Raw genomic sequence first — 121,558 nt, 5'->3', positions numbered from 1 at the left:
TCCCAGGTTGGACCAGAACTTCCTGTGGTACCAAAGATGACCTTGAACTCCTGATCTTCTGCAATGGGATGATAGGCATGAGCCAGTAGGCGCAACTTTTTCTTAGTCCATTTTCTGTGGCTGTAACTGATGATCATAGAACGTCACTTGCCAAGAAGGCTGTGGAAGCTAGGAGGACCCCATCTGGTCGGCATCTTCAAGGCCTTCATGGCATGACGATGGGATTGAGGGTACCTCGTAGCTTGACAGCTTTTTAGAATGCACTTGACAACAAAGCAGTGACCCTGTGTCTTATAAGGCTGCTGTGATGTGACACCATGCCAAAAGCAGCTTGGGGAGGAAAGGGTTGATTTACTCTGCACATTATCACAGTTCACTGGGAAAACCAAGGCAGAACTCAAAGCCCCCGCCCAGCAGGAACCTGGAGCTGGAGCTGAAGCAGGGGCCCTGGGGGGTGCTGACTGCTCCTCTGGGCTTGCTCGGCCTGCTTTCCATGACCACCAGGGTTGGCACCACTCACCATGGACTGTGTGTGCTCCTATGTCACTAATTGAGAAAATACCCTACAGGCTTGCCTGCAGCCAGATCTTAGGGAGTTTCCCTCCCCTCAGATGACCATAGCTTGTCAAGTTGACATAAAACTAGCCAGCACAAGCCGGGCAGTGGTGGCACACACCTTTTGTCCCAGCACTTGGGAAGCAGAGTCCGGGGAGCTCTGGGTTCGAGGACAGTGAGGGCTACACAGAGAAACCCTGTCTCGAAACAAATAACAAAAACAAGCCACCGTATGTTCTTTATTTTATTATGTAAGCGTGTATGGGCACTTGAGGCCAGGAGAGGATGCTGGGTACCATGGAACTGTGCCCACCATGGCTGCCGGGAACTGAAGCCAGGTCCTGTGCAATGCTTTTAATCTTGAGTCCTCTTTGCAGTCCCATGTTTTGAAAGTTTTTTGGAGACAGAGTCGTGCTGGGAGCGGTAGGTACACCTTTAATCAGCCTTGTCTGTATCTTGTTCCAGGCCAGGGCTACATATTATAGTATACTTAGTAAGACTCTGAAAAACACAGGGAGAGTGACTAACCCTGGCTGACCTGGAGCTCACTGTGTAGCCCAAGCTGTTCCAGAACTTTCTGTGATCCTCCTGCCCAGCCTTTAAGTGCTGAAAGGCCAGGCCCAATGAATTAAAGCTCCAGCTGGAGATACCAACATTGTGACTGCAGCGGTTAAGTTTCCAACACAGAAAGTGAAGGAGATAAAGTCACAACACAGGTCCACTTCCTGCACACCCAGAAGGAACCTTCGCTTTCCACTCTCGAGTCATTGGCCAAAGCAAGACATACAAGCATGGGGGGGGGGGGGCAGGCAGGGGATGCTTAGGATTCTACAGGAAAGGCTGGGGACAGGCTAGAGACCACAAGGACCATCTGTCTCAGGAAGAGACAGAAGTACACAGGGTTGGAGGTGTGAATCCGCAGTAGAGCCCCTGCCTAGAATCCCCTAGTAAGGGGCTGGGACATGGTTCAACAGTAGCATGTCTGCCTAGCATGTGGGAAATCCTGGGTTTAATCCCTAGAACGACACAAAAAGAAGATACCTTGTATTGTCCAGTTTATTCCCTCATCTCTCCGTTTAGGGTAGGAAAAGCTTCACATTGTAGAGGACTAGGGGCTAGCCAAGCTCACAGTGACAAAGCCAGTACTAGCCTGACACCTGTCAGACTGGTTGTGACAAATTCCCTGAAGCTTTGGCGCTCTAAGAACACTGCTAACGAAGCTAACCATGGCCTGCGCACCCCACCATCTACTCAACAGCGGCGCACACAGAGCACAGGGGAGCAGGATGGGCGGGGTGGATGCAGAGACCGCTGACTGGTTGTTTTGGAAAGCCCACACTGGCTTCAGTCTCATAGCGAAGGATGATTTTGCTGGGACTACAGGTGTGCACTGCCCAGTCTGGTCTCTGCCATGCTGGAGATGGAGTGCCGTGCCAGACTGTGCCATCTACAGCCCCAGGATCTCGAGATGAGGTCACCATACATTACCTAAGTTGACCCTAAGTCCAAGAACAAGCAACCTCTGAGACTCACAGAGAAGACACAACGGAAGCATGTACTGAGAGGGAGGGAGAGATCAGAGGGAGGGAGCTGGCGCCTAAGCAACAATGCCAGGCGCTGTGGTACCCGAGCTCTTCCCCCTGGGCCCTGCAGAGGGGCCAGTCCGACTTCCAGCCTATGAACATAACGGGGATAACATTTTCCCCCCCTTGAGGTAGGGTTTCTCTGGGTAGTCCTGGAACTCGCTCCCTAGACCAACCTGGCTTCAGACTCAGAGATCCATCTGCCTCTGCCTCCTGAGTTCTGCGGTTAAAGGCGTGTGTCACCACTGCCTGGCTGGGGATAAGTTGTTTCCAACCACTGAATTTGTAATCTCTTGTTAAAGAGCAGGAAGCTAACAAGGGTTGTCCCAGATCACAGTGGTGGAAACAAAGGATGCTGGGAAAAGGGTTGCAGAGGCTCCACATCATCTCTGGGACTGTGGTCCAGCTTTTGCTGGAAAGACTGGGGATCCTGGGGGCTGAGACCAGCATCATCTTCATCATCATCTGGTTTTTTGAGACAGGGTCTCATGTAGCCCAAGCTAGGCTGAAACACAGGAGAAGACCTTTCTGGTGTTCAGGGTTCACACACTGGGGTCCTGGCAGATAGGCAGAGTCCCTGGACCTCCAATAGGTGGCTGAGTTGCCACTCAAACTGGCAATCAACGTGCTGCCCTTAGCCTTTTCTTTCTTAAACTTTATCTGTGTTGTGTGTATGCAAGTGCCATGATTTTCACATGAAGGCTCTCTGCCCCGCTTGTGGATCCCAGAGATTTAATTCAGATTATCTGCCTGTGAAGTTGGTGCCTTCGCCTGATGAGCCGTTTTGCCAGCCAGCTTTGGTTTTGTCTGGTTGGTTGTTTGGTTGGTTGCATTTTCTTTTGTCTTACGATCTTGAGACAGGGTCTCAGTGTGGAGTCTAGGCAAGTCTAGAGTCTGCTGTGTAGACCAGGCTGGCCTTGAACTCACAGAGATCCATCTGCCTCTGCCACTCCTGGGTACTGGGACTAAAGGTGGTATCACTATGCCCTGCCTATTTTGAGGCAGGGTCTTATGTAGCCAAGGCTAGCCTTGAACTCCCGATCCTCCTGCCCCCACTGTAACATTTTTTCCATTCTTGGTCATTTGGACACAGCCTGCTTCCTTCTGAATCACCTCAGCGGGAACTCAGGTGCAGCCTGGGTCCAGCCCTGACCAACAACAGCACTCCCCATACTTGGAAAGTCCCGTGGACCAAAACCAAACCGAGACAGGGCCTGCTGCCTCTCAGATACCCACCGGTGTGCTTGATGCTGCACCCAGGCAGGTATAGTTCTCGGTACAAGGGCTTTGCAGGGCGGAAACAGTCTCTGAAGAGACCAAGACAGTGGGGAAGATAAGTAAACCACAGGGTGTGTTCAATGCTGATAAGAGCAAAGCAGGCTGAGTCCCCTGCAAGGGGGAGGGTGTCGTGAAGCCTCTGCCGAGTGTGCTAAGCGAAGACTTGGATGAGATGGGGGGGACATAGGCATCTGGAAGGGAAGGGTATTCCCCACAGCGAGGGAACAGCCAGGTGCGAAGGCTTTGGGGTAAGAGTACGCCCACCTCACACACACCAAGGATGGCTAGCGTTGGAAAGAATGTAGCATGAGGTTAGCAGGGAGAGGTTAGGACAGCACCGGGTCAAATACTGCAGATCTGGAGGGGCGAGTCAAGGGTCTGGAGCATGCCAGGCCAGTTCTCTGCCACTGACTCGCTGATGGGTTCTAGGCAGCCGCTCTCCAACTGAACTGTGTGTCTGTCCCTCCTTGCTTTTTCAAATAAGGTCTTAGTAAATTGCCCAGGCCAGCCTTGAACTCACACTATGTCCAGCCTCCAATCTTCAGTCCTCCTGCCTCCAAGGCTTCTTGGTAGCTGGGGTGACCGGTCTGCACCATCACTGCCCCGGCTGAAGCCTAGACTTTTATCTGGAAAGAATCAGGAACCCAGAGACTGGAGAGATCCGCCTGACAGGTTCACAAGGTCTGCGCCCCTACGAGCAGCTGGGGACTCGGCAGTAGGGAGCTCAGAAAGGGGGCCGCTTGCCAGTCTTTGTGGGAGACGGGGAGGCGAGTCCAATATAGTGGCAGCGGATTTGCTGGGCTCTGGTCCGTTTCTATTTACACTTCGAAGCTGGAAGGCCTGGTTGCCACCTGGCCCGTTCCCCCCTGCGGCTGTCCCAGCTGAGGCCTGTGGCCGCGCCACTTGTTACCACTAGGTGGCGCGTGCTGCCCGGGCACGAACTCACCCCTTTGCACTGTCTCCCCCAAGCTTCCTTTCACTTTCGGTCTTTGGCTGTCACCCAGCTTGGTCGTTCCACACCCAGCTGGGGCAAGCCTGGTGCGTGGGGTGCATGGCTTTCCAGGTCCCCGAGGGGCGGTCCCAGGGTCCCCCTCCTGGGCCGAGGGAGCAGGGTGCCAGGCCTGGGGAGGGTTCTGGGGACGGGACCGACTGTCGGGGGTCTTAGAAGGGGAGGTGACTTTTCACCGTAACTGGGGCTCACGCAGGAAGCCTGAGGGAGCAGCAGGCGGAAACGCACCCACTTCAAAGGCGGCAGGGCGGGGCGGCGGGGCACAGGGGCGAGCAGGGAAGGGGGGGCTGCAGGGTTCGAGGCCTGCCCTTCTGTCCCTTCCAAGACCCTGCCACAGGCATGAGGGGTCCCCGGCCGAGATGACAGTGCTGGCGCCAGCCTGGAACCCAAACGTGCGTATAGCTGAGAGGTGATGGAGCGGGGTGGAGAAGGGAGATGGGCAAGGGGTGGGGGTCTGGAGGGACAGACCCAGGGCAGCGCCAGAAGAGAGAGCGAGCGTGGTGCAGGGTGAGATGGAGATGGATGGACACAGGTTGGCCTCACCAGCCAAGGTGCAGGACAGGCAGAGACAGGGAGGGTAGCACCCGGAGAAGGAAGGAAACGGGATACAGGGAGCCCCGGTGTGGTGTGTGTGGAAGTCACGCTGTCACCCGCCTCCCCGTAGCCCTCGCTGCTGCTGCTGCTGCTGCTGCTGAGTCCTTGCCTGCGGGGGACACCTGACTGCTACTTCAGCCACAGCCCCATCTCCTCCAACTTTCACTTGAGGATCCGCGAGTTGGTGAGCCGGCTCCCACCCAGGCCAGGCCGGCTCTGCCCTGTCTCAGTTTCTGCCACGGTGGGGTGTCTGTTCCTCTCTCTCTCTGGATTGCTGCCACTGTCCCTGGATCTCCCAGAGTGGGTCTCTGCCTCTGTCTCTGCCTCTCTGGGTTTCTTCCTCTGGGTCTCACTGAGTCCTTGTTCTGTCTCTGTCTGTCTGTCTCTCTCTCTGTCCCCCCTCTCTGTCTGTCTCTCTCTGTCCCCCCCTGTCCCCCTCTCTCTGTCCTCCCTCTCTCTGTCCCGCTCTTTCTGTCCCTCTCTCTGTCCCTCTCTCTCTGTCCCCCCTCTCTCTGTCCCCCCTCTCTCTGTCCTCCCTCTCTCTGTCCTCCCTCTCTCTGTCCTCCCTCTCTCTGTCCCCCCTCTCTCTGTCCTCCCTCTCTCTGTCCCCCTCTCTCTCTCTCTGTCCCCTCTCTCTGTCCTCCCTCTCTCTGTCCCCCCTCTCTCTGTCCTCCCTCTCTCTGTCCCCCCCTCTCTCTGTCCTCCCTCTCTCTGTCCCCCTCTCTCTGTCCCTCTCTCTCTGTCCCGCTCTTTCTGTCCCTCTCTCTGTCCCTCTCTCTCTCTGTCCCCTCTCTGTCCCCCCTCTCTCTGTCCTCCCTCTCTCTGTCCTCCCTCTCTCTGTCCCCCTCTCTCTGTCCTCCCTCTCTCTGTCCCCCCCCCTCTCTGTCCCCCCTCTCTCTGTCCCCCCTCTCTCTGTCCTCCCTCTCTCTGTCCCCCCTCTCTCTGTCCCCTCTCTCTGTCCCCTCTCTCTGTCCCCCCTCTCTCTGTCCTCCCTCTCTCTGTCCCCCTCTCTCTGTCCTCCCTCTCTCTGTCCCCCTCTCTCTGTCCTCCCTCTCTCTGTCCCCCTCTCTCTGTCCTCCCTCTCTCTGTCCCCCTCTCTCTGTCCCCCTCTCTCTGTCCTCCCTCTCTCTGTCCTCCCTCTCTCTGTCCCCCCCTCTCTGTCTGTCTCTGTCCCCCCCTGTCCCCCTCTCTCTGTCCCTCTCTCTCTGTCCCGCTCTTTCTGTCCCTCTCTCTGTCCCCCCCTCTCTCTGTCCCCTCTCTCTGTCTGTCTCTCTCTCTCTCTCTCTGTCCCTCTCTCTCTGTCCCTCTCTCTCTCTGTCCCCCCTCTCTGTCCCCCCTCTCTCTGTCCCTCTCTCTGTCCCCCCTCTCTCTGTCCCCCCCTCTCTCTGTCCCCCCTCTCTCTGTCCCCTCTCTCTGTCCCCTCTCTCTCTCTGTCCCCCCTCTCTGTCCCCCCTCTCTCTGTCCCCTCTCTCTGTCCCCCCTCTCTCTGTCCCCTCTCTCTGTCCCCCCTCTCTGTCCCCCCCTCTCTCTGTCCTCCCTCTCTCTGTCCCCCCCTCTCTCTGTCCCTCCCTACTGTCTTTTGGGTATCCTCTTGTCTATGTGGATGCTGTCTCCCTTTCCGTGTGTGTCCCCTTGCCTCGGGACCTGTTTCCGACTCCTCTGACTATAATTTGTCTCCTGCTTGTTTTCTCCCATAGACTGACTACTTGCTTAAAGATTACCCAGTCACGGTGGCCATCAATCTTCAGGACGTGAGTCACATTTGGGAGGGCCCTGGGATGGAGGTGGGAACCAGACTCAAGATCCGCCACCCTCTAAGGGACAAGGCCAGTGGGCCACCTCCTGCCCCCTCAGACCTGGCGATCTGCTAGCTCAGTCTCTCAGAAGTCTGGCCCTCCATCCCCCCTCCGTGGAGCTCTCAAGACTACCCTCACTGTGGTTTCTCCCTCAGGTGCAGTGAGCCCCTCCCCTCAGGCCCGGCCCCACCCTTCCAGCAGGGGCTTTAGAGCCGTAGTCTCTCCCTTGGTATCTGGCCAGGTCCCACCTCAGGGTTTGTCCTGCCCCGCCTCACACAAGTAGCAGGCCCACCGTTTCTCATCATTCTGGTCTCTAGAAGGCCCCCACCTCCTTCAGGGCCCTGGCCCCGCCCAACCTACCTTAGGCATCTGGCCAGGCCCATCCCCTGGAGACATTTAACCTCGCCTTCTCTCAGTCATCTGGGCCCACCCATCCCTTGCAGCCATCACCCTTGAGGCTCCGCCCATCCCCTGCCAGTCCTCTGGTCCCGCCCCTCCTCTCTGTGACTTGGGCTGGCCTCGATCTGCAGGAGAAACACTGCAAGGCCTTATGGAGCCTCTTCCTGGCCCAGCGCTGGATGGAGCGCCTGAAGGTTGTGGCAGGGTCTGAAATGCAAAAACTCCTGGAGGTTGTCAACACGGAGATACATTTCGTCACCTCGTGTGCCTTCCGGGTTAGCACTGGGACTTGGTAACAAAATGAAGAGAGAGCCAAGTCCTCCCCGGGCCCTTAGTACACACAGCTCTGCTGGCTCTTTGGGGGGAGTTCTTTTGGACAGTTTACCACAGTGGTCGAGCTGGAACCTCCAAGCCCTGAGGTCACCTGGGGATCCTGTTACTGGGCCGGTGCCTCAGTAGGTGAGGAAGGCTGTTACTAAGGGGCTCTCTCCCCTAACTGGGGAACCCTGGAGTCTTTGAGACCTGGGCCCACTGGCTCTGTGTCCTCGGCAGGTTTGGGGTCTGGGTTGGTGGAGATACTGGTGTGACATGGTGCAAAGCTATCCCTCTCTGCTCCCAGCCTCTCCCAGAATGCCTTCGCTTCGTCCAGACCAACATCTCCCACCTCCTGCAGGACACCTGCATGCAGCTGTTGGCCCTGAAGCCTTGTATGGGGAAGGCTTGCCAGAATTTCTCTCGGTGCCTGGAGGTGCAGTGCCAGCCGGGTAACAGCAGCGCCAGAGCCCAGCATCCCCCAGTGCTGCTGTGGCCCACAGCCCCCAGCCTTGCCTACTGCGCTTTCGCTCTCTGGGGTTAGACTTGAGACAACTTCTTTCTTTTTTCTCTTTTTCCTTTCTTCTTTTTGTTGTTTGGTTTTGTTTTTGGGGACAGAGTTTCCCTGTGTAGCTCCTGAAACTCACTCTGTAGACCAGGCTGGCCTCAAACTCACAGAGATTCACCTGCCTCTGCCTCCCCAGTGCTGGGATGAAAGGTGTGCGCCACCACCTTACTTTTTCTTTTTAATTTTAATTTTTATGGGTGTTAGTGTTTTACACAGAATGTGTCTGGTGCTGTAAGAAGCCGGAAGAGGGTATCAGATTCCCTGGAACTGGAAATACAAGTAGTTTACAAGTATTTGTGAACCAGCACCTAGGTGCTGGGAGATGAAAGTAGGTTCAATACAAGGACAGTGAGTGCGCTTAACTGCTGATGCACCTCTCCAACCGTTTTCTTTTTCTTTCTTTTTGAGATAGGGCCTCTTTATGTGGGCTGATCTGGCCTTGGACTCAAAGCAACCCTCCTGCTTATCCTGAGTGCTGGGATTACAAGTGTGAAGCCACCACATCTGGCTTCATACCTTTTTCTTTTTTCACATTAATTATATGTAATTGTGGCTGGCTTTGTCTTCGGGTCAGCAACCGACTCTCAAATAAAGACACACTTAAATTAACCCATTTCTATTCATCTGTGTGCTGCCCTGAGGCTTGTTTACCTCACCTGTGTACCGCCTGGTCTGTCCTGGTGTCCTGCTTCCTCTGTGTCTGACTGGCTGACCCTGGGATGGCTGGCTCCCCTTTTTCTCTCTGCCCACCAGCCCCGCCTATCCCTCCTCTGCCCAGCTATTGGCTGTTCAGCTTTTTATTAGACCAATCAGGCAAGGTGAAACAGCAACACATCTTTACATAATTAAACAAATGCAGCATAAACAAATGTAATACACCTTTACATTGTTAGCAAAGGCAGCAGAAACAAATGTAACACACCTTCACATGGTTAAATAAATGCAGCATCAACAAAAGTAACACAGCTTTACATAGTTAAACAATTATTCTGCAATGCAAATAAATGTAACACAATTAAACAAACATCTCCTTTTGTTTTTTTCTTCCAGACAGGGTTTGTCTGTGTAGCCTGTGCTGGAACTCAGTCTGTAGACCAGGCTGCTCTTGAACTCAGAGATCCACCTGCCTCTGCCTCCCAAGTGCTGGGACTAAAGGCATGTGCTGCCACCACCAGGCTCTAAACAAATATTCCATTTCACAACAAATAACGTCTCATGACATTTTCTTTTTTCTTTTTCTTTCTTTTTTTTTTTTTTTTGTCTCATGACATTTTCATACTATGTTGGCTCGTCTGGCCTTGAACTTAAAGAAATCCTCCTACCTGCCTTGATTTCTGGGCTTACAGGCGTGAAACCACATCTGGCTTCATTCCCTTTCTTTTCTCATGTTTTTATCACATAATCATATGTAATAATGTGTCTCATGACTGATCCGCCAGTCCTTTCCGACTACTGCTTTTCTGTAAGCCAATGAGATAGAAAAGTTATTTACAGGGCACCTTACCAATGGCTACACTACTAAAGAAACCATCTCACTACTAAAGAAACCATCTCCTTCTGCCATGGCTGCTTGGGGAGAGGTGGGCCATGCCTTTTTATGACCCCTGTTCACCTAGTATTGAGAAGACAGAACTTCCGGTCTGTTTGTCTAGGGCAGTCCTGTCCTCTAGGAAGGGAAACGGGGTGAGCCAGCCGTGGGTTTCCGGGTAACATTTTTCTCTCTTTGTCTGTCTCTAGAATGCTGGATTAAAAGCATATGCTGCCAGGCCTGTTTTACCCCACCCCGCCCCAGGTTTTAGTTGTTTGCCCTCCATGATGGTCCTCCAGGAATTTCAGGGTTTGCCCTGGCTCTGCTCTCTCCCCAGACCCCTCTACCCTGCTGCCCCCACGGAGTCCTGGAGCCCTAGAAGCCTCAGACCTTCCAGAGTCTCGGCCCAGCCGGCTGCTCCTGCTCCTGCTGCTGCCTCTCACGCTTGTGGCTCTGGCAGCTGCCTGGGGCCTTCGCTGGCAGAGAGCGAGGAGGAGGGCTGTGCTCCGACCCGGGGTGAGCGACAGTCCAGGGCACGTGGATGGAGTGGGTGGCATGGGGTGAGGGTGGCAGAGGGCCTTGCAGGTGCACTGAGGCTGACCTTGTGGGGGCCTCAGGTGCCCCTCACCTCCCACCCCTAGGATGTGACACTTGGGCAGCGTTGACCCAGCCAGGGTCTTATCTAGGTGAGTCTTCCACTTATCCCGGAGCATGGAATGGCCAGGCTCAGGGGTAGAGAGTCAGTCCAAGACGGGGTCGGGGCGTCTCACAGGAGGGACGCAGTTCAGGGAAGTGGTGTGTGTCACGGGAAATAGCAGCCCTGATAAGCTTCCAGTGTGACCAAGCTGGGGGGGTCATGGGGGGCTGCGTGGGGAGGGTCAACAGGAGGAAGGAGGAGTAGAGAAGGCTGGTCCCCACAGGAACCGTATTTTAGGACTGGTTGTGTGTCTTACACTCATAACGTGGAGGTTCCACCTGTAGTCCAGCACTTGAGAGGCCAGAGCAGGAAGACTGCTGAAAGGTCTGGCCAGCCTGGGCTACACAGTGAGTTCGAGGCCTTTGTGAGCTAACACAGTGCACCCTTGTCTCCTGTCTCAAACAAACACACACACACTCAGTCCAGTGACACTTTTTTTTTTTTTTTTTTTGCAAAGGCTCAGTATGTTGCCCAAACTGACTCTGAGCGCCTCGATGAGTCTTCCTGTCCCAGCTTTCCATACAGCTGGGCCTATAGGCGTGTTACATACGAGGCCGTTCCTTTCCTTTGTTTTCTGGGCGCTAGAGTTGGGAACGAGCTAGGCAAACCCTGTGTCCTGAGCTACATCCCCTGCCCAGAGGACACGCTGTCCTGCATGTGGTGAGCATCTGCAGTCCCAGCCTTCTGAAGCGGATGCTGAAGCCGGAGAACACTGACTTAGAAAGAGACAAGAACATCGTAGGCCCTTGTGGTTGCTCCCGTCAGCCCAGCTCCTTAAAATGAAATGGCTGCTGGGTACGGAGCTGCATGCCTGGAATCTTAGTACTCAAGAGGCCGAGGCAGAGGGATCAAATGCCAAGGCCAGCCCGGGCAACTTAATGAGCCCTTTCTCAAAATAACAGTGAGGCGCTGAGACAGAGCTGGAGCGCGTGGCTGGGCCCTGTCCACACCACACTGCACGGGATCCCACACTGCCAAAACAGACCCCTGTCGCACGCGGGCTTAGCTAAAACAGGCTGCAACAGTTTTTAGATTTTGTGGTTCCCCATTTTCTGGGCATGTTTCTCAAAGGCACACCGTTTATCTAACAGACATAGGGGTACGTGTCTATAATCCCATTTCTGTTTGTTTATTATCCTTTGAAATGGTGTCTCTGTGGCTCACATGGCCTGGAACTCCTGGGTAATCCATTCTCCTGCCTCTACGCATGGAGCGCTGGGATCACAGGTGTGTAGTTCCTCCTTTTAAAAAATTAGTCAACCCTCCCCAAACAAATAAAAATTAAAAACTAATTACACATGGGGTTGCATAAGTGTACCATGGTGCCTGTGTACAAATCAGGGGTCTGCTTGCAGGAGCTGGCTCTCTCCTTCAACCAGGTGGATCCCAGGGATGGGACTCAGGCCCTCAGCCCTGGTGGCAGAGGCCCTTTATCCTTTAAACCAGCTTGAGGGCCATGGTTTGTTTTGTTTGTTTGTTTTGAGACAGGGTCACATTGTAGCCCCATCTGAATTTGAACTGCTGTGTAGACCATGCTGGCTTGGAACTCAAAGTTCCATCCGCCTCTGCCTCCTCAGCCGTAGGATTAAAGGTGTGTGTCATCACGCCTGGCTGTAAGACTCCTTTTGGAAAAAACCAGAAACAAAAAAAACTAGGAGCAGATTTTGTGGTGCAAGCCCCTAGTTCCTACACCCTGGAGAGGAGGCAGAAGAGTCAGGATTCAGGGTTATCTACTAAACACAGAAATTCGAGGCTAACTTAAAAGGGGGAGGGGTGGGTGTAGGGAGGGGCGGGGAGAGGTGGGAGGGTGTACCTCAGTGGTGGAGGGCCTGCCTGACAGGTGCTGGGTGCCGGGCTCAAAGGTAGAGGGCAGACTGAGAGCTGCAGCCCTCAGACAGACCACTGATAGTGCCGTTTTGCAGAGGAGGGCACCGAGGCCAAGCAGGAGTCACCTGACAGACGTTGCACAACCTGGACACACGGAAAACTGGGAGGAGGCTGGCCCCTCTTGGACCTCGCTGCCCCTCCAGCCGTCCCCCCAGGATGGAGCGGACGTCAGAGCCCCGCCCCGCCCACCCAACTCTACAGAGTCCCTGCTCCCATGGATTTGTATATAAGTGTATAAATGTTTTTACCAGCTCTTCCGGACCTATCTGTGATGGCACGGGGAGTGGGGGGGGGCTGTTTCAGGTTTCAGGGTCTTGGCTTTGCGGTGTTTGGGGATGTCATCCCAGGTCCCCAGAAGCTGAGGCAGGATCTCAAGCAGAAACCCTATGTCAAAGGCCAAAACCACGCCGACAGCAGGTTCTGCTTGTCTTCTGAGGCCACCAATGGCCCAGGGTCAGCACTGGGTGGGAAATGCTCTTTAGTGGAAGCCGGCGTGCGGCAGAAGCAGCCCGATTCAGGCTCATGGCAGCCAAGCGGCAGGGAAACAGTGCTGGGCCTCCAGGAGGAATCGGCTCCGGCTGGGATGTTTGGGGGTTCTAGAGAGCACTGTCAGTGAGACTGCCCGTCTTTGGGGGGACACGTCAGGGAGGGCGTCTAAGATAACATCCGCGGCACACACACAGGACTTGGCAACAGAAGCCGGGCTGGGAGGCTCAGGGACCTGCAGGCGCTCCCCTCGCCCATCGCTTCGTCTAGGAAAACGACCCCCAGCTGCATTGTGCCCCGCAGCTCTGGACCAGGGGCGGCCAGCAGCTGTGGCGCACACCAGGCGCTAGAGCGGAGGGAACGCGAACCGCTGCGCGCCGGCCAGGGCTCCGGCGCGCCCCCTGATGGCCACCACGTGTTCTGCAAGCGTGCGCTGGGGGCGGAGGAATGGCGCTCCCCGCGGCGCAGGCGAGCGCGCACCGGCACTCCCTCCAAGCATGGCCGCCGGGGCTGGACGGCCTCGGCCCGCCCCGCACAGCCATGGCCGCCGAGGTCCCACTCACGCGCTACCCTGATTGGACAAGCCAAAGGTGGCCCACCCCCCCGGCGCACGCGGGCCCAGCGCCCCGACCAATGACAAGACAGCAAGCCTTGGGCTCGGCCCGGGCCGCGTCACTTCCTCCGCCCCTGCAGCAAGGGATAAGAAACCCTGCGCCAAGACCTCCTCCTTTCCCGGGCGGCTGCCGAAGATGGCGGAGGGACAGGTCGGGCTCTGCGCGCGCCGGGCGGTGTGGGGGTCGGGTGGGCGCCAGGCGGGAGCGCAGTGGGGGCGCCCGCGCCGCGCCGCGCGAGCAGTGGGACTTAAGGACGGCGGTTAAGCGGAGGAGGAACGCTTTGGCGCCAGGGCAGTGTAACGTGGGCGTAGCGAGCCGCGGATGTCTCTAGGTACGGGGCGACGAGGGCGCTACGCCTGCCCGGGGCCGCGCGGGCCTGGGGCTTGGCTTCCCAGCGCCCGCTGAGGGCTCGGGCTTCGCGGCAGGCAGTTGGGGTGCGGGGAGCTCGTGGCCCTGGGCGAGGGGGGACGGCAGGGATGGAGGCGCCCGGCTACGGTGCCGGCTTCCCCGCAGCTGCTGAGAGCAGCGTGCCGGCTGCTGCCGCGGCCCACGTGTGCTGAGTGAACGCGAGGCACGTGGAAAGCAGACGTACGCTGAAGTAGCGTGGGGTTGCGGCTGGTCAGGAACCGGATTTCACCTCCCCTGTTAAGATGTCTTAGAGGCAAGCCACTAATGCGAAAGGCTGTAGAATGATGCTGTCTGGAGCGTGTTTAGTTTACGTGCTCGGAGGATCCCAGGGATATTCCTGTGTGGGGATCTCCTGGTTTGGGCTGGGTTACAAGCACATGCCGGCCGTGAGAGGCGAAGACTGCCCACCGCTTGCCAGAGTTACAGACAGGACAGCTTACGCCGAGTTGATAGGGTTATAAGATGGTCCTGTTGAGGCTGTGAAAGCCACTGTGGCCTAAACCTAACCCAAAACAAAGTCCTAGGATAGAGTTTATTATGGCACAGGGTGTTTGCACAAGAGCCAGCAGATTCCCGCTAAACAGCCGCTTGAGGCTTTTGGTGAGGCTCGTTTAAGATCGCAGGAGCTTGCAGTCTTGATTATGTATGCTGGAGCAGCCTTAGGCTTTCAGAGGGGTTTGTTGCGCCCCTTTGGGCACTGTCTGGTTAATTTGGCATCCCGTGGGAAAAGGCACTGGAGTGAGGGGTTGGTAAGTAGGCAGGGACAGCCTGACTGCTTCCTAAGCCTTTTTGTCTCCCACAGGTTCTAGTGTTGGATGGCCGAGGCCATCTTCTGGGCCGCCTGGCGGCCATTGTGGCAAAGCAGGTACTACTGGGTAAGTTTCATTCAGAATTTGTTTGCCTGCGAGTCAGTGATGAGCAACAATCACCATCTTTCGTTTGAGTCTCACGACAATGAGATCAACCCATGCACCGCTCTGAGACTCGCCAGTCCCGCCTTGTCCCGGACCCCTGGCTCGTTTGATTTTGGAGCAGGAGATTGGCTTTCCATCCGGGCTGTGGTTTTGCTGGATCTTGGGTGACTTTCCTGACTGTCTACACAACCCATGTTCTCTCTAGGCCGGAAGGTAGTCGTTGTCCGCTGTGAAGGCATCAACATTTCTGGAAATTTCTACAGGAACAAGTGTGAGTGAGGGCCTGGGCATCGTCTGGGAGTGGTGCTGACTTGGGTGTAAGGGCCTGTTTATGGGACTGAGGCCTCAATTTTCCTTCTGACAGTGAAGTACCTGGCGTTTCTCCGAAAACGGATGAACACCAACCCTTCTCGAGGACCCTACCACTTCCGAGCCCCAAGCCGCATTTTCTGGCGCACTGTGCGAGGTGAGCTGGGGCTGTGGGTAACATGGAGAATGGGGGATCTGGCAGCCTGTGATGAGGATATCTCCCACTCATGTTCGAGTTTCCCGACTATGAGACAACTCTACATGCACTACCATCTGAGGCTAGCTGGTCTCCCTGCTCTGGGCTAAGAGGGTTTTTCAGCCCATCTGAAGGCGCCTGCCTATCCCACAGGCATGCTGCCCCACAAGACCAAGCGAGGCCAGGCTGCCCTGGAGCGCCTCAAGGTGTTGGATGGGATCCCTCCACCCTATGACAAGGTGAGCCGCACAGCCTAGCCTCCACAGCCTGTGTCCAGCGTCTGTGATGTGCTATTACCTACATTGTTTGAACCTCATGAAAACGACACTGGCTGAGACGCCGCCCCGCCAGCCTCCTTCCCAGGTGTTGCTCACAAAAGTTCTCTGAGCCCTTCTCCTTCTCTAACAGAAAAAACGGATGGTGGTCCCCGCCGCCCTCAAGGTTGTACGGCTGAAGCCTACCAGAAAGGTAAGCTCAGTTGCAGAGTGGTCTCGTCTCGGTGGCACCTCAAGACTGGCAGATGATGGTTTTATCTCACGATGGTCTGCGGATGCCACTGATTGGCAGTGTCGATAATGCCACAGGCTTAACTGATGCCAGGAGGGGCTCCGGCGTAGGGGGATTTGTCCTTTACTAGAATCTCTAGGGTCCTTTAGCTCACCCTTGTGCTGCTGGGGCACCTTCCATGTCCTTACAGCCTTGTGCCCCTGCAGTTTGCCTACCTGGGGCGTCTGGCTCATGAGGTCGGGTGGAAATACCAGGCAGTAACGGCCACACTGGAGGAGAAAAGGAAGGAAAAGGCCAAGATCCACTATCGGAAGAAGAAGCAGCTCTTGGTGAGGACAGGACCTGCACCCTGGCGTGTGGGGGTAATCCTGGGAGAAGCAGCCACTCACTACCCTGTTTCTTCACCCCACAGAGGCTTCGGAAACAGGCAGAAAAGAATGTGGAGTCGAAGATCAGCAAGTTCACAGAGGTCCTCAAGACCAATGGACTCCTGGTGTGAGCCCAATAAAGACTTTGTGCTAATGCCTGCCTGGCCTGCCTTCCTCCACCGCCGACCAGGGGAGTTGGGGGACTGTAGGAGGGGGCTTACAAAGCTGAGAGCCCATCACCTGCCTGATGAGCTTTACTAAAGATAACTGTCTGACCCAGCGCCATATTCCGTAGCTCTGAGAATGGCTGCCATACCTGGGCTGGGATTTAGAAGTAAACACTGGGAAGTGTACTGCCTTGGCCCCTTCAACACTTAACCAGAAAGCAGCTTCGCTTTCTTGCTGCAGGGTACTATTAATAAATTATTTGACTTGAACTTGGTGTCTTTGCTGTGTCTGCTGTGTAGGCAGGGGCAGAGGGGCATCAAAGATTGGCCTCTCAGTGGGCTGTGCTTCAGGCCCCACCCTCTGTCAGAGGCAGGATGGGGGATCCAGGCCTGAGAATTACAGGGGCTTTTTAAGACTTGGATAGTAGGCTTAGAAAGGGTGAGTTTGGATCAGGCAGTGAACCTGGCAAGAACGGTCTATACATACACACTCTGTAGACCAGTCTGAGTCTAGTGCTTAACCACCTGTGAAGATTTTTAACGTGAGATTGAGGCCTGACTGCTGCTGCCTTTAGAGCTGGGATTAATGAATTGTCATAGTGCACCTATGGATGGGTGGGTTTCTGAGTGACTCACCCTCAACTATAATTTCTATTCCCTCTGAGAGAAAAGCTATGTGCTGGGGAATGGTGGCACAACTCTCTAATTACAGTAATTTTAAAAGTAGTAGCAGTAGGACCTCTGGGTTTGAGGTCAGCTTGGCCTACAGAGTGATTTTCTAGACAGCCATGTCTACACAGAGACCCTTTCTTGGAAAGAAAAAATACTGAATCTCTTGATTCAGCCTTGTGCAGGAAGCGAGTTCCGGGACAGCAGATGTGTTGACACAAACCTTTCTGGAAAAGCCATGTGCTAATGTACCCTTGTCATTTTGGAGTGGATGAGTTGGCCAGCCTGGGCTAAAGCTGGTAGACGTCCTGTCACACCCACGGGTCACAAGTGAAGTGTGACGTTTGGAATTGGATCGGTCTGTCCGCTCAAATCAGAAGTCCTCCCGCTTCATAGGAGTTTGTGGGGTGCGTGCTACCATGAACACAGACGTCTCTGACCCTTCCTCTTTGTCCCCCCCCTCGATGGGGAGAGACCACTGCAATGTTTCCTTCAAAGTCAGATTTGTGAAGGCCGTTTCACTGCTGGCCCGAACCGGCCGAGTGCTGGTGCTGGGATTAAGCGCCGACGCCATTCGCCGCGACGGCAGGCATGAAGCTTCGGCTGTGCAAGCTCTTCTGGCTCCACTGGCCGGTGTGGGGCGCCCACCGCAGCGGGCCGTCCTCTCGGGCCAGCCTGTGACTCAGGCCCTGAGCGAACACGCCCGATGTCACGCTGGCGGTTCAGAAAAGCCACACTCCGGTCGCACGCGCCCGCCCTCTCCTACGACGCCCGCAGGAAAGATGGCCTCCGCCGCCTCGCGCCAGGACGCCCAGAACCAGCCCGCGGGGCCCCGGGCCCACGTGACCGCACGCCGGCAGGGACGCCCCGCCCCCTCGACTCTCGCGACACTACAGGACGCCACGCCCCAGCCTGGAGTAACAGCCCGGGCGATGGCCGCTTGAGGTCTCGCGAGATGGCAGGCTCCGCCTCCCGCCCCCATAGTCCTCCACCATCATGGCGGCGTACGGACGGTCGCCAGGTCGCGTGCTCGGTACCGGAAGTGCCTCCTAAACCCGTCCAGGGCTGCTCCTTACGCCACTTCCGCTCCAGCGCGCAGAGAATAAGGGACGCCGGAGCGGGCGCGCCTCCCTTTCCCTCCGGCGGCCGGGAAGATGGCGGACATTCAGGTTCGTCCGGGCTGTGGGCTGGCGCCCAGTGCGGGCCCGCGCTGCTCTGGGGCCCTGCTCCCCGGTGCCGTGGCGCTTAGCCGGAGCCAGGGCGTCCGGAGGGGCCCGGGCCCTCCGAGCCCTGCCCTCCTGCCTCCGCCTGGAGCGCCCGGGAGGCAGGGCTGGCCCCGGCCCAGCCCGGGGTGTGTGCTTTGGAAGACCAGCGTGCCCCAACGCCGTCCCAGCTCAGCCGGGGCTCTGGGCGGCGGGACGTGTCGGATCCCAGGGCGTGAGCTAAAGCGAGTGCGGGGTGACTGGTGTAGACGGGCGCCTGCTGCAGCGGTGGTCTCAGCACGCTGTTAATAATCCCTACAGACAGAACGTGCTTACCAAAAGCAGCCCACCATCTTTCAAAACAAGAAGCGTGTTCTGCTGGGAGAAACCGGCAAGGAGAAACTCCCCCGGTACTACAAGAACATCGGTCTCGGCTTCAAGACGCCCAAGGAGGTAGGTGCAGGACAGGACCCCAACACATGGGTCTCATGTGGCCCCGGCCTGGGGGGAGCATCGCCACCCCGCCCTTTTTGGAGCTGCTGCCTCTGGGGCTCCTGGGAACTGTAGTTTGGGTCCCTGGGGCTACATTCTTGGTTGAGTTTATGAACCCGTAGTCCAAACGGTACTTCCTCATCCTTTCAGGCCATCGAGGGCACCTACATAGACAAGAAATGTCCCTTCACCGGTAACGTCTCCATCCGAGGTCGCATCCTGTCCGGTGAGTGAGGGCAAAGCGCCTCCAGGTCCCTGAATCGGGACCACTGGCAGATGATGTCCATTTTCTCGATGGTCTTCAGACATCCCCAAGGGCCACTGCTGAGACGCCGATGGGAAGCAAGGCTGGTGCCACAAACGGGCGTTGTTTGGTGGGGCCCCACTCAGCGGCTGCATCTGAATTACTGTGGCCTGCTGACGCCTTCCTCCCCACTCCCCCCAGGCGTCGTAACCAAGATGAAGATGCAGAGGACCATCGTCATCCGTCGGGACTACCTCCATTACATCCGCAAGTACAACCGCTTTGAGAAGCGCCACAAGAACATGTCCGTGCACCTGTCGCCCTGTTTCAGGTGAGTACAGTTCTCTCCCACAGCCTGGGCCAGTCGGGCTGCTGGGGGGGGCCCATTTGGACAGGGTGGCTTTGGGAGACAGTGGGGTGTCCTGTGGGCAGAGCAGAGTGAACGCTGGTTCTAGAGCGTGATGACGGCTGGGGGTGGGCAGTCAGGGAAGCCGGTGCCAAACATCAGGGAGAAGGGACAGTTTGTTACTCTTGGCAAATGTGGGGGGGAGCCGAGGTGGGCACCCTTAGCCTGTCCCTGGGGAGAAGGGCTGTGAAGAAGGCCCCTCTAAAGACCCCCACTTGCCTAACTCCACAGGGATGTGCAGATCGGGGACATTGTCACCGTGGGAGAGTGCCGGCCCCTGAGCAAGACCGTGCGCTTCAACGTGCTCAAGGTCACTAAGGCTGCTGGCACAAAGAAGCAGTTTCAGAAGTTCTGAGGACTCTGGCTGACTCCCTGGAACAAATAAAGTTATTTTCCAGCTTAAGACATGGCTTGGAGTCTTCTGTGTCCTGGACCAGAGTGGGGGTTGGCAGGGCTCTCCCTTGGGGTTCTCCGACCTGGGGGTGCCCTGCTGTCTTTCCTTCAGCTGTTTTCTGTTGTTTTTTTGTGCCTTGATAGACTTTGGCATCCAGGTAGACAGTTAGCTGCTGTTGCAGGCCCCTGGCCTCCAACCCCCAGTCTCTTGGGAGGAAGTTAAGTGAGGGTGGGCCTCTGTGCCTCAGGGTAGCCTGGCCTTTCCCATTGGGCCTCTGGCATTCCTGCAGCTAAAGAGTGAACAAGGTAAGACACCAGGGGAGGGCAAGCTCTCCACCTTAGTATCGGTCTGCTCAAATACCTACTTCCGCAGAGCTTCCACTTGAGAGGCCTTGTGCCCAGGGCAGGGACAGGGTGGGGTAGGGCAGAGGACCCCAGCATGGTTGGTATGGACGTGGGATTAGTGGGGACACCCACTCAGGAAAAGGACCCAGGGCATCCCGAGGTATGCGGTAAGGGCACAGACAGACCTGGAACGAGAAGCCGCCGCTGCTGGGGTCCCCAGGTCCCTGGCCCCCAGGCCTGTACCAGGGTCTGAAGTCCAGCGCTGGTACAAGGGTTGGGAGACAGGGCCTTGGGAAGAGTCCGCCGCCGCCTGTGAGAGATGTGTCGCACCTCCCCGGGCCCTTCAGCCTTTTAGGCTGCTGAGGGAGGGGGTTCCTGTCAAAGGAAGTGGTCCGCGTCAAAGCGAGCAGGAAGGGGCAGGGACAGGTCAGGGGGCCACCGCCCAAGCTGGGAGCCTGTCAGCCACCCTGGGGGAGGGACTGTGCAAGGGACAGGGACCCTGAGGAATGAACCCCGTTGTTTAGAGGTGTGGCCCCCCCCAACCACAGGTGCTTCCGTTCGGGTGGGGCCTGTGTTTACAACAGCCCAGTTCCCTCATTTGCTCGAGTGGTTGGTGAGGTACCCTTGTCAGGCCTACAGGGGGGAGAAGACTCCTGGGGACCCTCCAACACTCTTACCTGAAGAGGGGAGCTTATGGTTGGGCCCTCCTTGCACAGCTGAAGAGCCCAGCGGTTTCCCTCTGTCCTTCCCCACGGCTCTCTGGCTTGCTCAAATCCCAGTGCCAGCCAGACCTGGCACCTCCATTCCAGGCAGCAGTGTCCTCCCTGATGTTTTTAATTATTTTGACAGTCTTGCTGTGCCCGTGGCTGGCCTGAAGCTCCCTATGTAGACCAGCTTGGCCTCAGGCAGGCAACTCTCTGCTCCTCCTGTCTCGTGGGTGTTCAGCCGGTTTTTCTCTGTAGACCCAGCTGCCTCTGCCTCCCAAGAGCTGGGATTAAAAGTAAGTGCCACCGCCGTCCAGTTCCTTTTCATCTTTAACCTTGGGCACCTGTTTCCATCTGGCAAATGTCCAGCTCCAATCACTTGTAGACATCAGTGGTAATCCAGATACTGAGGAGGCTGAGCTGAGGCAGGAGGATTGTCAAAAGTCAGAGACCAGCCTGGGCAATTTAGACCCTGTCTCGATCAAAACTAAAGAGCTAGGGATGTGGCTCAAAGCTGTGACGCCTGCCCAGAGGCCACCAGCAAGGGCTTGTCTAGACTGAGCCTCATAGACCTGGTATTACAGCATTGGGAGACAGATTTGAGGAGGAGACCCTGCCTCAAAAATAAACATGCTGGACAGGCGCTCAGGAGACAGACAGGCGGATCTACAAAGCTACACAGAGAAACCCTGTCTCGAAAAAGAAAAAAAAAAAAAAAAAAAAACACCCAGCATAATGGTATGGTTGGTGTACACCTTTAATCCCAGCACTCAGGAGGCAGACAGGTCTGAGAGCAGCCTATCTGCATAGTGGGAACCCTTTCCAAAGTGAAAATATCTATGTGAGCCTGCCACAGACTCTCGGAGGTCAAAGTAGCCCCCTTCCACATGTGGGCCTTCATGCTTGGCAACAAGAGCCTCTACCCACCAAACCATCTCTCTAGCCCACACTTCCTCCTCCGTTCTCCTAATCAGACAGTTGAACCTACTTCCTGCCTGTTTGTTGCAAAGACTAAGACTGTCTGTCCCCCTCATCATCCCTGGAAGTGAAAAGGAGCAGGTAACGCCAGGTCGGTGTCCTGAGACTGAGTCCCAGCTCTCAGCAGCTCTGTGGCCTTGAATAATTGACTCACAACCACAGACCCTCATTTGTAAAGGGTGTCCCACCAGCAGCTGTCCAGGTGGGACTCTAACTCAGGGACCAATGCCCTTTGGCAGGTCGCTGTAGAGGTTTTCTATGGTAGGAAACCTTGGGGCTTTTACAGCAAGCTCTGGCATCGGGTTAGTGTGTGTGTTCCTGGAAGATATGTAGCGGGTTAGTGTGTGTGTTCCTGGAAGATATGTAGCGGGTGAGTGTGTGTGTTCCTGGAAGATATGTAGCGGGTTAGTGTGTGTGTTCCTGGAAGATATGTAGCGGGTTAGTGTGTGTGTTCCTGGAAGATATGTAGCGGGTGAGTGTGTGTGTTCCTGGAAGATATGTAGCGGGTGAGTGTGTGTGTTCCTGGAAGATATGTAGCGGGTTAGTGTGTGTGTTCCTGGAAGATATGTAGCGGGTTAGTGTGTGTGTTCCTGGAAGATATGTAGCGGGTTAGTGTGTGTGTTCCTGGAAGATATGTAGCGGGTTAGTGTGTGTGTTCCTGGAAGATATGTAGCGGGTTAGTGTGTGTGTTCCTGGAAGATATGTAGCGGGTTAGTGTGTGTGTTCCTGGAAGATATGTAACATGGCATATGTGGTGGAGGAAATTGGCTCCAGGTAAGACTTCTCAGCAGGGTTCTGGCTTTTGCTTTGTGAGACTGGGTTTCCTCTGTGTAGCCCTGGCTGTCCTGAAACTCACTCTGTAGACCAGGCTAGCCTTGAACTCACAGAGATCCATCTGCCTCCCAAGTGCTGGAATTAAAGGCGTGTGCCACCACTGCCTAGCACAGGGTCCTGGTTGGTGATGGCAGGCTTCAGGCCCACCAGCTGCCGACAGGGCAGGCCTGGCTCGGCTAATACTGTGGCATGGTCTGACCCTAGTATGAAAGATGACTGGAATATTCTAAGGGAGGCAGAATGGCCAGTAGGTGTTGCTGCTACTCCGTTTGAGTTTTGTCTGACTGTCGCTGTCAGGGAAGTCACTGTTTAGCCCAGTTAGCCTCAGATTCATAATCACCCTCCTGCCACAGCCTCCAAAATGCTGGGACTGCAGGTAGGTGTGAGCCCTGGCTCCCTGTGTGCTACTGAAATGAACACAGACTGACTTTTGTTTGTTAGTTCTGAGACAGGGTCTCTGCATAGCTCTGACAGACCTGAAACTCACTGTGTAGACCAGAATGGCCTTGAACTCACAGAGGTCTTCCTGTTGGGACTGAATGTCCTGTGCTACCATGCCTGGCCCTGGTTTTTTGTTTGTTTGTTTGTAGGTTCTTTTCTCTCTCTCTCTTTTTTTTTTTGTTTTGTTTTGTTTTTTAGACAGGGCTTCTCTTGCTTTGGAGGCTGTCCTGGAACTCGCTCTGTAGACCAGGCTGGCTTCGAACTCAGACATCTGCCTGCTTCTGTCTCCTGAGTGCTGGGAGTAAAGGCGTGTGCCAGCACTGTCTGCCTGTTTTTGTGTTTTGGTTTTGTTGAGTTTTTGTTTTGAGACAGGTCTGTACTATGTACCTCAGGCTATCCTCAAACTTGTGGCATTACACCTGCCTCTCACTTGTTTCCCTCACCCAATCCAAGCTGGCCTTGCGGCCTGTACCTGAGGGTGACCTTGAACTTGTGATCCTGTCGCTCGCTACCACCTCTTGAGGAAGAATTCTACCAAAACCAGAATGTTTAAAGAGATTTTTCTTGGGAGAGATGGCTAAGAGGTTAAGAGCACTGGCTGCTCTTCCAGAGGACCTGGGTTCGATTCTCAGCACCCACATGGCAGCTCACAGCTGTCTATAACTACAGTTCCAGGGGGTCTGACACCTTCACACCAATGCACATTAAAAAAAAAGTTTCTTCCTTAACCTAGTAGTGGCGGTGCGCTCCTTTAATCCCAGCACTCGGGAGGCAGAGGTAGACGGATCTCTGTGAGTTTGAGGCCAGCCTGGTCTACAGAGCAAATTCTAGGGCGGTCAGGGCTACACCATGAGACCCTGTCTTGAAAAACAAAACAAACCAAAAAGCCCTTTAAATTACAGTTATTTCGTTAGTATATGCCTGTGCCACAGAGCGCATGCGGAGGAGACAAAGGCGCTGGCTGGAGCGGCCCAGGAGTAGAGAAACACTTGGGCACAGAGGGCGGGGGTGGGGAGGTCTGGGCGCTGCTGGAGAGCTACACAGAGAAACCCTATCTCATAAAACAAAAAATCTTGAAAGTTTCATATACATCACACACAACCATTTTAAAAAGAGATTTATAGGGGCTGGAGAAATGGTTCAATGGTTTAAGAGCACTGACTGCTCTTCCAGAGGTTCAAATCCCAGCACCCACGTGACAGCTGACAAGTGTAACTTCAAGATCTGATACCGTCATGCCGGTCATTGTTGACACACACCTTTATGCCCAGAGCTCAGGAGGCAGAAGCAGGGGGATCCCTGAGTTAGAGGCCAACCCAGTCTTGAAAAAAACCAAACCAAAAGATCTGACACCCTCACACAGACATACATGTAGGCAAAACACTGATGCGCATAAAATAATACAAATAAATAAAATTTTAGAAAGATTAAAGACATATATGTGCCTGAGTGTGTGAGTACATGCATCATGTGATTTAGGCATGGACATGGATGAAGAACAGAGCACACCCAAGTGCAGTCCTGGGCTTCTCAAGAGACTTCCCGTGGGCTCTTAACAATCGCTATGTAAGGGGCTGGAGAGATGACTCAGTGGTTAAGGAAGAGCACTGGCTGCTCTTCCAGAAGACCCGGGTTCAATTCCCAGCACTCACATGGCAGCTCACAACTGTCTACAGCTCCAGTTCCAGGGCTGTAGTGAGATACTCACTTTGTCCACACCTGTGGCACAGACCACGCCCATTGGGGGTGGGGACAGGGGCAGATGTTACCTGGGGTATCTAAGTCTGGGGAAGGGGCTCCGGGAGCTCTTTTGCTTGCAGCACAGGGACAGAGAACATCTGGAGGCATCCTTGGGGCCAGGAACCTGCTGGTGTTCATCTGTCTATGTTGTGAGTTATTTCTCCCTGAATAAACATCTATTCGGCCTATTTGCTTCTCCTGATCCTTATTAAATCTCAATACAGGGAACCTGAAATCTTCACACCAATGCACATAAAATAAATTTCAATAAGTTATAAGAAACAATATCTAAATGATTTTGAAGGCCATTGAAGTTACTGCGCAGACAACTGTTTAAACATCAGCGGACAGTTTCCAGAGGTCAGGTGCCGCCTTCTACCACGTGGCTTCCGGGGATTGAACCCAGGCCCTGGAGTTTGCACAGCCAGCACCTTTACCAGAGGAACTAAGTCTCCAGCCCTCTGCAAACACTTTCTTACTTCCTTTTGGTGAATGAACTCAGAGGGTGTTTACTGAGAGGGCTCAGGGCAACACAAGGTGCTTAAGATGTTTCTGTACAGAATGCAGTTTATGGTCTTGCTTTCAAAATTCCAGGAAAATTGCAGGTTCACAGCTGGGAAAGGAGTAAGACAAATTCAGGGGTCATGTATACTTGGCCTTAAACATAGTTTGTTGCAATTTTATATTTCCTTGAACTATTGATACATAGAAGAAATGTTGTCCCTTTGTAAGCAGCTGTCACCAGTTTTTTTTTCCTTCCTTCTTTCCTTCCTTCCTTCCTTCCTTTTTTTTTTTTTTTTTTTTTCTTTTTCTTTCCAAGACAGTCCTGGAACTCACTCACTCTGTAAACTAGGCTGGCCTGAAACTCACAGAGATCTGCCCATCTCTGATTCCCGAGTGCTGGGAGTCAAGGACCAAAGGTGTGGGCCACCACGGCTTGGATCTTTTCTTTCACAAAGGAAAATTTTATGTGTGTGGGTATTTTACCTGCATGCATTTGCGTGCACCACCAGTATGCCCAAAGAGGTCAAAAGAAGCCATCAGATCCCCTGGAATTGAAGTGGGTGCTGGGAACTGAACCCAGGTCCTCTGCAAGAGCAGACAGTGCTCTTGACTTCTGACTCATCTCTCCAGCCCCCTGAAATTTTATTATCCTTATTGTGCATATGTGGGGGTCAGAGAGCAATTTTCGGGGTCTGTCCCAGCATTACAGGTCCCTGGGGATGGAAATTGAGATGTTGGCAGCCAACACCTCTACCCACCAAGCATCCTGCGTTTTCTTTGTGGTACCTTTTGTCCTTTAGTTCTGTAAAACTTAGGAAACACCTTTGCTGCCCCTAGGACAGTGCTGACAGGCACTGACTGAACTCACTAAGACAGAAGGCGGCCACAGGGGGTTACTAGCTGAAGCAGTGCAGCCACAGCAGAGTGCCCTAGGGGCCCTTTCTGGAGCTGTGTCTCTGTCTCACAGTGTCACATCTTGTCCGGGAGGGCACCTGCGGGCTCGTGTCCTGCCCACGCGAACAGCTCACTTTGCTGAGGAATAAGTTTGACAGTGTGGGTTGTCTCTTCCAGGGGCTGGCTGGCTGCAAGCATGGACCACAGGGTCAAAGTTCCAGTGATGTGAGTGTGCTCCGTAAAGAGTCTTGGAAAACCAACCAAACACACAAACATGAGTAGCTCTAGGGACCAGAGGGGCGGCTCAGCAGGTAAAGCGGCTTACCGTGCTGGCATTATGACCTTCCTTTGATCCCCGAGAACAGTTCCAAAGGGCTAGCCTGTGACTGCTACATACGCACCATACACTACCCATGTACATGTGTCCTCTCCGTTTTTCCCCCTGCCACGCCCTGCCACGCCACGCCACACATACACACATAGTAAACTTGGGGGGAAATCTTGGAACTGGGTCTGAAGAGGGCTCAAGACCCAGATTCGTTTCCCAGCACCCACATGGAGGCGCACAGCCATCTTTAACTCAGTTCCAGAGGAGCCGATCCTCTCTTCTGGCCTCCCTGAGTGTCAGGTGCGCACAAAGCACACAGACACAGATACAGACAAACCACCCACACACACGAAATAAAAATAAAGAGAAAGCATTGAGGGAGGGAGGGAGGGAGGGAGGGAGGGAGGGAGGGAGGGAGGGAGGGAGGAAAACGTGAGCCACTATTGGGGCTGAGGCTGTCACTTATCTAGAATTAGGGGTCTGAGGTTCAATCCCCCGTGCTTGCAGACTAACTAGCAAATTACCTAGCTAAGTGCACGCATGCGTACATCCAGAGCAGAATGTTCTATGGTGGCGTCAGGAAGCATTGACACAGACTGCAGCCTGGCTTGTGAGCTTGGTTCACGCTGGCCAGCCACAGCTTTGCTCAGAGCCCAGCCTGTTTCGAAGGCAAAGCCAATTTACCCTGAGACTAAAATGAGGGCTCTCTTCAACTGTGCTGTGTTGTGGGTGGGTGGAGGAAAGAGGCCACTCCAAGGCGAAATTTTAAGGCCTGTGTGGCAGGAGGAGGTCCATCCAGCCTCTGATGGACTGAACTGAGCCTCTAATCATCCTACAAAGGGAATATTTATTGATTGTTCCACAAAGCTGCTGGTTTTCGGGTAAAGTATTTCCTCATGCCAAGGTCCCTAATCTAATCTATATGTCCCTCTAAAGGAAAGCACCACATGCCTGCCTCCTGACTTGAGTCCTTTTCTGTGTACCCTTCGCAGTACCCAATAATCTAAGCCTCAGGTGTGCCCTCGGAGTCTTGTGACCAAAGTCATGCAAAGGCTCTGAGCCCCTCAGAAAAACAACTTTACCAATCACGGAACAATCGGTGTTTTCCACACATTCTTCAAGGTCAAAGTACTTCTAGAAAACAACTACTCACTCTGTTGACCTTGGATACAGAGAAAACTACTCATTCTAACATTTACCCTGGGTACAGTGAAAACTATTCATTTTAATGTCCACTCCAGGCACGGCGGCTCTGCTACATCCCTGTGTTTTCCCGTCTTGTTTAAGCTATATTAATTAGTTGAAGATTATGCACTCATACAACGAAGACAGCAATTTCTTTTTCATGTTCTCTCATAGTCTTAGTCTTAAGTATATGTAAGTCAGAACACATTTGCACGTCAGTAAAATTATTACAGCAAAAACAAGTATTAAAAACTGCTGGGAAAGAAGCCTATTAAAACGATTCATAGAATTAAATGAATAACCATTCCAATCATCTGACATGTTCGTCTTATAATGTTCTTTTAGTGAATTAATGGATCAGAATCAACAGATATGTCTTGCCATGGCCTTGACAACTTCACTGGCATCCAAGAATAAATAAACTTTCAGAAGTGATACCCAGTAACACACTAGCATTAATGCAGGGTATGGAGGATACAGTGTCCGTAGGTGACACTACAGTCCCTGGGGTACCGTTGCATAGGCCATTTCAGTAATGTATGAAGTGGGACACATGCCGCAAAGCTAAAGGACAAAGTATACCTGCCATTGTAAACATTGAGCTTTCCAAAGTTTAAGACGGTGCAAGGCATTTGCTAATTTCCACAAATTAGTCTGAGCTGAATTGCCAGATGATAGCATAGAACCTGGCATTCTAGCCCATAGGTTCATCAACAGTAGAGCTAATTTCCATACTTTCAGTCAAACTGCACCAGCCATCTTAACTCTGAGTGAGAATAGTTTCCAAAGGGCTGCAGTCTGTGACGTCTCCTTGGGAGATGTTAATGAGACTTCTCGCTCTGACACTGTTGCTAATGCACCAGTCAGACTCCTTGTTGGTAACCCACATCTCCCAGAGAAGTAGACTTACGGAACTGGTAGCATTAATCTCCTGTCCTCTAAATCCAGATGCATGAAGCAGATAAAATTCATCATGAAAACTCTCGGTTATGCTATGATTAACTATAGATAATAAAATTTGAAAAGTTATATTTAGGCACTGAGTTCCATTACCCATACAAATAGAACCCCCTTGCGCTCCCACAATATAGTTTATAATCTCCTCACCTTTTTCCTCAGGCTGAGCCGATCCACTGTGCTCATAAGGACCAGGGAGCCAAGAGGATTCATTCTGCAGCGGGGATATCCACACCTCCCCAACCTACCCCTTTGTTAATTGGAGAATTGGGAATAGAAACCCAATATGACCAGTTCCTACTACAGTTACCACAGACACACAGTGAGGGGCAGAGCTGTAGCCTTCAAAGGTTTTTGTTTTTTGTGGGTTTTTTCCTCAAATTTTTGTCAATTTTGATGTTATTTATAACTTCTCTCCTACAAAACAAAACATAAGCACACCCTCCAGCCCACCATTAACAACTTCCCTAATTTCCATTCTGATGTGTTCGGAACATCCTGGTTGATTTAATTCAGCACCTTTTTCTATGGTTCAATGCCTCTCTGCAGATGTTTTCATTAGCATTAGCATTGAAAAAAACTGTTTTATTTTATTGGAAACATAAGCAGTAGTATTATGTTTTAACTTGTATTGATATACCCTGTACAGCCATTGTTTCTAATACATATGTAATTACAGAATCAGCCTTTTTTGTTTGTTTGTTTGTTTTTTTGTTTTGTTTTGTTTTGGTTTTTTCAGACAGGGTTTCTCTGTAGCTTTGGAGCCTGTCCTGGAACTTGCTCTGTGGTTTCTGGGAATTGAACTCATGACCTCTGGAAGAGCCGGCAACACTCTTAAGCCTGAGCAATCTCTCCGGTCCATATTATTATTTTGTTCTTGTTTTCCAAGACAAGTTTTCTCTGTGTAACAGTCCTAACTGTCCTGGAACTCACTCTGTAGACCAGGCTGGCCTTGAACTCACAGAGATCCACCTGCCCTGCCACCCAAATGCTGGGATCATAGGTGTGCACCACCACATCCGGCCCCATGAAGGGGCCTTTAATATTGAGTTATTTCCACTCTGAGGGAAAAACAAAAAATATTTAAACCAAAATCAAGCAAACAAAGAAGAAAATCCTACGTTCTGGGCTGGCTGTGTGAGCTCCTTTTGTAGCTGTGGAGCCCCGAGCAGCGGGCCAGTCTTTGGAATCATCTGGGTGCTGTAGCTCTAGTGGGCCTTTGGCTGGAAGAGCTCAGATTCCAGCTGACATGGATTTCTCCCAATCTTTTGGAGCAATTCTATTCTGAAAAGCCCAGTTACCGGGATCTGTCTCACATGGGGCGGGGGGTGGGGGGGGGTGGGGTGGCGGAGGAGCATTCCATTCACCACCTCTGCTTCTCTAAGTTGCTCAAGTTTGTCATTTCTGGAGGGTTCCAGCTAATCATTTCCCCCTTTTTTTTTAACCTGAGAAATAACTATTTTTCAGTCAGGGTTTCTCTGTGGTCCTGTCTGTCATGGTACTCATTCCGTAGACCAGGCTGGCCTCAAATTCACAGAGATCCTCCTGCCTCTGCCTCCCGAGTGTTAGGACTAAAGATGACAGATGCCACTGCCACTTTCTAGAAAGTACTTCTAGAACACAGCTAATGTTTACCCTGGATACAGTGAAAACCATTCACTCCTACAGTACTTACCTCCCACCCAAACCACAGATCAACACAGTCCCATCTTGGGGTCTAAGGTCATCTTCTGAAGCTGCTTCCTGCTGAGATCATCGTGGAGGCCTGGATAGTGTTCCTGCTCTGTCATAGGACCTCAGGACCTCAAAGAATGCAGAGGAGCCCAGAGACTGGAGAGACGGTCGGTCTCAGGAGACAGAGATGCTACAAGACCACACTGATGCTGTGGGGCATGGCCAACATGCCCGAGACAGCGCTCTCTGGAGCTTAAGGCTGTAATTGGGGATCGACCCATCAGCTTGGTGGTTGAGGGAGCAGGAAGTTTGACAAGACTCCGTTGGTAGGGATTGCTGTACAAACACAAGGAGCTGAGTTCAGATCCCCAAACCTGAGTAAAAGCCTGGCACAGTATCCTACCTTATCATCCCAGTGAGGGCTTCAGAGGGTTCAAGAGGGACACTAAGGTGGATTATTGGGGACTAAGGAGTTTATTACCAGAGTTATTAATGCCACAGACAGACGGACAGACAGAGAGGCAAACAGCATAGCTGGGCTTTGAGGAGAGAAACAGAGTCGAGAGGCAGAAATGGTATCTTTTTTGCACTTCTCTGAGATTGAGAAAGGTTGAGCCAGGCTCTCTGGTTCCCAGGCAGGGAAGGTGAGGGGGAGCAGCCTGTGTGGCCATCTATACCTACTTTGATGTAAACTTACTCCCCAGGTGAGAGGCCCCGCTCTCCTTGCTTGCCGGGATGTCTGTGATGGCTCACTCTGAGTCTGTAGGTGTCTGTAGGCTGCTGTGGCCTGAGCAGATTTTTCTATTCAGTACAGGGGTGGTGGGTGGTGCTGAGACAGATGGAACCGAGAGCTATTGGCCAGCCAGTCCAGCTGAGCTTTGAGTTCTAGGTTCAGTGAGAGACCTTGTCTCAAAACCAAACCAAATCAATAAACAAAACAACTCAAAGCGAGAGAAAGGGCCTTGGCTACTCATTAGAGTCTGGCGGTGTCTATGGGTGAGTGTCCCCAGGTGTCATCAAAGACAGTGAGCCTGGCCTTGGTGGTTCAGGCCTTTAGTCCCAGCACTCAGGAGGCAGAGGCCGGTGGATCTCTGAGAGTTCGAGGCCAGCCTGGTCTACAGAGCCGAGTTCCTGGACAGGTTCCAAAACAATACAGAGAAACCCTGTCTTGAGAAATAAACAGACAAACAAACAAGACAGACAGGAGGAAGCTGCTGCCTGCCTTTCCATGGGCAGAACAGGCTAACTGGGGCCCAACAGACCCACAGTCTCAGGACTCACGTGTACCTTGACTGCGTTGGCAAGCTTGGATAAGTTCAAGTCCAGACGTTGTCTAGCAGCTTCTTATCCTAGAGGAGGAGGGTTTCAGATAAACCCAGTCTCCCCATTCAATGTGAGGGGCACTCCAGAGAGGCTGAGCTCAGGCCTGGGGCTGCCGTTACCCTGGGCCTCAGGGACTTGATGGGTGTTCCCAAGATAGGACACACAGAGATAAAACGTCTAGGGTTCAGAGAGATTTGTATGGGGTGAATGTGTGCTGGAAAAGACTTAAGAGGCTAAATGGGGCTGTGCAATCCACAGTAAAAAAGAATTTATGTATTTATTTATTTATTGTTATTGTTTTACTTTTGAGACTGGGTTTCTCTGTGTAGTTCTGGCTATCCTGGAACCAGCTCTATAGACCAGGCTGGCCTCAAATTTAAGAGATATGCCTACCTCTGCCTCCCAAGTGTTGGCACTAAAGGCACGCACCATCACCCAGCCAGAATTTTTTTTAAAGAATATATGATTTATTTTTATTTTGTGTGGGTGATTTGTTTGCACATGTGTGTGTGGACATGTGTGCCTGGTGTCAAGCAAGGCTAGAAGAGGGAGCTGACTCCCCTGGAACTGGAGTCACGGATGTTTGTGAAGTACCATGTAGATGCTAGGAACTGAACTGAGGTTCTCAGGAAGACCAGTCAGGGTTTTAACCACTAAGCCATTTTTCTAGCCCCTTAATATAGGATCTCAACAGTATTATTGGGAGGCCTGGGAGGCCAGGTGTGGTGGCACATGCCTTTAATCCTAGTACTTGGGAGGCAGAGACAGGTGTGGATCTCTGAGTTCGAGGCCAGCCTGGTCTTTTGTAGAGTTCCTGTTGAGTTCCAGGACAGCTAGGGCTACACAGAGAGACCCTGTCTCTAAAAACCACAACCAAACCAAACAAACAAGGCAACCACAACAACAACAACAAAAACCCTATTGGGGCTGGAGAAACGGCTCAGGGGATGAAGATTGTCAAGAAAAGATGAAGACCAAAGTTTGGGTCCACAGGACCCACATAAAAAATGGGCAGGCTTGGTGGCCTTTCTGTAATCCCAGCCCTGGAGGCTTCAGGCAGAGGACCATAGAGTAAGCTGGCCAGCCAGACTGGCCAGAACTGGTGAGCTCTGGATTCGATAAGAGACCCTACCTCAGTTAAACGGAGAGCCGTCAAAGCTGACAGCTGGTCAGCTCTGGGCCCCCTCAATCGCACCCACACACATGAAGGAGAATGCACATAGGCAAACACACAGACACACAAGTCTACTATGCGTGAGTGTAGGGAGAGAGTTTTCAGACGCCCATGGGTCCCAGAGTAGCATTCTCAGCTTATGGTTGTGACCCCTTTGGGAGTCAAACAACCTTTCACAGGCTCACACACCAGACACCCTACCTATCAGACATTTACATTACAATTCAGAAGAGTCGCAAAATTACAGCTATGAAGTAGCAATGAATATAATTCTGTGGTTGGGGTCACCGCAACATGAAGAACTTCACTAAAGTGTCAAAGCATTAGGAAGGTTGAGAACCATTGTTCTAGATCCTTCCAGAAGACGGAGGGTGGCAGGGTGCACGAGTGGTAGAGAGAATGAAAGCCGAAGGGTGGGTGTGGTCCAAAGCCAGGGCTGATGAGCCCTAAGGGTGCCCTAAGGGTGCTGTGGTGACCTTAGAGGCCCGATCTGTTTCAATGGGGATGCGTCTGTCCACCTGATGACAGAATCCTCTAGAAACAGTAAATCCAGGTCCTGGTATGCTGACCACTGTTTTGCCCTGGAGTAGTTTCCTATGCCGAACAGGCTGTAAAGGTCCACGTATTGTCGAGGGGGCAGAGGAGGAGAGCCTGGGGGGGGGAGAGCCTGGGGGAGGAGAGTCTGGGGGGGGAGAGTCTGGGGGGAGAGGCTGGGGGAGGAGAGCCTGGGGGAGGAGAGGCTGGGGGAGGAGAGGCTGGGGGAGGAGAGCCTGGGGGAGGAGAGGCTGGGGGAGGAGAGCCTGGGGGGAGAGGCTGGGGGAGGAGAGGCTGGGGGAGGAGAGCCTGGGGGGGAGAGGCTGGGGGAGGAGAGGCTGGGGGGAGAGGCTGGGGGAGGAGAGCCTGGGGGGGGGGAGAGCCTGGGGGAGGAGAGGCTGGGGGGGGAGAGGCTGGGGGAGGAGAGGCTGGGGGAGGAGAGCCTGGGGGAGGAGAGGCTGGGGGAGGAGAGCCTGGGGGAGGAGAGGCTGGGGGAGGAGAGCCTGGGGGAGGAGAGGCTGGGGGAGGAGAGGCTGGGGGAGGAGAGGCTGGGGGAGGAGAGGCTGGGGGAGGAGAGCCTGGGGGAGGAGAGCCTGGGGGGGAGAGCCTGGGGGAGGAGAGGCTGGGGGAGGAGAGGCTGGGGGAGGAGAGGCTGGGGGAGGAGAGCCTGGGGGAGGAGAGCCTGGGGGGGAGAGGCTGGGGGAGGAGAGCCTGGGGGGGGAGAGGCTGGGGGAGGAGAGGCTGGGGGAGGAGAGGCTGGGGGAGGAGAGGCTGGGGGAGGAGAGGCTGGGGGAGGAGAGGCTGGGGGAGGAGAGCCTGGGGGAGGAGAGCCTGGGGGGGGGAGAGCCTGGGGGGGGAGAGCCTGGGGGGGAGAGCCTGGGGGGGAGAGCGAGGCTGGCAGTGGTCTGGGGGGGGAGGCGAGGCTGGCAGTGGTCTGGGGGGGGGAGAGGCTGGCAGTGGTCTGGGGGGGGGAGAGGCTGGCAGTGGGCTGTGGGTGTGCCACAGCACAGGCACGGAAGCCAGGGGACGCCACTCTGCTTTCAGCTCTTTCACAATGTGGGTCCCAGGAACCCAGCTCAGGCACTGGGCAAGCGCCTCTACCCACTGAGCCACCCTCCTGGACCTATTCATTTACTCGGGCTTTGTTATTTTATTGCTATTTTATTTTTAAAACAGGGCCTCACTATGTAGCCCTGGCTGTCCTGGAGCTAGCTATTAGACCAGGCTGGCCTCGAACTCACAGAGATCCGCCTGTCTCTGCCTCCAGAGTGCCAGGATTTTAGGTGGTCATCATGCCCATCTTTTCCCCGGGGTGCTGGGTGTCAAACTGCCAGCTTCATGCTTGCATGCGAGCACTTTGCGAACTGCCCATCCTCCCAGCCACAGGCTGTTTGACTGTGAAGATCAGTTGAGACTGCTTAGGGGCAGTTTTGTGCAAGATAGGAGGAGCTCTTGTCTTCTTTAACTTTGGCACTTGCAAGGGCAGCTCAGGGTCTTGTTGGCTACGTGACTTCCATTGGAATCACAAGGGACATGTAACATGGGTAACGATGAAAGTCTAACTTCTGTCTCTAGTCTAGACGACAAGTGACTTATCACAACTGTAGAGCCCTGTCATGGGGACCCACTCACTGCCCCTGAGTCCCGGATGACTTCAGAGGACAAGGGTCAGAATACTGGCTGGCCTCTGTTTTGCTGTACGGACTTGCTAAGGTCTCTAAGTTCTTGTAAACACCAGTGGACAGGTTCCCCAGTCTTGAAGGGGAAATAATGAATTTTAGTACTGGCTGGCCTGGTGCTAGCTATGTTGACCAGGCTGGCCTTGAACTGACAGAGATCTGTTAACAGGCTTTCTTTTGGGCCAACCAGCTTCCAGTCATGACACTGAGACTTAATATTAGTTATGAATGCTCGGCCTTAGCTTACACTTGTCCCACCAGCTCTTATAACTTAACCTGTTCCTCTTCATCTATGCTTTGCCTCGAGCTTTTTACCTTTCTTTCATTCTGTATGTCCTACTCCATGTCTGGCTACCCTGGGTGCCTCCCGTTCTTTTCCCCTCATTCTCTTCTCCCCTCATGAGTCTAGGTTCCTCCTCCTACTTATTTTCTGCCTATCCTTCCTCTGCCTAGCTATTGACCTTCCAGCTTTTATTAGACCAATCAGGTGCCTCAGGCAGGCAGAGCAACACATCTTTACATAGTTAAACAATGGCAACATAAACAAGTGTAAGACATCTTTACATAGTTAAACAATTGCAATATAAACAAATGTAAGACATCTTTACATAGTTAAAGTACTATTCTACAACAGAGATCTGCCTGCCTTGCCTCCCAAGTGCCAGCCTGACCTACATAACAAGTTCCAGGCCTGTTGGCACTATACAGTGAGACCCTGTCTCAAAAAAAAAAAAAAAAAAAAAAAAAATTCCCAGTACTTGGGAGGCAGAGGCAGGCAGATCTCTGAGTTTGGGGCCAGCTTGGCCAACACATGGAGTTTAGGACATCCAGAGCTACACAGGGAAACCCTGACTTCAGAGCGGTCATGTCCTCTGCATGTCCTGGACAGAATTTATTGCTCCTTGGCCTCCTCTGCGCACTTTTGGATTTGGACCTCACAAGGTCTGAGAGTTACAGAGTGTTGCATTCTAGGACCATCTGCCAAGATAGTGACTAAGGAGCCTCGTTCAGCAAGAGCAGAGCCCACAGAAAGCCAGGGAGGTTTCCAAGCTAACCCTGGAATTAAAGTGTCTTTCCCCGAGAGACAAAGGGAAGCGAGGGTGGCTGGGGTGGTGGCCCAATCCTCAAATGCCCCAAGATCTGAGTTCAGTCCCAAGCACTGTACCCTCCACACATGTGGAGCAGACCTGGATGCCCAGTACTGGGGAGGCAGAGGCAGGAAGGTCAGTGGTTCAAGGTCATTCTGGACTACTACATATCAAATAATTTCAGAGTAGCCTGGGATACACAAGCTGGTTTGTTTGTTTGTTTGTTTGTTTTGTTTAATAATGTATGTATTTATTTTGTATTTTGTTGTGTAGATTTGGAGCCTGTCCTGGAACCAGCTCTTTTAGATCAAGCTGGTCTCAAACTCACAGAGATCCTCCTGCCTCCTCTGCCTCCCTAGTGCTGGAAATAAAGGCGTGAGCCACCACCGCCTGGCTCATTTTGTATTTTTCAAGACAGGGTTTCTCTGTGTAGCTCTGGCTGTACTGTAACTTCCTCTGTAGCCCAGGCTGGCCTCAAACTCACAGAATCCACCTGCCTCTGCGTCTTGAGTGCTGGGATTAAAGGTGTGTGCCACCAATGCTCAGCTCCCACCAGCTATTCTTAAAGGGGACGAGAAAGACGGGGCTGGCATGAGGTCTCGGTGGTGAAATGCTTGTTGCCAATTCTGGTGACCTGAGAACAGAACCAGCAGTTGTCTTCTGGCCTCTACACATGTGCCAAGGCAGGCAAGCCTCCCCCATAATTAAACATAATAAAGAAGGGGAGGAGAGAGCGAGACAGACTGGAGAGCTGTGGTCAGTGGGGTAGGCTGCACAGGCAAATCTAGGGACCAGGGTTGGCCAGCTGCATGCTGAATTGGTATTTGAAACAGGTCAGCCACGAAGAAGGGTGTTTCAGAATATTTAACTATGTAAAGGTGTGTTGCATTTGTTTTTGCTGCATTTGTTTAACTATGTAAAGATGTGTTACATTTATTTCAGGCACCCAATTGATCTAATAAAAGCTGAAAAGACAAGAGTTCCACAGGAAAGGGATAGGCAGGGCCAGCAGGCAGAGAGAATAAGTAGGAGGAGGAATATAAGCTTGAGAAAAACAAAAAAAGAAAGAGAGGAAGGCATCGCCCAGCCAGACACTGGAGTAGCAGGAAAGAAAGTAGGACGCACAGAATGAAAGAAAGGTAAAATGTCCCATGGCAAACCGTGGATGAAGAGAAACAGGTTAAATTAAGTTATAAGAGCTGGTGGGAAGCCAGGTGGCTGCGCACACCTTTAATCCCAGCACTTGGGAGGCAGAGGCAGGCAGATCTCTGAGTTTAAGACCAGCCTGGTCTACAGAACAAGTGCCAGGACAGCCTCCAAAGCTACACAGCGAGACCCTGTCTCAATAGCTCAGGCTTATTACTAACTAGCTTTTCTTTTTTTCCTTTTTTCTTTTTAAGACAGGGTTTATGGCTGTCCTGGAACTTACTGTATACACCGTGCTGGTCTCGAACTCAGAGATCTGCCTACCTCTGCCTCCCAAGTGCTGTGACTAAAGGTGTGTGCCACCATCGCCCAGCTTAGCTCTTACATTTTAAGTTAGCCAATATCCCTTATTTATGCTCTGCCACATGGCAGCACCTTTATTAGCATGGCACATTCATCTCTAGTCCCCCTGCATCTGGCTGGTGACTCCTGACTCTACCTTTCTCCTTCCCAGCATCATTAGTTTGGTTGTCACACCTATTCTTTCTGCCTGGTACTGGCCAATCAGCGTTTTATTAAACCAGTTCTGAGTGACAAATCTTTACAGTGTATAAGAGATTGTTCCACAGCATCGGGTGCCATATGCAAACGGACATTTTCTGTCCCGACCACCCAGTCCTGAATAACCAACCACAAACCTGAATATGAATTACACATTGCCGTCAGAGAGAGGCTTCACCCAGCAACTAATGGAAACAGATGCAGAGACTCACGGCCAAGCATTAGGTCAAGCTTCCTGCAGAAGAAGAGGAGGAAGGAGTGTTGGATGCCAGGGGGGAGTCAAGGACATTATAAGAAAAGCCACAGAAGCAGCTACCCTGGCTCATAGAGGCTCACAGAGACTGCACCCGGCCCTGATTTTGTATTATACGTCTGAAGGATGAGTCAGATGACACTGAGGTCGGATTAGGTCCCACTGAAGATGCAATCTCCAGTGAAGAGGCATTTCCAGATGGCATGGGTTTTCCCTGATACCAGGGGTGAGACCCAGGCTCACAGCACTGCCGTGCCGGGCCCTGGACGTCCCTAAGAATGATGCCCCTCCACCCCCGTGGAGGAGGGAGGAGAAGTTAAGGACCAAATGAAGTCAGTTCCTCAGGCTGCAGTGATCTCTAATCAAGGCTGATAAACTAGAACCGGCTACAAACAGGTCATGGAAAGGGGCTGGGGGGGGCCTGTTTGGGAAGAGCAGACACGGTGCCCATCAGCTATCCCCTCGTGCCCTGGGGCTGAGAGGAAGTGCTGGGCCAGGAAGAGAGGGGATCTGGGGATCCAGACCAGCCGGTCCATTGCTCACCTGGCAAGCACCATGTAAACTGGGCATGGTGGTTGTGGCTTTAGTTCTCGGCTAAGGTCATCTGGAGATATAGAACCTCACTGAGACAATGTCTCCATCAGATCTGCCTGTGAGGGACTCTGTGCCGACATCTCCTTGAGTTTTGATGGATGGATGTAGGAGACCCAGCCCAGTGTGGGCAGAGCCACCCCTGGGCAGGCTGAGCGAGTCTTGGAGAGCAAGCCAGTAAGCAGCTGTCCTTGGTTTCTACATCAGCTCCTGCCTCCAAGCTCCTGCTTGAGTTCCTGTCCTCACTTCCCATCGTGAAGGGATGTGAAAGATGAAATCAACCCTTTCCTCCCCGAGTTGCTTTTGTTTGTAGCACCTATCACAGCAATAGAAAACAAATTGGTATTCTCTATAATACCAGCACTCAGGAGGTAAAGGTTCAGGGTTAGCCTGGGCCACATGGGAGCCTTTCTCAAAACAAGAAAAAAAAAAAAAAAAGTAACAAGAGAGAAAAGACAAATTGTCTCTAGTGGAGATGCCACTGCCAACCACACCACCCTGAGGCTGAGGGTGAGTTGGAAGAAAAGGGTCCTCTTACGCTTGCAGGCGCCAAAGTGTCCTCAGCAAGGGTCTGCCAGCTGCAGCAATGACGTGAGGCTCTTTACAAGGGGCTGGAAGGACCCCTCAAGCTGCTTGCGCCCCTGACGCGACAGCAGCCACCCTTGGGTCACTGTAGGGAGTGAGGAGGCTCTGCTCACTCGATGACCTCGGGCACCCTAGGAAGAAGTGGCCAACGGATGGAAGAGGAGGACCCATACAGGTCACAACATGCCACCCCAGGGACAGCAACGGCAGGCTGTGAAGTCACCAAGACAGAAGGCAGTGGCAGAGTTTAGGAGGTGAGGCCACAGCAGAAAAGCAGAGGCCCTACCTGCAGGGGTGATCTAACACCCCAAACCTTTGAAAGGGCTTCAAAGCGTTCTTTTATCTGTTTGTATTTTGAAGACACAGTTTCTGTGTAATCTCGCCCGGCTAGGTCCTGACTCTTCCACCGCTATCAAAGGAACGTATCTAAGTCTCTGTCCCTCTAAAGAACTCAAGATTCAATTCTGCTCCTCAGAGAGGCTGCACGGCAAGATGCCCACATCCTCTCCGTCTCCAGTCCCTCCAGAAGTCCTCCGGCCTCTCCTCGCCCCTCCTTAAAAACCCTTCTCCAAGCCCGTCATTGGGGGTGCACGCCTTTAACCCCAGCACTTGGGAGGCCTCTGCCCCCTAAACACTGGGGTTCACCCGGCTCCACCTAGTGTCTTAACCATAGCCAGGCTTCTGAAACTACGTTTTTATGTTTTTTTTAAGAGACATCCCCTTCTTCCCCCTCTCTCTCTTAGTAAGAGAGAGAGAGGGAATCATAGAGTGTTTCCTGAAGGGCACTGTGTAGGATGGCAGCTGACGACTGTAAGATTGCACAAGGGAGCGGAGACCGCTTTTCACTGTGAACAAAGGTTCTGGGCTTATTTGCAAGATTTTCTGAAAGTTTTGGGTTTTCATGTGAGGAAAGAAAATGCCAAAGCTTGCTGGTGACCCCTTGCATAGCTGATTGCTGCTTTAGTAGTCTCTCTACATAGAAAGGTATTGTCCCCATTGTCACAGCAGTACAGCTGTTAGCTGCACGCGACTCTTGACTCGCTGATGTCTGGAGACTGTAGACATTGGAGTGAGGGGCAGCTTAGCCTTCCCATGGACATTTCCCTGTCAATCTCCTTCCTCCCTCCCTTCCTTCCCTCCCTCCTCCCTCCCTTCCCTCCTCCCTTCCTTCTTTCCTTCCTCCCTTCCTTCTTTCCTTCCTCCCTTCCTCCCTCCCTCCCTCTCTTCCTCCCTGCTTTTGACTGGGTCCTTTCTAGCCAGTCTGACTTCAAACTCACTATGTAGTTGAGGGTGACCTTGAACTCCTGCCTCCACTTCCAGACGACCCGGATTACGATCATGCTTCCCCGAGCCAGCCTGGTTTATACCATGCTGGAAGTAAAGTCCAGGAAATTTTGCATGCTAGGCAAGAACTCCACTCAGCGAACCAAAGCCCCAGAACTTATGTGATTTTGGTTGTTGCTGTTGACTTCTTTTTAACTTAAGAAAAAAATCTGACACAAGGCCTCAGTATTGTTTGTGGTTCACTCTTGGCTTTTTGGGCTTTTTAAGGGGCCAACCACCCAGCTCCCAAGTAAATCACACACGGAGGCTTATTCTTAGTTATGAGTGCCCAGCCTTAGCTTGGCTTGTTCCTAGCCAGCATTTCTTATCTTAAATTATCCCCTCCACCTTTGCCCTCTGGGCTTTTATCTTCCTTACTTCTGTATATTTTACTTTCTTTCTTACTTGGTGGCTGGGTGGCTGGGTGGCTGGGGGGGTGGCTGGGTGGCAGGGTGGGGGGGTGGGGGGATGGCTGGGTGGCTGGGTGGCTGGGTGGGGGGATGGCTGGGTGGGGGGATGGCTGGGTGGGGGGATGGCTGGGTGGGGGATGGCTGGGTGGGGGGATGGCTGGGTGGCTGGGTGGCTGGGTGGGGGGATGGCTGGGTGGGGGGATGGCTGGGTGACTGGGTGGCTGGGTGGGGGGATGGCTGGGTGACTGGGTAGCTGGGTGGGGGGATGGCTGGGTGGCTGGATGGCTGGGTGGGGGGATGGCTGGGTGGCTGGGTGGGGGGATGGCTGGGTGGCTGGGTGGAGGGGGTGGCTGAGAGGGGGGTGGCTGGGTGGCTGGGTGGCAGGGTGGGGGGGTGGCTGGGTGGGGGGTAGCTGGGTGGCTGGGTGGGGAGATGGCTGTCCATCTCTTTGTTTCTACTCCTAAGTGTACTGTCTGCCTGGCAGCCACCCCCCTCATCCTTGCTCCTGCCTCACCATTGGCCATTTAGCTCTTTATTAGGACCACCAGGTGTTTTAGACAGGCACAGTAACACAGCTCCACAGAGCAAACAAATGCAGCCTGAACAAAAGTCACACACCTGAAATAATATTCCCCAACATCTCAGCACCTAAGTCTGGGTGGCCTGGAACCCTCTATGTAGATGAGGCTGGTCTTGAACTCACAGAGGTTTGCCTACCTCTATCTCCTGAGTACTGGGAATAAAGGTGTGCGCCACCGCCACCCGGCTCTGGCTGACCTTCTATTCTCCCTTAACAAGAACGTGTTTTAGATTTATTCATTTTAGTTATACCTGCATGTATGTATATGCACCACATTCCAGCCTGGTGTTTAGGGAGATCAGAAGTTGTCAGATTTCTCTGGAACTGGAGTTACAGGCAGCTGTGATCTGCCACGTGGGTGCTGGGAATCAAACTCAGGTCTTCCGTAAGAGCAGGGAGGTGCTTTTAACTGTGAGCCAGCTCTCCAGCTCCACACTTTGGGTTCTGCATCTGAGTTTCAGGGGCTTGGGCTGGAGTCCTGCCCTGCCACACCTGCCCTGCTGTCTAACTGGCCTGCTGACCTATCTGTTGACCCACCAGTCATGGCTCCTCGGCTTCCCCTCTCACCTGTATATATTCTAGGCTTTTTAGCCCCGGTTGGCTTTGAACTCCTGGCCTCCCCGACTCCCCTGGCTGAGGGCTGGGATTACAAGCATGGCTGCCACCGATCTCCGTTCTACTTTTCTGTCAACCTACCCATCTGCTAGTGTCCCTATTTCTGGGTGTCTGTGCATGTGTCCTGGCAAGATCTTGGGTGGGCAGCAGGGTGGGAGACAAAGCTTGAGAGAAGGTTCTAGCCACAGAAAGAGAGTGCAAGCAGGATTGGGTTCACATGGAAGAAATGGAGCAGGCTTACAGCTGGAAGAGGTCTGCAGCCAAGACTTGAGTGTTAGGCAAGCACTCAGTGACTGAGCCACACCCCCAGCCACAAGTCCTGGGGTGTCTTAAAGCAACAGGCAGTGTACAGGACTTTCCAGGGCTGTGGGTGTACTATGAAAACCCTCAGGATGAGTAAACATGGAAGCTGCTCTGGGAGGCAGGCCAAACTGACTATCATCCCACGAGGCTTCCAACCAAATACCACAGGACAGTCAAGAAAGGCTGGGCAGAGGCCCAGGGGCGTGCCTAGCAGCTAGGGGTGGAGTTGGTTGTCCTCAGAGTTCCACAGTTCTGTGTACAGACAGGATGTAAGAAAGAACCAGGGGCTCCAGGCAGAGCTCTGCAAGCTACAGGCAAACAGGGAAGCTTCTGTGAGCAACACAGGCCCAGGCTGAGGGGCGGCGGAGGAGGCCAAGGCCTGGGTTCCTAGGTTTGAAGGGCCATTACCCCTGGGTCTGAGGGAGGAGGCTGGGCCTGGACCCCAGGGTCTGAGGGAGGAGGCCTTGGGCCTGGACCCCAGGGTCTGAGGGAGGAGGCCTTGGGACTGGACCCTGGGTCTGAGGGAGGAGGCTGGGGTCTGGTTCCTGGGTCTGAGGGAGGAGGCCTTGGGCCTGGACCCTGGGTCTGAGGGAGGAGGCTGGGGTCTGGTTCCTGGGTCTGAGGGAGGAGGCTGGGCCTGGACCCCTGGGTCTGAGGGAGGAGGCTGGGCCTGGACCCCTGGGTCTGAGGGAGGAGGCTGGGCCTGGACCCCTGGATCTGAGGGAGGAGGCTGGGGTCTGGTTCCTGGGTCTGAGGGAGGAGGCTGGTCTGGACCCCTGGGTCTGAGGGAGGAGGCTGGGTCTGGACCCCTGGGTCTGAGGGAGGAGGCTGGGCCTGGACTCCTGGGTCTGAGGGAGGAGGCTGGGGCCTGGACTCCTGTAGGAGAGAGAATGGGCTGACTCTGAGGGAAGAGAGCTAGAACTTGGGCACTTGAGTCTGGGGAACAAGGCTGGGCCTAGATTTTTGGGTCTGAGGGAGGAATTCATGGAACTGGACTCCTGGGTCTGTGGTGGGGGTTGAGGTCTGAGCCTCTGGGAATAAGGGAGGAGGATAAGGTCTGGGGTCTTGGGTCTGAAGGAGGAGAAAAAATTAACAGAAGCCTGAGACAAATTTTGGTCTGTCTAGTTCTGTAATTAATTAACTACAGTGGATGAAATGAGGAGGTGAAAGTTCACACAGGACCAGGGCACCCCGGCCTTCTTGGACTGGGTCCCCATCCCACCACCCGGCATCCTGGGACCTTGTGAAGAACCAGCAGGGCAGGGGACGGAGGAGTCACGTGTCCTTCCTACTTCAGGTTGCCCAGTCAGGATGGGGATGCCCCAGCCCTGGGCCCTCAGCCTCTTGCTGGCCCTCCTGCCTCGGACCTGGGGTGCAGGTAAGGGGCCTCTTGGATCTAGACTAAGCAGAGGGGACAGGAAGAAGAGCCAGAGGGTGGAAAAGAGACCGTAAGCCAGGGGTGGTGGCGGCTCACGCCTTTAACCCTCGGGAGGCAGAGGCAGACAGATCTCTGTGAGTTCGAGCCCAGCCTGGTCTGCAGAGTGAGTTCCAGGGGCTACACAGAGAAACCCTGTGTCAGAGAAACAAAGGGGGGTGGTGGGAACGGAACGACTCCACGATGTCCCTGGGAATATCCCCGTGGACAGCTTTCCTCAGCTTTTGAGTCAAATACCCTGGTCAGCCTCAGGGTACCTGCCCCTCCCTTGCAGGGTCTCACTGGCCCTCAGAAGGTTCCACTGTGCACCGCGGGGCGCAGTCCATGTCTCACTGACTCTCCCGTTTCCTCGGCACAGAGACCCGTCCCCCGCTGCTCTACCACCTCACAGCTGTGTCCAACCCAGCCAGCGGCCTTCCCTCCTTCTGGGCCACAGGCTGGCTGGGTCCTCAGCAGTACCTGAGCTACAACAGCCTGCGGCAGGAGGCTGAACCCTGCGGGGCCTGGATGTGGGAGAACCAAGTGTCGTGGTACTGGGAGAAGGAGACTGTGGACCTGAAAAGCAAACAAGAGCTCTTCTTGAAGGCCCTAGAAGCCTTGGAAGCCCATATTAGTGGGCAGGAAGGTGGGGTGCAGTAGCCTGGGCCTGAGGAAGGAAAGTGGGGTCTGGCCTTCTGGGTTGAGGAAGGAGGCTGGAGCCCTAGGTCTGAATGAGGGTGAGGTCCAAACCCCTAGGAACAAGGGTGAAGGCTGGGTCTGGACCCCTGCGTCTGAGGGAGGAGGCTGGGGCCTGAGCCCCGGGTCTGAGGGAGGAGGCTGGGGCCTGAGCCCCGGGTCTGAGGGAGGAGGCTGGGGCCTGAGCCCCGGGTCTGAGGGAGGAGGCTGGGGCCTGAGCCTCGGGTCTGAGGGAGGAGGCGACAGCAAGGCTGCCCTTGTCCTCAGTCCGCTCACCTGTGTGTTGGCATCTAGGTAACTTCATACTGCAGGGCCTGCTGGGCTGTGAACTGGCCCCCGACAATTCCTCATTGCCCACCGCTACGTTCGCCCTCAATGGCGAGAACTTTATGGAATTCAACCCGAGCATTGGCAACTGGAGTGGGGAGTGGCCTGAGACAGAGATCGTTGGTAATCTGTGGATGAAGCAGCCTGAGGTAGCCAGGATGGAGAGTGAGTTCCTGCTGACTTCCTGTCCTGAGCGGCTGCTAAGTCACCTGGAGAGGGGTCTCCAGTACCTGGAGTGGAAGGGTGAGCCCATCTCCAGCCCCTCCTCTAGATATCTTAGCCATGCTCAAGACCCTCCCAGCATTCCCCTCAGGACATTCCCGCACATTCCGGTGGACCTGTCTAAGCCGAGGTCTCCCGTAACCCAGCCTACTCACTATGCAGCGGTGGCTGATCTTGAATTCATGATCCTCCTGCCTCCTTCCAAGTGCTGGGTTGACAGAAGCGGGTTGCCATACCCAGCTAATTGTAGGCCTGGCTGGCCTTGAACTCACAATGATGTGCCAGCCTCTGCCTCCTGAATGCTAGGACTCAATGAGTGTGCCATGGTGCCCGGCTGTTTTCTTTCCTTCCTCCTTCCCTCTCTCTCTCTCCCTCCCTTCCTTCCTTTCTGTTGTTATTTAGATACAGTCTCATGATCTAGACCAGGTAAGCTTGAATTCATCTTTGATATCAGTCTCCCAAGTGCTAGGATTTTCCCATATCTTTTTCTTCTTGTTAACTTCTGAGAGTTCTCTGAACATTGTGGACCCAGCCCGTCGTCATCAGGTAACTGTTTCAAGCACACTTTCTCTGCCATTTTTCTTTTATTCTTTTAAAGAGCTCTTCAAAAAAGTGGAGCTTTTTCTTTTTTCTTTTTTAAAGGGTTATCTATTTGTGTGCATGAGTACTTTGTCTGCATGTAGGCCTGCGTACCAGAAGAGGGTGTCAGATCCCTTTGTGGATGGTTGTGAGCTGCCATGTGGTGCTGGGAATGGAATCCAGGTTCTCTGGAAGAGCTGCTGGTGTTCTTAACCCTGAGCCATCTCTCCAGCCCCTGAGAAGTAGAACTTTCTCGTCCATCACTTCTCTCTCTTGAGCACTGTGCTTTTCCCAACCCCAGATGACCCAGGTCTTCCAATGTATTTGGAGGAGGTTGGCAGCTTTGTGCACTACAAACAGGTCCCTTCTCTCTTCCTTTCCTTTCTAACAAATTGGATGTAAAGGAGTTTTGTCATTTTTCCACCAAAGTTTTACCCTGTCTGGATTTGCGTGTGTGTGCTCAGGTGCATGGAGGCCTCCTTTTATTTTAGAGCTGGACACGGCTCAGTAATTAAGAGCACACAGTGACCTTGCAGAGGACCCGAGCTTAGTTCCCAGAACCCACATCAGGCAGCTCACAGCTGTCTATCACTCTATCTGATAGATACCCCCAGCCGGCCTCCATGGCCACCTGCACTGATATACACACATACATGTGCACATAAGAAAAATAAAATGCTTTAAGTTTTCATGTGTGTACTTGTATGTCTGTGGGCACGTGAGCGCAGCTGCTCATCCAGGCCAGATGAGGCATTCTATACTCTGGAGCTGGACTTACACATGCCCAGTGTGGGTGCTGGGAAATGAACTCAGGTCCTCTGGAAGAGCAGCAAGCGCTCTTAGCCCTGGAGCCTCTCTTGTGTTTTGCTCTCCCTCTCACTTCACTGACTGACTCTCTTTGGGATTGAACTCAGACCCTTGCTCTTGCTAGGCAAGGGCTCTGCCAGAGCCCTGCCTGTCTTCCATCTTTTAGTTTTGTTTTGCTTTTCTCCAGGCAGGGTCTCTCGATGTAGTCCTGGCCTCCCTGGAACTCTCTCTGTAGACCAGGCTGGCCTCAAACTCACAGACATCCACCTACCTCTGCCTCCTAAGTGCTGGGATTAAAGGTGTGCCCACCACCGCCCAGCTATCTTTTAAGTTTATAAAACGCTCCTTAGACTTACATTTACCTATTACTTATTTTGTCTGTGTGTGTGACTGTGTATGTGTGTGCTGTGTGCACATGTATAGGGGGTGTGTACCTGTCCACATGCACAGAAACCAGAGAAGGACAATAGGTGTCCTCCTCTGTCACGCGCCATCTTATTTTTTGACATAGATACTAACATTGATCCTGGAGCTACAGTGGCACCAGCAAGCCTCTTTTCCCGCTTCTGCCCTCAGGGCCAGGGGTATGTTGAAGTCTTTACAGAGTGCTAAGGATTTGAACTCAGGTCCTCATACCTGGGCGGCAAGCACTTTTATCTGCTGAGCCATCTCCCAGCTTGAAGGGTAGGGCTGGGTAGTAGTCCATTGTGGGGCCTGGTCCTGCTTTGGCTGTTTAGGTTGTTTTTGTACTTTGGCTGTTTGGACAGATACTGCAGTGTAGAATAGGGACCAGCATTTCCATGGGATCTAGATTGCAGCTTCGGGATAAGTGCCCAGTAAGACAGCTGGGTCCATTTTAGAAAAAAAGAACAACTATTTTTATTTTGTGTGTGGGTGTTTTGCCTACATGTATGTCTGTGTACAATACACATGCAGTGCTCACATAGGCCAGAAGAGGGGGTAACATCCCTGGAACTGGAGTTAGAAATGGTTATGAGTTACCCACCAAGGGGTGGGTGCTGGGAATTGAACCCGGATCCCCTGGAAGAGCAGCCACTATTGGTGCCTGCTGAGTCATCTCTTTAGCCCCTGGACTCATTTGTTCAGAAAATTCTAGGTGGCTTAGTGTGGTGGTACCTCGCCCCAGAGGCAGGCCTGGTGGCTCTCCCAGCCAGCCTCGACTAAGTAAAAAAGAAATATCATTTAGCTGAATGCTGAGCTGTTTACAAGCCCCTTGACAAGGGTTCCAGTTTCTGGCTACACTTGATACTTTCTATCTATATGTGATTTTTGTTTTTCATAACAGTCTTCTGTTATTAGGTATAAGGTTGTGTTACTGTTCCCTTCCTTCCATACTGACAAGCCAGGGGCTCTACCGCAGAGCCATCCTCACTGGGGGAATCTAGACTCTACTACTGAGCATACCTCTGGCCCTCATCTTAAAAATATTTCTGAGGTTATGTGTATTTGTGTGTGTGTGTGTGTGTGTGTGTGTGTGTGTGTGTGTGTGTGTATGCACACACATCCCATTGCGTAAGTCAGAGAACTTTGTAAGTTGGATCTCTCCTCCTGCCATGCAGGTCTTGGGTCTAGAACTCAGGTCTTCAGGCTTGGCGGCAAGTGCCCTTACCCACCGAGTCACTTACCAGCTCATCATTACTAATTTATATGTGTGTGCACTCACGTTGTGCATTTGACCACAGATGCCAGAGAGGAGATTGATCTGAATTACGGCAGGTTTCGAGTTACTCACTGTCTGTGCTGGGAACTGAACTCAGTTCTGTAGATAGAGCAGCAAATGCTCTTAGCTGCTAAGCCATCCCTCAAACTCCCTCTGTTGACTTTTTATCTTGAGATGGGGTCACACTAGGTTTCCCAGATTAGCTTTGAACTCATTCTGTGGCGTAAACCCTGAGCCTGCGATCCCTCTGCTTCGGCGCACAGGCTTTGGACATGAAGCTTAGTGTCTATAGTGGTTAAGGTGCTTCCTTTTTTTCTGTTAAGCAAAAGCCAAGGCTGGGCTGAGGGCAGGGGCTGAACCATCAGGGTCAGCACTGGAAAACCGGAGAACCACGGGTGTCCCTCAGCACCGCCCACAGGAAGCCATCCTCACTAGAAAACAATAGCAACCACTGGGCAGGGCATGGATGGAACTGCTGACCGAGGTCCGGTCTTCTGCCGCTGAGCCAATGGGGCCCCAGGTCTTCCCAGCTGCCAGGGAGGCCCCTCTTTCGGGGAAGCTGCCTGGCTTCCTCTTCCTAAGAAATCATCAGCTTATTTTCTGCTGAGAACCTGCAGCTGAGGACCTAAACTGGTCCACCCCGGATGGAGGAACCGCCTCTGCCCAGCACAGCCCCGCGGGGTCCTCAGATCCCCATGGTCTTGTACTTCGTTTAGGGTTTATTGCTGTTGATTCAGGTCTTGTGTAGCCCAGGCTGGCCTCAAACTTCTTATGTAGCCAAAGATGACCTTGAACTTCTGGTCCCCTGACCTCTACCCCTTGGAGGGCTGAGATCACAGGTGCGTCCCACAGGTGACTGAACCCAGGGCTGTATGAATGTCAGATAAGCACTCTGCCAAGCGAGCCACATCCCAGCCGCAACTGATTTATTTATTCTTCACGCGTTTCTTTTCTTTTCTTTTCTTTTCTTTTTTTGAGGCAGCGTTTCTCTATGTAGCCTTGGCTATCCTGGTACTTGCTATGTAGATCAGGCTGGTCTGGTACCCACAGAGATCCACTTGTGACAGTGTCCAGCTCATTTGGAACTCATGGCTTTCCTGTTTTAGCTCCTGCAGCATTACTGGTGTGGCGTGCACTGTCACACTCCCCTAGGACAGTCGCATCATCAGTGTGCTCCCAGGCCATAGCACTAGAGGATGTGCAGATAGGGCCGGGGCTCAATTAGGTCAGTGCTTGCCTAACATGCTTGAAGCGCTGGGCTCCATCCCCAGCACTCCATAAACTAGGCATGGTGGCCCGTGTGCCCACCTCTCTTAGCACTTAGGAAGTGGAGGAAGGAAGATCAAGAATTCAAAGTCATCCTTCCTTGTCTGTATAGCAAGTTCAAGGCCGGTCTGGGCTACAGTGAAACTCAGTTTCAAAAGAAACAAACGTGCCTGGGGAGATGCTTGGTTTGGTGAGCATGGCTGGGTTCGGCGGAGCACCCTTGCAGGGGCTGGGTTTACTGCTGAATGTCTGTACCTGCTGTATCGTGGAATAAATAAGGATGGGGAAACAGGCTGATGGATGTTTATTCAGGGAGAAACACTGCTGAGATCATAGAGCCTCACTGGCAGCCAAAGGGGGACCCCAGGTTTAGTGTGTGTGTGTGTGTGTGTGTGTGTGTGAGAGAGAGAGAGAGAGAGAGAGAGAGAGAGAGAGAGAGAGAGGGAGGGAGGGAGAGAGGGAGGGAGGGAGGGAGAGGGAAGGAGGTGGCTAGGTGGTGATGAAGAGCACTGGCTATTCTTTCAGCAGGCCTGGCTTTGATTCCCGGCACCCACATGGTGGCTCACAGCCATCTGTCACTCCAGTTCCAGGGGATCCGGTGTCTGATGCCTTCATGAGCACTGCATGCATGTGCTGCACAGAGACACATGCCAAAAACCACTCTTACACATAGAGCGAAACAGAAATGGAAAAAGGCCGAGAGCAGTAGAGGCAGACACTGCTATGGGCCTCTGGCCTTGACACACGCGCACGCACACACACACTCACACACACCACACACTCCACACACACACACACTCACACACACACTCACACACCCCACACTCACACACACACACTCACACACACACTCACCACACACACACCACACACACTCACACACACACTCACACACACACTCACACACACACACTCTCTCACACACACACACTCACCACACACTCACCACACACTCCACACACACACTCACACACACCCCACACTCACACACACTCACACACACACCCCACACTCACACACACACTCACCACACACTCACACTCTCACACACCCCACACTCACACACACACACTCACACACACACCCCACACTCACACACACACTCACCACACACTCACACTCACACACACTCACACTCACACACACTCACACACACACTCACACACACACTCACACACACTCACACACACCCCACACTCACACTCACACACACTCACACACACACCCCACACTCACACACTCACACACTCCACACACACACACTCACACACACACTCACACACACACACACTCACACACTCACACTCTCACACACCCCACACTCACACTCACACACACACTCACACACACTCACACACACACACCCCACACTCCACACACACACACACTCACACACCCCACACTCACACACACACACTCACACACACTCACACACTCACACACCCCACACACTCACACACACTGACACACACTCACACACACCCCACACTCACACACTCACACACACCACACACACACCAGCGCAGGGGTGTTTTGGCGGGGTCAGCAGGGGACCTTCTAAGGTGGCAGGGTCGGGTGTCTGTCACTCTGGGAAACCCACTGGGTCAGCACAGTGCTGACATGGGGAAGGGGGTGTCTGTCCATCCCCAGCTTCACACTGAGCCTTAGACAGGGTCCCAGCCTAACAGCTGGCCCATCCCGTGTGTCCCCACAGAGCCACCCTCCATGCGCCTGAAGGCCCGCCCTAGCAACTCCGGCTCCTCCATACTCTCCTGCGCTGCTTTCTCCTTCTACCCACCTGAGCTGAAGCTACGGTTCCTGCGGAGTGGGCTGGCCGCAGGCCCTGGGAACTGCAGCGTGGGCCCCAACGGGGATGGCTCTTTCCACGCCTTGTCACTGCTGGAGGTCAAAACAGGGGACGAGCGCCATTACCAGTGCCAGGTGGAACACACGGGGTTGCTGCAGCCTCTCACTGTGGGCCTAGGTGAGGCGGTCCCTCCAGCCTCCCGCTTCTCCTGGCACTGCCTCTATTAACCCTGTGGCCGGTCCTGCTGAATCCGACCATCTTCTGTCTTGCTGTTGCTGGTCTTCATAGCTCCTGACCACACACTGTGCCACTGAGAGGCCTTGCTGCCGCGTGCGGCTGGCCCCCGTCTGCTTTGGTACCTCTCTCCTTCTCAGTTGGCTTTGTCCGTGCAGTATGGCTATTGTTCTTTAAAAAATATTATAGCTGGGCGGTGGTGGTCGCATGCCCATGTAATTCCGGCATATGCATATATATTTAATTTCCCTACATTCTTTACATGGGAGGGGGGAGGAGAGGGGTGCTTGTGCCGTGGCAACCTTGTGGAGATTATAGGACAACTTGTGGGAATTAGTTTTCTCCTGCCACCATGTCAAGCATGGGGATCAAGCTGCGGTCATCAGGCTCTATGGCAAAGGCTAATGCCTTGGCTCACTGAGCATCTTGCCAGCCTAGATTTCTATTTTAGAGGGTCAGGGTCAGGTCTCCTGGCACTGGATATGGTACTGGGCACTGAACTCTGATCCTCTGGAAGAGCAGCCAGCTGGGCCACTTCTCCAGCCCTTGTCTGCACACCCCACCTTCACTGGGGGGGTGGGGACTCCTTGGCTACTTTCTTCCCTGTCCTCATAACGCTTTCTGGCTGCAGATGCACCAGCCAAATCGTCTGTGCCTGTGGTCGGGATCATTCTGGGTTTCTTGGTGGTCATAGTGGCTGCTGCAGGGGGTGTGCTGCTGTGGAACAGGATGCACAGCGGGCTGCCAGGTGTGTGCAGGGGGGAGGCAGGGCGGGGGGCAGTGGAGGGGAAGCAGGGACCCAGAGAGGAAAAGGGGAGGGAGGGTCAGACAGGCCCTGACCACCTGGGAGAAAGAGCTGGGGTCAGGGACCAGAGTGGCCCTCATGGTGTGTGGGGCGGTGAGACCTTGGTTACAGATGCTGACCTCTGTTCCTCTCTCTTAGCCCCATGGCTTTCCCTCAGCGGCGATGACTCAGGTGACCTGCTGCCCGGGGGTAACTTGCCCCCTGAGGCTGACCCTCAGAGTGCAAATGCCCTTCCAGCCATTTCCTGATGCCAACTCAGGCCGCTGGTGCTGTGTGACCCCTGAACTCCTGGCATCTCTGAGCCTCCTGAGGGAGCCCTGGGCTGGATGACTCCCCTGTGGACCCCTCCTTTTGTGGCCTGCCTCAGTTTTCCTCCTAATGTACATGGCTCTTTTACGTCTCCACATAAATTTGAGCCCAAGTTTGTGTGTGCGCTGTTGTTGTCAAGCTTCGGGATACCTGAACGAGTCTGGGAAAGAGCCCAGAATCCTCCGGGTTGCTGTGGTAGCGACTGCCCATTTATACACCGAGATGTGTATTTTTAGTCAAAATGTATGAGATGCATACCTACACTGTGCCAGGCAATTCAAGGAATTCAGCTCTACCTGCTCCTGCCTCCCAAGTGTTGGAATTAAAGGCATAAGCCACCAAGCCCTCCCTCCTCCTTTTCTTAAACCAATCTGAGAAATAGAAAAGTAATTTAAAAAAAAAATACATTTCCCCTAATTCTCTGGGGCCAGAGCCTCTGGAGGTGGCAGTGAAGGTTGCCCATAAGCCTGCTGGGAGTCGTAGTTCGAAACTGCCTTCTCGCCTACTACGCCTTCCAGGCTCGCGCTCGGCCTTGTGGACGTGGCGAAGGGCTCCGGGCACACTCTTGGAGCTCATTGGCTCCGCCCCTGCGGCCCTCCTGCGCCGCTATTGGTCAGAGGGCGGGGACCTCTGGGCTGCCAGGGGCGGAGCTTGGCTGGCGCCGCGCCAGGTTGGGCATCTTTGCGCGAAAACGAGTTCATCGTGGGGCGCGACCCCAGGCCTGGTAATGGGAGTAAGGGTGGGGAGCTAGGCCGGGAGGGGGTTTCGGGTGAGGGTGGGGGTCAAGGCTGGCGGCCACACAGAGGACCCTGCATGATGCTTTCAGCCTTCACCATCCCTGATCTTTGCATGGAGCGTGCCACGTCTCCAACCGAAATACCCCTTTTCTCCTCTGAGGCTCGGGTTATACCCCATAGTTGGTTTTACCCTCAAACTCTCTATTCTTTTTGGCGATTTTTCTTCATGCCCAAACTTTGTAGCCTGCTTATATCCATGCCTTAGGCAACCCCCTAACTTTGAAGTTCTCTCCACATTCTTTCTGGTTCGAACTTTTCCCCATGTGGTCCTCTGATCCCTGCTCCTCACTTCTCCCCAAGGACCGATGATGTGGCGATGGTCGCTTCTGTTGCTTCTCTTGCTGCTGAGGTGGTGGGCCCTAGGGAAGCCATCCCCTGACGCCGGACCTCATGGCCAGGGTAGGGTGCATCAGGGAGCTCCCCTGAGCGAGGCCCCCCACGATGACGCCCACGGGAATTTCCAGTACGACCACGAGGCGTTCCTGGGACGAGACGTGGCCAAGGAATTTGACCAACTCAGCCCAGAGGAAAGCCAGGCCCGACTCGGGTAGGATGTGTGAGCTGGGCAGAGGTGGGGAGGGGGTTTGAACTCACTGAAAAGGTCAGAGGCAGGGGACGGGACAGAACTGTGATACTCACCTCCTGGGAAAAGGCAGAGTTAAACCCGAGGCTGTGGGGACCTGTGCCACCAACACCCCTCTGTCCCAGTCCACTCTGTGTCTGCCTGGACTTTCCTGCTCTGTCTTAGCTTCTAAACCGCTCACCAACTCTTAACAGAGACTAAGAAATAAAAATGAGAAAGAGCCCAAGCTCAGAATTCAGGTTTAACTGGGAGGGATGGAGTCCGTCACTCCAGCTGGAGGAGATCGCCGTATTTCTGTGTGGAGGACACAGTTAGCTTGGCCCTGGAGACAGGAAGGCCACTCCGTGCATGCGTGTTTAAAATTACCGTCATTTTTATTACTTTGAGATAGAAACTCACTGTGTAGCACTGCCTGGCCTGGGACTCATATGCAGACTGGTCTAGAATGCACATCCGCCTGCTTCTGCGCCCTGAGTGCTGGGGTTAAAGGTGTGTGCCACCACGCCCGGCTATCCGGTTGTCACTTTAAACTGGGCAAGCAGGGCTGAGCTGGAGAGGAAGGACCCAAAATTGATCTGCCCATTCAGAAAGTGGGCAGAGCTTGAGTCCACAGGCATGCTGACCCTGACAGAGGGGCAGGCCCTGTGGAGTGTCAAGGTTAATAGAGACTAGGGTGAAGTTAAGGCTCACTGTTCCCTCTTCAACTCAATCCACCTAGGGTTGAGGTCTGTGCAGAGCTTTGGGGCGGGGCTAGGGGAGAGGTGTGGCCTTGGTTTGAGCCACACCTGTAGAGGAAGGGCTAGGCGAAGAGGGCCGGCGTTTGGATGGGCTGGGTGCTGAGATTAAATGTGTGTCTCAGTTCATCTGGTCGCCTTTCCAGTTGTGCATGGCAGCGTCTCTGAGAAACGGAGTCAGGGCTGCCAAAGACCTGGGGTGGGTATCAGTGACAATGCTCCTGCAGGTCCTGGCTGGAGCAGTCTTAATCCCAGCACTCGGGAGGCAGAGGCAGGCGGATCTCTGTGAGTTCAGGACCAGCCTGGCTACAGAGCCAGTTCCAGGACAGCCAGAGCTACACAGAGAAACCCTGTCTTGAGAAACAAAAAACAAACAAAATTTCTTTTTCTTTTGTTGTTGTTGGTTTTTGTTTTTGTTTTTTTTCCTGGCTGTCCTGGAGACTAGGCTGGCCTCCAACTCACAGATTCTCCTGCTGGAATTAAAGGCGTGCATTACCACACCCCACCCTTTTTATTTATTTTAAAAAGGATTTATTTATATTAGTGTATGACTGTGGGTATTTTTCCTGCGTGTACGTGTACCATGCACGTTGCTGGTGCTCACAGAGGCCAGAAGAGGGTGACGGAAGTGGAAGTTACAGATGCTTGTGACCTGCCCCGTGAGGTCCATGGGACTCGAACCCCAGGCCTACGAGAGCAGCCAGAGCTCTTAACAACCGAACCATTACGCAAGTCCCCATTTTTTGTCGTGTGTAGGTACAAGCATGTCTCTGCACGAAAGGAAGGGGCCTGGGAGGATCAAGACTGAGATTGACTGCGTCTCTGCTCTACGGTTGAGGCTTCTTTGGGCAGGGCCGGGGGATGACCTTTGTCCCCTTGCAGGCGGATTGTGGACCGCATGGATCTCGCTGGAGACAGCGACGGCTGGGTGTCCTTAGCCGAGCTCCGCGCGTGGATCGCTCACACGCAGCAGCGGCACATCCGTGACTCGGTGAGCGCTGCCTGGTTCACCTACGACATGGACCGCGACGGGCGCGTGGCTTGGGAGGAGTTGCGCAACGCCACGTATGGCCACTATGAGCCGGGTATGCCCACCTCACCTTTGCCCTTTGACCTCTCTTTTAGAACTTTATCACTGATACATCTCCTCCCTTTCTGATCTCACTTGCTCTTCCTTCTGAGAGCCATTCTATGTGGCAAGCTGCCTGGATGCTTCACACCCCTCATCCGGACACTTACGTCTGTGCGCTCTTGTCCAGATCCCATCTCTGTTTCTTTTTGAGACAGTCTCTCTCTGCAGCTCTGGTGTCTTAGGGTCGGGGCACTATTGGTCGGGTCATGACCAGAAGCAAGTTGGAGAGGAACATCCATAGTCGATCACGGAAGGAAATCAGGGGAGGAACTCAAGTAGGGCAGGAGCCTGGAGGCAGAAGCTGATGCAGAGGGTACTGCTTCCTGGCTTGTCCCTGTGGCTTGTTCAGTCCACTTTTTTCTTTCCTTCTTTCTTTTTTGTTTTATTTTCCCAGACAGGCCTCACCTCTGTAACCATGCATCTCACCCACCTCTGTCCTTCCCAGGGGAGGAATTTCATGATGTGGAGGATGCTGAGACCTACAAGAAGATGCTGGCTCGGGATGAGCGGCGATTCCGGGTGGCCGACCAGGATGGGGACTCCATGGCTACCCGGGAAGAGCTGACAGCCTACCTGCATCCCGAGGAGTTCCCTCACATGCGGGACATCGTGGTTGCTGTGAGAAAGATTGCACAAAGCCTGCTTCCAGAACCTGTCCTGGGTCCCCATATCTTCCCCAGGGATCCCAGGCCCCCTACATAGATGTGGGGACAGCAGCTTCGCCCCTGTCCACCCCATATCTGGTGCCTAGTATCTCCTGTTAGACCTCCTTGTATGCTTATTGCTTATTGGGTGTCCAGTCTTGGCCTGTGCCCAGACAGCCACATCTTCAGAAGAGCCTCAAGTGAACCCCAATTGTGTCTGCACCCCAGGAAAACAGTTTATTCGACATGCACTTATAACACCCTGTAATGTAAATATATCTCAGATACCAGGGGTAGAACAGGAAAGAACGTTTTGTGCGCAGGTGCTGTGTAGGCTCGAAGACTTGGAGTTACATACAGATGGTTCTAAGCTGCCCACTGTGATGCTGGCAACGGAACCCAGGTCCTCTGTAGGACAGCCAGTGCTTGTTTTGTTTTTTGAGACAGGGTTTCTCTGCGTTGCCCTGGATAGCCTGGAACTCACTTTGTTGACTAGGCTGGCCTCGATGAACTCAGAGATGCACCTGTGCTGGGATTAAAGGCGTGTGACACCACACCTGGCTGGGCCTGGGTTTATAAGTGTGTACCATCACACTTATTTGGATTTTGAGTAATCCAGCTCAGGCCTTCAATTTTGTATGGCATTGCAGTTTCCTAATTACACTCTTTCTGGACCCTGAAGTTGTTTGTAGTGCAGTTGCTAGAACCCAGGGTCGTGAATATGCTAATCAAACCCTGTACTTCTGAGCCACGTGCCCAGGCCTTCCCTGGGGGATTCTGGGTAGGGGCTTTACTGCTGAGCCACACCCTCATCTTCTACGGAATGAGTTTAAATGTATAGTGGGGAACAGGCCTGGTGGTGGCAGCGCACACCTTTAATCCCCGGACCTGGGAGGCAGAGGGAGGCGACCTCTGAGTTCGAGGCCAGCCTGGTCTACAAAGCTACACAGAGAAGTCCTGTTTTAAAAGAACAAAAAACAAACAAAAAAAAAAAAAAAAAAAAAAAAAAATGGGGAACAGAAACCAGAAACCATTGTTTTGTTTTGTTTTTTGTTTTTTCCAGGCAAGGTTTCTCCGTATAACAGTTCTTGGAACTCACTCTGTAGACCAGGCTGCCTCTGCCTCCCGAGTGCCAGGCCCAGAAATGATTTTTTAAATTAGGACAGATAACATGGAGAGTAGGCGTGATGACTATATGTGTCAAAAAATGATCATGGAGAAGATGGTGTAAAGGCTAAGAGCCCTTGCTCTTCTTGTAGAAGACCGGTGTTTGTTCCTAGCACCATTCTCTGTAACTCCAGCTCTGCACGGTGCGATGACCTTTTGGCCGTCGGGGCCATTGCATGTACATGGAATACCCATACATATGAAAATTTTAAAACTGAGTCAGGAATGGTGGCGCATGTCTTTAACTCCAACGCTCAGGAGGCGGGGTTCAAAGCCAGCCTGGTCTACAAAGTGAGTTTGGCCAGCCAGAGCTACACAGTGAGAGAACCTGTCTCATAAAACAAGACAAACAAAGCTGGGCGGGGTTGGACACAAAGGTTTCCTGGCTGCCTTCCTCTGGACACGGTGCATCCCTTTCACCTCCCAATGTCCCAGCTCTCCTGCTCCCTGCGGAGATGATTGCTCAGATGCAGGCACACTGACCCTTCATCCCAATGCCGTTCCCTAGGAAACCCTGGAGGACCTTGACAAGAACAAAGATGGCTATGTCCAGGTGGAGGAGTACATCGGTAAGCAAGGCCTGTTCCCACCCGGCGCCTGTCGCCTCCTGGCGCCAAGGAGAACCGTGGTCCAGGTGATACTCTGCTTGTCTCCAACCCATTAAGTGCAGAGCCTAATTCATGCCTGGCCCAGGGAGCATTCAGTGGGCTCCCGTGCAGAGAGCCTCAGTGACTAAGGCTCTTTTGGGGACAACCAGGGCTTTCCACAAAGTGGTGGCTCAGGGCCTTTGATGTGTTGAGACAAGGTTTGTCTGTGTAAAAAACACACCGCGTCTCCGGTTGTCCTGTTCGGGGCTCTTTGAAGTGTTTCAACCTGCACACTACCCTGTCCCCATGGCAGCCATGCCCTAGGCCTCAACCTGCATTCCTCCAACAGTGTTACCGAGGTAAACTTCGGTTTGTTGGCTTTCTTTATTTTCTTCCAGGGGTTGGTGGTGATGGTTCTTGTTGCTTTATTTAGTCTCTCTCTTCCTCTCTCCTTCCCTCTCACCCTCTGTCTCTCCCTCTCTTCCTCTCTCTCTCCTCTCTCTCTCTCTCTTTCTCCCTCTCTCTCTCCCTCTCTCTCTCCCTCTCTCTCTCTCCTCTCTCTCTCTCCCTCTCTCTCTCTCCCTCTCTCCCTCTCCTCCTCTGCCCCCATCCCTCCCCCCCGTCTATCTCTCTATCCATCTGTTTTGAGATAGGGTCCTCTGTAACTCAGGCTGGCCTTGAACTTGCGGTGAAGCGAAGACTCCTGTCCCTGTACCTCCGCCGCCTTCACAGGAGGACAGGCGAGCACAGCCATGTCCTGTGTGTGCAGTTCTGGGGCCAGAACCAAGGGTGCTGTGCTTGCTAAACAGGCACTCTGTCACCTGAGCCATGTCTTCAGCCCTCATGCACGGAGGGTTTGAGTTTGAAAGGTTTGCATATGAAATGCTTTAAGCAACCAATATGCAAGAAGACATTTTTTACTTAAACATTATGTACTTATCACATTTGTAAGGAGTGGATGCTTTATTTTTCCTGTTTTTCTTTCTAAATCTTTTCAGATAACCTGTTTTATCTCCCAAACAAATCTGACAGGTAGAAGATGTAGGATTAGGGGTCTGTGGCCTGTGGGTGTGGGTGTGGGGGGGTAGAGGAAAGGCATCAAGGGAGATGGCTCTTGGGATGCAGGATGAAGGGCTCCCAGTCTCCAGGACTGCCCCGACCTCATCTGCCCTACTCTATACCCATCCTGGCAGCCGACCTGTACTCTGAGGAGCCCGGCGAGGAGGAGCCTGCCTGGGTACAGACCGAGCGGCAGCAGTTCCGGGACTTCCGGGATCTGAACAAGGACGGACGGTTGGATAGCAGTGAAGTGGGTTACTGGGTGCTGCCCCCATCCCAGGACCAGCCCCTGGTGGAGGCCAACCACCTACTGCACGAAAGTGACACAGACAAGGTGAGCTCGGGCCACCGCAGGAACGCAGGCGGGTCCTGAAACGGGAAAATCCAGAGAGACCCGGAGGGGGTTAAAGAGGGACCCGAGGGAGGGGAGGGAGGCAGAGCAGAGCAGAGCGGGCCCTGGGGTGTTGTCCTGTGCGGACCCAGCCTCCTGCTGAACCCTTTGCCCTCAGGATGGCCGCCTGAGCAAAGCTGAGATCCTAAGCAACTGGAACATGTTTGTGGGCAGCCAGGCCACCAATTACGGTGAAGATCTGACAAGGCACCATGATGAACTGTGACCTGTGACCCCATGACTCCATGGGGGCACCTGAGGAGCCACTGCAGACAGCCCCTCCCCCCAGGGCACAGACTCAGCTGTGGTGACCCTGGGTCTTGGGCTCTCAGGGGACCCACTCAGTCACCTTCTCCCCTGAGGCCCCTGCCGCCCACCCTGGGCCTCCAACCTGCCCAGGATTCTCAAGCACACACGTGGCACCCATTGTTACCATCCTCCGGCACAGGCCCGGCCCACATCCTGGCTCAACCCCAATCCGAGCCTCCATCACACAGGCTGTGTGTACTGCCCACTGCCTGGGAACAATAAAAGCCATTGCTGGGGTCCTCGGGTGTGGCTGTCTCTCTGGGGGTGGGGGTGAAGGGTGCTGTGACCCTTCACAGAGGAGCATGCTGGGAACTAGATGGCTGCTGAGGCCTGCATTTCTCAACCTATGGGTCTCGACCCTTTCACAGGGGCCAAATATTAGATATCCTGCATGTCATATTTATGTTATGATATACTAGCAAAATTACAGTTATGAAGTACAAGCAAAAATAACTATGGTTGCCGGTCACTCCAACATGAGCAACTGTTCTAAAGGGTTGCAGCATCAGGAAGGTTGAGAGCCACTGGTCTAGGGCATTTGGACATGGGATATGGGTGTCAGTGGAAATTTGAGGGCGTTCCCATAGACGGAGAATAAAGCCTGAGGCCACAGAGGAAAGCCATGCAGGAAGTCCTGCCCTTTAAGAGCTGCCGAGTGGTGGGGAACTCAAAACCACAGTGAGAGAAACAAGCTCAGTTCTCAGTGAGATCAGGGAGGTGCCCTGTGAAGGTGCATAGTGTGAGCTGTGTCTGTGAGACGCCCTGTGAGGATGCTTAGTGTGAGCTGTGTCTGTGAGATGCCCTGTGAAGATGCTTAGTGTGAGCTGTGTCTGTGAGATGCCCTGTGAAGACGGATAGTGTTAGCTGTGTCTGTGAGATGCCCTGTGAAGGTGCATAGTGTGAACTAGCTGTGTTCTGATAATGGAGAAGTCAGGAATGAGCATAAGGTGGAGAGGACCTGGTGTCAGCTGCAGTGAGTTAAACAGAGAGAGTGATACATGCTTGTAATACCAGCACTCCAGAGTCTGGGGCAGGAGGATTGCTGGGAGATCCTATTGAAGAAGGAAAAAAAAAAAAAAAAAAAAAGAAAGAAAGAAAGAAAGGAAAAGAAAAAGATTGGCGGGAGGAATGGAAAGGGGAAATAATGTAATATATTTTAATTTGAAGGTGGTGCACACCTTCAATCCCAGTACTCGGAAGGCAGAGGCAGGCGGATCTCTGTGAGTTTGAGGCCAGCCAGGGCTACTGAACTAGTTCAGGACAGGCTCCAAAGAAATACAGAGAAACCTTGCCTCGAAAAACCAAAATAAATAAATAATAAAAAATAAAATCTAAAAACACAACAAAACAAACAAAAAATAAACACCAAAAGCCAAAGAACCCAGGGGAGCCAGTCCTGGTGGCGCACACCTCTAATCCCCGCTCTCCGGAGGCAAGGCAGGAGGATCTCTGTCTGAGGCCAGCCTGGTCTACAGAGCTAGTTCCTGTCTCAAAAAGCAAAACAAAAACTTGGGGAAGAAACGGTTTATTTCAGATCACAGATCATCACTGAGGGCAGTCAGGGCAGGAACCTAAAGGCAAGAACCGAGGCAGCCGTGGTAAAGGAACACGTCTCATGGCTTGTTCTGCCTGCATCCAGGGCGGATGCTCAGGGGTGGCCCCACCCACAATCAATCAAAATGCTTCACAAACTTGCCCACAGGCCAATGCTATGGAGGTTGTTTCTCAATTACAATTCTTCCTGGGGTTGGCAAGATGGCTGGGGGTTAAGAGTATTTGCTGCTCTTCCCAAAGGACCCAAAGGACCGGGGTTCAAACCAGCAACTATAGGGCAGCTTAGATCTGTTTATGTAATTCCAGTTCCAGGTTCTCTCCCTCTCTCTCTCTCTCTCTCTCACACACACACCAATGGATAATACATAAAAGATTATTTCTTCCCAAATGGCCCTCACTTGTGTCAAGTGGACACAGAACTAGCCCGCACATGGATGAAGGTACTTACTTAAGCCCAATTACCTGAGGCTGGACCCAGAAACTTTTTTATTTTTTAACTTTTCTTGTTTGTTTTTTTCTGGACAGGGTTCAATGTGTAGCCCTGGCTGTCCTGGAACTCTTTAGACAAGACTAGCCTTGAACTCAGATCCACCTGCCTCTGCCTCCTGAGTGCTGGGAAAAGGCGTGCACCACCACTATCTAGCCGATCCCAGAATTCTCAGTGAGGTCCATGCCAGTCAGTGTTTTCCTTTCTTGAGACATGGTTTCTCTGTGTAGCTCTGTAGACCAGGCTGGCCTAGAACTCACAGAGATCCACCTGCCTCTGCCTCCCAAGTGAGTGCTGGGATTAAAGGTGTGCGCCACCAAGGCCTGGCTACCAGTGCCTTCCTTAAAGACTCCAAACTGTAAAACATCCACATCCACGGCACTCATCTACAGAAAAGGTGGTAACAGCGCAAAGGGCTTCGACATACAGCCTGGATTAAGGGACCTCAGAGTCCCCAAGTGCGTGGTGGAGGCTTTGGCTCAGTCTATATATTCCAGGGCACCAGCAATTACTTAGCAAGGAACTGAATGGCTTGAGCGGCCCCTGCTGGCCAGTATTGGGAATGTGCCAGAAGCACCTTGGAGCTGGGAAGTCACATGCTCTTGGTCTGGGGCGCTGCTTCTCAGTGGGGTTCAGCGTGTGTGTGTGTGTGTGTGTGTGGCCAGCTGGGATTTTTGTGGTGGGATGCCTTACTCAGCCACGATGCAGGGAGGAGGGTCTTGGTCCTGCCTCAACTGAACTTAACCAGTTGAGCCTTACCCTTTCTGAGTACATGGGGGATGGGCTGGGGGGGAGGGGAAGGAGGGGAGGGAGGGGTAACTGCGGTTGGTATGTAAAGTTAATAACAATAATAATAAAAGAAAATTCAGCTGCCAGCAGGACATTTCAAAAGCAGTTTATCTTGTTTATTAAACTTCTGTGCACGTGCAGAAGCCCGGACATCCTGTGCCCTCTCTTCCCACTACACGGATTTCAGGGATCTGGAGGTTTTGTTGTTGTTAACTTTTAAAGTTAGCAAACAATGTAATGGGTTTTATTATGGCATTGAGTTGGGGATGCCAGGGTTAGCACCCAGGTTCTCTGCCTCTAAGGACATCCAAGTTCCTCCTGGGAGATTCCAGGCAGGGGCCACTGATCGCACTCCATCTGAGGTAGACAGTGTCTATTTTATTCTTCAGAAGTCTGTTTCCAGAAGGAAACTGTTTTTGTTTCCATTTAAAAATTACGTGACACGTTTGGCTTGCATGTCTATGCACCTCATGCGAGCAGCATCCTCTGGAGCCTGAAGGAATGGAATCCCCAGGCAGGAGTCACAGATGCTTGTGAGCTGCCCTGTGGGTGCTGGGAACAAAAGCTGCGTCCCCTAGCAGAGCCACCTCTCTGGCTCCCACATCCCCGTTTTCTAAGCTGACTTGATGCAACTCAGACTGTACCATCTGTCCTTTCTCCTGGATCTTAGTTGAGGCCTTTGGGCTTCTTGGAGTGAACCCCACGCAGCGCCCGGGGTTGAGTTGGGTTCAGCTAGAACTTAATGAACACAGTTGGGGTAACCCACCTCTCTCTCCCTTCCTTCCCAGCTGGCCTTGAATTTGAAGGAGTCCTCTTGCTTCAGACTCTGGAATTCTGGGGTGGCAGGTATGTGCTACCAGGCCTGGTTTGGATCTCCACTGGCATTTGGCAGTCACTCTTGGCCAGGCTTGACCCTATCCCAAGCTAAAAGCAGCGTATAGGAAAGTTTCCAGTTACTTTGCATTCCCAAGATTCCTGAGTGTGCTCTTCCTGGCCACTTTAGGATGTCTCTATTGTGTGTCCCCGTGAGAGCCAGAGGGCAACGCTGAGTCTTTTTGGACGCCTGTCTACACTGCTTGTAAAAGGTCTCTCGCTGAACCTGGGACAGGACAGTGTGGCTGGCCAGCAAGCCCCAGGGACCCAAACTCAGGTCCTGAGGCCTGTGCACTCTTAACAACTCAGGCACCTCCCTAGCCCAGCCCCTCTATTTCTAGCCAGTTATCTTTGCTTTGTTTCTGAAGTGCTGGAATTCCAATTCTGTTTTCAGACTTTCAATGGTGGTGGCATTCTGCCCTCTAGTGGTTACAATTGGACACAGATCTACTGGCCAACAGGCCCTCCGAATTATGGGGAGATTGGTTGACAGTATCTTATCAAAATAATACACAAGGCATCAAATTATGCACACAAAAACGATCGGATGTCCTGATGCACTCCGGTAATGTGAGATGTTGGCAGTGAAGGATCAAGATCACCGGTACACACCACCATGCCCACACCACCATGCTGGGAATACATTTTATTTTTAAATATTGGCAATGGACTTACAGGATATGAAATTATAAATACCCAAGATGCCACGTACTAAAAGCATCTTTTAACACATTCATCTCTTCACTGCACAGCCAGCGTATTTTCCCATCAAGAGTTTACCCGGATTTAAGAACTCAAACATGTTGTCTCTTACTTTGAGCCAGACTTTGTTTTTTCCACACAAGGTTTGTGTGGCCATGGTTGTCCACAGCTAGCTCTGTAAACCAGGCCTGCCTCTGCCTCCCAAGAGCTGAGAGTGAAGGTATGAGCCACTTTTATGTAGCACAGGCTAGGCTGGAACTTGGAGCAGCCAGCCTCCCGGGCGTGGGGTGAGAGCGAGGGCAGCCACTTCCTTGAAATGAGGTGCTTGGGGCCACACACGGCTCCGAGGTAAGAGCATTGCTGTCCTCTGCAGAGGACCTGAGTTTGGCTCCCAGCAACCAAACTAGACTTGTTTAAAGCTGCCTGTAACTCCGCTTGTGTAGGTATTGTACAAACCCCTCCCACAGACACACATAACCACATTTTGTTTTTTATACAGATAGGAATTCTTGAACGCTTGCCTAGTGTGCCCTTCCCAATACAAAAAGAAAAAGGAAGCCTTGCGTTTTGCTTGGAGCTGGGGTTGTGGTGGTCTGTGTTACTTCTGAACAAGTTGGGGGGGGGCGTGCAGAAAAGCTGGACACACTCAGGGGAGTTGGGATTCTTCTTTTTAGTTTTTTTGTGACAGGGTTTCTCTGTGTAGCCCCAGCTGTCCTGGAACTGTCTCTGTACACCAGACTGGCCTCAAACTCCCAAGTGCTGGGATTAAAGGTGTCGGGACTTTTGAGAGATGCTCTGCAGGGGAAGAGGTGAGGGCAGGACTATGTATGACAGTGTGACAGGTCTGCAGGGGACCCTAGGGGCACACGGCGGGCAGGTCCATGTCTAGGAGTCTCTTTGGATAGCAGGCCTGGGAGTGGGCTATGCCCTGAGCCCAGAGCCCTGCATTTCCTGGGCAGAGTGTCCTCTCCTAGATCCTCTGACTGAGGCTGGAGGAGACTAGATTGCCAGGCTCCTGTTGCCAGGGTTCCTGCACGGTCAAAAGTGACCGAGTCAGCTTCCAGGAGCTGAGGGCGGGTCTGGAGTGTTCCATACTGCCTACTGAAGCTCCTGCCTACAGTGAGGCTCCAGACACTCAGTCCATTCACAGACACGTTTATTACGTCAAGGCTCAGGCCTGCATCACAGGTCGGGACATTTCTGCCTGTAGCTTCACCCCTGAGCCTGCAAAACCGGTACCGCCCTAGAGAGGAGGAAAAAGAGCAAGCTGAAGGAGCCTGACGGGCTCGGCCCCAGCAAACAGTAGTGGCTCCTATGTGGGGTGGAAAAGATAAGTCACAGGGCAGGAGATGGGGGCCGGGGAGGCAGCAGAGACTGCACAGTGGGGCTTCTTTGACAAAGGGGGAGAAGTCTCAGGATGGAAGAGTGCACAGGAAAACGGGCGGAGCAGTACTGTGGTACTGTGGGGGAAGGGTGTGGAGGGGGCGGTACCGCGGGGGTCTGCAGTGCAGGCTAGGATGGGGGCTGGGCTGGGGTACTGGGAACTCACCCGCTGCAGCACGATGATGTCTCGCTCTGTCAATGTATCCCCGTTCACCGGGTCTACCATGTCCTTCCGGATCAGTTTCTCAACGCACTCCAGCGTGACCACGGCCCCGCTGCAGAGGCCACAGCACAGAGGTCAGCCCTGCGGCATCTTGGCGTCCCCCCAGGCTCCCCCCACCCCACCCCACCCCACCCCACCCCACCCCACCCCACTCACGAGGGACGCAGCACTGCACACGGCGTGGCGTTGCTCAGGCTGTCCCGGGTCACTGCACACACATAGCGTTCACTGCGTGTGATGAGCCCCACGCGGTCCACGGAGTCGTCCAGCTGCGTGAAGCGTACTGGCGTCAGGTCTGACATGCGCAGTGGCTTCCCAGACATGGGGCAGGTCACAGTGCGGGACTGTGGGAAGAGGCAGGGTCAGCAGGAGAGACGGGAGGTCACGGTCACCGTGTAAGGGGCATAAGGGGCAGGAGGCTGGGGCACTGGGGCTCACTGGTTTTTCCAGCTTGGTGGCCTTTGCCTCAGGGGTCAGTGAAGGAATCCAGAAGCTGGGCAGCGCCTTGTCCTTGCCTGGAGGGCCCGCACTGGGCCCTGGCTGCTCGCCATCTGTGGGAGGGAAGGAGAAGCTGGGGCACAGCACTCGGGGAGACCCTCCCTGCAGACCCCCGCCAAGGGCGGGCGGTTCCGTCACCTGTGTGGGGTAAGGGGGCAGCCTTGGGCATGAAGGGGTTGAGGGGCCGGCTCACGATGGCTGACTCCTTCTCCAGGAAGCCTCGAACTTGGTCCTGTGCTGCAGCTCTTTGAAGCTGCTTCTGCTCTTCCCTCCGGGCTCCTCGCTGCTTCTCGTAGGCCTGGGGAAGAGGTGCCTGGCTCAGCGGTGGCCAGGGAGCGCACGGGGCGCTGCGACACTGGCCACAGAGGGCTGCTCGGGGCTTCCTACTCACACAGTGTGGGGCCAACGCAAGCAAGGTGAGGCCGGGGCTCATGTAGCCCAGGCTGGCCACCTTCCACCAATCAAGTCATGTTCCACATGGGGTTATGCCTACTGGGGGTGGGGCCTAGGGCTTCATGCATACAAAGCAAGCGCTCCACAAACAGCCACAACTCCAGTCCCACCGTCTAGTCTAATCATTCGGATTAGAATCTGAGAGGCAAGCCAGATGGCCGCAGCCTGTCCTGCCACAGAGGGCTGGACGCGGGGTCCATACGCAGGCCAGTGTGCTTTGTCCTGTGACCAGAATACGTAAGGTGTGTCCCCCGCTCAGTCCTGCCAGGCACCCATCAGGTGTCAACAGTAAGCATGCCTGACTCCATGAAGGCCTCAACAGGGGCACCGTGATGAAGGCCGGCCTGGCCAGCCACTGGGCTGTGGGGAGGACACGGAGGCTGGGAGGCGGGTGCTAAGCACGCTGAGGCCGGAGGTGGCAAGCAGGCCGGTACTGCAAATGCCTGGGAGTCCCTGGGTCCCTGCCCTAGCTCCAAACGAAACCAAAACAGTGTGTCCTGAGCACCCCAGCGCCAGCCTGGGAAGGAGGGGGCAGACAGGGTGCCCACTCAGACACCCAGGACACCGGCCCTGCAGGGATGGGCCTGGGCGACAGCAGCACCGACAGAGATCTTATCCTGTCCCTCACTTGCTCTGTGGTGCCTCTGATGTCACCCTGGTAGCCATTATACACAAGAAGGCGGAGGCCGGGGAAGGTCTCCATTTACATCACGAGCCTCCGGCGAGCACTGAAAGCTCCTGCAGGGCGCAGGCCAGCACAAACGGCAGAGGGTGTGGAGGCTCCTACAGCCCGGTGAGCAGGGGGACCCCAGAGGCCCTGGCCTGAAGGAGGTCAGCACAGATGCTGCCGGGAAACATCTGGAGAGAAGCAGGAGTGGACGATGCTCCAGGCAGGGGCAGAATCAGTGAAGGCCCCTGGAGCAAAGGAGCTGGGATTAGAACCTGCCCCACAGTGCCCTTCGCAGCCCTCATCACCTTCATCTGCCGGGCAATCTCTTTCTTCTGGTGCAGGATGTACTCCAGGATCGCCTCCCGTTCATACAGGTAGCCATCTGGGCTGCAGACAGGGGGTGAGGGAAGCATGGGCCTGGGCTCCATCACATGATGGTGTCCACTGACTTCTCCATCCACTCCCCACCCTGGGTACCACCACACATGCTGAGGGGACATCGCCCACCCTACTCCTTCAGCCCATTTCTCCTTTTATTTTGGGACATGGTGTTCTGCAGCTCAGGTTAGCTCAGGTTAGCTTCAAACTGCTATGTAGCTGAGGCTTGCCTTGTCTGCATGCTCTGAGTGCTGGGGTAACCGGTGTGCACACCACACCTGGTTTTCTGTGGCGCTGGGACTGAGCCCAGAGCTAGCTGCAGGCTAGGAAAGCACTTTATCTGCTGAGCCCAGCCCCAGCTATTAGCACCTTCGGTGGTCAAGCAGCTGCCTGTCTCTGGAGAGCTGCAGCCCCGAGAGGTTAAGTGACTGCTAGACCCGCCCGCACCAGCTGCCCCGCTGCCCCTCCCCCACTCACGTCACCACAGGGTCATGACAGGGCTGCAGCGAGAGACAGCAGCAGTCAAAGTCTTTCACAGCATCGCGGCTCAGTCGAATGTTCTGGGTGCCATAGCCCGAGGCCGCTGGGGACAGAGAAAGGTGGCGATGGATGGGGACGTGCCTTTCACCAAATGCCCAAGGGAATGTGGGGTTGAGCGGACCCTGAGGAAGACACGGCTAGGTGGCCTCACTCCCCACGGCAGGGTGGGGAGGCTCAAGGCTGGCTCCCCTCTCCTGGGGTGGGAACCACTGTGACACTCAGTGGCCCTTTCTGCGAAGGTGGTGTCTGGGCATGGCTGGGAGGAGAGGGGACCTAAGTAGGATGGTATGTACTAGCTGAGCCTCAAGGGCCACCATCCTTAGAGGACAGGAGGCAAAAGAGGCCACTGGCGGGGAAAAGAGCAGGGATGGAGCAGCCCCAGGGCGCACCTGTGTCCTTTTTCTTCTCATGGTAGGTGTAGACAGCTCCCGCTGTACAGTTCTTCCCATGCCGGGTCATCCTGTAGAGGGAAGGGGCGGGGGCGGGCTGCGGTGACCCCAGCGACAACTACCGCAGCCCGCAGCCCGCAGCCGGCCCCCGGAGCCCGTTCAAGCAGCCTGCCACAGCCTCCGGCCACAGCGCCCTGTCTGCCGCGGGGAGGGAGAGCCTCTCCCTTTCATGTTTGAGACAGGAACTCGCTCTGCAGACCAGGCTGGCTCAAACTCAGAGATCCGCCTGCCTCTGCCTCCGCCTCCGCAGTGCTGGGATTAAAGGCGTGCGCCGCCACCGCCTGGCAAAACTCTGGCTTTTAAAAAATGTTTTGTGTGTGTGTGTGTGTGTGTGTGTGTGTGAAAACTCTGGCTTTTAAAAAATGTGTGTGTGTGTGTGTGTGTGTGTGTCTACTCGTTTGAGTCTGTATCGTGTGCACGGAGTGCCTGCAGAGGCCAGAAGAGGCGGCAGACCCTCTGGATCTGCGAGCAGCCGTGTGGGTGCGGGCCGGAACCCAGGTCTTCTTAAAGAGCTGCAATCGTTACTAACAACATAGCCAGAGTGGAGAGAGGGCTCAAAATAATGTCACTCTACTATCTTTGAAAATGAAGCATGGAAGGAGAGAGCCAGGCCACAAAGTTGTCAGACTTCCGCATGCCTGCTGTAGGGTGCAGACCTGCACACACAATTTCTGAGAACAGAAAACAGTAGGGGACACCTCCTCTTTAGTGTCAACCCCCCAGCACCAGCACCAGCAGGCGGGTCCTCATTGTACCGTGGTCGGTGGGTGGTGGTGCACCCTTTAATCTCAGTGCTCAGGAGACAGGCAGGTGACCTCTGAGTTCAAGGCCAGCCTGGTCTACAGAGCTAGATCCAGGACAGCCAGGGCAACACAGAGAAAAAAGCATCTATCAAAAAAACAAACAAACAAAAAAAAAAACAAAACAAAAAAAAAAAAAAAAAAAGCAATTTATTTTACCCTTTTTTACCTTTACTTTTCACTCCGTAGACCAGGCTGGCCTCAAACTCAGAGATCTGTCTGTCTCTGCCTCCCGAGCAGTAGGATTAAAGGCACGTGCTACCACCACAGCCTAACTCTTTAGTATTTTTGTTTTGTTTTTGTATTGCTTTGGAGCTGTCCTGGAACTTGCCCTGTAGGCCTGGCTGGCCTCAAACTCAGAGATCCACCTGCCTTTGCCTGGATTAAAGGCATGGGCCACCACTGCTCAGCTTTGAATACATGTTTTAAAAGATAAAATCTGTTTTATTAAAGATTTGTCTGTCATCTGTGTGAGTGATTTGCCTACATATATGTCTGTGTAGCACATGTGTGCCTGGTGTGTGCAGAGGCCAGAGGAAGGATGAGATCCCCTGGAATGAGAGCTAGTTTTTCCTCATACCTCACTAGTTTCCTGTGACTGTCACCAAGAAAGGCCCAGCTGAGCCAGCTACCTCCAGCTGAGAAATGCTGTCCCTATAGAGAAGACCTGCCAGGTGGTGGTTGGTGGTGGTGGCGCACGCCTTTAATCCCAGCACTCGGGAGGCAGAGGCAGGCGGATCCCTGTGAGTTTGAGACCAGCTTGGTCTACAGAGCGGAGTTCTAGGACAGGTTCCAAAACCACAGAGAAACCCTGTCTCAAAAAACCAAAAAGACTACAGTTCCCCATGGACCTGTATGGTGGCTTCAAGACCAGCTGGGCTACAGCTCTGCCTGCCTGTATGTCTGTGATGTGTGCCCCAGGGAGCCAGAAGAGGGGGGTCAGACGCCGTGCCATGTGGGAATTCCCCTGCTGGGAACTGACCTGGGTCCTCTGAAAAAGAACCAGGGCTCTAAGCACTGGGTCATCTCTTCAGCTGCGTACTTATTGCTGTCTCAGAAGCCGTCGATTCAGCCCCCATGGCAGTTCACAAGCGTCTATAACTCTAATTCCACACAGCATCCAATGACCTTCCGACCTCCAGAGACAGCAAGCACGCATGTTCATGCCGGCAAAACATTCATACATGTAACATAAATCTTCACCTAGAGTTTTGGGCCAGCCACGGCTACTTAGCGCAATGGTGGGGAGCTGACTCAGAGTAAAGGGCTCACCACGAAGCCTAACACCAAGTTCCAGACCAGGACCCTCGTGGCGCAAGGAGAGGAAAGATTCTTTTTGTTTTTTAGTGAGGGGAGGGTTGGGAAGGCTTCTCTGTGTAGCCTGGGCTGCCCTACAACTCACAACTCACTCTGTAGGCCAGGCTGGCCTTGACAGCAGATACTCCCTGCTGCCAGCCAAGCGCTGGGATTGGAGGTGAAGGCCCCTACGGCTGGCTGAGAACAGGGTCATGCAAGCGTCCTCTGAGGGGATGAAAACAAAAGGAGTAAGAGACGTTAATTCCACGCTTTTGCCCTTGAGGTGGGCTCTCACTATGTAGCTCTGGCTGTCTTGGAACTCACTCCATTAGACTAGGCTGACCTCGAACTCAGCGATCCCTGTCTCTACCTTCTGAGTGCTGGGATTAGAGGTGTGCGCCACAGTATGTGGCCTAACTCCGAAATTCTGAGCATTTGTATTCCCTACACCACAGCAATATGCAGAAAGTCCCCTGGAGGCAATGGCGGGGGCTGTGGAGAGAGGTGTGCCATGGCTCCGTAGGACAGGGTCAGTCACAAGCAACAAACCAGCCTGGCAAACAGGTCTGGATGATTTCTATGTGTACCTATGTGTGAACACGTGAATGCAGATGTCCAAACAGGCCAGAAGCGGGTGACCCCTCAGAACAGAGCCCTACAGTTACCGGAACTGTAGCTGCCTGACTTGGGTGCTGGGAACCGGATGAGGGTTGTCCGGAAGAGCAGAAGTGCTCTTAACCCAGGAGCCGCTTACCCAGCCCCAGTGCACACCCATCTTCAGTTCGATGCCATCCTAGTGGGATCCAGCACATTCCCCTCACTCTAGAAAGGTGTCTTGAATCCCTGCAGTCAGGGTGTCCCCAGGGCAAGCGCAGCCAAGGGCATGCAAGCATGGGCCATGACGTGGTTCAATGGGTAAAGTGCTTTATATGAACAAACCCGATGACCTGAATTTCTTCCCAAGATCCCACAGTGGGAGGGGAGAAGAGCCTCCCAAAAGCTGTCCTCTGACTGCACGCACGCATGCACGCGCACACGCACACATACACTGCTCCCTCATAAGCAGGCATACATGCACATTCTCACGTGCACACACATAAATAATAAAATATAGTAAGAATTTTATGAACAACTACCAGGCTGCCTGGGCTCACGAGGACGCTTAGGTCAGCTTAGGCAATTGGGAAGATGATGCCACGCCTGTCTAGGAAGGGAGGTAGATGCCCTTGCCATCTACCTGCCAGGCCTCCTGAGATCGTCCCAGCCCCCAGCTGTCCGGCACCTGCTGCCTGCTCTCGCTCACACCCACTTGCCAGTCCCCTGGGCTTCTGCTCCCTGTTGACCTAATAGGCAAATTCCTGCTTTATTCTTAGTCGCCAGCTGCCTTGACCCTGAGCAGTACTTGGCACTGGCTGGCTGGCATCTCTTGGCCATGGGCAGAGGACCCTGCTAGGCTGGTGAGACACTCCCTCTTTACACGGGGGACAGCTGCAAAGGGGACATTTCTCCTGAAGATTTCCCTTTTGTTTCTGTATGTCTATGTGTGTGTTTTGCCAAGCATTTTCAGGTGCCCAGGGGCGAGAAGAGGATTTCAGATTCCCTGGGGCTGAAGTAACAGCTGTGGACGTGGGGGAAGGGAGGACTGGGAACCAAGTCTTGGTGCTCTTACCCCTCAGCCATCTCTCCAGGCCCAAGGGGCATTTTCCTGTTCTTCCTTCCTTTCTTTTTTTCGGGACAGGGTGTCTCTGTGTGGCCCTCGCTGTCCTGGAACTCACTCTGTATATCAGGCTGGCCTCAGAGATCTGCCTGCCTCTGCACAGCTAAAAACTTATTTTAATGTTAAAAATTTAACCTTTATTTTTATTTATGTGTATGGTTTTTGCCGGCATGTATGTCTGATCCCCTGGGATTGGAATACAGATGATTGCAAGCTGCTATGTGAATGTTGGAAATCAGACCTGGGATCTCTGTATGATAATCTTTGTGTGAAGATCATCTTTGCCAAGGCTGATTCGTTTAATAAAGAGCTGAATGGTCAAAGCTAAGCAGGAAGAGGGTAGGCGGGACTTCCAGGCAGAGAGAGGAGAGGCACAGAGAAACATTGCCTCAAATAACCAAAACCAAAAAACCAACCAAAAGCAAAGTCTGGGGCTGGAGAGAGGGCTCAGGGATTAAAAGCTCCTGATGCTCTCGCAAGGGCCAGTGTGCTGTTCCTAGCTCCGGGTCTGCCGCTCAGGACCACCTGTAACCCCAGCTCCAGGAATCCAGTGCTTTCTTCTGGCCTCTGTGGACACCAAAGTACACCCAGAGAGACACACTCTGGATTTCATCCCTAACACTACACAGCACGTGTGCACACGCGTGTGCACACATGCAAAAATTAAAATGAAAACCACAATGAAGAAGCAGTTCACACCCTACTGTCACAACCCTGTGTAACCAACCAACGGTTAGGAAGTGAGAATGGGGGACGGAGAGATGGCTCAGAGGTTAAGAGCACTGGCTGCTTTCCAGAGGACCTGGGTTCAATTCTCAGCACTCACATGGCGGCTCACACCTGTCTGTAACTCTAGGTCCAGGAGACCTGGCACCCTCACACAGACATACACGCAGGCAAAAATAAATAATTTGAAGAAAAAAAAAAATCAACGCTGGGTGGTGGTGGTGGTGGTGGTGGTGGCGGCGGCGGCGGCGGCGCACGCCTTTGGACTCAGCACTAGGGAGGCAGAGGCAGGTGGATCTCTGTGAGTTGAAGACCAGCCTGGTCTACAAGAGCTAGTTCCAGGATAGGCTCCAAAGCCACAGAGAAACCCTGTCTTGAACCCCCTCCCACACTGACCTAGTATATGAATGTCAAAGCAGCACCTGGAACAGCCAGAAAGTAGGACAACTCTGAAGGCCCATCAACTGGCAGAGAAATAAAATGTGGTGTGTCTCATACAACACATACTATTCATCCACAACAGGGTATCAAGACACAACATGGAGGGACCTAGAAACAACATGCCGAGTGAGAGAAGGCAGCCGCAGGAGCCCACATACTACATGACTGCATTTAGAAGAAATGCGCAGACTAGGCTAATTCACAGGAGTTCAGAGGCTGCCAAGGACGGGGGTGGTCAAGACAGAAGGCGCTAGACTGCAGACAGACTATTACATACGTCCTAAAATTGTTTTCAGGCAGGATCTCATTTAGCCCAGCTTGGCATCTGGGTCTGTCTATGCAGCCTGAAGATGACCTTGAACTTCTGATTCTCCTGCCTCTGTGGCAGGTTCCTGCCTGGTGCGCTTGGAGGCCAGAAGAGGGAATTAGATCCCCTGGAGCTGGAGGGATTACAGGTGTGTGCTACCACGCCCAGAGAGCATGCTCTAAAATTGTTAGTGGTGATGTCCGTACAACTTTGTGAACACACTACAAACCACTAAATTGTTTGCTTTAAGTGGGCAAAGTATATATTATGTGAATCATATCCCAATAAAGCTCACTGGGAATAAGAACAGGAGCTAAGAGTGAATGCTTGTAATTTCAGGGCTACCCCATCTCAAAAACATAACAAAAACACACAAAGAGGCAGAGGAGGCTAAGTGAAGAGGCTAAGAGCACTGGCTGCTCTTCCCAAGGACCTGGGTTTGATACCTAACACACAGAACAGCTCACAACGAACTCCAGGGCCCTTCTTGTGGCCTCTGTAGGCAGTTTATTTAAGTGGTGTACAATCATACATGCAGGCAAAGCACTCATCTGAGCTGAGCAGTGGTGGCGCACACCTTTAATCCCTGCATAGGCAGTGGCTGGTGGATCCCTGTGAGTTCTAGGCCAGCCTGGTCTAGTGAGTTCCAGGACAGCCAAGGCTACATAGAGAAACCCTGTCTTGAAAAACAAACTAAGAAAAACCCTACTCATTAACATAAAATAAAAATAAATATTTTTTTTTTCTTTTTTGGACAGGGTCTCACTCTGTAGCTTTTGTTGGCTGGAAACACCATATGTAGGTCAGGCGGGCTTCAATCTGAGAGGTACACTTACCTCTGCCTCCCTTGGGCCGAGACTAACGATGTGTTTACCATGCCCATTTTAAATGAAGCTTAATCTCCCTACAGAGATACATAGTAAAATCTGATGCCATCCTGGACTGCATGCAAGCCTGTCTCAAAAAATAAAATAAAATAAAGCAATCGCTGGGTAGGGCCACGACTTAAATTCCAGAACTTGGGAGGCAAAGGCAGGTGGATCTCTGAGTTCGAGGCCAGCTTGGTCTACAAAGTGTGTTCCAGAGCAGCCAGGAACTGGCTGTTACACAAGGCTGTCTCGAAAACAACAATAATAAAAATAAAAAACAAACACATGAAAATAAGTGGCTGGGGTGGCTGTGCACACCTTTAATCTCAACACTCGGGGCGGCATGGGCAGGCGATCTCTGAGGACAGTTTGGTCTACAAAGTGAGTTCTGGAACAGCAAGGGCTATCTCGTGAGACTGTCTCAGGTAAAACAATTCACTTGCTTCAAGGGTCCTGCAGGGGCCTAATCCACTACTCTCCTCGCCTCCTCGCCATTGTCTGGAAAACTGAAGCGGATTGACGAATCCTGTCTCAACTCTCACTCATCCAGGGAGTCCCACGTTCCTCCCTGCACTGGGACCAATCGCTTTTCCACCGCGGAACTACAGTTTCTAAGAGCGGCCGGCATGAGCGCAACACATTGCAGGGCATGCTGGGAGATGTAGTTCAGCTTTCAACTCAGGGAGTCCAGAACGCTCTATTAATGATTGGCAGAAAGTCGGGTGCGCAACCTTATCCTGTGTCCCTCGGAAGTTCAAATATCCCACCCCAACAAGGGATCTTAGCGACGCGACCCCAGACCGCCTGCGGCTCACCTCAGAAACGGTTATCCGACCCAGCGTTGCGTCGACTGTGTCCCGAACCGGAAAAGAGTACTGTATTTTTCCACTCCACTCCACCCACTTCCGCTCGGCGTAGAAACCGGAAATAATACTGCCCCTAGTTGCGGAGGCGCTTGGACTGGTTTGGGAAATCCTTTCTTCTTCTCTTCCAGCCCCCCGGAAACGTGAGTAACAACTCGAAGGTTCCGCAAAGCTAAAGTGTCTTAAATATAGGAGACCGCTTAGCCCGCACTAGGCAAAGTGCGTCAGTTGCGTTGAGCCTCTTCCAGTCTCAGTTTAAAAACTAACTCCTTCGCCCAAGATTCTGAGACCCACTTTCCCAGATATATGCTTATTTTTCCCGGTGCATCTTAAGAGACGACTTAAGTGAGAACTCTTCTTTGCACATATTGAAAGAGCAATAGTCAGAAGATCTCGAGGCCAAGCTGTTCAAGTCACTTGTCAGAAAGCGGATTTACTGTGGCACCGCCCAGTTGTTCTAGGATCCAAAGCATTCCGTTCCCACCAGTTTGTAGATCTCCAGAGACCCGAGATTTATTTTCCTGGCTCTGCCAAGCAAACTGTTTGTAGGCAGAGACCCTGGCTGGGAAGGGAGAAAGGAGGAGATTCCCTCTATAGCGTAGGAAAAGAAAGTCTTGCTTCTGTGTGGGGCCATGTCCCCGAAGCCCTTGGCCCTAAGGTTCCTTTAAGTACTTTGTCCCTTACCTGAGTCCCTCCCAGAGTAGGTAATCAGTAGCCCCGCCCCCCTGTCAGAAGCCAGGACCGGGCCTAGTTACCGAAAGTGAAACACCCCTCCTCCCTCTCCCCTCCCCTCCCCCCACCCCTTGTCACAACTGGTTCCTGCTGACCCAGGGGTCTTCATTAAAGAAGAGAGACGGGGCTCTCAGGTCTGGGCAGGTAAGTGAATAATGCTCTCAGAGAAACTTGGGGGTGGGGTGGGGGCGCTCCGGTGTCCTGACTCGACTTGCCACACCATTGGGATCTAGAAACTTGGGGCCCTGAGACCCTGGGACCTGGAATACAGGACCCCCCTGTCCCCTCAAGCCTTCAGACCTCAAAACTTAGTATCTTGTCTGTCCTGTAATCTTTGATCTCTGAGGGTGGATGAGGCAACGGGCAGAGAGACGCTGACTTGGAATGGAATCTGCCAAGTTGGAATGGATCAGGACTGAAGATGAACCTGTTTAAAATGTGTTAGACCTGTGACGGGTACTGTGGGTACAGCAGAGGCATTAAAAAAAGGGAGCACACCAACTCTGTGCTCATCATTGGGAGGGCCCTGCCGTCTCTGAGCTCCTGGTACCACCTGTGACATAATATCCTCATCTACAGAATGGCAGGAGTAATCAGATGGTCCTGGAAATTAAGATGAGCTGATGCAGGTTCAATGCTGGTTTTTGTTTCATTCATTGACTGCAGAGTCCAGGCAGGGAGTCCTTGCCTCCCTCTGCTACTCAGGCATTGCCATTTGTGAGTGCAAACAACATGATGGGCCATCCTTTCCTGCTCGTAGTCTACATGGGATTGGCCACCTGCCTGGACACCTTACCTCATGGAGAGCAAAACCAAGGTGAGTGGGGGAAGAGCCTTGCAGAGGTTTAATTTCTGCCTTCCTCTAGCCAGGATTCTGCCTGGCTTCCTGGGCCCCAGGCCTTCTCACTCAGATCCAGGAGTTGAGACCCCAGCCTTTTCCCTCAGACCCATAAGTCCAGGCCCCAACCCAACTTGCTCAGAAATAGATTTTCATAGTCCATTTTTCCTCCCGTATTCCCTGGCCCTCCTTGCGCATGCCGCCAGAACCCCACAGCTCTTTATCATCCTTGTCCTCAATCCTAAGGGTTCTCTTTTTTGACCCTGATGTCCTTAGTTCTTGACATCTTCCTGGACTCCCCAGAGGCCCAGAGTTTCCTAGTTGGCCACAGGCGGATTCCTCGGGCCAACCACTGGGACCTGGAGTTGCTGACCCCTGGGAACCTGGAAAGGGAGTGTCTGGAGGAGAGGTGCTCCTGGGAAGAAGCCCGGGAGTACTTTGAGGACAACACACTGACGGTGAGGATGTGGGCGCGGGCGCGGACGCGGGTGTGGGCGCGGGTGCGGGTGTGTGTGTGGGTGGGTGCGGGTGTGTGTGGGTGTGGGTGCGGGTGCGGGTGTGTGTGTGGGTGCGGGTGTGGTGTGGGTGCGGGTGCGGGTGTGTGTGTGTGTGTGGGTGCGGGTGTGGGTGCGGGTGTGCGGGTGTGGGTGCGGGTGTGTGTGTGTGTGCGGGTGTGGGTGTGTGTGTGTGCGGGTGTGTGTGTGTGTGCGGGTGCGGGTGTGTGTGTGGGTGTGGGTGCGGGTGTGGACGCGGGTGCGGGTGTGTGTGTGGGTGTGGTGTGGGTGCGGGTGCGGGTGCGGGTGTGTGGGTGCGGGTGTGGTGTGGGTGTGGGTGCGGGTGTGGGTGTGGGCGCGGGTGTGGGTGCGGGTGCGGGTGTGTGTGGGTGTGGTGTGGGTGTGGGTGCGGGTGTGGTGTGGGTGTGTGTGTGGGTGTGGGTGCGGGTGTGGTGTGGGTGTGGGTGCGGGTGTGGTGTGGGTGTGGGTGCGGGTGTGGTGTGGGTGTGGGTGTGGTGTGGGTGTGGGTGCGGGTGTGGTGTGGGTGTGTGTGTGGGTGTGGTGTGGGTGTGGGTGCGGGTGTGGTGTGGGTGTGTGTGTGGGTGTGGGTGTGGGTGCGGGTGTGGACGCGGGTGCGGGTGTGTGTGTGGGTGCGGGTGCGGGTGCGGGTGCGGGTGTGTGGGTGCGGGTGTGGTGTGGGTGTGGGTGCGGGTGTGGTGTGGGTGTGGGTGCGGGTGTGGTGTGGGTGTGGGTGCGGGTGTGGTGTGGGTGTGGTGCGGGTGTGGGTGTGGGTGCGGGCGCGGGCGCGGGTGTGGGTGCGGGTGTGTGTGTGGGTGCGGGTGTGGGTGCGGGTGCGGGTGTGGGTGCGGGTGTGGGTGTGGGTGCGGGTGCGGGTGTGGGTGTGGGTGCGGGTGTGTGTGCGGGCGCGGGCGCGGGTGTTTCATGTTTAGTGGCCTCTTTCCCCTCTCTTCCCCTCCAATCCTTCCAGGAGCGCTTCTGGGAAAGCTATGCCTACAATGGCAAGGGAGGTGAGTGGTACTCAGCCCTCTCGTTCACACTGGGGAAGCAGCCCTTAGCCCTGGGGTTTAGTCCAAAGCCTCCACCACACATACAAGGACCACCTTCCCTCAAATTCCATGCTGCCCAGAGATGGCTGACAAGGCCATTATGACCCTGCTCTGAGAGACCCAACACAACCGCATTCACATTTATAGGAGGGCCCAAGCCCCCAGGAGGGGGATGTGGGTGGGCAGATGGAAGAAAGGGTTATTGCCATGGGGCCTATCAGAAGGACAGACTCACCTGGGACCTTCTGTAGACTCCAGAGCCCCAGCCCCTCACAAGCATCTTGGTTGCTAGTGGGGCTGTTCCCTAGCAACAGAGCTAGGGCCTGAAGCCTGGCCATTCTCACCTGTCCAGTTTGCCTACACCAGCCCCCTCCTCCGAGTTCTGAAGCCCTCATCTTGGCTTGAGCCTTGTTGCTAAGGGGGGGCTGCTCCTTAGCAACAGGGCCCTGGCCAGGCCAGACAGAGGAAGCCAGAAGCACTACCTGGCTGGCTTCCCCTCCCCCAAAGCCCCATGCCAGCCACAGCCTGTCTGGTTGCTAAGGAGGCCTTCTCCCTAGCAACCGTACCTAGCTGGAGGACCAGGGCCTCCCGCCCAGCTGGAGGACCCCCCTCTGGGCACCAGCTGCCCCACCCCCTAATGGCCTGGTTGCTAGGGGTGGATGCACCTTAGCAACAGGCCCTAGGTCTCTGCTGGAGTACTCACAGTGGAACCGGTTGCTAGGGGAGATAGCTCCTTTTCTACCATCCTACCGAGGCCTAGTGGCTCCTTGGATCACCTGAAATCTGCCAGACTTTGGAACCCTGTCTTCTCACTGCAAGCTAAAACAAGGTTGGAGGTGGAGATGGGTGGTAGCCAGATTTGACGGCCCTGGCCTTGGCCTTGCAAGCCCAGCTACTCCAGAGGTAGAAGCAGCTTGTGAATCCAAGGCCAGCCTCTGCCCCATACCAAGCCTGTGGCCAGTTTGAGAATCCATGTCTCAATGAAACAAAACAAAGGCTAGGGAGAGACCAATTGGTAAAATGCTTGCCATGTAGACCCGCATTTATCCCCGGAGTCTACAGGAATGCTGGCCTACCTCTGCAATCCCGCTGTGTGAGAATAGAGACCGGAGGGCTCACGGATAACCAGCTGCCTAAGTCACTGAGCCCCTCCCTAATGAGAGAACCTTTCTAAAACAATAAAAATGGAAAAACAGGGTGTCCCTTGAGACTGCTCAGGAGGAGAGTGCGCTTGTCACCAAGCTCAATGACCTGAGTCCAGTCCCTGGGTATCACATGGTAGAGGGGGCGAACTGACTTATGGGAGTTGTCCATTGACCTCTTCACACACATATGAACACAGATACACACATATAAATAATTAAATGGAAAAATAACAAAGTATATAACTTTTGGTGAAAAACATCCAAGGTTGAACTGTGGTCAACACACACACACACACACACACACACACACACACAAAAGCACACACAAGCACACACACGCACCCATGCACACATACACGTCACACACATACACACATATATCACACATACATGCCACACACATACACACACCACACACACACATGTACACACCACACACACCACACACACACACAAGCACACACCACACACACTCACCACATACACACAACAAGCACACACACAAGCACACATACGCACCCATGCACACATACGCATCACACACATACACACATATATCACACATACATGCCACACACATACACACACCACACACACACACAACAAGCACACATATGCACCCATGCACACATACGTGTCACACACATAACACACACATACGTGCCACACACATACACACACCACACACACATGCACATATACATACACCACACACACCACACACACCACACACACACACCACACACACACACCTATTTAATCAGCAGTAAGGGCTGGAGAGATGGCCCAGCACTTAAGAATTCCTGTTGTGCAGGGCGGTGGTGGCGCACGCTTTTAGTCCCAGCACTCAGGAGGCAGAGGCAGAGGCAGGCAGATCTCTGTGAGCTCGAGGCCATCCTGGTCTACAGAGCTAGTTATAGGATGAACTCCAAAGCCACAGAGAAATCCTGCCCCCCAAAACCAAATAATAATAATAATAATTCTTGTTGCTGTTGCAGAATACTGGGGCTTGGTTCCCAGAACCCTAGTTAGGTGCTCACTACTGGTGATGACTCTAGCAGATCCAGAGAGTCCAATATCTTCCTTTGACCTCCGTGCACCTGCTTTCCACACACATACACACAAATGCAAATAAAATAGGTGATTTAGGAAATCAACAGGAGGCTGGAGAGATGGTTCAGGGGTTAAGAACACTTGCTGTTCTTGCAAAGGACCTACATGGTGGTCATCAATCCAATTCCAGGAATCCAACACCCTCTTCTGATCTCTTACGGCATGAGACATGAATGTGGTGCACATATACATACAATAAAAATAAATCTTTCTTAAATAGCAGAAGTTCAGCCAGGCAGTGGCAGCACATGCCTTTAATCCCAGCACTCGAGAGGCAGAGACGCGCAGATATCTGTGAGTTCGAGGCCAGCCTGGTCTACAGAGGGAGTTCCAGGACAGCCAGGCTGTTACATAGAGAAACCCTGTCTGGAAAAAAAACCAAACCAAGCAAAACAAAAACAGGAGGTGGTCAATCTTCAGCATGACAAAAAGTATATGAAATTATTTAAAACTAAAAAGAGCCTAAAGCAAACAAAATCAAGTTGAGGGTAGGGATGCTGAAGTCTCCTTTGGCTCCATATGTTTGTCGAAGGGGTCTGCACCTTAGGCTCAGGTTCATGTAAGTCAACACCTCCATATTTCAGGGTGTCCTCCAATTTATCCATTTATCCGTCGTTATCCTTGTAAATGACGAAGCTTTCCTAAAGAATGGCCCTTCCTCTTGTGCTACACCAACACAACCCAGTTTAATAGAAGGTACACATTAATGTGTTTGCAGTTAACTGTCTTCCTCCCCTCCCCTCCCCTCCCCAGTGGTGGGGATGAACCCAGGGCCTTATGAATACTTGCCAACTGCAATACCCAGCTGCTACACCCCAAATTCAATTATCTTCTCATTCGTTTTGTGACAGCGTCTCACTAACTTGCCCAGGCTGACCTTGAACTCACCCAAGTAGGTGAGATGGCATGTTGGGGCCATCACTCTCTGCTCAGTTTATTTTTTGAGACAGGGTTTTCTCTGTAGCTTTGGAGCCTGTCCTGGAACTTGCTCTGTAGACCAGGCTGGTCTGGAATTCACAGAGATCCGCCTGCCTCTCGAGTGCTAGGATTAAAGGTGTGCACCAAAGCCGGGCCTCCCTGCTTAGATCTTAATGAGTGATCTAAGGCTCATGGTAGGGCTCATGTCTCCATTCTGCACAGCAGGAAACAGAGACTCTGAGAAAGCCACAGTTTGTTGCCTGAGGCCACAGGAGCAGGAAGGGAGGGAGTCTCAGATCTATCTGCCTTGCTTATGTTTGTTTGTTTATTTATTTTTAGAGGGTTTCTCTGTGTAGCCTTGGCTGTCCTGGAACTCACTCTGTAGACCAAACTGGCCTCAGAACTCATAGAGATCCACCTGCTTCTGCCTCCTGAGGGCTGGGATTAGAGGTGTGTGCAGCCACCACCACTGGGCCTTAGCACATGCCCTTAGGGAAAGGAATTGAGATGTTGGAGGAGATGGTGGCCCCTGGATGGTTGGTACCCTCTACCCACAGGGCGTGGACGAGTAGATGTCGCAGGCCTGGCGGTAGGACTGACCTCTGGGATCCTGCTCATCATTTTGGCTGGCTTGGGAGCATTTTGGTATCTGTATTACCGACGACGGCGCCGCCTCAGAGTCCAGGAGTCCTGTCAGCAAGAGTAAGGGGGCTTCAAGGAGGAGGGAGTGTGTGGGATGGATTGAGAGGAAACTGGGAGGGAAGAGGCTCGATCTGAGCAGGGCTAAAGTCTGGCGCAAGAGACCAGTGATGAAGAGCGTGGAGCCACAGACCTATGGCGGCCAGTAAGTCTGTGGCCATTCCTGCCTGTCTGTTAGGAAGTTGATACCTCTTCGTCTTTTGGGTGCCAGGTCTCAGTGTCACTGTGTAGCCTGTGGGCCACAGCTGTGGGTGGCACAGTCTTTTCTACGGGTACAGGCCACGGGTACAGGTCACAGCATGTGTTTGTATGAGCTGTGAGTTGTCTAGATGTAAGACACCTCACAGGGTGTCTTAGACTAGTAGCTGGGTGTCGGGGTGCTTTGTCATCCCCGAACCTAGGAGGCAATGGCAGGAGGGTCTAGAAATCCTGAAGACCTCTTCCCTGTGAGTGAGTTCCAAGCTAGCCTGGGTAACTCAAAGTAAAATGTGAAAAGAGAGGCCAGGGTGCAGATCAGTGGTAGGATGCCCATGAAGGGCCGGGACACAGGACGCCCTGGGTCCTGGGCGCCCCCAAATGTGAAAACCTGAGTCCTAGTCCAAGGACTCACATGGTGGAAGGAGAAAACACACTCTCCCAAGTTGTCCTCTGACCATCATTTGTGTGTGGGTATGTGCTTGTTTGCACGCACACGCGCACGCGTGCACACACGCACGCGCACACACATGCATGTACACACGTACACACAGAATACACAACTGTATTTTAAATATAAAAATAAGATCTACAGGAATGGGTTTGGGCTTAGTGCCTCACACATGCAATCCCAATGCTCGGGAGGCTAGGCAGGGTTGCTGAGTGTGAAGCCAGTCTGGGAGACTATGCATAAAAGAGTGGATTTGGGAAACTCTGGAACTAAATGTTTCTGTGTGGACCTGCTGAACTTTGTCTTGTCTGGTCCTGGTGTCTGTTCACCTGATGTTTCTGTGGACGAGAGTGTACATTTGCGGTTCATTTTCATGTCTGCCTGTCTGTCCATCAGGCCGTCTATTGAAGCACTTTTCTGAGTCATCTCCCTTCCACGTCAGTCTCTTGTTCTGTAACCCCTTGGTCATGTAAGGTTTGTTTTTTATTTCTTGTAAAGATCTATTTTATGTGTTTGGGTGTTTCGTATGTATGTATGTATGTATGTATACCACATGTATGCCTGGTGCAATCAGAGGTCATAAGAGGGCACTGGTTGGATCTCCTGGGACTGGAGTTGCAGATGAGAAGCCATGTGGGTGCTGTGAATGGAACCTGAGTCCTCAGCAAGAGCAGCCCGTGATCGTAAAAAGGGGAGCCCAACTCCAATGGACCTTTTATACTAACCACTCTTTCTGCCTCTAGGAGCGGGCTCATCAGCCCCCTGAGTCCCCCGACGCCCTTGTGTCCACCCTTACCTCCAGGCCTCCCCACCTACGAGCAGGCGCTAGCGGCCTCGGGGGTGCATGATGCCCCTCCGCCCCCTTACTCCAGGTACTGGGTGGGGCTTCTCCCTGGGCACGGAGTGTGGAGGACGGCAGCCGCGTGGGAGGGGCGGCCCCCACGGGCAGGTCCCGCTGCTTTGGGAAGCCTGTAAGGGGCGGGGCTTGCAGGGCAGGGCGGGCCCTACGCAATTGTCTGTAGGGGCGTGCACCAGCCTTGCCAGAGCGCAGCTCTTCGGGGAGGTGGGGCTTGTGCCTCCAGGGTTCGGGATTGGCTGAGGCGCCAAGGGCGGGTCAGCGTGGTCCTGGCGGAGGGGGCTCGTTTGACTCTGCCCTGTGCACTCCCCACCCCCACCCCGGGTAGCCTCCGAAGGCCTCACTGAAGACCTGCCCGAGAGCGCGGGCTCGCGAACTGTGCCCCCGATCACGGCGGACTCCGGAAGTCGCTAGGCCTCTTCGACTCGCCGGCTTCAATGTGTGCCCGGGGGAGTCAGGGTCGTCGGACCCGAGATCTACCATGACACACGTGCTTCCGCCGCGCACCGATAAAAACCACACAAGCATGTTCCTGGCCGTCCCGTTGCCGAGTCGGGGCCCTGCCTCCCCCACCTCTCCAGAGCAGCGGCCCTTGCTCGGAGTGGGCAGGCTCCTTTGCAAACTCGGACGAGACGCGACTGGACCGTCGCCCCGCCGGGGTCGCGGGGACTGTACACGCAGAAAGCCAGGCCCGTGCTTGCGCCCACCTTCGTGTGTTTCCCCACTTCGGCACACGGGCTGTTCGTAATCCGGCATAGAGGTGGAGGGCACTTTCGATATGTCCCGGGAAAGGGGTGTCACGCTGGTGTTGTACCCCGGGAAATGGAGTTGAGCTGAGCTGCTGTCTACCTTAAAAAAAAAAAAAAAAACCCTTTGGAAAAGGAAGAGATTTAAAAAGAAAGAACCCACACACACACACAGACAAAAAAAAAATTAAACGCAATTCGAGGAAAATAAAAATGAAAACGAACTGAACCCCGTTCCTGGACGCATCTGCGCGCGGTGGAGCTGGATTTCTGTCCAGGCGCTGTGCCCTACACCCCCAGGCTCCGCCAGTGCGCTCGCTCTCCTGCTCGCTCTCGCCCTCCCTCTCCCTCTCCCTCTCTCTCTCTCTCTCTCCCAGGCTCCGCTAGTGCTCCGTCGCTCTCTCTCTCTCTCTCTCTCTCTCTCTCTCTTTTTTTTGCATTTGCACGGGATTGTGGGAGGAAGCGGAGCGCAGCCAGACACCCCGCCGCCCGCCCCCCTTCCCCTCCCCCTCCCCCAGCCGCCTTGTGCAAAGATGGCTGCACCGTGAGCGCAGAGGAGGAGGAGGCGGCGGCGGCGGCGGCGAAAGAGCGAGCACCCAGCGCCTGCACCCACTCCGGGGCCGTCCGGGACGCCCCCTCCCGAGCGCGCGTCCCCCTTCTCTTTTGCAAGCGCCGGGGCAAAGGCGGAGACAGCGGGGTCCCTCCTCCCCCCTTTCCCTCCTCCAGGGGGAACCCCCCCTCCTCGGCTCAGCGGCTGCACCCCTCCTTTGCCCGCCCCTCCGTCCCTGCCCCCTCCCTCCCCCGCCCGGGGCCTTCCCGGGCCTTCGGTGGCCGCAAAGAGAAAAAAAAAAGAGAGAGAGAGAGAGAAAGGGAGGAAAAAAAGCAGCGGAGGGAGCGGCGGCGGAGGAGAGCGCGCGCGCGCCCCCTCCTTTCCCCCTCCCTCCCCCTCCCCCCAATTTCCACCGCGGCCAATTCATGGACAGGAACTACCCCAGCGCCGGCTTCGGGGACCCGCTCGGCGCCGGGGCGGGATGGAGTTACGAGAGGTCAGCGAAAGCTAGGTAAGAAGCTGAGGGGGACCTGGAGAAACGGGCCAAGAGATGGGGGTTCCTTTCGGGCCTGGGCCTGGGGCCCGCCCGGCGACGCGTGCACCGCCAACTCCCCCTCCGGCTTTTGCAAGGGAGCGGCCTTCTTTGGGTTTGTAACAACGCCGCCGCCCCAGTTTGCAAATTGCAAACTCCGCCAAAGCCAGCTCCGGCTTGCAAAAGAGAAACGAAGCAGGCAAGGCGCAAAAACAAATTCGAACCGGGAAGGCCTTGGGAAGATGGGAAGGATTGGCAATGCAAGGCCTGGACTTGCCCCCCATCTTTGGATTCCCGGCTTGCTGACCCCTCCCCCTGGGCGCCCCTGGCTCTGCAGCTGCAAAGGTGGGAGGAAAGGAGAATTAGCTTGCAGGCCTGGGGGGGCGCGCACCCCCTCCCAGGTCCTATTGTTCCGGGGCTGCGTGAGGCTGGGCCACTCGGGCCCTCCTCCCCCCAAGAAATTCCGCGCGCAGAGTGGGCACGGGGCCCCGCCCCCTTCTTAAGCTGGTTTCTGTGTGTTGGGGGGGTCCTGGGATTAGGGACACGCCCCCTTTTGCTCCCCACCTTCCTCAAAGCTGAGAACCCTGGTTGATGGTGCACTGTTTGCCCTCTGGTCCGGGGCCACGGGATTGGGCCCTTGTAGGGGCTGAGTAGGATCTTTTCCTCGTCTGTGTTTGCGTGTGTGAGCGTGGGTCTTTTCACGCGTGGCTAGCGGCATGCTCGTCTGTGAGCCTGCCTCTTGTTTAATTTGTGTTGGAGCCCTCACTCTTCGCCTGCCCTTCAGCCCCTCCCCCTCTACACTTGGGTCTCCCCAGCGAGTACAATTTTTTCGAGTGGGACTTGACACTCAGGACCTCTTCTTCCCCCCTTGTGAATTAAACTCTTGCGTGTACATGCACCTGGCTCTGCTTCAGCCCCCTGGGGATGAACCCAATCCATGCCAGCACTGGTACCTGGGACTTTCCCGGGGTCCTGTCCCCTCTCCACCTTCCCATTTGGGACACATGCTGCCTCCTGCTCTGTCTTGGCTGGGATCCTTTCCCTAATACAGGGTCTGTGCTGTTCCAGCGGGGCCTGGGATGTCCATGTGTCCTTGCAGGGTTGGACCTTTCGTTGTGGCGTGTGTGTGTGTGTGTGTGTGTGTGTAGGGGAGGGTTCCAGGAGAGGATCGCGCCTTTCACTTTGGCCATTGTAGACTCTTCCCCTGACTTGCCCTGTCCCTGCATGCCTGTGTTTGCAAACGTGGGACTCCTAAGGATTCCAGAATAGGGTCGTTTTTTGTGCTGCCCCCATGGAGCAACTGGATACCCTGGTGTGCTATCTCAGGGATCCTTGGAGTAACACCTCCATTCAAGTGGGAGGTTCCCTCTTCCCAGAGGATAGCTTGAGAGGCGATTCTGACATCTCTCTCTTGCTCTCAGCTTGGTCTATGGCAGCTCCCGGACCTCGCACCCAGAAACCGACATCTTGCACCGCCAGGCCTACGCGGCCCCCCACCCACTACAAAGCTATGCCACCAACCACCACCCTGCAGGTACGGGCCCCCATCCCGGAGGGCTGGGGCGGTCCGCCCTCCAAGACACCTGATTGGTTGCTGAAAGTTCCGCCCCCTGCTAATTGGCCTTGCCCGTGGTCCTGGCCCTCGTTTTTTGCCACTTCTCCTCTGATTGGTTGCCTTCGAGCTGCTGGTCCCTGCTGCATTTTACACCGGATTCGTCAGGCCCTTTATGAGTCCGCCCCTTTCGCTCCTATTGGCTGCTACCCATCAGGGGCCCCCAAATCCCACCTTCTCTTCCAGGCTTTTCCTCCTCTTTCCAGCCCATCCCGGTCCTTTCTCTCCCTGTGAGTTTGCTTGACCCTCTTGGCTCCTTGGTTCCTTATTTTTTTTCCCTTATTGGCTCCAACTCTTTGGCCCGCCCCCTTTTTTCTTAGAGTAACCTCATCCGCCATGGCTGTGGCCTTGCCGCCCACACCTCTGATTGGTTCCCTTCCCTCGGATTTTTAAACCAGTCCTATTTGGCCCCTGGTTCTCCTGGATGGGTCTTTTCCTGCTTTCTGCCTCTTTTGCCTTTTTGCGGATACTTCCGTGGTGCTGGGAATCAAGCCTGGACCCTTACACTTAGCCACACCTTTCTTCCCTTCGTCCTTCCCTCCCTCCCCATCCCTCTCTTTTTTTAGTTTTGAGACAGGGTGTCACTAAGTTGCTCCGGTTGTCTTTGAAGGTCTGATGCTCCTGCCTCAGCCTCTTTGAGGACTGATAGAAAGGCGCAGTGTCGCGTTTGCTCGTCTGCTCTGCAGCCATTCTGTCCTACACTTGGTGTAGGGCTTTCTGTTCCCGTCTCTCCCGACCCCCAGCCTCCACACGGCCTGGCTGACCTGTCCTCTTGTGCCTTGCCAGGCCTCTCTGGACTTTTTGACACTGGCCTCCACCACGCAGGCTCGGCAGGGCCTGACGCCTCCGTCATGAACCTCATCTCGGCCCTGGAGTCTCGGGGCCCCCAGCCTGGCCCCTCCGCCTCGTCTCTCCTCTCCCAGTTCCGAAGCCCTTCCTGGCAAACAGGTACGTCTAGTGCTAGTTCCCAGGGGGCTGGGGAAGGGCTGTCCCGTGGTCCCCTCTGACCTGTGGCCTTCTCCTTCATCCCTAGCCATGCACACACCAGGCCCCACGGAACTCTTCATCTCTGGTGCCCTCCCGGGTTCCAGCACCTTTCCGTCCTCCTCTGCCCTGTCTGCCTACCAGCACCCTGCTTCCTTTGGCAGCCGCCCCTTCCCAGTGCCCTCATCTCTCAGCCTCCAGGACCCACCATTCAGTCCTCCTGCCAATGGGCTCCTGTCTCCCCACGACGTACTCCACCTGAAACCCTCGCAGGCACCCACCGTGCCCTCTTCGTTGGGTTTCGAGCGCCTGGCAGGGGGTGGTGTCTTAGGACCTGCTGGCCTTGGCACTGCTCAGACTCCCCCTTACCGTCCCGGTCCCCCAGATCCACCTCCGCCTCCCCGCCACCTCCCAACTCAGTTCAACTTGCTGGCTTCTTCTTCTGCTGCCACTGCTGGCGAACCGTCCTCCCCTCAACTCTACAACTTCTCGGGTGCTGCCCCGGGGCCGCCGCCTGAGCGGGCCCTGCCCCGACAGGACACGGTCATCAAACATTACCAGCGGCCAGCCAGTGCCCAGCCCCCACCCCCACCCCCAGCCCATTCCCTGCAGCACTATCTGAGCTGCGGAGGCAGCTACCCCTCCATGGGCCACCGGGCCAGCCTGGCTTGCAGCCCTCTAGGAGGCGGGGAACCTTCTCCAGGTGCCGGGGAACCTAGCAAGGGCGGGCCCAGTGGAGCCACAGCCGGAGCAGCTGGCCGGGCCACCGGCCCCGAGACTGCCGGGGCCGGTGGGGCTGGGGGTGCAGGTGGCTACCGCCCTATTATCCAGTCCCCTGGTTACAAGACAAGTAAGGGGGGTTATGGGCCAGCCACAGGGGCCGCCAGCAGGCCTCCGCCACCGAGATCTACCGCCACACCCAAATGTCAGAGCCTGGGTGGGCCGGCTGCTTATGCTGCTGGAAAAGCCTCTGGGGCCGGAGGGGCTGGGGGCCAGGCATATTCTCCTGGTCAGCCCCAAGGGCTTCTGGGACCCCAGGCCTATGGGCAAGGGTTTGGAGGGGGTCAAGCACAGGACTTAAGCAAAGGCCCTAGCTACTCTGGCGGGCCCCCGCAGCCCCCCAGCGGTCCCCCACCCCCTGGCCTAGCTACCTGTCAGAGTTACTCTCCAGACCAGCTTCAGGGTCAGCTCTATGGAGTACAGGGTGAGCCTTACCCTGGGCCTGCTGCCCATTCACAGGGACTCCCCACAGCCAGCCCCTCCCTTAGCTACAGTACTGGCCACTCTCCAGCTCTCTCAGGCCATGGAGGTGGCTGGGGACCCAGTTCTCTGGGAGGTGGTGGAGAGGCTAGCCCATCTCACATCATCCGACCCCTCCAGTCACCGCCTGCTACTGGCCGCCCTCCTGGCGTCGGCTCTCCAGGAGCCCCCGGCAAATACTTAAGTTCGGTCTTAGCTTCAGCTCCATTCCTGGCACCCCCTGGGGCCAGCGGCTACGCAGCTGGAGCAGGCGGCTACAAGGGAAAAGGAGACGGCTCAGAGCTGCTTGCTGGTCCTGGTGGTGCTACCACTGAGCGTACAGAAGATGAAGAGTTCTTGATTCAGCACCTGCTTCAAGCACCCAGCCCACCTAGGTCCTCGGGGGCAGATGGCTTGGTGGGCGAGGACGGGCCGGCTGATGGCTCTAAGGGACTTGGGGGCAGTGGTGGAGCTGGAGGACCGCCAGGTACACCATATGAATTGGCCAAGGAAGATCCCCAGAGGTATCACCTGCAAAGTGTCATCCGGACCAGTGCCAGTCTCGATGAGGGCGCCACGGCTGCACTGGAGCTGGGCCTGGGGAGGATGAAGGAGAAGAAGAAGGGGCCAGACCGGGGTGGTGAGACCCCCGAGGGGCTAGCCACCTCAGTTGTTCACTATGGAGCAGGCGCCAAGGAGCTGGGAGCCTTCTTGCAGAAGAGCCCGCCGCCGCCCACGGCCCAGCCCACCCAGGCCACGCCCCATGGCCTCCTCTTGGAGTCTGGAGGGCCTGACCTTCCGATGGTGCTGCCTCCGCCTCCCCCGCAGCTGCTACCTTCCGTGCTCAGCCACGCCCCCAGCCCCTCGCCCAGTGCGCCCAAAGTTGGTGTCCACCTCCTTGAGCCAGCCTCCCGGGACGGGGCTCCCCAGCCGCCGCCGCCGCCGCCGCCGCCTATACCTCTGCAGCTTGAAGCCCACCTTCGCAGTCATGGCCTCGAACCCACAGCCCCGAGTCCTCGCTTACGACCAGAGGAGAGTCTGGAGCCTCCTGGAGCCATGCAAGAATTGCTCGGGGCTCTGGAGCCATTGCCACCAGGGCCTGGGGACACTGGTGTGGGGCCGCCCAGCTCAGAGGGCAAGGATCCTGCAGGTGCCTACCGAAGCCCCAGCCCTCAAGGAACCAAGGCCCCACGGTTCGTGCCCCTCACATCTATCTGCTTTCCTGACTCATTGCTTCAAGACGAGGAGCGGAGCTTTTTCCCCACCATGGAGGAGATGTTCGGTGGAGGGGCAGCTGATGACTATGGCAAGGCTGGGCAGACCGAAGATGATGGAGACCCTAAGACTGGTGCAGGTCCACCTCCTGGCCCCACCGCTTATGACCCCTATGGACCCTACTGCGGAGCCCGGGCATCTGGAGCGGGGCCAGAGACTCCAGGCCTGGGCCTGGATCCCAACAAACCCCCTGAGCTTCCCTCCACAGTCAATGCAGAGCCACTGGGCCTGATCCAGAGTGGGCCACACCAGTCGGCGCCGCCACCGCCACCACCGCCGCCACCACCTGTCTCCGAGCCCAAGGGTGGCCTCACCTCACCCATCTTCTGCTCAACCAAGCCAAAGAAGCTGCTGAAGACATCCTCTTTCCACCTGCTGCGCCGTCGAGACCCTCCCTTCCAGACACCCAAGAAGCTGTATGCACAGGAGTATGAGTTTGAGGCTGACGAGGACAAAGCCGATGTGCCCGCAGACATCCGCCTAAATCCAAGACGCCTGCCTGATCTGGTGTCTAGTTGTCGCTCCCGACCAGCCCTTTCGCCACTGGGTGATATAGACTTTTGCCCACCCAACCCTGGTCCTGACGGCCCTCGGCGCCGAGGCCGCAAGCCCACCAAGGCAAAGCGTGATGGTCCTCCCCGACCCCGGGGGAGACCCCGGATTCGTCCACTGGAGGGCCCTGCCATTGCAGGGCCAGCCTCAGCCTCTTTAACCACTGATGGGGCCAAGAAACCTCGGGGCCGGGGAAGGGGCAGAGGCAGGAAGGCTGAGGAAATGGGAAGTACTCGGTTGGAGCCCCTGAAACCACTTAAGGTGAGGGGGACTGGGTCCTGGAAGGGTTGGGCTGGAGCATCTGAGGTTGAAGGTGGCAGGGTACTCTAGGCATTGGAGTTGAGGTTACCTCATTAAAAGCACTAGACAGGTGGAATTCCGGTGACTCTAGGAGATAGAATATTGTAATGTATTGCTCATAGGAAGTGTGTTAGGACCGGGTGTTTTGTTTTTTGTTTTTTTTTTTATCTTTTTCTCTTTGGAATAGGGTTTGAGACAGGGTCTCTGTGTAGTTTTGGCTGGCCTGGAATGCACTCTGTAGACCAGACTGGCCTTGAACTCACAAAGATCTGCCTACCTCTGCCTCCTGAGTGCTGGGACTAACGGTGTGCATCGCCGCCATCCGGCTGGACCCAGCTTCTAAAGTCTTAAACATGGAAGGGTGGGTTGGGCATCCAGATCCCCTGTGCCCGAATACTATGGAAGGTCTGGGTACTGGAAGGAAGTGTTGGCCTGGCCTCCTACCATTTAAATAAGGTCAATTGGATTGAAACCCAGGGCTCTCAGCCTGGTGGAAGGAGTTGGACGTGGTTTAAAGTGAGGGGCTATGGAACTCCAGGGTCTCAGACTTGGAAGGATAAAATATGGACCCCTGGATCTGAGGGAGGAGGCCTGGGGCTTGGGCCCCTGGACCTTGATTCTTTGCTATCCCCATGTCTAGATCAAGCTGTCTGTGCCCAAGGCTGGTGAGGGTCTGGGAGCGCCTTCCAACGATGCCGTCTCGGGTGTAGACCACAATAGCCTGGATTCCAACCTGACCCGGGAGAAAATTGAGGCCAAGATCAAGGAGGTAGAGGAGAAGCAGCCGGAGATGAAGTCAGGCTTCATGGCCTCTTTCCTCGACTTTCTCAAGTCAGGCAAGCGGCACCCACCGCTCTACCAAGCCGGCCTGACTCCTCCGCTAAGCCCTCCTAAGAGCGTGCCAGCCTCCGTGCCCACCCGAGGCCTGCAGCCCCACCCACCCACCGTGACGCACTCTGCACCTTCTGGTCCTTTTGGCCTGGGGGGCGCATTAGAGGCTGCGGAGAGTGAGGGCCTAGGACTGGGCTGCCCTTCACCGTGCAAGCGACTGGATGAAGAGCTGAAGCGGAACCTGGAGACGCTGCCCTCTTTCTCCTCTGATGAAGAAGACTCTGTGGCCAAGAACCGAGACCTACAGGAAAGCATCTCCTCGGCCATCTCTGCCCTGGATGACCCACCACTCACGGGGCCTAAGGATACTTCCACACCAGAGGAGCCACCCTTAGGCGCTGGACCTACAGTCTCGGGTCCACCCCCTCTCCCAAGCCTGCCCAGCACCAACAGCAATGGCACGCCTGGTGAGTTCTCAGGTGTTCTGGGGATGAAGTGATCAGCAGACAGGTTACGTGTTACAAGGTTTTCTGTTGTGTAGACAAACACACGTGGCAAAGGTGATTTCCTGAGAGACAAAAACAACAAAAAAATTCAAAAATGCTTCTGAGAAGGAACATCCTTTATAGTTCTTCCTTTTTTTCTTTTCGTTGTGACTGGGTTTCTGTATATCCTTGGCTGTCCTGGAACTCGCTCTGTAGACCAGGCTGGCCTCGAACTCACGGAGATCCACTTGCCTCTGTCTCCCGAGTGCTGGGATTGAAGGTGTGAACCACCTGGCTGGAGCTTTTTTTCCCCCCAGACAGGGTTTCTCTGTGGCTTTGGAGCCTGTCCTGGAACTCGCACTGTAGACCAGGCTGGCCTCGAACTCACAGAGATCCACCTGTCTCTGCCTCTGCTGGAACTACAGGCATATGTCACCACACAGAACATCTTTTCTTCATGAGCTCAGAAATGCTGTAAGAATTGCAGCGCCTGGTACTGGGCCCCAAGATGCTGGAGACAGAATAGGGTGTAAGTGATAGGGACAGGTAATGGGGCAACAGAAGTTTTAGGAACTGTTAAGGAATAGGAGCCTCAGAAGTACTCTGGGGAGTCAATAGAGAGAGGCCTGGGTGTGGTCAGGGCTAGGTAGGGTCCCTGCCTAGAATCCACCAGGCAAGGGGCTCATGGTGTTTACCCTAATGAGTGAAAAACCTGGGTTCTGTCCTTAGTACTATGAAAAAGTAATGGGAGGCTGCGGTGGCTCTAGAGGACCCAGGTTTGGTTCCCAGCACCCACACCCAGCAGCCTGTAATTCTAATTCCAGAGGATCTCTGTAGGTAGCTGTGCACACACGGGAACTAGGCAGATGTGGGTGGCATTATAATCTGAGAACAGATGTGGGAGGGGTTTGTATAAGATGGTGAATGTCCTAGGAGGGCTGAGGACTTGAGAGTCACAGAAGGGATAAGGTAGAGTTAGGAGGTAGCAGGGTGTGGAATGAGAGAGCTAGACAAGGGCTTCAAGGGCTTGGAGAGACAGCCCAGGATTGACGAGGGCCGTAGGGGCTCTGAGATCCGAAGCTACAGTCAGTGGTGGTCTCATGAAGTGCGGCCTCTGCAGGAGAGAGTCATCTGCTCTCCCGTCCACCTTTAGTGACACCTAAGAACACTTGTTGATTTGCTGGGGGCTAAGTGGCAGTTAGGGGCGCAAGGGTTTGTGTTGTTAGAGCTGAGCATAGTGGCACATAACTCATTCTAACTAGCATTTGAGGTGAAGGCCAGCCTGGGCTACACAGGGGAAATCCAGAGCAGACCACATATCTGATTCCCCCTCTCTGTCGCTCTCTCCCCCCCCCCCAGAGCCCCCTCTGCTGGAAGAGAAGCCCCCGCCCACCCCGCCTCCTGCCCCAACGCCTCAGCCTGCCCCACCCCCGCCCCCACCCGCAGTCCCAGCCACGCCCTCACCTGCTCCCCTGGTGACTCCTGTGGCTAGTTCACCTCCTCCACCGCAGCCCCCGCCTCCACCAGCACTGCCCTCACCGCCTCCACCACCCCCGCCAGCTCCCACAGTTGCCCCTCCAGTTGCCCCTCCAGAGGAGCCTGCTGCCCCATCCCCAGAGGAGCCTGAACCTCCGGATGCCCGGCCTCTGCACCTTGCCAAGAAGCAGGAGACAGCAGCTGTGTGTGGGGAGACAGACGAGGAGGCCGGGGAGAGCGGCGGCGAGGGCATCTTCCGGGAGCGGGATGAGTTCGTCATTCGCGCGGAGGACATCCCCTCGCTCAAGGTGAGTCTTGGCGTTGTTGGCACACAGAGCCCGCTGAGTGTCTTACTGTCACTGATTGAGCAGCAGGTGAGAGGCAGGCCAGTCTGGGTGAGAGCATGAGCTGGGGTGACATCCAGCCTGCCCCCTCTGTGACCTCCCGAGCCCTCCTGGGCTTCGTGCAGTGTTGCAGTGTTTCGGGCTGCGTTGTCTGGCCAAGGCTGGGTGTTCATACACATTCACAAGACGGTGTGACAAAGCAGAATGACAGTAGTGTCTGCCTCCCCACCCCCAGAGCTACATGACTTCTCAAGCCGTGGGCTCGTGACAGATTTATAGGGCCAGGCATTGGTTTCCCCCCCCCCCCCGTGAAGCAGGCATCAAGTACAATCAGAGCAGTCGCTTGCCTCTTGCCGCTAATGTAGCAAGTGGGCACATTTCTGCCTGGCAGGTCAGTATTGTGGAATTTAGGATTCAGAATTCATCACTTGGTAATTCTATTTCTTGAGGATTTTCTACCAGAGGGGATCCAACTAGAGTATATTCTTTTCCATTTACATACGTGACGTCAACCTAATGCAGGTACGTGTAGCTTGCACGTAGCATAACAGCTATTTCCTTATAGATGCTCCCTGTATGTCAGGCTGAGTTAAACTTCTCTGTATGATAGTCTTGGCTGTCCTGGAACTCACTGTGTAGACCAGGCTGGCCTCTAAATCGCAGATTTCCGCCTGCCTCAGCCTGGCCAGTGCTGAGTTTTACATTCTTGGTGTATAGAATTGGCCCTGCTAGTGTCAGTCTGTCGGTCTGTCACCTCCACCTCTGTGGGGATTGTCACAGGAGAATCCTAAATCCAAGACCTTCCTATGCTACGGCCTGGAAAATATAGTGAAGAATTGAATACAAAACAGGCTGGGAATGTAGCTCGTGGTGGTACACCTGTCTATGGATGGGCACCATCAAGGACAGGGTCTCGCTTTGAGCTCTGCCTAGTCTGTCTCTCATTGGTAGGCCAGGGTGACCTCAAACTTGCAGCAATCCTCCTGTCCCAGCTTCATGACTACAGTACTGCGGATGCATACCACCACGCTTGGCCACAGATCAGTTTTGTTTTCTTGTTTGCTTTTCTTTGTGACAGGGTCTCTAGAGCCCTGGCTATCCAGGAACTCACTGTGTAGACCAGGCTGGCCTCGAACTCACAGAAATCCACCCGCCTCTGCATGCACCACAATGCCTAGCTTCTAGTTTTATAAATAAAGACCAACTTCCTGTCTGGCTTGCTCCCAAAAAGGTTGGGTGGCCTCTAGGATGTTTGGATCACAGGCATATCTGGCTGAAACAGGGGTAAGAGGACCCTGAAGGCATGGCCAGCAATTGAGTACTTGCCTAGAATCCCCCAGTGAGGAGCTGAGCGTGCAGCTCCGTGGTAATGTGTTGGTCAAGAATCTGTTTGGTTCTGGGCATGGTAAGGCATGTCGGCTGTTCCCAGGAAGCAGAGCTGGTACTCATCTGGCTGCCATCTCTGTTGCTGGCACAGGGAGGCTGTTCTGCGTGTTGGGATTATGCATTACCATTGTGCACATTAGATTGTGTCAAATCTTGACTGGTTCATTCTGCGGTACACATGGCTATTGGGTTGAATTTATGACAAAGGCAAAAAACTGTTAATAAGAATCTTTTGTGATCTAATGATTTTAGTGTTTGTTTTGTTTTTGTAGTAGGAGTTGGGCGGGGGATGGGGTGGGGGTGGGGGGGATGGGTCATTTTATAAGGGCACACCCTACAGGTAAGGTCTCACTGGTTTACCTAGGCTGGCCTGAGCCGCACTTGTGGATAATCTAGGCAGATCTGCAAGCTTTCCACAGCTCTCCTGTTAGGTGTCTCCTGATCCTGGTGAACAGGGCTTCAGCCACCCATCTTACAGACCAAGAAAGCCAGTGGGCCTTGGGCAGGGGCCCATCCACTGACTGGGGCTGGGACAGGAGCCAGGGCCATCCATCTGATACTGTTTCCCAGCTGGTGTGGGGTAGGGAAGGGGCCAGATGAGGACTCAGATGCTTAAAATAATGTGCGATTGTGAGCAGTGGCAGGGAACACAGAGCCCTGAGGCAATAATACCTCTCGTTAGTGTTGAACTCCTGGAGGTGAGCAGGGAGGGTTTCTCTTGCACCCCATTACTGGACGCCATTGCCCCTCCCCTTAGGCTGTCACATCGTCAGCCTCAGCCTCAGTCACAGCTGATGGAGTGCGTGGATAATGCTCACATGACCTGGCCTATCCTGGTCTCTGCAGCCCACACCCAGAAGGTGCTGGAAACATTGGCTGTGTTGCTGTGATCCTGGGCTGGCTTTTACTACAAGGCTTGGCAAATACTCAATAAAATACAGGCCGGGCGGTGGTGGTGCACGCCTTTAATTCCAGCACTCAGGAGGCAGAGGTGGGCCAGGCGTGATGGTGGTATGAACCTGTGATCCTACCACTTGGGAAGCGGAACCAGTAAGGTCAGAAGTCGAGGTCATCCTCAACTAATGTAACAGAGAGACTTGAGTCCAGCGTGGGCTCCATGCGATTTTATCTCAAATGATGCAGAAGCTAGGGAGGTGGCTCAGTTGGTAATCCCTTGTAAGCTGGGGACCTACTGAGCTCCATCCCACAAGCTCCCTGGTGGTGTGCATACTTGTAATCCCAGTGTTTAGGGGGTAAGCAGAGAGACAGGTGGGTCCCTGGGGGCTCGTTGGCAAGGCAGTTGAGGACCAGAGTTTGATCGCTAGGACTCACAAGATAGAAGGAGAAAATATATTCCCACGAGTTACCTTCCCACCTCCTTCCTTATACCAGGGTGCATGTGTGTGTATACACACAAATGAACTTATATTTATTAGCCCAGTGGGATGGTTCATTGGGTAAAGGCACCTGTCCCAAAATCTGATGGCTTGAGTTCCCTTTCTGGGCCCGTCACTGAGGATTCCCCTGCTGAGCTGTATCCTAAGTCTGTGGATGACATTTTAAACTCATCACCCCAAGTGTAGAAAATTCAGGTGATTCAGGTGCTGGTGGCACACATCTTTATTCCCAGCACTGGGAAGCAGATGCAGGTAGATCTCTGTGAGTTCGAGGCCAGCCTGGTCTACAGAGCGACTTCCTGGACAGCCAGGACTGCACAGAGAAACCTTTGTCAGGGGTCGGGGAGTGTGGGGGGTGGTGTTCAGGTGACATTGGCCATTTGAATGTATTTTATTTAAGTCAAATATCTAAGGCAGGTATGGTGGCACACGCCTTTAATCCCAGCAGTGGGGAGGCAGAGGCAGGCAGATCTCTGAGTTCGAGGCCAGCCTGGTCTACAGAGTGAAGCTATATGGCTAGCTAGCTTCCAAGTCGGATGGTGGAGGATTGGTGACTGACTGCTTCACCGTCCTTGGTCCTTGTTTGTGAGAGGGAAACGACACCGTCACTCGGTGCCGTGGGAGGGATGCAATGCAAGGCCCCGTGTGAGAAGCGTGGCAGGCGTGAGGAAATACTAGCGTGAGGGGTTGGACCATGAGTGCAAGCTGGGGAGGGGCCAGCCTGGCCGGCATGGCTTCTGCTGGTGGACATACAGGAAGTGAGTGGGGCTAAGTTTCAGGCCTAAAGAGCCATGCGTTCATTGCTGCTGTCCATGACTGCCTTCCGGTTTGATTTTATTTTGTCATATGGTTTTGCTGTTGCTCTGAGGGGCCTTGAACTCTGACACACAAGAGATTTTCTTGCCTATCCAGGCATGGTGTTCCCTTGGGAGTCTGAGGCAAGATTACCACAAGTTGGAGGCGGAGTCGTCTACGCAGAGAGTTCCAGGCCACTGGGCCCAGCTAACCTTTCTTGTTAAATAGCATACGTGGGTGTGGGTAGCTCACCTGCTCACATTCCTGATGCTAATGGTAGGGCATGGCTTAGTTTATCACTGTCACATTCGTAGATAGTCCCGAGCCCAATCATTCTTCAGTGCCCGTTGTCCTGCAGTGAGCTGACTTGCTCAGTATGGGGTCCATGAGATGGGCAGCTTCCTAGTCAGCCACTGGGTGTGGTTGGTGATACAATTGACAAGAGAATCTGGAAGTACAGCGGATACAAGGATGTGATGTCTGGGCTCATCCCTGAAGAATGAAAATAGGAAGCTGTAGAGATGGTTTAGTGGCTAAGAGCAAGTGATTGATGCTCTTGGAGAGGGCCTGAGCTCAGTTCCCCACACCCACATTGTATTCCTTAAAGCCATGCAATTCTAACCCCAGAGGATGTCATGCCCTCTGCTGGCCTCCATGGGTACTGCACTTGAGTGCACATACCCACAGACAGATGCCTCGTCATAAAAATCAATAGTGAAGAATAGGGAGGGTGCTTTGGAGGGAGACCAAACCCCCAGTTGGGAAAAGAGCAGAGGGGGGGCAGAGAGTGTTGGTGCCCAATGAGGAGCCCCGCAGAACTTCCTGGAGGGCTGTTCAGAACCGCAACAGTGAGTTCTGTGTTCACACCGGTTAGCGAGAAAATCCATGGGCTCGGAAAGTGTGTGCCGTGTCTGCAAGCTTTGAGGGGTGTGATGCCTGTAGGGCAGGGTTTGGGATAAGGGGAGGACACAGGCTTTGGTTCCCCGCCAGACTAAAGGTCTGTGTTTGGGGTCTGCGGAGTACTTTGGAGCTGAGCAGAATGTGGTCTGAAATAGACTTCACTTTTGGGGGCCTGTGACCTGGCCTGTGACCTCACAGAGAAGGGGGAGTGAGGGCCAGCGGTAGCTTGGGGAAAAGGCCTGGGATTCAGGGCCCTTGCTTTGCCTCTGGGTGCCGCGTTAGCCAAGACCCTCCCTGTGCTTCCGAGTCAGAAGTTGTTAGAACCCTCCGCTACATGCGAGGGCCTGACTCAGGAATCAAGAAAACGAGGCTGTGGAGACAGACCTCACCAGGCTGAGTTGGCATTGTCACCGCTTGGCATGCCAATACCCACACTGTGCTGGCACTCAAAGAGGAGGCCACCACCAGATCCCAGATCTTGCTACTTCTGAGTCCAAAGTTAAAAGGCAGAGATGACTAAATCCGTGGCGGTTATCACACGAGTTCTTTTCGATAACTTTAACTGGAGGCTTTGAATGCAGCCTTCTTCCGCGGACTCCCAAATGCTGGCGCTGCAGGCATGCAGTACCACGCCTGCCTTCTTGGGGCCACTGAGTGTTTTGTGCCTGTGTGCCTGTATGTCATCCGTGGTCCCCTTCATGTGTTGCCAGGTGTAAAGCCTGTGCAATGGGATCCTAGTACTACTCGGGAGTGGAGGCTGTCAGACTCAAGGAGAGCCTGCTGTCCTTCATCTGGCAGCTTGAGGACATGGCTCATACCTGACACCTATGTGTTCTTGGCTTAACTCAGACTCCTGTCTGTTGTTGTTTCCTGAGCCTGGAGATGGAACCCAGGGAAGTGTGCCGTTGCCGAGCCATACTCCGTTCCCTCACGGGGGGTTCTAGGCAGGGGCTCTACCACTCAGCTGTACCCCCTGAACCCTACTCCTTGAGAGAGTGTCTTACTATGTGTCCTTGCCTGGCTCTGATCTCTCAATCCTCCTGCCTCAGCCTCCTAAGTGGCAGGAGGATTGTCCCACACCATCATGCCCATACCCCAGTCTGTTTATTTGTGTGTCTGTCTTGCTAGCTGTGTTTTGAGTGCCCTGTGGGATGGTGCCTTGTGGCTGTCACTGTCTCCTCAGACTGCTGTGCTAGATTCGGTAGCCTGGGTGGCTTACGGACAAACGCATGCTCACAGTTCTGGAGACTGTGAGTTCAAGCTTAGCCTGCAGCAGATTTGGTTTCTGGTAAAGGCTTCTTCTGGCTTCTAGATGGCTCCTTCAGGCTATGTCCCCAAAAGAAGGGGCCAGGTCGGTTGTTTTTCGCCCCTTTAAAGATTGTTTTATTTATGTGTATGTGTTTGTAAGTGTGTATTGTCTGTGTGGGCCCTCAAAGGCCAGCTAGAGTTGCAGGCATTTGTGATGCTTCTACCATGTCGTGGTAACTTAACCTGGGCCCTCTAGAAGAACAGTGTGCTCTCTCAACCAAAGAGCCATCTCTCCAGCCCCAACTTTTGTCTCTTAACCTAGTCCCGTAGATTTTTCTCTTTACGTTATCACAAGTTATTGATTAGTCATGTTTGGTTTTGGCTTTGTAACAAGAAGTAGTGAGATCTGGGGTCTATTACTGATGTCTGTTCTTAGTACCAGCTCCAGTATTGGCCTGCATGCTAGATAATGCCGGTGTAGTTTGCTTACACATAACTCGGGTTTTTTTTTAAATAACTCTGAGATCGGTCATGTGAGTACAGAGCAGGTGTTGTAGAGTCTGCTGAATAGAGGCACAGAGAGGGACTTGGCTAAAGTCACACACAGAGGTGAGGCAGGGTGCAGGTGTGGGAGACGGCGGTGGCTGTGAGTCTCTGCTGCTGGGAGGCTCTAGCAAATGCTCATGTATCACTAGTGGTGACTGGGTGTTCAGGGCTTCCCTTATGTAACAGTACGTTAAAACACTGTGCCTTAAGCAGAATAAGCCTACTTAAGAGTCAACAGGTGACTGGGCCATCCGAGATCCTGGGGAGGGGCCCCAGGAGGATGGCAGGCTAGCGAGACTATGTCTTAGATGGCTGGAGGTGTAGCTTTCATCAGTGATGGCCTGGGGGGTCAGCAGTGCCTCAGCTCTGGGGTCGGCACTGAGAAGAAAGAATGAACATTTTAACCAGTCACTAGGAAAACTCTGACTTCATGGTGAGGCTGAGGCCATCATGATACCGCCATGAGGGCAATGCTTATAGATGGGCCTTTGTTTTATTGTTGCCTGACGGGATAGCCTGCGGCAGCCTGACGGGATAGCCTGCTTACACTTGCGACAATCCTCCTGCCTCAGTTTCTTGAGTGAGCGACCATGCCTCTCCTGCTTATGTTTTTTCTCTGTGGAGACAGGCGAGCGGGGACAGGGATGAGGGTAACCTTGTAGGCCTCCCTGTTTGTTCTTCTCCTCAGCTGGCACTTCAGACTGGCCGTGAGCCTCCGCCCATCTGGCGTGTCCAAAAGGCCCTCCTGCAGAAGTTCACTCCAGAGATCAAAGACGGCCAGAGGCAGTTTTGCGCCACCAGTAACGTAAGCCTTTGGGGCGGGGTGCTCAGTACTGGGGTTGCTCTCCAGCATGACCCAGCCCAGGGTGGGAACCTCCATTTTGCAGAGGTGGGTTGGGAAAGCCTGCTGATTCTCACAGGCTTTGGTCTCTCCACAGTATTTGGGTTATTTTGGGGATGCGAAAAACCGGTACCAGCGCCTCTACGTGAAGTTCTTGGAGAATGTCAACAAGAAGGATTATGTGAGGGTGTGCGCTCGGAAACCCTGGCACCGGCCCCCTTTGCCAGTCAGGTACTGACAGAGACAGGGTCCCTGAGAGGAAGGGCGTGGGGCTTCCAGGAGATGGAGCCCTTCAGTGAGGGGACTAGAGCCAGGAGACAAGCTGGAAGGAGAGAGACCCTTAGTGCGAGGTGATAGCCCAGAGAGCGTACCCCAAGGAGAGAGCGTACCCCAAGGAGAAGGGAACAGGAACGGGGGAGGGGAACAGACAGAGAGGGGTGGCAGAGATCCGGGGTGGGAGGCAGAGACCCCCCCCTTCACTTGAGGAAGGCATGATGGGATACATTCAGGGCTCCTGCAGTGAGTCTTTAACCGGCTGATGGTAGTCTCTGTCCTTTCCCAGACGGTCTGGGCAGACCAAGGGCCCTACCCCTGTGGGGGGCAGCTCTGCACCGCCATCCAAGGCCCCAGCCCCACCTCCTAAGCCTGAGACCCCTGAGAAGGTAGCAACGGAGAAACCACCAGAACCGACACCTGAGCCTGCTGTGTTGGAGCCCCCCGCCCCAGAGAAGCCATCCCCACCCCGACCTGTGGAGAAGGAGAAGGAGCGAGAGAGGGTGACCCGTGGTGGTGATCGGCCTTTACGGAGTGAACGGGCCACCAGTGGGCGGCAGATGAGGACTGACCGGAGCCTGGCCGCAGGGCAGTCCACCACCGCCCGGCTGCCCAAAGCCAGACCCACGAAGGTGAAGGCCGAGCCTCCTCCCAAGAAGAGGAAGAAGTGGCTGAAAGAGGCCGTGGGTAACGCCTCAGCAGGCGGCGGGCCTGGGGGCAGCTCATCAGACTCCGAGTCCTCCCCTGGTGCTCCCAGCGAGGATGGTAAGTTCAGCAGCTGCAGGTAGGGGACCACCTAGGGAGGGGACGCTGGCCTTCAGGAGGGTCCAGGGTGTCACTCCGAGGGCTGTAGGTAGCCTCCACAAAACGGGGACAGAGGGGGTTGGTTCCCCAGTAATGGCAGAAGCTTCCAGTTAGCAGCCACAGTGACTTTCCTATGGAACGGTGTCTGTCTGCTAAGACCTTCGTACATAACTGCTTAATTTTCAGGGCATTCCTAAGAGGTAGGTAACTATCTAGAAGCCAGGCAGGGCTACATAAGAATATTGTATTAAGCTGGGCAGTGGTGGCCACACCTTTAATCCCAGCACTCAGAGGTAGATCTCTGTGAGGTCAGGCCAGCCTGGTCTACAGAACAAGTTCCAGGACAGCCAAGGCTATACAGAGAAACCCTGTCTTGGGGGGTGGGAAAAAAAACGACATTCTCAAAATAAAAATAAGGCTGAGATGTAACTCACTGTTTGGATCTTCTGTACTGCAGAATAAATGAATGAGTTACAGAATGTATAAATGAACAAATAAAATCTAAACACCGTGAAAAGACGAGAGAACAGACATGGGTGTGTGTGTGTGTGTCTGTCTGTCTGTCTGTCTGTCGTGGGTGCTCACTTTTTCCAGCAAACCCAACAGCACCTGTTAAGTTGAGTGATGGGTACTTGGATTTATCCCAGGTCTGTTCCTTAGACCTGGGGCAGGTGAGGGACCAGCCTCTACCCTGGAGCCCGGAGAGTGGTGTTTCTTCTGACTCCTTGGGTGACCCCGAGAAAGGGATGACCTTTTGTTTCCCTGTGAACTCACCTGTAGAATTGGTCCCCTAATGGGTCAGCCTGAAGAAGAGTCTTGCTTAGAATCGGCACTGCAAGGATTCTGTGCCACCTGGATACACTACTGTGTCCCCGATGTTCAGCGTGGCTACACCCATATGAGACAGGAGGATTGCCATGAGTGTAAAGGACTAGCCTGGATACGCTGAGTGTTCTAGTCTCTAGAATTACAACAACAGCCCTTCCCTGCTGGATTTGGATGAGGCAGATGCTCTGTTTCATATACCGTTTGTTTGGAAATGGCTAATATACACACCCACTTGCAAAGATTCTAGAAATGTGCATTATTTTGTGTGTATTTGTTTCTTGCGTTTATGTCATGTACCTATAGGCATATTTTTCTGTCTCACCAACCAGCTCCCAAATCACTACATAGAGACTTAATAGTTATGAAATCTCTGTAGATAGCGTAGGCTTGTTTTTTGTCCTTTTTTTTGGTTTTTCGAGACAGGGTTTCTCTGTGGCTTTGGGGCTTGTCCTGGAACTCACTCTTGTAGACCAGGCTGGCCTCAAACTCACAGAGATCTGCCTGAGGCTTGTTTTTTAACTAGCTCCTATAACTTAAATTAACCCATTCCTTTTAGTCTGTGGCCTGTCTCCCACGTGGCTTTACCTCTCTCCCATTTTGTGTCTGACTCATCCCACCTCTGACTGTCTACCCTGGCATCTCTGCCCTTCTTCCCAGCATTCTCTTTGCCAGGGAAATCCTGCCTAGCTATTGGCCGTTTAGCTTTTTATTAACCCAGTAGCACTGACACATCTTCACAGTGTACAAAAAAAGATTATTCCACGCCATGTGCCATGTGTATCCCTGGTACAGTGGAGGCCGAGGCCAGAAGAAGGCGCCGGATCCCCTGGAATTGCCATGTGCGTGCTGGGACCTCTCAAGAGCGGTTGGCGCTTTAAAGCACTGAGCAGACTCCAGCCTCAGTGTAGTTTTTGTTTTGTTTATTTTCGTCGTTTGAGACAGGGTTTCTTTATGTAACAGCCTGGCTGCCCTGGAACTCCATCACAGAGATCCGCCTGCCTCAGCCTCCTGAGTGCTGGGATCAAAGGCGTGCGCCACCACCGCCTGGTTCCAGTGTAATTTTAACTTAGTCTGTGTTCAACTATGAAAGCGATGGCTCATTGTGGTCCTCCACCTCGTGGCTTTTTCCTCCTCTTTTTCTTCTGTTTTCTCATTATTATTATTGTTGTTGTTGTTGTTTTGAGATGATCTTACGTAGCCCAGGCTGCCTGGGAACTTCCTATGTACTTGTTGGTGCCTCTTGAGTTTTCGATCCTCCCGCCTCCACCTCAGCATTCCAGTGCTGGTGGTACAGGCATACATCATCATGCCCAGTATTTGGTGCCAGAAGTGGAACCAGGGTCTTGTGTATACTAGGCAGGCACTCTATCGGCTCAGCTCCATCCTCAGAGCTCGTCTCTGTGTTCTGTGTTTTCTTTCAACTGAGTCTCACTCTGTACACCAGGCTGGCTTTGAACTCAGAGATCCGCCTGCCTCTGCCTCCCGGGTGGAAATAAAGGTGTGCATCACCACCGCTCTCTGCATATCTCTGTCTTTACTCAGTGTTTTGGTAACCAACTTGATTTCTGTGGGTTTCAGTGGAGCCACACTGAATTAGGCCCAGTTTACTGGCCCCAAATGATTGTCGCTCCATGTTCTTGTGACTTGGACTATACCATTGCAGACTGGACAGGCCAAGCCACTTCTTCCTGACTCAGTCATTGAGGCATCCTTAACAGGGTCTTGCCTGTGCCCTTTCAACTAGGGTCTGCACTGTGGGTGGGCCCTTGCCATTGAAAGTAGTGCATGTTGCACGGTAGCCCAGGGATAAGTCTGCCCTATCTCTCCCCAGAGCGGGCAGTTCCAGGACGGTTGCTGAAGACACGGGCCATGCGGGAGATGTACCGAAGCTATGTAGAGATGCTAGTGAGCACAGCCCTGGACCCAGACATGATCCAGGCCCTGGAAGACACGCATGGTGAGCTGCACCAGGGAGGAAGGCTGGACCTCAGAGGAGGGATGGAATTGTGGGCGGGACTGGTGTCCTGAAGCTCAGGGATGGGCTTGGGAGAATGTCTAGGGCCAGGGGAGGAGGGCTAGACCTACGGTTGGGTCTGGGGTTAAACACTGGGCACTTAGTCCTACAGAGGAATGCTGGGACCCGGGGAGGAGCTCCGATCCAGGACTTAGTAGTCTCAGGGAGAAGGGCGTCTGGGGACCCCAGCCTCTCCTCCCCTGTGACTGGCAGTCATCTTCTGACACCCCTGCTCTCCCGCAGATGAACTGTACCTTCCACCCATGCGGAAGATTGACGGCCTCCTCAACGAGCACAAGAAAAAGGTCCTGAAGCGGCTGTCACTGAGCCCGGCGCTGCAGGTGCGTGGGGGCCAGAATGAGGCTGGCGGAGGGCCCAGGTCGGGTGTGGGTGTCAGCCACGTGCGGCTCTTTGCCTACCTTCCCCAGAGGAGGAGGGTCATTGCTGCCCTGGGCTTGGTTGGGAGCTGGGAGCTGAACTGCAGAGATCTAGGGCTTCCCAGGAGGTCCAGAGGGAATGTTAGTGGAGCAGGGGCCATGCCTGGCACTCTGGTCTGGCCACCCTACACCTGGTTCCTGTCCATGTGAGACAGGACTCTGAAGTGCACTGTCATTTCCCTCTGGAGTGGCCCACTGTGCTGGATGGAGCATCCCAGGGCCACCTTCAGAATCTTGAGGTACACTGCTGACATGGCACTCAGGGTTCTAGTCCTAGACCATGGGGCTGGGGTGTGGCTCTAGTGTGGCTCTGTTGGTAGCGTGCTTGAGGCCCTGGGTTCCATCCCCAGAACTGCCTTACCCAGACATGGCGCATGCCTGACACCACTCGGGTTGTAAACATACCAAGCTAGTTGGGGTCTGGAAGAGGGTAGTCCTATTTGGATTATTTCAGATGGCTTTTAGATTGTCATTGAGAATTCTGGTATAGAATATTAGGTTGTCTTGGAGATGCCTGACAATGTGTTAGTCTCACTTGGAAAAGGTAGGGTAAACATTTTAGTCTGGGGGCTGGCAAGATGGTTCAGTGGTTAAGAACACTGACTGCTCTTCCAGAGGACCTGGGTTCAATTCCCAGCACCCACATGGCAGATCATAAATTGTCTGTAACTCCAGTTCCCGGGGACCCAACACCCTCACACAGACATTCATGCAGGGAAAAATACTAATGTACGTAAAATAAACATAAATTTTAAAAAATTTTAGTCTGAAGTTAAGGATTCTGTTTAATTCGTTCTTTATGGTTTGGCTTGGTTTGGTTTGTGTGAGACAGACCAGGCTATCCTTGAACTCACAGAGATCCATTTGCACGCGCGCACACACACACACACATACACACACACACACATACACACACACACACACACACACACACACACACACACACCTGTCTTCCCAGCTGTTTCATAGGCTGAGGCAGGAGAATCAAAACTCAAAGCCGTCCTGGGCCACGTCACAAGATGCAAAGTAGCTGTGTAGTGCCACACCCTGCAATCCCAGTCCTGGGAAGGAAGAGGCAGGTGACTCTTTGTGTTCAAGGCCAGCCAGGGCTATGTAGTGAGACCCCATCTTCAGGATTGGTAGAGTCTGCTTCTGCTTCTCCTGGGTCAGATGTTCAGCTGTTGTGCACAGTTCTGGGGTAGGTCAGGTTGGGACTGGCAATTAGAGCGCACAGTTTTAGTATATTTTGTGTGTGTGCGTGTTTGACCTTCAAGTATGTATGTATACCAGGTGTGTGTATTCCCTTTGAGGCCAGAAGAGGGCAGCAGACCTCTTGGGACTGAAATTACAGATGGTCGTAAGCCGCCCTGTAGTTGCTGGGTACCAAACCTGGGTATTCTGCAGCTTTTGACCCATCTCTCCAGACACCAATTTGTTTTTTAAATTTTATTTATTGGTGTGGGGTGTGCGTGTGTGTGTGGATGTGGTGTATGTGAGTGTGTGTGCTTCCACTGGAGAGTAGAAGCTGGCTTCAGATCGCCGTATCTGTGACTCCATGTGGGAGTTAGGAACTGAACCTGGGTCTCTGCCGTAGAGCACATAACTCGGGGTGTTACGAAACAGTAGGTAGAAATGTGGTGCTTGTGAGGTTTGAGGCCATGCTAGGAGCATAAGGCAGCCAGGCCTGGGAGGCAGTGAGGCCTGTCGTGGCCGAGGACCTGCGTGGTGGAGGAGTTGGGTGGTATGTGAGTCCAGGGAGGTGGCCACTGACCCCTTGGCTTTCCACAGGATGCCCTGCACACATTCCCACAGCTGCAGGTGGAGCAGACGGGGGAAGGCTCCCCCGAGGAGCGGGCTGTGCGGCTGCGGCCTGCGGGGGAGCCCTATAACCGCAAGACACTCAGCAAGCTTAAGAGAAGTGTGGTGCGGGCCCAGGTAGGCGTGACCCGGGAAGGGTGGCCCTGGGTGGAGTGCTGCTGGCCAGAGGATCTGAGTGTCTGCTCCTCTGTGTGCAGGAGTTCAAGGTGGAGCTGGAGAAGTCGGGGTACTACACCCTCTATCATTCTCTGCACCATTACAAGTATCACACCTTCCTGCGCTGCAGAGACCAGGTGAGCGCTGCCGGCCCCTAGCCCTCCTCCCTGGACCGCTGGTCTAGACTCGGTCGTCGTCCGTCTCAGGGCCCTGGTCCCACCCTCTCGGGCTTCCTGTCCCATCCCTCCCCTAGCCATTTCTTCCTGTGCAGCTTCCCCCTTCCCCCCCACAGACCCTAGCCATCGAGGGTGGCGCCGAGGACCTGGGACAAGAGGAAGTGGTCCAGCAGTGCATGCGGAACCAGCCGTGGCTAGAGCAGCTGTTCGACTCCTTCAGTGACCTTCTGGCCCAAGCACAGGCCCACAGCCGCTGCGGGTGACGGCACCCTACCTGGCCAGGACGGCACCTCCGCCGTGAACTGCGAACTGACAGAACTGTCCTCTGGAGCTGACTCCCTGTGCTCCTTCGCTGCCAGGAGGGAAGGGGCCGTCCTCAGCTGGGGTGTATCCACACAGCCCTCCCCTCCATCCCTCCTACGCCCACCCCCATTCATGTACAGAGAAATTATTTATATATATGTATAAATGTCTATTTAGTAACACTTGCCCTGGCCCCTGGCCCAGCCCTCCCAACACAGCCATCGCGTCTGCCCCTCCACTGTGTACATAATGTATAGGAGAATTCTATGTGTGGTCGAGAGAGAACTGGGGGACCCCTCCCTCTCAAGCTTCCTCCTCCAGGCCAACATCTTTGCTAAAGGCTGCTCCCCAAGGGCGTGTGGTGTTGGGTGGGAGGGGCCAAACATCTTGTGAATTATTTTTAATCTTATTTATTGTACATACGTAGGGTGGGGAGGGTTGGAGAGGGAGGGTGAGGAGGCTCCCCTCGCCCTGCCCCTCCTCTTCCTTTTCTACAGCATCTGTCCCCGTCCCCACCCCGCTTCCCTTTGTCTTCTCAACGTGGTTCTATTTTTTAATGCCTTTCTCTGTCCGGTCCCTGCTCCTCTCTGCCCTGACCCCTCCTCTCCCTGACCTCTTACTCTTGGGCGCTGTACAACTCACCTTGTATACACTGTGTACACAGAACCAGCCAAACGAAACCCAACAGCAACACTTTACCAGCAGGTTGGAGTGCTCTGTCTGCGGCGGTGGGGTGGGCCGGCGGTGGGGTGGGCCGGCCGGCGGTGGGAGCAGCGGGTTATCAACGGGACTCTGATGAAACCCACTCAGGTAGACAGCGTAGGGTTACTGTACAGGTGACCTGAAATTCAAGGATCTCATACAAGCAGGGATTTTTCATGCTTTGTCTAGATCAGGGGCAGGGGGTTGGGGGGACAGGGTTCCGTCCCCAAGCAGCCACTGTAGATGTCATCTGCTATGCTGCCCAAGGGATTGTGGCTGCAGGGTCCCCAAGGCCATGGGCTGGAGGCCTCAGTTAACTCACCAAGTGGTATTTCCATGGAACTCACTGAGCATTCCTATAATATGGTGGCCGACAAGAAGGAAGCCATCTGTCATTGTCCCGCAGACTCCCTCAAAGGCCTTGGGCTACAGAGCTTGCTGCTCTTGCAGAGTACCCGTTTGCCACCCAGAGCCCACACCGGGTGACGTACCCAGAAGACAGTTGATCTACTTGGTCTCCTGTAGCCTGAGCTCACCAAGTAACTGACTGACAGTAAACTTCTAATCCTGCTTCTGCTTCTCAAATGCTAGGGTTAGAGCCCTGTGCCACCCCCTTTTTCAAGAATACATGAGTATTTTAAATGAAGTTTTCAGCTGGGTAGCAATTTTATTACAGAGTTGAGGATCTCCAAAATTGTCAGATTCTAAGGGACACGTGACCAGACCTACTTGATGGCCTAGGTTGGTGTGGTGCTACCGGTTGACTGGGGGCATGGGTCTGTACCATAATGAATGTCAGGTCCTATGTTACTGAGGCATTCGCTGTTCAAAGTCTGTGTTTCTGCAATCTTCAAGAGCTTGCAGGAACTGCCTCATGTCGATGATCCAAAATCAAATTAAATAGATGCTGGACATGTAATCCCTAGAGGAATTACCATGGAAACTCAAGGCCAGGTCTTTCTGGTAGAGTTACTGCCTAGAGTCCCTCAGTGAGGAGCTGGGGTGTGGTTCAGTGGTAGAGTGCTAACCTAGAGTGTAGGAGGATCCAAATTTCCCATCCCGCACTGGTGTGGAGGAAGGACCCTGAAATTGGAATGTTAACAATAGTTCGCTTTCTGGTGAGGGTTGAGAGCGGACCTTAAGTGTCCATGAACGGTGGCCTGTATGTCAAAATGCAGCAGCTTGTTCTAGATGAATTGTCTCTGAAAACAGAAGCTGGATGTCCCCCAGGATCAGAACTGTTGTCCAGCTCTGAGTTCTAGAACAAAAGTTTGACCAGAAAAGACTGCCCCTCCAGAGGAGAAAAGGCTGTGTTGCCTCTGGGATAGAACCGGCTTCCTAAGTGAGCCTCTGCTGACTCTAGTTGGAGCAGGGCAGGCAGGATGCACACACATGTCAGAACTGGGTGACAAGCCTGGTGTGCTGTGGAGCCTGAGGGAGGGAGATTTGGAGATCGAGGGCAGAAACTCCAAACAAGATCATTGTCAGAGCCTGGAGGGGCAGAAACCCTACCACAGGCCCAGACACGTGCCTGGAGAGATGCCAGCCAGGCTGTGCCAGCATTCACTCTTAGAGACTTCAGACTGGCAGTGGTCTAGAGCCTTCCAAAAATGGCCTGCCAGTTGTCATGTACATTCGTGTGCTTTCTTCTGGGGGCAAGCAGTAACCTGTCACCTTCTCTGTGCATCTTAGCCTTAACACCCTGGTAAGTTGTTAAAGCCAAGAACTCCACCCTACTTTAAGGTGGGACTTAATTCCCGATCAGCTCTGTTCTAGGAAATGTCTGCTGGGACACAGACCCTTTGCTGGCAAGAGCAGCATGCCCCCCACTGGGAAAGGATGAAAAGGCTACAGGTTCTTCCTCTCAAAAGGGGCAACCCCATCTTGGGCTGGAGAGAGAACATGCTACTGCGTGTACTTAGCCTTCCTCAATACCAGGGCCGAAGGTTGAACACAGACCAAGGGCTCTCTGCAAGGGGAAACGGAAAGGGACACTGTCGATCGGCTGTCTAATCTGGAATATAGAGTACCATTCACAGGCCTGGGACAAGACAGAAAGCAGGGGTCATGGATGTTGATACTGATTGCTGTTCTAGATTGGATTTGCCAGGGGCAAGGCAAGGCCACAGTCTACAAAGGAGCAGGAGACAGAGCCTGCAGTGGGTGTTCTAGAATTAGGCCCAGAGATGTTCAAAGCCGATGTGTTTGCTGACAGGCTCAGGTCAGCCTGTGTTCAGCACAGGAGACAGACTGCTGGGATGGAGTTTCAGCCTGGTATGTTGGGTAAGTGTTGGGGTTCAAAGGTGGGTAATCAATCAGGCATCCTGGCTCACACCTATAACCCCAGCAGTAGAGGAGTGGAGGTAGAGGATCAGGAGTTCAAGGCCAGCCTTGGCTAATAATGCCCCCCCAAAAAAAAAAAAAAAAAAAAAAAAAGTAAGATGAGGTTGGAAGTTTGTATCTGGTACCTTCCAGGATGTCGCAAAGTAGGGCAGGTCCTGCGGTGGGTCTATGTATACAGAGATGATGTTTCTTGGACCCAGATGCCATTTTGCTCACCTGTCCCTTTGACATGGATAGTGGCCTGATAGGCGGGGTTGTGGTAGTGTCTGCTCAAGCCTTGGAGCTTTCTAGAATAGCATTTCCAGTAGGACCTTCTGCCGCCACAGGGGTCTTATATGTTTGCTTTGCCTGTTAGATTTCACTGCTAGTCAAGAGTGACTTTTGAGCTCTTGAACTTGAGGAATTGTTTTTTCTGTGTAGCCCTAGCTGTCCTGAAACTCGATCTGACCTCAAACTCACAGAGATCCACCTGGCTCTGCCTCCCAAATGCTATGATCGAAACCGTGGACCACCGTTGCCCAGCTGAGAAAATTAATTTTAATTTCAACAGCCATATGTAGGTTACAGGCTACCATATTGAACAGTGCAGTTCTAGAATTTTCCAGGAAAAAAAAATAATGCTTTTTTTCCCCTGAAACGAGGGTCTTGTCATATAGTTTAAACTGGGCTTAAATTTGTGATCTAATTTTCCTGTCCCAGCCTTTGAAGTGCAGAATTCACAGGCATGCACCACCACACCAGCTTAAATTGTCAAAGACACTATTTAGTGTGTGTATGTGTGTGTGTGTGTATAGATGTGTGTCTTAGGGTTACTATTTCTGTGATAAACACCATGATCAAAAGCAAATTTATGAGCAAACGGTTTTACAGAATAACTCACTTCCACAGCACCGTTTGTCCCTGAAGGAGTCAGGACAGGAACTTAAGCAGGGCAGGGACCTGGAGGCAGGAGCTGATGCAGAGGCCGTGGAGGGATGCTGCTTACTGGTTTGCTCATCACGGCTTTCTCAGCCTGCTTTCTTATAAATGTGGATCCCTCCATCAGTCATTAATTAAGAAAGTGCACTACTGGTTTGCCTACAGCTGAGTCTTTGGGAGACATTTTCTCAATTGGGATTTCCTCCTTTCAGATGACTTTAGTTTGTGTCAAGTTGACATAAAACTATCTCATTCCTGTAGAGCTAGATCAGAGGACAATTGCAGGGGCTGGTTCTTCTTCTTTTTTTTTTTTTTTTTTTCCCTACCTTGTGGGTTCTGGGGTTTGAACTCAGGAAGTCATGCTTGGCAGCAAGTAATTTTACCTGCTTGGTCATCTAGCCAGATTATTACTCTCTTTTAGAAAATAAATAAGAACTGGGCACGGAGACGTACATCTTTAATTCCAGCACTCGAGAGGCAGAGGCAGATGCATCTCTGAGTTTGAGTCCAGCCTGATCTACAGAGCCAGTTCCAGGACAACTGGGGTTACAAAGAAAAAAAATCTGTCTTGGAAAAAAAACCCCACAAATCTGGCCTGTGGATGCAGCTCAGAGTTTGGGCCCTTGCCTGGCAGGCATGGAACTCTAGGTTCATCTCCAGCAACTGCCCCACCGACTCAGTAAAAGGCATCTCCAGATGTAGGCAGTGATATTTATTTTTCTGAAAGACTGGACTTATTTATATACAGCAGTGGCAGGGACCTCCGGATCCCACCAGGGGCTTGGGTGGGAAAGGAAGTATGGAAGAAGGCACTCAGTGGTGGCCCCGGGAGGCCAGAAAGTGAAGGTAGAGGGTGTAGTGTGCCCGGAACCCAGAGGAGACTGAGGCTCAGCTGGAGCCTCCGGCCACACAAGTGTGAGGCAGCTGGTCCCGAGAGAGCTTGTGCGGGTGGCTTGGAGCTATTCGGCTACAGCAGGACGCAGGGGCAGCCCCCACCCTTCTTCCTGGGAGCACTGGGTGGGCTGGGAGGGAGTTCCTGCTCCTGGTATTTCCTGTGGGAAGCAGCCTGTGAGTATGGGATGGCGGGCTGAGGACCAGGAGGCCAGGAAAGGGCCCTGTACTTACCGGACAGTCCGGACCAGCTGCTCAAACACCTCATCGACATTCAGACGCAATTTGGCCGAGGCCTCAAAGTAAGCCATGTGGTGGGAAGCGCTGAAAGAGGAAGCTTCAGATCGGAGGACCTGGAAGAAGCAGGAGACAAGGGAGGGTCGGGGAGGGCAGGCTGACAGAAGCACGGTTTGAGCAGGCTCAGGACAGAACATTCTAGAAACACGTGAGAAGAGGACACTAGAGGGTTGAAGCTTTCTAAGTGAGACATCGGGAAGATTATGAAGAAGTTTTTACTAACTAAGAGGCAGGCAGGCGCGAAGTAAGGGCGTTCTGGATCAGGAGAGGGGAACACACACCAGCTATCGAACAGCAGCAAAGGATTAGTGTAAGGCTCAGGACCACGGCTCAATGGTGGAACCTCTGCCTAGAATCTCCCAGGGAGGGCTAACGCATTGGTAAAGCACCTGCCGAGAATCTCCCAACTGAGTGGCTGCGGGTGTGGCTCAGTGGTATGTGATTCCACTTGGGAGTTGTGTCTATGTTGAAGGAACTCGGGACCCACGGTAGGAGATGTTCCCCTGCGAGAGCCTCCGAGGTCCGAATGGGTCATCAGGGAAGGGGGCAACCCAAACCTGGCGCTGGGTCTCCAGATCTGCCTTGTTCCCAACCAGCACAATGGGGAAATCGTCGCGGTCCTTGACTCTGAGGATCTGAGTGAAGAGCTTGCCTACCTCATTGAAACTGCAAGAGAAGCCAGTGGTGTCAGGCAGCCTCTGGGAGGAGCCTGTGGTGCGCTCACCCACGCCCACCGCACTCTCCCTCACCTCTGTCTGTCATTAATTGCAAACACCAGCAGGAAGCCATTGCCAGCACGCATGTACTGCTCCCGCATGGCACCAAATTCTTCTTGACCCGCAGTGTCCAGGACTGTGAGACAGGGAGAGGAATATTGGGTCCGAGGATGTCCCGGGGATGCTCAGAGGTCCTCTCAGCCCTGCTGTCTGCCTCCCATCCAAGCCCAGCCATCCTCACTGTCCAGCCGAACAGGGATGCCATCCACAGTGCAGATCTTTGTGTAGGAGTCCTCAATGGTGGGGTCGTAGTCAGATACGAAGTAGGACTGGGGGACAGAGAGAGGTCACTGTCACCAAAGCAGTGTGTGTGTGTGTGTGTGTGTGTGTGTGTGTGTGTGTGTGTGAGTCCCCCTGACCCTGAATCTCTCTCTCATGGTCCCTGTCTCCCCCCCCCCCTTTCTCTGGGTCTCAGAATCTCTTTGCCTGTCTCCTCCTGAGTCTGTACCTATCTTTTTCTCTTGATCTCTTCCCTTCCTCCTTTCTCTGGGTCCGCCCCTCCCCCCTGGTCTCAGGGTACCTGTCTCTCCGCACTGCTGTGGGCGCGGTCTGTCTCTCTCCTGGTCTGTGTGTCCAGTCTCTTCCTTCTGCATCTCTCTGAATCTCTGCCCTGCCTCTCTGGGTGTTCTGATTCCGTCTTTCTGACTGACTGTGCCCAGGTCATGGGCCCCCGTCCCCCATCCCTCTCAGAGCCTCTGCTCTCTTCAGGATAAAATATGCCATGATTACTCCCAGCTGCGAAGTCACTCCAAACCTCCCTTTCCCTCTCTGAGACTCAGTTTCCTCATTTGGAGAAAATGAACACACTATTACCACCTGACAGCGTTTGGTTTGCAGGAATTTTCTGCTAAACACGGGTGATATTCAATAGTCAGCTTCTGAGAGCTCTTGACCAGGGCAGCTACCTATCTTAATTCCACCCTCCCACCCCACCCCGTCTCCTCCTCCGTGAGCAGCCAGTTCCAATCCTGCTTAGGAGAGGCTGCCTCACCCTCAACCCACCCCTCCCTTCCTGCCTGGGTCCTGCTGCCTCCAGCCAGACCTCTGGCCAGCTCCCGGTTTGGCCCTGGGTGCCAAGGGCTCAGATTTGGGCTCTTCCTCCTGCTGCAGCCTTCTCTCCGGCATTGCTGGAGGGTCCTTGTGTGTGTGTGTGTGTGTGTGTGTGTGTGTGTGTGTGTGTGTGTCTATCACCCAGGAACTTCTACTGCAGCAAGAGGGCTCTCACTTTCCTAGTGTTGTCCTGCCCAGCGTGGGGGGGGGTTGTTGGGGGAGCTCCCCTTGGGAACTGGGTGGAGGTTTCCGGGGCTGGGCAGGATTTTCAGAACTTGGCTGCTGGGGCTTGAAGGTGGCTTCCTCTCTAGAGGGTGTTTGCTGAGGGCTGGGGCTGGAAAGGGTGAAGGAGCAGAGTCTGGTGAGGATGAGGCTTGGTTTGTGTGTGTGTGTGTGTGGGGGACACACACGATAAGAATCATTAGGAGATGCTCAAAGGTGAGAACACCCTGAAGCATTCTCGGAGGGTAGGTTTATGATGTAGGGTGCACTTATGGGTCTTAGACCTTGCAAGTAGTGGGTCTTTGGAGGTTATGAAAAACCCAAGGTTTCTTTTCTTGTTTTGTTCTTAACCTGGAGATGACCTGGGAGCTACCCAGGGTTTCCAGAGGTGAGGGCAGGGAGTTGGGGTGAAGAAATGGTAGGTTTTCCTTGGGGTGGGGTGGGAGGGCGAGGGTCTGCATTTAGCAGAATAGGGTATTGCCAGATATTGGTGTTTTCCTAGAATGGCAGGATCTTCCTTAGGTCTGAGGGGGATATCGTCTTCAAGCAGAGGTTACAGGGTGCCTTCTTAGGATTGCACGGTCCCAGTAGAGTCCTAGAACCAAGGTCTTGGCAAACATTTCCAAAGTCTGGGCAATGGTTCCTGAATAGAGGGGCTAGGGCTCCAGCTGTGGAAACGTCAAAAGTACAGGGCCCAGCTGCTGGCCAGTGGGGCTCTCGGGTGGTTACGAGGTGTAAAAGCTGGAGCTTCGGGGGTCAGGGCCTCGCTTAGGATCTGAATGGAGCAATTATTTAGGGTACTCCCAGGAGGTGAGCAGGGCCAGGTCCGCTGGGATAAGGACCCTCAGGGACCTCAGGGAGGGTGATCTCCCTCGGGACGTATTAGGAGAAAGTTCCCCCGCATGAAGTGGGTGGAGGCCCTGGGTACTTTGAGTCGCAATCTGCAGGGATCTTTTAGGATTAGAGACCCTTTTAGAAGAGTCCCAATGATGGCTCTGGAAGAAGTAAAAATCTCAGGGAACCCCCCAAAGGGCTCAAATGCTCGATCTTGGGGACACCCTCCCCGGTGAGGGCCCACTACCTGGATGAACTGGATGGTCAGCGCGCTCTTGCCCACGCCGCCGCCGCCCACGACCACCAGCTTGTGAGTCTCGCCGGGCGGGGGGTCCCTGGGTCCCGGCCCCCCGCCCCGGGGCCGCCCCCGCCCAGTCCCGGACGCCGCCCCGCTGCTCATGTCGCCACCGCTGCTGCCGCCGCCTCTACCGCCTAACGGGGGGGGGAGTCAGGAGAAACCAAGGGGTGGGGTATGCTAATAAATACTGCATAAACATGAGCTCCGAACTGTGGGATGTGCGTCTCCGGATGCTTCAGGAGGAGGCGAGGCCAAGGAAAGGGCGGGGCTATACTAATAAGAGTAGGGGAAACAAGTTTGCAAAGAAGGGAGTTCCAAGAGGGGCGGGGACATGCTAATATAGACCTGTGCTCACCCATAGCCCAGCCACGCGCTCCCTTCAGACAGCCCACTTTTGGGAGGAGCTATGTTAATAAAGCCCCATCTTAGGGCGGAAAGTTCTTTCAGGGCGGAGATAGGCAAATAAGGACACAAGAGGTAGTACTTATCTAAGGGCCACCCCTGGGAATTTCTGGTAGGTGGGGCTCGTGGGTTCAGGGCCGTATATAGGGAGATTTTAGAAGGCACAGGTCTCGAAAAAGAAGCTCCGCCTCCTCCCTGGGATCGTCGCCAGCTTTCTGCCCCAGCGTTGGTCTAGAAGCTGGAGTCTTGCCTCAACCAGGGACCCAGGCTTCCGGTTCCCCGTGTCCCAGCCAAACGGAAGATAGTCTGGGAGGGAAGCTGGGGCCCTGGAGGGGGGACAGCAGGGTAACGGGGCAGGGACGGGCTGTGAGATCACCACATTCCTAATCCATGAGCCAGCGCATCCTACTCGGGAAGTCCGGGGCCTGAAGGGCCTGCAGCCAGGGGTTTGGCGGAGGCAGCTGATGACTCAGACACCTGGTTCCTACGAGTGCATCGACTTGGGGACTTGGATTACCGGGTCCTGGGGGAGCAGGGCTTTGGAAGGGGCTCCTGAATATTAGATTAGGTATTGGGAAAGCTGAGAGCCTGTGGGGCCAGAGGATAAAGTCTGGGGACCTAGAATTCTGGGCTCGAGGGCAGGAAAGCGCGAGGGGAGGGCTGCGGAGGGGTTTGTAGTAAGTATTGATGTCCTTTCAGGAGGGACCTAAGGAACCGGTCCAAGGGAAGAGGATGGAGTCCCAGGGAGGAGGGAAGTGAGTCTTCACTTTCTGTTCTGAGCCAGAGGACTCAGATTTCGGACTCTACTGCCCTGAGTAAGGACGCTCTGGTTTGGTTTAGTGGAGATTATTATAAATTCAAGGCTATCTTGGACATCTTAGAATGAATTGTCTCAGAATAAAAAACTAAAAGAGGGCTATAGGTAATGCTCAATAACAGAGCGCTACCTAGCGTGTGTGAGGATCTAAGTAAATGCCATCTCTAATACCCCTAGAGTGAGTAATTTAAACTGGGCATGGTGACGGACGCCTGTAGTCCCAGCACTGGGGAAGCAGAGACACGATGACAGTCTGCAGCAAGTTCCAGGCCAGTCTCAAAAAGCCTCCTTAGGCTTTCGAGGGGAAAAAATGAGAAGGGTCTCGTATTCCAGTTTCACTCAACTGAACTTCAATTCCCATGCATCTCAGCAGCGGGAGCGCCTTTTTGACATCACTTCCTGATCCGCCGCCCTTTCCCCGCGCACGCAGGGCACTGTGGTGGGCCTTACCGCGCGCTCCAGCGGCCCCGCCCACTTCACCTTTCACCCCTACACTGTCCCCGCGTGACGGAGGGGACTCGAGGACTACGTCTCCCGGCGTACGGCGCGCGGACCCCGCCTCCATGCGGCGCGTTGATTTCTGGGAAACCGAGTCCGTCTTCCGTCCTGCCCGCCTTCAGGAAACCCAGCTGGGTACTTGAAATCCCAGCAAGCTCGGCGGCAATTTGGCCCCGCCCCTCCTCGGCTCAGCTCGCGAGCCCCGCCCCAGACCGCCCCGCCCCGCGCCGGGGCCGGAGCCGCAGCCCGAGCGGCGGGGTAAGATGGCGGCGGCGGTCCGGGCCGCGGGGCTCGGGCCTAGCGGGGTGGGCGGGGCGGAGTCGGGTCGCTAGTCGTCTCCGAGTGTCGCCCGTACGCCACAGGGCCTGGAGATCATAACGTGGCAGCCTCGGATCCGGCAGCGGCGTCCAAGGCAGTCGCTGAGTGTGGGGCCTTCTTAGGGCCCGGGACGCGCCCGTGGGTGCCAGGGGACGTCCATAGGGCCTGGACCGCGCCTATGTCAGCCTTCCATCGCATTGCTGAACCCGGACTTGCCTGCAGGCGCTGTAGATGGTTCTTATGTGCGACCATAGGCTAGGGTCTGTTGAGAGGCTTTTGGGGCCATCTTGAGATCTTGATGTGTGTCCCAAGAGTGAAGGGGTCTGCAGAGCCACCTAGATCGCTGGGGTATGTCTCTTAGGGCTGGGAAGTGTCTACCTCTGCTGGCCTCTGCATTCGGCTCATCTACGTGGATCTGGGACAGTTTATGAGGCCTGGAAGCTCTCTTCAAGGACTAGGAAGTGTTCAGGGCCACCTGGAAGAAATAGATGTTTTCCCACCCAGGGAGAGGGAGGCAAGCGTTGTGATGTGCCCAGAGGCATAAATGGGTCTCCGAGGTCTGGGAAGTGTTTGATGTGGGGTGACTCGGGGGTGGGGTGGGGCAGTTAGAAGGAACTGGAGTCATCCAGGTGATTTTGATGTGATTGCAAGGATCTAGACTGTCTTGGAGCAAATTAAAGTGATTTGGGTTACTAGGTAAACGTGTGGAGAATAATACAACAGAAAGTGCTAGGCATTTTACCCAGCTCAAATGTTCTTGCCTTTCAGAAAGTAATTTTTTAGAAATGGCTTTAAATAGCAACAAAAGGAACCTGTGTGGTCCTAGTGCTGAGGAGTTAGAATCAGACCCTGGAGGCCTGAGGGTCTGTAGAGCTGTCTGGACTCATCTAGTGTAGCGCTCTGCAACTTGACCTTGATAGGTAGGAGGAAATTCATTGTTAGATGAGATTCAGTACTTGCCAACATATGCATTTTACTAATATTATTCGAGCCCTGTATACTGATGTTTTCATTTAAAACTTGGGAAATATTTTCCATTATGTCTTATGTACTTTGCGTAATGAGCTATTTGTAAGTTTGTCCCCGAACCCTGTAATTGAGGGATCACTGATCTGCATTGCCATATAATGTCTATGGTTTTGGGAGTCTGCAGCCAGGGGCTTTTGATACAGTTTCTTGTGACAGTCATCACTCTGGATAGCATTTGTATCCCAGAGGGAACTGTTGTTACAGGGTGGGGGGGGGGTCTTCATTTAGCTTAGAGAACCTTGGATATGGGAGCTGTCAGAGTAGATTGTGGGAATTAGGGAAGAAGCTGAAGATAGGCAGCTACAGCTGGGAGGCTGCTGAATGTGGAGGCCTGGGCATGGTTTTCTGCTAGGACTGGGACCCGGTCTTAGGTCTTGTCCTTGCAGACGCATAGCCAGGGAAGCAGGCTGAGACAAAACGGGAAAGCCTGGTCTCAGGGCTAGTGATACAATTACTGCTAATGTGTATCCAGTCATTGTCTGTGCAAATGAGCGGGATAGAGGCTACTGTTTTGCCATTTTCAGATAAGCACAGGGTTTGGGTTAGTAAGGAGCCCAGAGCTTCTAGGAATTCCCAAGATTAGGTGTGTTCAGGGTCACAGGTTTGACAGCTGTGGGGAGGCTTACAGCTGTGATGTTCATATTTTCTGAAGCCTCAATCAAGACATCCACCAGTCTGAAGGATGCTCTTTCAACCACCTGACTGGGCACTCAAAGCTCAAAAGTCCCGTGACATCATCGAGGCTTTGGCCATGCTTCCACAGGACAGGCAGCTGGGTGATAGGCAAGTGTCCCAATGGGGCCGGGAGGACAGCATGCCTTTCTGGAACTTGGCATTTTTGTTTTAAAAGCAATGTGGTGCTTGTGTAGACCACACTCTCATAGTTGTATTTCATGCCTAGAAATAAAA

The 121,558-nt window shown here is 53.8% G+C and overlaps 9 protein-coding genes and 5 non-coding genes across 15 annotated transcripts; 12 read left to right on the top strand and 2 right to left on the bottom strand.

Moving 5' to 3' along the window:
- Positions 1-4,311: 4,311 nt before the first annotated feature.
- Flt3lg (fms related receptor tyrosine kinase 3 ligand) lies at positions 4,312-12,460 on the top strand. 2 transcript variants are annotated; one of them, XM_051174320.1, is made up of 9 exons: positions 4,312-4,454; positions 4,751-4,817; positions 5,090-5,203; positions 6,717-6,770; positions 7,346-7,489; positions 7,834-7,978; positions 9,960-10,138; positions 10,240-10,308; positions 12,242-12,460. In XM_051174320.1, the coding sequence occupies exons 2-8, from the start codon at positions 4,785-4,787 to the stop codon at positions 10,261-10,263; spliced, it is 693 nt and encodes a 230-aa protein (XP_051030277.1). In that variant the 5' UTR covers positions 4,312-4,454; positions 4,751-4,784; the 3' UTR covers positions 10,264-10,308; positions 12,242-12,460. The 2 variants fall into 2 exon arrangements, with proteins under 2 accessions (XP_051030277.1, XP_051030278.1); XM_051174321.1 differs by lacking the exon at positions 4,312-4,454 and having other exon boundaries at positions 4,716-4,817.
- Positions 12,461-13,325: 865 nt separating this feature from the next.
- On the top strand, positions 13,326-16,162 carry Rpl13a (ribosomal protein L13a). The gene is made up of 8 exons (XM_051174280.1): positions 13,326-13,456; positions 14,517-14,589; positions 14,834-14,899; positions 14,993-15,094; positions 15,287-15,372; positions 15,542-15,601; positions 15,847-15,969; positions 16,053-16,162. The coding sequence occupies exons 1-8, from the start codon at positions 13,442-13,444 to the stop codon at positions 16,137-16,139; spliced, it is 612 nt and encodes a 203-aa protein (XP_051030237.1). The 5' UTR covers positions 13,326-13,441; the 3' UTR covers positions 16,140-16,162.
- On the top strand, positions 14,619-14,701 carry LOC127214036 (small nucleolar RNA Z195/SNORD33/SNORD32 family). Its single transcript, XR_007833758.1, has one exon. It is a non-coding gene; the product is annotated as a small nucleolar RNA Z195/SNORD33/SNORD32 family (small nucleolar RNA).
- LOC127214035 (small nucleolar RNA Z195/SNORD33/SNORD32 family) lies at positions 15,136-15,220 on the top strand. Its single transcript, XR_007833757.1, has one exon. It is a non-coding gene; the product is annotated as a small nucleolar RNA Z195/SNORD33/SNORD32 family (small nucleolar RNA).
- Positions 15,408-15,475, top strand: LOC127214037 (small nucleolar RNA SNORD34). The gene has a single exon (XR_007833759.1). It is a non-coding gene; the product is annotated as a small nucleolar RNA SNORD34 (small nucleolar RNA).
- On the top strand, positions 15,649-15,736 carry LOC127214038 (small nucleolar RNA SNORD35). Its single transcript, XR_007833760.1, has one exon. It is a non-coding gene; the product is annotated as a small nucleolar RNA SNORD35 (small nucleolar RNA).
- A 1,776-nt stretch (positions 16,163-17,938) lies between the features above and the next one.
- On the top strand, positions 17,939-19,591 carry Rps11 (ribosomal protein S11). Its single transcript, XM_051174334.1, has 5 exons — positions 17,939-18,013; positions 18,368-18,499; positions 18,689-18,764; positions 18,984-19,113; positions 19,420-19,591. Exons 1-5 carry the CDS (start codon positions 17,999-18,001, stop codon positions 19,541-19,543), a joined length of 477 nt encoding a protein of 158 aa, XP_051030291.1. The 5' UTR covers positions 17,939-17,998; the 3' UTR covers positions 19,544-19,591.
- Positions 18,810-18,899, top strand: LOC127214040 (small nucleolar RNA SNORD35). Its single transcript, XR_007833762.1, has one exon. It is a non-coding gene; the product is annotated as a small nucleolar RNA SNORD35 (small nucleolar RNA).
- A 23,012-nt stretch (positions 19,592-42,603) lies between the features above and the next one.
- Positions 42,604-52,590, top strand: Fcgrt (Fc gamma receptor and transporter). The gene is made up of 7 exons (XM_051174133.1): positions 42,604-42,721; positions 43,628-43,708; positions 44,124-44,390; positions 44,735-45,010; positions 51,037-51,306; positions 51,995-52,111; positions 52,307-52,590. The coding sequence occupies exons 2-7, from the start codon at positions 43,642-43,644 to the stop codon at positions 52,414-52,416; spliced, it is 1,107 nt and encodes a 368-aa protein (XP_051030090.1). The 5' UTR covers positions 42,604-42,721; positions 43,628-43,641; the 3' UTR covers positions 52,417-52,590.
- A 400-nt stretch (positions 52,591-52,990) lies between these two features.
- Rcn3 (reticulocalbin 3) lies at positions 52,991-59,839 on the top strand. Its single transcript, XM_051174134.1, has 7 exons — positions 52,991-53,201; positions 53,575-53,821; positions 55,474-55,676; positions 56,169-56,341; positions 58,043-58,103; positions 59,315-59,514; positions 59,690-59,839. The coding sequence occupies exons 2-7, from the start codon at positions 53,580-53,582 to the stop codon at positions 59,795-59,797; spliced, it is 987 nt and encodes a 328-aa protein (XP_051030091.1). The 5' UTR covers positions 52,991-53,201; positions 53,575-53,579; the 3' UTR covers positions 59,798-59,839.
- A 5,585-nt stretch (positions 59,840-65,424) lies between these two features.
- On the bottom strand, positions 65,425-74,183 carry Nosip (nitric oxide synthase interacting protein). The gene is made up of 9 exons (XM_051174177.1): positions 74,137-74,183; positions 68,820-68,890; positions 68,368-68,473; positions 67,818-67,899; positions 66,528-66,687; positions 66,330-66,442; positions 66,048-66,235; positions 65,835-65,943; positions 65,425-65,528 (listed from the first exon to the last, which is right to left on the bottom strand). The coding sequence occupies exons 2-9, from the start codon at positions 68,887-68,889 to the stop codon at positions 65,457-65,459; spliced, it is 900 nt and encodes a 299-aa protein (XP_051030134.1). The 5' UTR covers position 68,890; positions 74,137-74,183; the 3' UTR covers positions 65,425-65,456.
- Positions 74,184-77,301: 3,118 nt separating this feature from the next.
- On the top strand, positions 77,302-85,496 carry Prrg2 (proline rich and Gla domain 2). The gene is made up of 6 exons (XM_051174178.1): positions 77,302-77,447; positions 77,745-77,926; positions 78,951-78,990; positions 82,763-82,907; positions 84,294-84,422; positions 84,735-85,496. Exons 1-6 carry the CDS (start codon positions 77,363-77,365, stop codon positions 84,751-84,753), a joined length of 600 nt encoding a protein of 199 aa, XP_051030135.1. The 5' UTR covers positions 77,302-77,362; the 3' UTR covers positions 84,754-85,496.
- Positions 85,497-85,646: 150 nt separating this feature from the next.
- Prr12 (proline rich 12) lies at positions 85,647-109,436 on the top strand. Its single transcript, XM_051174399.1, has 14 exons — positions 85,647-86,213; positions 87,656-87,768; positions 88,633-88,794; positions 88,880-92,157; positions 92,837-93,494; positions 94,872-95,296; positions 102,293-102,409; positions 102,543-102,676; positions 103,008-103,483; positions 106,182-106,307; positions 106,608-106,705; positions 108,590-108,736; positions 108,817-108,912; positions 109,068-109,436. Exons 1-14 carry the CDS (start codon positions 86,128-86,130, stop codon positions 109,212-109,214), a joined length of 6,063 nt encoding a protein of 2,020 aa, XP_051030356.1. The 5' UTR covers positions 85,647-86,127; the 3' UTR covers positions 109,215-109,436.
- Positions 109,437-113,914: 4,478 nt separating this feature from the next.
- Positions 113,915-117,727, bottom strand: Rras (RAS related). Its single transcript, XM_051174310.1, has 6 exons — positions 117,535-117,727; positions 115,363-115,450; positions 115,155-115,257; positions 114,963-115,071; positions 114,343-114,461; positions 113,915-114,269 (listed from the first exon to the last, which is right to left on the bottom strand). The coding sequence occupies exons 1-6, from the start codon at positions 117,685-117,687 to the stop codon at positions 114,185-114,187; spliced, it is 657 nt and encodes a 218-aa protein (XP_051030267.1). The 5' UTR covers positions 117,688-117,727; the 3' UTR covers positions 113,915-114,184.
- Between the last annotated feature and the right edge of the window lie 3,831 nt (positions 117,728-121,558).

The sequence above is a fragment of the Phodopus roborovskii genome, unplaced genomic scaffold (assembly GCF_943737965.1).
Source record: "Phodopus roborovskii unplaced genomic scaffold, PHOROB, whole genome shotgun sequence".
Taxonomy (NCBI): Eukaryota; Metazoa; Chordata; class Mammalia; order Rodentia; family Cricetidae; genus Phodopus; species Phodopus roborovskii.
This window is presented reverse-complemented; position numbering and strand designations above follow the sequence as displayed.

What these genes read in the sequence shown, in the direction of transcription:
- Flt3lg (XM_051174320.1), top strand. Translation starts at nt 4,785, where the DNA reads ATGACAGTGCTGGCGCCAGCCTGGAACCCAAAC. An exon ending in CGCCAGCCTGGAACCCAAAC is followed by an intron (nt 4,818 to 5,089) that starts GTGCGTATAGCT and finishes GCCTCCCCGTAG; the next exon opens with CCCTCGCTGCTGCTGCTGCT. An exon ending in ACTTGAGGATCCGCGAGTTG is followed by an intron (nt 5,204 to 6,716) that starts GTGAGCCGGCTC and finishes TTTCTCCCATAG; the next exon opens with ACTGACTACTTGCTTAAAGA.
- Rpl13a (XM_051174280.1), top strand. An exon ending in GGCAAAGCAGGTACTACTGG is followed by an intron (nt 14,590 to 14,833) that starts GTAAGTTTCATT and finishes TGTTCTCTCTAG; the next exon opens with GCCGGAAGGTAGTCGTTGTC. An exon ending in TTTCTGGCGCACTGTGCGAG is followed by an intron (nt 15,095 to 15,286) that starts GTGAGCTGGGGC and finishes CCTATCCCACAG; the next exon opens with GCATGCTGCCCCACAAGACC.
- Rps11 (XM_051174334.1), top strand. An exon ending in GCTTCAAGACGCCCAAGGAG is followed by an intron (nt 18,500 to 18,688) that starts GTAGGTGCAGGA and finishes TCATCCTTTCAG; the next exon opens with GCCATCGAGGGCACCTACAT. An exon ending in CCGAGGTCGCATCCTGTCCG is followed by an intron (nt 18,765 to 18,983) that starts GTGAGTGAGGGC and finishes CACTCCCCCCAG; the next exon opens with GCGTCGTAACCAAGATGAAG.
- Fcgrt (XM_051174133.1), top strand. Translation starts at nt 43,642, where the DNA reads ATGGGGATGCCCCAGCCCTGGGCCCTCAGCCTCTTGCTGGCCCTCCTG. An exon ending in GCCTCGGACCTGGGGTGCAG is followed by an intron (nt 43,709 to 44,123) that starts GTAAGGGGCCTC and finishes TCCTCGGCACAG; the next exon opens with AGACCCGTCCCCCGCTGCTC. An exon ending in GATGCACAGCGGGCTGCCAG is followed by an intron (nt 52,112 to 52,306) that starts GTGTGTGCAGGG and finishes CCTCTCTCTTAG; the next exon opens with CCCCATGGCTTTCCCTCAGC.
- Rcn3 (XM_051174134.1), top strand. Translation starts at nt 53,580, where the DNA reads ATGATGTGGCGATGGTCGCTTCTGTTGCTTCTCTTGCTGCTGAGGTGG. An exon ending in TGCGGGACATCGTGGTTGCT is followed by an intron (nt 56,342 to 58,042) that starts GTGAGAAAGATT and finishes GCCGTTCCCTAG; the next exon opens with GAAACCCTGGAGGACCTTGA. An exon ending in CCAGGTGGAGGAGTACATCG is followed by an intron (nt 58,104 to 59,314) that starts GTAAGCAAGGCC and finishes CCATCCTGGCAG; the next exon opens with CCGACCTGTACTCTGAGGAG.
- Nosip (XM_051174177.1), bottom strand. Translation starts at nt 68,889, where the DNA reads ATGACCCGGCATGGGAAGAACTGTACAGCGGGAGCTGTCTACACCTAC. An exon ending in CCACCAAGCTGGAAAAACCA is followed by an intron (nt 66,236 to 66,329) that starts GTGAGCCCCAGT and finishes CTCTTCCCACAG; the next exon opens with TCCCGCACTGTGACCTGCCC. An exon ending in TGTGCAGTGCTGCGTCCCTC is followed by an intron (nt 65,944 to 66,047) that starts GTGAGTGGGGTG and finishes TGGCCTCTGCAG; the next exon opens with CGGGGCCGTGGTCACGCTGG.
- Prrg2 (XM_051174178.1), top strand. Translation starts at nt 77,363, where the DNA reads ATGATGGGCCATCCTTTCCTGCTCGTAGTCTACATGGGATTGGCCACC. An exon ending in TTGAGGACAACACACTGACG is followed by an intron (nt 77,927 to 78,950) that starts GTGAGGATGTGG and finishes CAATCCTTCCAG; the next exon opens with GAGCGCTTCTGGGAAAGCTA. An exon ending in CAGGAGTCCTGTCAGCAAGA is followed by an intron (nt 82,908 to 84,293) that starts GTAAGGGGGCTT and finishes TTCTGCCTCTAG; the next exon opens with GAGCGGGCTCATCAGCCCCC.
- Prr12 (XM_051174399.1), top strand. Translation starts at nt 86,128, where the DNA reads ATGGACAGGAACTACCCCAGCGCCGGCTTCGGGGACCCGCTCGGCGCC. An exon ending in CGGCCCCCTTTGCCAGTCAG is followed by an intron (nt 102,677 to 103,007) that starts GTACTGACAGAG and finishes GTCCTTTCCCAG; the next exon opens with ACGGTCTGGGCAGACCAAGG. An exon ending in GAAGTGTGGTGCGGGCCCAG is followed by an intron (nt 108,737 to 108,816) that starts GTAGGCGTGACC and finishes CTCTGTGTGCAG; the next exon opens with GAGTTCAAGGTGGAGCTGGA.
- Rras (XM_051174310.1), bottom strand. Translation starts at nt 117,687, where the DNA reads ATGAGCAGCGGGGCGGCGTCCGGGACTGGGCGGGGGCGGCCCCGGGGC. An exon ending in CATCCCTGTTCGGCTGGACA is followed by an intron (nt 115,258 to 115,362) that starts GTGAGGATGGCT and finishes CCTGTCTCACAG; the next exon opens with TCCTGGACACTGCGGGTCAA. An exon ending in GCAATTAATGACAGACAGAG is followed by an intron (nt 115,072 to 115,154) that starts GTGAGGGAGAGT and finishes CTTCTCTTGCAG; the next exon opens with TTTCAATGAGGTAGGCAAGC.